Source organism: Plecotus auritus, assembly GCF_963455305.1.
Source record: "Plecotus auritus genome assembly, chromosome: 8".
NCBI classification, from domain to species: Eukaryota; Metazoa; Chordata; class Mammalia; order Chiroptera; family Vespertilionidae; genus Plecotus; species Plecotus auritus.
This window is the reverse complement of record NC_137782.1, coordinates 27,324,113-27,467,131: the sequence shown is the minus strand read 5'-3', so window position 1 is coordinate 27,467,131 and position 143,019 is coordinate 27,324,113. Positions and strand designations below refer to the sequence as shown.

Here is a 143,019-nt window from a genome sequence, read left to right as displayed (position 1 = left end):
ATGGGGAGCTATTACCTCTGCTGGCCGCAGTGATGCAGGGAGGGGGCAGTCCCCAGACCAGACGAAGACTGTGGTCCTCAGCAGAAGGACAAAGGGAATCCCTGGTGCCTGGCGGGGCAAAGGGGATAAAGACCCTGGCCTCACTCTGCTTCTGCCCTCCCATCACCTGCTGAGGCCTCACCCCCATGGCTCACCCTCCAGGGTGGGTTTGGAGGGGCAGCTGAGGAGGCCCACATTACCTGCCTCCCTAGATCTCTTCCTTCCAAGGTCAGGTGCATGAAGGCTTGCATGGGGGGTAGGGGGGCATCACGGCTTTGGGAAATAGGTTTTATTAAGAGCCAACGGGATTTGCTGATGGAAAGGCCATGTGGTATGAAAGAAGGAAGGGAAACAGGATAATCCTGAGATGGTGGGAATGATGTTGGGGTCATCCACAGGTCTGGGGCTTAGGCAGAGGAGGACAGAATCAAGAAATCAGTTTGCTTTGGCTCTGCCCTAAAATGAGAAGTGATGTCTACATCTTCCTAAGCCTTTTCCTGCATGAGCATCTTCCCCCGGCTTGTCCCCTGACCAAGATTCGAGAGGGTTGAGGCTGGGCAGAGAGCTCCTCCGAGCCTCTGGGTCAGACGCGAGGGTAGTTCACCAAGTTGCTTCTCAGGGTGAAACTGACAAGGTCAGGTGCATGAAAGCTGTAAATAATAGAAGAGACACATTAGAAATGACAGCCATAACCAAACCAGAAAATCCTCATTTCTAACCAGATACATTAAGTATCTGTTTTTCGTCTCTGCCCCAAAGATGTGCACAGCTGTCTGGCATTTGTGGACCGGCTCAGGCTGCTTAACTCCCACCTGCTTTCCTGGGGTTAGGCCTCTTCGGTGAACTTGAATGTTTGTGCCACTGTATCAGCAGCCTGGATCTGCTGAGCCAGCGAGAGATTTCTGGCGGGCAGGAGAGGGGGCCTGGCTTTGTGAAGGGACACTGGAAGGGGCACCCTGTTGAACTGGGTCCAAAGGCAGACCTAGGGCCCAAGGCAGTTGGATGGGACAGTGGAAAGAATCCCGCTCCTACCCCCAGCAAGCTGAGGAACTGCGGCCAGGTCAGCAACAGGGGAGTTCTGAGTGGGAAGTAATGGGAAGAAGGCGCAAGGCATTTTTACCTGTTTGGTTGGTTTTGGTTTTGGTGGCAGAATCCATAAGAAGTAAAAATGAAATGCTTTTCAATGACAGGCACTGTTGGTTGAGTTGACTACCCAACCGCCATTCCCCCTTCTTTCTAGCTCACATAATCTTGATTTTGTTCTGAGGCACTGGGTCCACTTCCATAGTATGAGTCAGTGATGGGACTATGGATGGACATGTGACCTAGTGTGTGTCACTGGCCATATAATGAAAGATATTCCTGTGATAGATAGATAGATAGATAGATAGATGATAGATAGATAGATAGATAGATAGATAGATAGATAGATGATAGATAGATAGATAGATAGATAGATAGAGATTGATTTGTTTCTTCTCAGAATGATGAGTGTGATGTTTGGAGCCATGGCAACTATATTATAACCAGGGTTGGGGACCCCAAGAAAATCACAGAAGCATAGACTCTGAGTCTTGACACTGCAGAACAATGGAACCAACCTTGAAACCACCTTCATTTAGAACAGGGTTTCTCAGTCTCAGCACTGTTAACATTTTGGAGCAGATAATTCTTCATTGTGGGGAGCTGTATTGTGCATTGTAGGATGTTTAACAGCATTCCTGGTCTCCACCCTATAGATGCCAGTAGCACCCACACCCCAGTCATGACAATAAAAAAAATGTCTCCACAGACATTGTCAAATGTCCCCGGGTGGGCAAAATAATCCAAGGTTGAGAATGTTTGCTCTAGAAATTTTATAAAATATTATATGGATTGCTTAAGCCACTGCTGGTTGGGAATTTGGGTTTTTGCAGCCTCAGCTACAAGTCAAACATAGTCCTGGTCCCCATGCAGCTCACAATCTTGTAGTGGAGACAAAATCATTCATTGATTCATTCCTTCTTTCATATTTGTGTTCATCTATTCATTTATTCAAACATTTACTGAGCCCTAACTATGTCTTCCACACTGATCTAGGGTCTGGAAATATCACAGGGAACATAGTAACGTTCGTGCTATTAAGAATCTGATGTTTCGGTAAGGCAGATGCTAAACAAAGCATGTGCAGTTGGTCAGGTGGGTCTACCAGTGGGGAAGGATAAAGCGGGGTGGAGAAATAGAAGGCGACGTGGAGGGGATGCTATTTCATGTTTACATTGGCAGTCAGAAGGATCTTCTCTGCAAGGTGACATTTGAGTGCACATGCCATTTACCGAGATGGGAAAAACTTGTGTGGGAGAAGCAAGTTTGGGAGTGGAAAACCGAGAATTTTTTTTCAGACATGTTAATCTGATGGTTGTTAGGTAACTAGAGAAGACATGGGGCAGACAGCTGGAGATGGGACTCTGCAGAAACATGTGCAGTAGTCCCACCTTATCCACTGGGGTACGTTCCAAGACCCCCAGGGATGCCTGAAACGCTGATGGTACTGAACCCTACATATACTATGCTTTTTTCTATGCATGCATTCCTATGAGAAAGTTTAATTTATAAATTAGGCATAGTGTGAGATTAACCATAACTAATAATAAAATAGAATGATTATAACAAATATTGTAATAAAAGTTATATGAATGTGGTCTCTCTCTCTCTCTCTCTCTCTCTCTCTCTCTCTCTCTCTCTCTCGACAAATCTGATGACCAAGATGGCTACTAAGTAACTAACTCTAAGGTGAGTGTTCTGCAGTCACCCTGAGCGCGCCCTGATGCAATGAATCTCCAATTGCCCCCTGTGGAAACCTGCTGGATAACACACCCTTGGGTGGGGGGGGGGGGGCGCCTTCCCTCCCATGTCACTCTCCAACTCCCCTACTAGTGTCTCCCACACTTCCCAAATACACTTCTTGCACTAGAATCTCTTTCTCAGTGTCTGCTTCTGGGGGGACCCAACCAAAGACACTGGAAGGTTCCCAGCACCAAACTGGGGCCTAAACAAGCACACCAGTAATCAACAAGAAAATCACCAGATAATGCTGATGCCACAGAGAGATAAACAGAGGGACGCTTTAGATGTCTGAGGGATGAAGGCTCACTTAGTCAGGATGTCAGACAAGGCTTCTCTGAGCTGGTATCTGCCACGAGGAGATCTGAGAAGGATCTCCAGGCCCAGAGCACAGCCAGTGCAAAGGTGGGCCGGGGGGGTGGGGGGGGGGGGCGGTCAGCATGGGGAAAGCTGGGCATGCTGGAGGCACAGAAAAGAGTGAGTGTGACGGAACCCTGAGATAAAAGCAAGAGGTATGAAATGAGGTCAGAGAGGCTGCTATGGCCAGAATGAAGAATGAATGAATGAATGAATGAATGAATGAATGAATGAGAAAAAATAAGCAGATGACCTAGAGCTATAGAAATTCGAGAGGAGACCGTCTGGGGCAGATCTATCCCAAGCCCTGCTGGGAGAGGGGAGTCCGCCATCTAGAATGCAGCAGGAACCCTTCAGAAATGTTACAGCTGGACCAGAAATACTGCTTGTTGCTTTCATAACCATTTGGAGGTCGGGAGGTGGAGGAAGGCAGCCAGACAAGGCAGGGAGGGAGGCTGGGGAATCCCCAACTATCTGCCCCACCAGGGCCTGAAAATCTGACAGCATCTGTCACCAGGAAATCACAGGCAATCGCCTTAAGGGATAAAAATCTGTTTGGGGAAGCACTTAGGGCCAAGCAGAGGGGGTGCGTGGGAGGCCTGGTCTGCTGCTTGTAGGGGGAGAAGAGGCTGCTCCCAGGGGATGGGGCATCTCTGGAGGCTCCTGCAGCCCAGATGCCAGGGGCTAAGCGGGTGGGGGTGTCTCAGGAAGTGCTGTCGTTGAATGAATTGGTTGTGGATTTTCGGGAAAGCCCCCTCACTCTGTGTTGCTATGCTTGAATGCCCACCACTGGAGTCACACCTTTGGACCCGAGCTCTCCTGCCAGAGACCCTGTAAATACGCAACTGCAACCCCCAGAAGAGAGAAGCACATTGGCACCTGCCAAAATCTTCATCCAGAATCTTCATTGGTTGCCAGTGATACCCACAAGGGGCTGGAACACCAGACAGGTATTTTTTGATATGTTAAAAGCATGTAACTAGAGTTACCATGGACTTGTGATGGTACAAAGTAAAAATGCAATTCAAACAGACATAAACACAACAGGAATTTATTGGTATTTTTGTTGTTTTTTTTTTAAATTTAAATCCTTTAATTTTTTATTGTTTAAAGTATTACATGAGTCTCCTTTTTTCCCCTTTGACCTCTCCCTGGCTGCCCCCACACCGCCCCCCTTCACATGCCCTCACCACCACCACCACCCCCCTGTGCCTGTGTCCATTGGTTGTGCTCATATGCATACATACAAGTCCTTTGGTTGATCTCTTACTCCCTCACCCCCTGCCTTCCCTCACAGGTTGGACAGTCTGTCCCATGCTTCTATGACTCTCGTTCTATTTTTGTTCATTAGTTTATGTTGTTAATTATGTTCCACAAATGAGTGAGATCATGTGATATTTATCTTTCTCTGACTGGCTTATTTTACTTAGCCTAATGCTCTCCAGTTCCACCCATGCTATTGCAAATGGTAAGAATTCCTTCTTTTTTACAGCAGCGTTGTATTCCATTGTGTAGATGTACCACAGTATTTTTTATTGTAGTAAAATATACATAACATAGAAATTACCATTTTAACCATTTTTTAAATGGGTGATTTAGTGGCATTAAGTACATTTCACGATGTTGTGCAAACCTCACCACTATTCATTTCAAGAACATTTTCATCATTCCAAACAGAAACTCTGTACCCATTCACCAATAACCCTCACGAATTTCTTGGGTAATAAAAAACCCAGGACAACGCTCACCGATGCCTCCTCTGGGTTGAATCTGGGCTGGGATTTCCCTTGGGGATGTCAGGGTGGCTGACTGAGCTCCAGCCTGATATTCTCACAGCACCAAGGCCAGAGGGAGAGAGAAACGAACTCCCTTGACAGTTGCTCAAGCAAAAGCCATGGGATTAGCTTGGATTGGCCTGTCTGGCTTATGTTGCTACCTGATCCCCAATGTGATGGCATGAGGAGGTGGGGCTTTTGGGGGGGTGATTAGGTCGTGAGGGTGGAGCCCTCATGAATGGGACTAGTGCCCTGTAAGAAGGGGCATGAGAGAGCTTGCTTCCTTTTTCACTGCTCTCCACCAGGTGAGGTGAGAAGACTGCTGTCTGCAAACCAGGAGGTGGGCTCTCATCAGATACTGGATTTGCCTGCATCTTGATCTTGGACTTCTCAACTTCCAGAATGGAGAGGAATAAACATTGTTTAAGGGAATCCTATATAACAAAGAGGGAATATGCAAATTGACCATCATGCCATCACAAAGATGGCAGCACCCATTAGCCACAAGATGGCGGCGCTCAGTCCCCTCAGCCCCGCCAGAGTCCCCCAGTCCTTTCAGCCCCGCTGGGGGGTGGCAGGTGCGCAGTGTGGCTGGGCCCACCCTCAGGCGGGTCCGGCCGCTCCTTGCACCTGCCACCAGAGTCCCACAGTCCTTTCAGCCCAGCTGGGGGGGCAGCAGGCGCATGGATCCACCCTCAGCCTCCCAGCCACCCAGGGCAGGCCCAGGGCTCAGGCAAGCCTCAAGTGGCAGCTGCCCAGCCACCCAGGGCCACCCGAGGTAACCAGGGCCGGCCGAGGCTTGCACTGCCGGCAGTGGCAGCAGCAGAGGTGTGATGGGGGCATCGCCTTCCCCTGATCACCAGGTCGTCTCCTACCCCTGAGGGTTCTGGGACTGTGAGAGGGGGCAGGCCGGGCTGAGGGACCCCCCTCCAGTGCATGAATTTTCATGCACCGGGCCTCTAGTGTTATTATAATAGCCTGAGCTAAGACACATGTGAGCCCCTGAACCAATCCCTGTGGCCAGCAGCACTGATTACCCATTTGGCCAGTGGCACTGATTACCCAGCAGGATCAGATGGCTTCCCAGAAGAAAACCAGGGGTTATGTTACCTGGTGAAAGTCCGCTGTTTGGCAAAAATAACACATTGTCACTATACCCTACACCTCAAGCCATCTTTCCGGAGAGAGCAGGTGACTCCATCCAGGCAGCAAGTGTCATCCCAGAGTTCTTGCTGCAGGGAAATAAACTTGGGTTGCTAAGCTAATTGAATGAAAGCCCAAAGCCACTGCAGGCCACCACGCAAAGAGGGCCTCCCGGGTCTGAAGCCAGCACCAAGGAAATCAGAGCTAAAAGATGGAGAGGACCAGCCCTGATCACATGGATAAATCCCTGGATCCAGTCCAGCTTGAAGCTAGTTCTACTTGTGGGGATATTACGGTTATGTAAGCCAACAAATTTGCTTTTTTGCTTAAGCCAGTTTGAGGTTTTATATTTTATCACTTGTTATCCAAAGAGGATTAATGCTAGTTCATGACCACAAATCATTTAAGAAGCATGAAGCTAGATAATTTCCAAATTCCTCTCCAGCCAAACATTCTAAAAAAACTTCCCTTCCAAAATTTGATAACAAAGAAATTTATGTTATCTGAGATATCTTGTCAAGCGAGTGAAATTTTTCTATAGTCACTAACTCACTGTCCAACTTTAGTCACCACTCCAGCCCCTTTTCCTAGTCTGTTCTTCTGTCCCATCCCAGGGACAGAGGATTGGGAGTTCTGGGAGATGACTGGTGACTGCTTTGGGAAACTCAGATAAGGTGACTTTGGAGCAGAGCCAGGAACAGGTGAGGGAGGGAGTGAGCCATGTAAGTTTCTGGAGAAAGTGTATTCCTGGCAGAGAGAACAGCATGTGCAAGGGTCCTGAGGCAGGTAGGAGCCTGCTGTGTTCAAGGATCCCTGAGTGCCTGAGAAAAGAGAATGAGGGGTAGAGTGATACAAGGTAAAGTCAGAGAGGACATGAGGGAGGGGGCAAACTGTGTAGGGAGTTGGGTATTAATATTAACATGATGTTTAGAGTTACACACTTTTTGGTCTCATGAACTTTTTCTTCTAGATTTATTGAGATATAATTGACATATGGCATTATATAAGTTTAAGGTATACAATATGATTATTTGATCATGTATAGATTGTGAAATGCTTATGACAATAAGATTAGTGAGTACATCTTTCACCCCACATAATTACCATGTAGTTGTAATGGTGAGAACACTGAGACTCTACTCTCTTAGCAACTTTTAAGTGTACAATTCTGTTGACCATAGTCACCATGCTGTAAGAGTTACACACATTCCTGATCACACACATATACCCAAACTCCCACAGGCCCATATACACCCATTCAGACCTTCACACATTGGCCTATGGACATGTGAACACACACACTCACACTTGGACACGTGTCCACACTTTTTCCCACACAAGCACACTTACATCCTTGGCCTGGGCACACATATTCTAATGCACTCACCCACATTCTCTATGACATGCCCTCGTGCACACTGGCACACACACCGTTGCAAATACACGTGCACATGCTCACCAGTATCAGCCTGCCCATTCACTCGCTCACACGCAGTCCCAGATCCCTGGCCTGGCACTCATGTACACATGTACACGTTGGCTGCTCACACATTCACTTTGGGCACAGATTCAAACACACAAACAACCACATTCTCATCCACTCACCTCCATCGCCCCCACCCCCATTTTTTTCCGTGAGGTTCATTAATCATGGGGTCAGGAAAGACATTTGAAAATCATCCTGCCGTTACATTATTCAGGGAAAGCTGGGGGAGGCGGGCAGTTTATTAAATTTGGAACTGTGCTTCTCTGGGGAAACTCTGAAGAAGAAAGAACCCTCAACTGAAGATGGAAAGCCGAGCTCAGAGCAGGGATTATGGGATCAGCCGAGATCATCTCACTGCTTTCATTAACCCCAGAGTTTATTTTCCCCTCTCCTACTTGACAAGTTCATGCGAGACTGACAGCCACAGCCGCAGCCTGCCAACCTGACCTCCCAAAACAGTTCCTCGTGGAGCCCCCTGGGGGCTGGGATTAGGGGGAGACCTAAGTTCTCCTTAGTTCTGCCGGTCTAGTGGTTGAATAGTGTCCCCCCAGATTCATGTCTACCTAGAACCTCAGAATGTGATCAGATTTGGAAATAGGGTCTTTGAGATGTAATTAGTCAAGGATCTCGCCATGGGCCCTAAGTCCAATGACTATAAGAATGAGAGGGACACAGAGACCCAGCGAGAAGGCCTTGTGTAGACAAAGGCAGAGATCGGAGGGATGAGCTACAAGCCAAGGAACCACCAGCAGCTGGAGGAGCAGGAAGGATCCTTCCCAGAGCCTTTGGAGGGAGGGCAGCCCTGCCGACCCCTCCATCTACATGTCTGGCCTCCAGCACTGTGAGAGGATAAATTCCTGTTGCTTTTGCCACCAAGTGTGTGGTAATTTGTTACAGCATCTGTAGGACAGATTTTAATTAACTGCATGGACTTGGGCAAGCCCTGCACTCTGTCGGTCTTCGATTTTCTCACCTGTAAAAGGGGATGCCCTTGGACATTGATTTAGTCAACAAAGGTGTGCTGGGCATCTCCTATGTGTCTGGCATTGAATGTACTACAAAAAGCCAAGCAGACAGGAACCCCTGCGCCATGAAGCTGCCATCCCAGAAGGGGAGAAAGATCATAAAATGAAAATAAGTAAAATACCTGGTATGTTAGGACATGATAAGGGTGCCAGCTCAGCCTGGCCTGCAGGAAGTCACCCTCAGCTCTGATTCCAAGTAGAGTCATAACCGCTGCCTGTGCGTTTCCTTTGATTGGGTAAATAACTCAAGGGAAGGAGGCTGTAGAGACCACAGAGGGCAGAGGTGGATGGGGCTGGTAATGCTGAGCAGGGTAGGGTGAGGAGGTTCCCCAAACATCCCCAGGCAGAGAGAAATTGGGGTGGCAAGATGCCTCCTTGGGTTCCTAACCCACCACATGTCTCCCCCCAGGTCTGCTTCCCTCCTTCAGGGCACCGGGACACTGAGACCGAGGGACATCTGGAGCCCATTAGGATGGCATCAATCCCACACGGGGATGTTTTGACTGGACCCTTGGATGGGATTTCTTGAACATTAATGGTGTTTATTTTCCTATAAAGATTCTGAAATCAAGATTGCCACCCTGGCTTAGCCAGCATGGCTCAGTGGTTGAGTGTCAACCTATGAACCAGGAGGTCACGGTTTGATTCCCAGTTGGGGCACATGCCCAGGTTGCAGGCTCAATCCCCAGAGTGGGGTGTGCAGGAGGCAGTTGATCAATGATTCTCTCTCATCATTGATGTTTCTATTTCTCTCTTCTTCTTCCTTCCTCTCTAAAATCAATAAAAGAAAGGAAGAAAGAAAGGAAGGAAGAAAGAAAGAAAGAAAGAAAGAAAGAAAGAAAGAAAGAAAGAAAGAAAGAAAGAAAGAAAGAGCGAGCCACCCTGGCCCCTTTCAGGGGAAGAGATGCCTACCCCTCTGGCCCTGGGGTCCTGGGGTCTTCCAAAGAAGACAGTGGAAACGTCAAGACATGGTGTAGTGCAGTGGAAACGTCAAGACATTGGAGACAATCAGAACCCAAGATTCAGCCCAACCGTCTCATGATACACAGTCTATGTTGCAGTTACAACATTGCCCCTGCAGCACAAAAGCAACCACCAACAATACATAAACAAATAGACACGGCCATATTTCAATAAAACTTTATTTGCAAAAACTGGCAGTGGGCCACAGTTCACCGACCCCTACCTTGTGGCATCCTAGTGCTTATTATGAGATATTAGACATGGTGTGTGGTCAATACATATTTGCTGATGTGAGTAATGATTCTCCCTACTCACTAGCTGTAAGACCTTGAGCAAGTGACTTCCTCTCTCTGAGCCTCCGTTTCCTCATTTGTAAAATGAAGAGATGGGAGCAGATGAGCTGTGACTTGCCTCACACTAATCCCAGCCCTGCTGGGTGGTAAGATATCTTCCTGAGAATTTCAAGGTGCCCACAGTATTTCTGTATTATTTTACCTGAAAAGGGTGTGTGGTGTGTGCGCATGTTGTGCAAGGGGCTATGAGTTTTTTTGGTCCCCTTTTTTGATTCAACTTTATATTACTATTCCTTTATCTGAAAGTTCTGTCATCAATTGCTATGGGTCTCTGACCTTCGCAGTTCACAAGGGGACTGCTGGGCTACCTGTCCCCTAGTCTGGCTTCCACAGCCATGTATTATCAGGACTTCCAGTCATAAGGGACAGAAACTTAAGCTGGCTTCTGCACAAAGAACATTTATTGGCTCATGAAACTAAAAACGTCACCCACAATATGGCTTCTAGAACATTCTGGTGCGAAACTCTGAGCAGTGTGAGATCTCTAAATTCAAACCTTCCAAATATAGTTGTCAAGGTAGGAGGAGAAAAAAAACATGTTTAGCTTTATTTATAACTTACATATTAGAAATTTGGTACGTGGGCCTCCCTTGATACTCTTGTCCTGGGGCCCACAGGTGAGCTGGACATGGGTGAGCCTCCTTGGCCACCGTGGAGGGCATGAGGGAGGCTGCTGACAGCTCTGCCACACCAGCTGCGAGGCCTGGAGCAGGTGGCCTAGCAGCACTCTCCAAAATGGGCTCTAAATGAAGTCTAAGTCATGGGGTTATTGTGAGAAGCGAGTGAGATAACGTGTGCAAACGTGCTTTGAGAAATCCTATACAATGTTAGGAACTATTATTATTGCTGGAAGTGATTAGAGGCAGACATGGTTTCATCACCCTCCTGAGAGATGGTGCCTGAAACCGAGAGGATTCTGGGAAATGTCTGACCGAAGGTGAAGAGGAGGGCTGTGTGCAGACGAGATAAAGCAATGGGCTTAATGTGGTGGGAAATCTTAGGAGCTCCATAAATATTTAGCTTGTCGACCAGATGTCACCTGAGATCTACCTGTGCTAGAAGGTTCTTGACAAGGCAAGCCGATGTCCTGATATTTAGCCTGAGGCCCTCCGAAAAGGAGGGGGTTTTCTCTATTCTGTCCTGCTCCACCATCCCTGGGGGAAAAATTATTTAGACAGAGGCTTGGAGCTGTGTGCAGAGGCGTGTGGAGAGGAGTATAGACAGAAGGAAAGAGGACAAGTAGAAATGGAGGAGGGGGAGGAAAAGAGGAGAGAAGGGAGCAGAATGGATGCTCCTGCTATTTTAGAGCTGAAAGGGAGTCCACAGATCCTGCCCAACCCCCCAGAAAGTGGAGGCTCAGAGAGTCAAGCAACCTGCTGAAGGTCACACAGCTCAGTGTTGGTCTCAGAAAAGAAAGGTGAGCCACCAAGGGAGAGTGGTCTGCAGCAAGTGAAGGGAGGGAGCAGTTGGAAGACAGCAAAATCTACTCCAAGCAGACCCCTGGTTGGCAGGGTCTGTGCTGTGCTGGGGTGGTATGGAATGGAGGCAGGAATTTACTAAGCACCTTCGCTGTGCCAGTCTCCATGCTGGGCACTTTTCTGACTGACTGACTGTTGTTCTTGGGTTATTCTTGGTCCATACACTCAGGTATATTTTTGCTTAGTCTTGTTTTATTGATCACTTTCCTTTGGTCTTCAAGCCACATGCCATGTCAATGGACTGCTGGGAGAGCCAAACGCAGTCCTTCTGGCTGTTCCCATCCAAGTCCTGCGCAAGTATCCTGGGGTCTGGGGTAGCTGAGTCATGGGAGGCCATTCTTACCAATGCATAGTTCCCTCTTAATGAGCTGTCCAGTTCCCATACGGTCCCTTCAGGACAGGAAGCCCCAAGCACTCATGCTACGGTTAGGGCACAAAACCTTTGGTGAGATTAGGCTAAATTCCCCAGGTGCACCGAGCAGCCATGGGCTCGGAGGAGCAGATTTCAAGGGGACAGACTCTGGAGTCAGACCCCAGCTCTAGCACTTACTAGCTGTGCAGACTTGGCAACTGGCTTTACCTCTCTCTCTATCTGAAATGGAGATACAAAGTTATGGTGTGAGTGTAAGACACTGAGTGCCTGGAACAGAGGAAGGGGAATAGGGAGATGGAATAGTATAGAAAGAAGGGAAAAGAGGTAGGTCACGTCCTACTCCTCTGAACACCAGGCCCAGAAAGGGGCTGTGATTTGTCCTGGGCCCCACAATGAGACAGTGACAGGATGCAGACCCAGGTCTCCTGATTCCCAGACCCATGCTGCCTGCTCTTCCTGGTAAGAGAGGCTGCTGAGTCGTGGCTGAGCACCCAGAGTACAGACCAGTGGGTTTCAATGGGGGGACATTTTGGTTGTCATGACGTGAAGGGGTGGGGATAGTAACTGGCATCTAGTGAGCGGAGTCCAGGAATGCTGCCACACAGTCCTACAGTGCACAGGACAGCCCCACATGACAGAGTCACCTGGCCCCGGGGCCATAGTAGTGCTGATTTACAATGCAGATTTAAACCATGACACCTTCTTTAACCCCAGGTTCCTTTTCCCTAAGATGGTGATAATAACACCAGCAAGCTCATAGAATTTGGGGAGGATTACATGACCTAAGGCATGTAGGGAGCTGAACCTGGGAGCTGGTGGAAAGCGGGTTTACTCACTAAATGGGGTGGAGAGGGGGTGGGAGTGCACCAGCGGGCCTGGCTCTTACAGTGCCCCATCGCTAAACTGCAGGAAGTGCGCCAGAGGACCACGGTCGTCAAAACTGAACCCAAGTGGCACACTGTGTCTAATAGAATTTTGAGTTCCTCCCCGCCTCCTGCCATCAGCATTTGAGACTCCGGGTGTTAATTTAAAAGGAGAAACCGCATTACCTGTTCTCCACACAGATCTGAGCCTCTATTTTAATTTGCCTTCATTATCTCTTTCTCTTATTAAGAACGGCAAATCTGTTTTGTGTTTTCATTATTCCATTAGCTCGAGGAGACTCATCAGTAATGTGGGGAGCTGCCAACATAAATAGCATTATTTTCATACAGGCGATGCAATAATTGACTTAAATCACTATCCTGCGGAGGCCGCAGCTCACAATTAGAGAAAGCGTGTGATTTGAAAACCAGTTACAATTGATTGGATTTCAGGGGAAACCAGGTTTGGAATGTGTTAATTGCATTCTGCCTAAACACAGGGTCTAAACGAAGCAGTCGGAGATTTAGGGAAATAACAAAATCTTCTCTAGAAATGGCCCCAAATTGCTTAATAGGATAGGAGAGATCTGATTAAAATGGGAAGCTAATGGCCTCACTGTATTTCGGGGTGACAGGCTGAACTTCTCATCATGGAAACTTGAGATAAGAGAGTAACAGACCTCAATCTGTTTTATGGCCTGGCTGAGTTTTGGGGGCGGATTTCAATGGCACCTCCTTTCTGTTAGAACCTAAGTCAGACTCTGTCTCACCTCTACTCAAAGCCCACCAGTGGCTTCCGTCTCATTCTCAGGAAAAGCCAAGTCCATACCACAATGGTGCCCAAGACCTGTGTGATCTGCCCCATAAACTTGCTACCTTCTCACTCACCAGGGTCAACCAACGGCCTTCATGGCCAGTCCTTTGCTCATGTCTCTATTGTCTCTCATTGTTTGCTCCTCCCACTCCCGCCACCTAGAATCATTAACGGGTCCCCGATGGCTCCATGTCCTGCCTTGCCAGAGCCTTTGCATATGTTCTTCCTGGCTTTGCTCACCTGGCTAATTCCTAAGCTGCTCCCACATCTTACTTGGTTCATGCTCTTCCTCTTAAAGTTTCTAGAAATTCATAGGGAAAAAACATTAGTAGAAAACTTGTTTTATGTGACTACTCCAGCTCTTGGGTTTCTGGATCCTCAGCTAGACGAATAAAGTGGGAACAGATAGATATAGATAGATATAGATATAGATATAGATATAGATATAGATATAGATATAGATATAGATATATACTAGTAGATATAAATATACTAGTAGATATATAGATATACTAGTACATATAGATATACTAGTAGAATAGATATACTAGTAGATACAGATATAGATACAGATCTCAGATGACTCTGCTTCCTGGTCACAACTGATTGGCCCAAATGTGGTCTCTGATCCAAACTGGACCAATCAGAATCCTTCCCTGGGAATTTGAAATGTAACCTAAGGATTTGAAGCACAGTCTGGCTGCACTTTTATGTTTTTCTCTTTTGCTCTCTCTGTTTCTTTCTTAATTCTTCTGCTGAATTTCCTTTTTTATACACAGTTTTATATAAATGGATACATGAAATATGCATTTATAAGTTCAGTACTTAATTCCTTTGTTCCTGTTTCCTCTCACTTTCACCTGTAACCCAGCACTAGATGGCCCACATTAGCAACTCAGAATGTATCCTCTCAAAATATTTTCATTTGTGTCTGTATTTATAATTATGTGATACATACAACTATATGCAAATGGATCGGTATTTTTTCAATTGTTTTTTATTTCATAAAATGGGATTCTATTTTATACTCTTTACTACATGTTGTTTTTTTCTCTTATTCAAAAATGTCTCATGTAAATCTCCCAGGTCCACTGCTAAAGCTCTGATTCAGACTTGCAAAGGTGACATGACGGTCTGGGTTGAGTCAATGACAGAAAAAATGGCTATTCTCAGAGTGGAAGCAGAGAAAGTGGGTCTGTAGATGGAGGAGGAGAGAGAAGAAACTCAGAGAAACTGAGAGAAGCCACAGAGATAGGAGCCCTCTGTATTGGGGCTGGCGTAGGGCCCCCTGGTCTCTCAGCCTTTGGGTCTGGGAAAGCCCATGGCTTCTGTTTAAGAAAATGGCCCTTCAAGTCTGTCTCACTCACAGTGCCTGCACACAGCAAGTGCTTATAAAGGTTTGTTGAGCCCGGCCGGCGTGGCTCAGTGGTTGAGTGTCAACCTATGAACCAGGAGCTCCTGGTTCAATTCCCGGTCAGGGCACATACCTGGGTTGCAAGCTCGATCCCCAGTAGGGGGCGTGCAGGAGGCAGCTGATCAATGATTCTCTCTTATTGTTGATGTTTCTATCTCTCTCTCCCTTCCTCAATAAAAATATTTTAAACAAACAAACAGACAAACAAAAATACAATAACAACAAAAGAAAATGGCCCTGCATTGGCTTAAGCCAATTCAGTGGGCTTCTTAACTAATACATGATGCTTTATGCCTACTTGGGCTTTTTTTGGACTTGACCGGTGAGAGTGAGGTTAGCCAAACTCCTCAGGTAATGACATTTTATCATAATTGGTCCAGACAAGCCCCAACGCCTGAATGATTTGCTCATTTGTGTACCCATTCCCTTGATTCTATCCTCCATCTCTACCTCCCACCACCAACGGCTGCTCAGATATGTGCCTTTTACTTTGTCTAACTCGGCCTAAAGTGGGCAAGCGCTGCTTTGTGTGTCTAAACTCTAAAATTTCATTTATGGTGCTATGTGATAGACGACTTTCCTTCTTTTCTTCATTTTCTGCTTGTTTCCCACCCCAGGTGCAGAGGGCTGAGTTTCTCATCCTCCTCTTTGCCGCATGATCATGCTTGGCTGGGCAAGGTCCAGTTCTCATTAATTCCTCTCCTCTCCACTCCCCACTCCCCGTGCTCCCAGTGGCGTGTCTGAGTGCATCCTTCTGTGGGTATGTGTGTTTTGCAAAGCACGTCTAATTGCTTTGCGGGCATCTGTGTTTGCCGTCTGCGCAATGGCACTGCACGGCGTGTGCAGACCTCTCCGTGTTGCCGTGTGCACATCTGGGGCAGCGCTTGTAGCTGTTGCATAGTCCTCCTAGGCGGGAACCTGGCAGGTTTTCCTTGCTGCCAAAGAATAATCGGAGACATGAGTTAGATATTTGCATGCTGTTTCCTTCTCACACGAGGAAGGCTCATCTTCCTAGTCTGTTTCAAGGAACAAAGGCAGAGCCAGAATTTATAAGGGAGAGGAAAGAAAGCAAGCTGCAGGCTGAAAACAATGAATCTTGTTTTTGAGATAGAACCTTGCAAAAAGCAGCAAGGGGGAAGTTGGGGGATAAATGAATTATCTGGCATCTAGCAAAGAGGTCAGTTTGAAAATGTTGTTGAGTGGTCAAGCAGAGGAAGCAAAAAATCATTCTGGCTGTTTAAGGGTTTCTGCGAACCTGGAGAGTGTGATTGAGGAGCACCTGTGACAGGCTGAGTGATGACAGGTCTTTCAGTCAGCACCTCCGCCCTCCCCCCTCCACCGCCCCGCCCCCCCGCAGGGCCAGCCGGGGACAGTCCTCCCGAGAACAACTCCCACCATCGCCAGGGAGGAACACCCAGGTCCCCCCACCTCCCAGCTCCTCGAATGGTGTGGCTATGAACATCCAAGCAGGTGTGTCCTGTGCAAGGACCTCTCTCAACCACGCGTCCTGGACAGGTATGCTATGGCCCCAGGGGTGTGTGTGTGAAAAAGACATGACTCTTGTTTAAAACTGTGGTGGAATACATATAGCATAAAACTGACCACCTTAGCCATGTTTAAAGCACACTCATGTTGCTGTGCGACCATCACCGCCGTCCACCCATTAGCTCTTTCATCTTGCTAGACTGACTGACACTCTGAGTTCATTAAACAGCTACTCCCCACTTCCTCCCCACCCACCCCCGCCCCGGCAACCACCGTTCTGCTTTCTGTGTCTGTGACTTTGCTCAGGGTACTCACATAAGCGGAATCTTATAGTACTTGTCCTTCTGCGACTGGCTGATGTCACGAGCATCAGGTCCTCAAGGATCATCCTGTAGCATGTACTCTTTGTATGTATAAAGCACGGCTGTCCCCACAGCACGTAGACAGATGTACAGAACAGACAGTGTCGCTGTGGTATGAGCATTTCACTGGGGGGGGGGGGGGGCGAATTAGGAAAAATGCCAAAAAAGGCTCCTTCGGGGACAATGATTACCGACATTTGGACCAGATAATTCTCTGTTTTGGGGCATCCTGTGCATTGTGGGTATTCACAGCATCCCTGGCCTCCCCCCACTAGATGCCAGTTGCACGCCCCCAGTTGTGACAACCAAAAAGGTCTCAGGCATTGCCAAGTGTCCCCTGGAGTGGAGGCTGTCCTGGCTGAGCACCACTGCTCCAGGCTCTGGTCCCGGGGCGGGCTGCCCTGGCACCGAGTGTGCACACACCTGCTTTCTCCGCGTGCTGCTGAGGGGCTCCCCGAGTGGCAGCCTCCGGCCGGCCCGGCGGTGTCTGAGCATCGCAGCCAGGGAGACGGCTTTGTGGAGGAGCCTGGGCTGAGGCGCATGGTGGCCCTGCGGCTGGCGGAAAGGAGCCTTGCCAAGCGCGGCACAGGAAACAGGGTTTCTTGGCACAGAGTCCCTGTGGCCTCTGGGTCACCTGTCCCAGCTGAGTGACCAGACACCGCCCGTTCCCGGGCGTCAGGCCCCAGAGGCTATTTTGAATGGACAAAGCTCGGGTGTTTGCTCCTAACAATACCCTGCCACTCCTCGCCAGCCACCTGCGCACCTTGCTGTGCCCGCCCGCCCTTTCACATTCCGGCCTTTGTGTATAGTCATTCCCTCAGCTGACAAGTATTTATTGAGCACCTATTTCATGCCAAGGATGGAGCTAGGCTCTGAGATTTGGCCGTGAATAGGACCACCAGCTCCCCACGCCAGCCCCACCCAAGAGCTTGCAGAAGACTGGGTGTCACGGCTGCACCCCCTCCAGCATGGGCAGTCAGGGATGGAATTCCGGAGAAGGGACAGCGAAGCTGAAACCTCAGGGTGCGTCCCACCTGTTTCCACAACCACTGACTACGAGCAGCAGCAGTGGCCCCCGGAGCTGCATCCTTACCATCGCGGCTGCTTCTTTCCTGCCTCTCCAGCGGGTCCCCGCTCACGGAGGAGAAGCCGGGTCCTCGGTGACTGCGTGGTGACTGCATGGTGACTGCGTGGTGACTGCGTGGTGACTGCGTGGTCGGCCCCTGCCCTCACTTCTCTCCCAGCTCATCTCCTAGCCCTTTCCCCTCACTCCTTGTCAGCCATGCGGGGCTCCCTGACGACCTTTCAGACCCAGCCGGCGTGGTCCTGCCGCGGCCCCAGCATGTGCTCGGGGGCACCTGGAACACCCCTTTCCTCACCCATCAGCTCCATGACCTTCTAGTCGTCCTACCTACGGGAGGACCGTAATCCTCCTCCCTGCCATTCCCATCTGGGAGCACTGCTTTGTTTTTCTCCCTCGTGCTGATCACAGTCTAACATAGTCCATGTTTTATGTCTTTATCTTGTCTGTTTCTTTGTCTCTCCCCAATTAGAAGGTAAACTCCACAACAGTTAGGATTTATCTGTCAGGCTCTCTGTTGTCCTCCCAGCATTGGCCCCGGAGCCTGCCACATAGTAAGTACTCAATAAATACGTGTGGAATCAATGAATTGCACGTACTCCTCCTAAAAGCCCCGTGAGTCCCATCAGTACTTCTCAAAATTGAACACGCATGGAAATCCCTCAGAGATCTTGGCAAAACACAGATGCCGGAGCAGTGGGTCTGGGGTGGGGTCCGAGATGCTACATGTCTATCAGCTCCCGGGGGATCGGAGGCCACAGGTCCTCAGCCGCACAGAGCCTCGCGGACTCCACTATGATGATCTGCATGCATTTTACAGGTGAGTGAAGCCGAGTCAGAACAGTGGATTCAATTGCAAAGGCCCCCAGGTTTTAGGGATGGGCTGGGTTTTGAAGTCTGTCAGACACCAAAAGCCGATGTTGAAGTTATGGTGGGGGTGACTCAGAGCCAGCACTGCCACCCCACTGGACGGAGATGGCTCTCTCTAAGCGCTGTTGTGCTGGGGCTTGGGGGCTTTCTCTGTGTGTTGGGAACTGGCCAGGAAGCTTTCTTGGCTCATTGACAATGAAGGGAGCTCTCTCCAGGCCTAACCTTGCACTTGGAGAGTGTGAGCTGGTGAACTGGATAAGCCAACGGGGGCATCCGCAGCAGCATCTCATTAGAAGGTCAAGGGCCTTGATCTTCTCCCTGGTACCTGTTCCCAGAGCTCCACAGGAAACCCCAGAGGAGGGCAAAGGTGGCCGCTTTATCCAGAGCCTGTATTCCCTTGGTTCCGTCTGAGCTCAATATCACAGAGATGCTTCAATGAGAGGCTCTCACTTTCCCTCCCAGCTCTTACCGCCGGCTCATTTCCGAGGCTGCTATTCCCAAATCTAACTAGCTTCACCACGATCAAACACAGTGGCCCCCACTCAGGCAGGTCCACACCACGGCCCACCTTGCTGCTTGCACCACCCCAGCCGCCAAGCTCGCTGGCCATTGCTGCCTTTCCCCGGCTTCACACCCAGGCCTAACCTTGCACTTGGTGACTGCCACCCGAGCTATTTCCTCCGCCCCAGGTGGAGTCCTCGTGTGGCTTCTCTCAGGAGCAGCTCATGGTGAAAGGCAGCTGACGTCTGTAAGACTCATAGACGCAATGCCTGAAGGAGCCAGGCGGGTGGTGTCAATAAGAAAGAGGGTTGGGCAGCCTTATGGTGCCTCGAGAGCTCAGGCCACCTTCTAAAAAGGCAACAGAGGCATCAGCTCCTCTATGCTGGCTGAGAATTGCCATGGAAAAGGCCTCTTACAGACAGATCTAAACTTCTACGTGAACTTCTACTTACGTGACCTCTCCCCATGGCTGAAGGTTGCAGACTCACTTGCATGAATCAATGAAGCATGTGTGACAGCCACATTCAGCCCACGAGGACCCCCCGTTTGCAATCCAGGCTTAGGAAGTGCGGAACGAGTAAATGTGAATGAATGGAGGTCTGTACTGGTCAGGACCCGAGGAAGAAATGGGGGGCGCGATGAAACGGGGTCATTGGAAGGGAGTTTTCTGTTTACAAAGCGTGGGCAAGGTGACAGGAACCCAGTGCCCCTGACACAGGAGGTCTGTTATCACCCCGAAGCCCAGGGACATGAGGGGAAAACAGTAACCGCAACCTGGGGAGAGAGCCATGTGGAGGGGCCACTTCCCAGAGCCATGGCCTTGGGTGGAGGGAGGCAGAAGATTGTTTACATCTCCCACCCCATTCCAAACCTAACCAGAACCTGCTGGCCCTAAATCCCTGCCGACAGAGTGCACACAGGTGAGCCTCCTGGGCAGAGAGTGACGGGAAAAGGTGAGGAGGTAAACGGAAGGCATCAGCACAGGCCACCAAGCCCTGGTCACACCTGGCAGTTACCATTGCCCCCGAGCCGACCACCTTTGACCACATGAAAAGAGGCCCCTGTGTCGATGTCACCGCTCAGCGCGTCTGTATCACCTACTCTCGCGTTGCCGGCCCCATCTTGTCCTTCAGCTCAGGCACCTCCCGTGTCTTCCTGGCCACAACCTTGGAGCCTTCTGGCCCAGAAAGGTGGTTTAGAAATAGAAATGAGCCTTGAGGTCCCACATCCTGGGTTCGGATGTTGGCTTTGCTGCTCACTAGCTGTGTGACACCAGGTGAGTCAGTGAGCCTCTCTGAGCCTCAGTTCCCACTTCGGTAACAATAATAAGGGAGGATAATGACCGCTCCCTTACAGGACTGTCGAAGGCTTAGCCATGATGGTCTTAAGGTACTAGTGTGGCGCCTGGAACTTCACAGGCACTCAGGACATTTAGACGCTGTTGTTTTTAAGATTAGCATGGCTCACTCTCCTTCTTAGCTGCTCCAGTTTATATCTTGGTTAATACCATCTCTCTGCAATCTATACTCCCACCTGGATCCCTCTAGTGTTCAGGTTGCTTCTCCTTCCAATTCACCCTGGAGTCCTTTCTCCTTGGAAAGCAGTTCCCAGCTGCAACCCCCAACCCCACGTTCAGGACAAACTCATCTTCCTTGGTGATTTGCAGAAATCGCCCCGATTTTGACCCAAGAAGGGAACCTGAAATTGAGTGATGATAAGGCCTCACTGAGAAGGTGACCGCTGAGCAAAGATTGGGAGGACAGGAGGGAGTGGGGACATTTGGGGGAAGAAGTTTCCAGGCAGAGGGGACAGTAAGTGCCCAGAACGCCACTCTGGTGCAGTGGGCTGCTGCAGAGAAGCGAGGGGACGGCAGCTTGCTGCCCCTTCTGTTCTCTCTAGTGAGAGCGTGGGACTTGCATCATGGAAATAAAAGCCCTCGATTATCTTTAAAGGAATTGAAAAGGAGACAGGGAGGGAAGATGTTGCCTCTTTTCTGGCTCACGTACATCGTGTGGTTTTCTTTGCCGCACAACGGCTGGCTTCCTGGGAGACCCGAGCACCCCTTCCAGGCCCCCTTCCCTGGTCATCGCGTGGGCAGTGTGAGAGGTGCCCCACTGTAAGGGTTCGGTGCGGTGTGGCCTGTGGTCTCTGTACTGAGGGCTGCATCCCCTCCTTCCCTCAACCCCCTCCACGCCCACCGCCCGGAGGAGCAGAGAGAAATGTGAGCAGACCATGCTGACCACCGGGCCTCCTGCGGGCCCTGGGGCGATGCCAGCCCAGGGCAGGAGTCGCCAGTGAAGATCGGAGGTGCTCCCAAGGAGACGTCAATCCATTAACTTCACCCGAAGGGAAGAAAATAATTTTTCAATTACTGGTAACGGGAAACAAAATAATGGGAAATCACAAATGACAATCGCTTTAAGACAGCCCTGGGGCCACTTCCAGCTGACCCTGTGCATTAACCTGGTGGGGAGATTTTTCACTCCTCTGCTCCCTCCTGTGTCCTTAATAGCATAAAATAAAAAGATTTTAGATAAGATTTCATTCTGTGAATCAATTGGCAAACCACCCCAGGCTTTGCGGGGCATTCTGGCCTCAATCTAATGGAAATTATTATTTTTTAACGAGAATATCGATACTAAATTGGATCCTGTAGCAGAAAGCATATACAAAGGGTATTTTTCAACTGGAAATCTCTGGCTTCTTCTGAGCTTTGCTTAACCCGGTACCTGCCAGCGTCTCAAGCAGAGGATGGGAAAACCTGCCGGGCGAACCAAATCCCAAATTCTTGCTGTGACAGCACAGCCAGAAAGTCTGGGCCCTTGTTGGCGTGCCATACTGGTCTTCGTTCTGTCCCTCAAACGGAGTAAGTGCACCCCTGGGCCTTCGCACCTGCGGTGACCTCTGCTTGCTATGCTTTCGGCTTTTGCCCTCCCCTGGATTCCTCTCTGTCTTCAACTTGAAACATCAAGTTAAAAAATCACTTGCTCAGGGAAGCCTCTCCTGTTATTCACTGTCTCAGCATCTTTCATGTCCCACCACAATCGAAATTACATACAAATGTATTTAATGTTTCTGCTACTTGTGCGGAGACAGGGGGACATAAGCATATTAGTTAATTCCAACCTTCACTTCAGCGGTGGCCAGTGATTCTAATCAGGAGTTTATCCTCCAGGCCGATCCCCATCATGTAATCAGAGAGACCACAGCCCGGAGGCAGCGACTTCAATGGCCCCACTGGCTCTATGTGTGGTCAACACCAGAGGCTTTGCTCATTGGCACAGGAACATTAGACAATAAAGGGTCCTTGGAAGAGGCCATCGCTGATGATTAGCAAAGAGGGTGTGAGAAATGGATGCTCTTCAGGGACTTTGGTGCTACCCAGGATGGGAGGATTGCACGGGCAGGGTTTAATAAACGAGGGCTGTGTTGTCTAATACAGCAGCCTCAGCCACACTGTGGCTATTTCAAGTTCAATGTGAATTCACCAAGGTTAAAGTAAAATTGATAATTCAGTGCCTCAGTCACACTAATTGGATTTCAAGGGCTCCATAGCCTTATGTGGCTAGAGACTAGTGTACTGAACAGCACAGAATAGGACATCTAGCATTGCCACGAGGTCTGTAGGACAGGGCTGAGCTAGGTGACGGCACCCAAGATGTGATCCTTAAATGGCCTTGGTCCTGACCCCATGGATGTTAGACAAATCCTGCTGCTGGAATAGTATTGCCTTTGCCCCAGTGAGCCTTTCCTGCAAAGCATTTTCTGAGCCTCCAAGGACAGGGGTCTGGCAGCCCGCTGAGCCTTCCGACGGACCTGTAGGCTGTTCTCTGCTGCCTGTTAATAAATGTCGATTTGTGTAAGTTGCATGTGGTCTGAGATTGGTTTTCATCAAAACCTGGATGCCAGCTGCAAGCTGATCCTTTTATTCCTGTATTTGTTCAATAAGAATTTATTGAACACCTACTATGTGCCATACACCTTTCTGAGAGCGGGGGACACTGCAGAACCCCATATAGGGATGTCCTTGCTCTCCTGCACATTGCGTTTTTGGTGCTTTGGGGGAGGGGCGTGGGACGGAAAACAGGGAAACGAACAGATTAATATGACCTTGTCTGCTGGCCATGAACATGAGGACAATCAGGCAGCACATGTGATAGAGGGTGGCTTGGTGGGACAGGGTGGAGGGGAAGTTGAATGGAGCAGACAGGGCACCACAGCCAAATCTCTTTCCTCGATGCTGGGATTCTTCCATTCAAAGGCTCCCTATTGTCCCCTGGACTCCCAGACGCCCAGGTGTCTACACAGGATGGAGAGTGGAAGTCCCTTTGCCCTGAAACTGCCACTAACGTGCTGTGTGACCTTAGCAAGATCCTTAGCCCACCTTGGTGACCCCTCAGTTTCCCTGTCTGTACACAGAAGGCATTTGATGTTTTCAAACTGAGCTGTGGCCCATTCAACAGCTCTGCAAGTTGGTGGGCTGTAAACATCATTTTTAAAACAAACGACCTAGAAAATATCAGGGTGCGTTGCATGAAGAAGGTAAGTATCGTTTCCTACAACCTGTGTGTCTGAGGGGGTGTGTGCATGCGCATGTGCTGGGTCACCATGTAAATTGCAGTTTTTACCGTGGGATCTCGTCAAAAGGCTTAGAATCAGGTGCTCTTCAGGGACTTCGGTGCTACCCAGGATGAGAGGGTTGCACGGAAAACCTGCCAGGCGAACCAAATCCCAAATCAGCTCCCTGGACCTGCCCATTCGAGCTATGAATCTATCGCTCTTAACCGTGGGACCAGACAATTTAACAACACGCTCACGCACGGAGTGGAAATTGAATCAGGGAGTATGTTCTGAGCAGACATCGCCTACATTTTTATTGCTCCCAAAATGAAAAAATCACATTAAGGCTACATTTCAAAACCTGTAATATTGCACGAGGCTTGGTATTTCCTGGGGATCTGTTCCTATACTTCTACCCACCGTGGTCTGCAACTCCGAATCCCTCTCTTAGGAGTGCAACGTCTCGGCCTCCCCTCACTCTCCTTTTCTCCCTCCAGGGGTTCTTCTCATTGCTCTCATTCATTCATTCACACACAAACTCACTCATTCCTTCTGTTAATAACCACCCATTTCAGCAGGGCCTTTTATGGGCCAAACCTCATTTTAGGTGCTGCTGATATGATGTCTGTGTTTTGCCTCAAAAGCACCCAGTGGGCTGGGGCGGTGGGTGGACCAGCAGTTGGGACTGAGAGGTGGGTATGTGGGGTTGATCGTACTGTTTTCTCGATTTTTGTTTGGATTTATAATAAAACTAGAGGCCTGGTGCACAAAATTCATGCATGGGGATGTGTGTTCCTCAGCCCAGCCTGCACCCTCTCCAATCTGGGGCCCCTCGAGGGATGTCCGACTGGGATCGGGCCTAAATGGGCAGTCGGACATCCCTCTCACAATCCAGGACTGCTGGCTCCCAACTGCTCACCTGCCTGCCTTCCTGATTGCCCCTAACCGCTTCTGCCTGCCAGCCTGATCACCCCCTAACCACTCCCCTGCTAGCCTGATTGATGCCTAACTGCTCCCCTGCCAGCCTGTTTGCCCCTAACAGCCCTCCTCTGCTGGCCTGGTCACCCCTAACTGCCCTCCCCTGCAGGCCTGGTCACCCCTAACTGCCCTCCCCTGAAGGCCTTGGCCCCGCTGCAACTGCCCTTCCCTGCAGGCCCAGACACTCCAACTTCCCTCCTCTGCCGGCCTGGTCACCCCTACCTGCCCTCCCCTGCAGGCTTGATCGCCCCCAACTGCCTTCTCTTGCAGGCCTGGTCCCTCCCAACTGCCCTCCCCTGCTGGCCTGATCGCCCACAACTGCCCTCCCTTGTAGGTCTGGTCCCTCCCAACTGCCCTCCTTTGCTGGCCATCTTGTGGTAGCCATCTTGTGTCCACATGGGGGCAGCCATCTTTGACCACATTGGGGCAACCATCTTGTGTGCTGGAGTGATGGTCAATTTGCATATTGCTCTTTTATTAGATAAGATTTTTACAGAGAAAGAAAAGTCCTATTGTGACTTTGCATGTCACTCAGTAAATTTGTGATCCCTTCCGTGGCTGACATGGCCCCCACATCTCCCCTTTCCTCCTTGTCCTGACCCTCTCCTTCCATTCCCTCAGCTCCAGACACATGGGCCTTGCTCTTTCTGAATCACACCAGGCTCTCCCTCTTCAGGGCCTTTGCACTTGCTGTTCTCCCTCCCCTCCCCCAGCTGCCCTCCTGGTTTGCTCCCTCCATAGATTTAGGCCTCTCTGCTCAAATGTCACCTGCTCAGGGACACCTTCCCCTATCACCTTATTTAAAATTCCAAACCCCCACTTAACCAGCATGTGTCCCCTTATAATATATGGCATCATTTACTAGTACTGCTTCTTGTATTTATTGCTCACTAGAGTGTCAGCTCAATGAAGGCAGGGACTTCTGTCTTTTTAGTCCCTGAACACTGTCACCAACTAGAAAAGTGACTGGCACATAGTAGCTGCTCCCCAAAAATCTGTTGAATGAATGAATGAGGCACAGGTAGAGATATTGATAAAGATATTAGGGTAAAGGAAGCTCCAAAAGGCTTACTGAGGGTCTCTGGGTGGTGGGATCTGGGGGCCCATTAGCCCCATTTTGTGCTGACCCATCCTATATAATAAAAGCCTAATATGCTAAGTGTCCTGTCGCCCAGTTGTCCATTCAACCAATCAAAGTGTAATATGCTAATGATATGCTAAGGCTGCTTAACCGCTCGCTATGACGCGCACTGACCACCAGGGGGCAGACGCTCTGACTGGTAGGTTAGCTTGCTGCTGGGGTCTGGCCGATCAGGACTGAGTGAGATGGGCCAGACACACCCTGGAGCACTCCTGCGGTCCCTCCTTGGCTGACCAACCTCCCGTGTCCCTCCCCGGCCCTGATCATGCACTGGTGGGGTCCCTCGGCCTGGCCTGTGCCCTCTAGCAATCTGGGACCCCTCGGGATGTCGGAGAGCCAGTTTCAGCCCGATCCCGCAGGCATAAAAGGCTAATATGTAAATTGACCAAACGGCAGAATGACTGGTTGCTATGGTGCGTACTGACCACCAGGGGGCAGATGCTCTACACAGGAGATGCCCCCTGGTGGTCAGTGCACTCCCACAAGGAGAGTGCCGCTCAGCCCGAAGCCGGGTTCACAACTGGCTGGCCGGCTGGCGAGCACAGCGGTGGTGGCGGGAGCCTTTCCTGCCTCCACAGCAGCACTAAGGATGTCCGACTGCTGGCTTAGGCCCGCTCTCTGCAGTCGGACATCCCCCCAAGGGCTCCTGGACTGCGAGAGGGCACAGGCCGGGCTGAGGGCCCCTACCCCCCAGTGCACAAATTTTGTGCACTGGTCCTCTAGTGTTTTATAAACGTTGCTACAATGCCTCTAATTATTTTTGCAATTTGAAAGAGAAAACAAATCATGATTTTTTAAAATAAAATGCAAGAGAATCCTATATTTTAGACCAGAATTCAGTCTTTATCCTCCTCCTTTAGTACCATTGTTCTTTATTTTCACTAAGGAAGCAGAAAAGCACAACGCCCTCCTTAGGCCCAGGCAGGTGAACTCGGCCCCAGGAAGGGCTAGGCAGGGGCAGCAGTGCGTGAGTCACCCTTCCTCCTTTCCAGTCTCCACGTGTGGCACTGCCATCTGCCCAGAGGTACTAACAGGAAACCCAGGAGGCACCCTTCACTGTCCCTCACTCCCCACTCGCATCTCTCAACAAGCCCAGGGGCCTTTCTCCAAAATAGACCTTGAATTTGATCACATCTCTCCCCCCACTCTCTGATCTGGCCTGAGCCATGGTCACCTCTTGCTGGGCAACTGCAACAGCTTCCCAGCCAGTCTCCTGCAGCACCCCAGCCCCAAGAAAAAGTGCAAAGAGCTTGTCACTCCTGTCCATCCGAGACACCCCACTGCTCTTAGAATGAAGACCAAAGTTCCTCTGCAGCTGCCATAAGACGCACCTGGTCTGGCTGCTGCCCACCTCACTTCACATCACCAGGCCTTCAGCCGGTGCCTCCCTCCCAGCTCCTCCCTCAAACGTGCCAGGCATGTTCCTGACGGAAGCACTGGTCTCCCAGCTCCTTCTGCAGGCCAACCCCTGTCATCATCCAGGTCCCTGTTCGAATGTCCCCTCCCCTGAGAGGCAGGAACCACCACCCACAAGCTCTCCATCACACCACCCTGGGTGTCGCCCCCACCCCAGCACTGCCCCGCATCTGAAATGACCCTGGCTATGTCTGTCTCCCAGACCTGGGTCTCCTTGCTTGTTACAGTCCCCCCACTGAGCACAACCCAGCCTGGCACACAGTAGGAGCTTCACACACGACTGTTGAGTGGAGACATCCATCTGCTCCACAGCCATCAGTCACTAAGTGGCTAAGGGTGGTATGAAGGGCTTGTCGTGCAAGAGAAAAGCCTTTTGATATAACCTTATGTGAAAAATCCAGGCCATAAAACCATGTCTTCGGGACAATTACACCTGCACGAGAAGATATCAAAACAAAACAAAAAGGTGAACAACTTCGCCTGGGGAGTCAGAAAAGACTCACGATTTACATTTTTAGCTTTTACTGGAGGTGGGACTACGGGCAATTTATATTCCTTTGTTCTGCTTTTTAAAGGTATTTTCCGTATTTTCTTTAAGGCACATCTATTTCCTTTATAATGAAAAAGCTATGGATGGAAAGGAGCAAAGGAACTCTTGCGCCCTCTGCGGCTTGTCATTGGGTACTGCAGAGCAGTTCCCAGAATCTGCCTTAAGAGGGGCATTTGGGGGTGACAGCGCAAGGTGTCCCACCAAAGTGTGGAAGCAGGTTTTTCCTGTATTAGACGTGGATGAGAAGAGGGATCATGACAGACTCTCCCATCCCCCTGGGAATCTTTCCGAAGTCCCTGTGCTCTCATTCTCTGTAGAAGACCCCTGGGACTCCCACCCCTTCCCAGCCCTGAATGAGCCCCCCTCCCCCTTCGCCCCCATGAACTCTAAGAGTGGGAGGCACAGGAGGACATCAGAGTCGGGCTTTCTGGGTTGACACTTCCTGGCTGTGTTTCCCAGGACACGTTACTTAACTGCTCTGGCTCTGTCTCCTCATCCACGCAGCAGGACAGTGATAAATGGGGGTCTCTCAGCCTCGGCATCCTGCCAGGTCACTTTCTGTGGTGGAGGCTTCCTGTGTACTGCCAGGAGCTGAGCAGCACTAACTGCCAGCAGCTCCTCACCTCCCAGTCATAGCAACCCAAAGGTCTGCAGATACTGCCAAACGCCCCCTGGGCACAGCCGCCCCCGGTTGAGAACCCTGCGCTCTTGGCTTTTACTTAGCTCGTCTTCTGCTGTGAGAAGATGCTCAGAAAATGCCAACGTGAACTACCGAAGAACTGAGGGATAATCTGCTCTGATAAGAAAAGGGGGGTAGAAAGATAAGCCTAAGCCTCCCTCCTCCCTGGCCACACCCTCGCCCCAGTAGGCTGCTGCCAGCCTGGCCTGCAAGGTTCACTCACATTCCTGTTCCCCCATAAGCATCCCCCTGCCCCTGCCTGAGCAGGCCCCGGGCTGCAGAGGTGGGAGGGGCCTCCCAGGCCCCCTTCACGAAGGGCCTGTTGTGCTTGGCGCTGTCCGCAGGCCTCCGCGGTGCGGAGAACGTATTCAATTAACCTAGAAAAATAATAGCACAAAGGGTCAGAGGTATCGTGAAAAATAAAAGGTGGTGAAAAGATTCTGGCAAACAGGTCCCCGGTGGGGGAGGAGAAGGGAGGCCAAAGAGCTTGGCGGAACTCAGCGGTGTGGGGGCACTGGTGTCCCCCTCAAGGGGACAGGGCCAGCTAGGAAAACAAACATTTGCTCCATTCTTTGGCCTGTGGACCGCTCATTCTTGAGTGGGGAGGCAAGGAAAACACAGTGGGATCCAAGTCTCCCAGGGTTCCTCCTACGCTGGAGCAGGGAGAGCCGTGAGATTGGCTCAGAAAGTGCTCACAAGCGTAGGGAGTCCTCCTAGGAGTAGGGGGATCCTCACCGCCTCAGTTTCAGGGGAGAGAAGATCTTTCTATCCCCAAATCCTGGAGCTGGGAGCCCGAGATCAGAATGGAGGAGGTGGTGATGTGGGGACCCAGGCCCTGAGGAGGTGGCCCCTGATGCTAACAAAGACCCTTGGGCCTTGAGTGCATATTAAGGACCAGGCACCATGCCAAGAGCTTTGCAAACTTTATCCCATTATGTTTGTAAAGCCTCCTGGTGTGATAGTCCCAAGTCACCCCTTTAATCACTCTGCAAATATTTGTGGAGTACCTACTACGTGCCAGGCTCTACGCTGGGTGGTAGAGATACGATAGTGAGGAGAAGACAAATGTGGGGGTGCAGAGCAGCTTTCGTCTCCCACACTGCCTGTGGGGATGGAAAACGGGGCGGCCACTCTGGAAAACAATCTGGAAGTTTCCACATAAAGTTAAACACGTACTTACCATACGACCCAGCAATCCCACTCCTGGGCGTTTAACCTCGAGAAAGGAAAACTTCTGTGCATGCAAAAAGCAGTACGTGGAAGTTTAGAGCAGCTCATTCATAATCACCCCACACTGGGGACAGCCCAGCTGTCCCTCCCTGGGAGTGGATCACCAAACTGCGGTACATCCACCCGCCGGACGGAAACGCGGCAGCAGAAGGAAATGAACTGAGGACAGATGCTGCAGCTCGGATGGGTCGCAAAAGCATCAATGCTGAGCGAAGGAAGCCAGCCTCAGGGGGCCAGCTACTCTGTAATTCACCTCTATGACGTTCTGTCAAGGGCACAACCTCACGGGCACGGAGCAGATCCGTGGTTGCCAATGGGCAGGGGGAGGACGGGTTGGCAAAGGGGCAGCTCGAAGACATTGTTGGAGGCGGTGGAGCTGTTCTGTATCTTGATCGTGGTGCTGGTTACACAACTCTGCACTCATCAAAATTTGCAGAACTGTAGCACAGAAAGTGCATGTTACTGTCTGTGAATTAAAAAAACAGACCTGGACCCTGCTGTCATGGGGTTTGCTTTCTGACAGAGAGAAACAGAAAATACACAAGTATCTGCTTCGTCAGGTGGGGTCTGGGCAGCAGGAGGCAGTGTAAGGGGGACAGAAGGGTTGGATTACTAGGTGAGCAATCATGGTGAGCCTCACTGAGGAGGTGACTTTTTTGCAGAGACTGGAAGGAGCTGAGGGAGGGAGCCTCATGAATACCTGGGGGAGACTGTTCCGGGCAGAAGGCAGGAGCTTGTGGGGTGTGTTTGAGGAACAGCAAGGAGGCCAAAGTGGTTGGAGCAGAGTGTATGGAGTGCGGAGTGAGCTGAGGTCGGGAGGGACCAAGGAGCCAGCTCTCCAAGAGCCTTGATGCCACTGTAAATTTCAGCTCTTCCTCTGAATGAGGAGGGCACTGTGGGGGTCCGGAGGGTTGTGGTAAATCTTGGTTTTACCAGGATCCCTCTGGCTGTGTGTGAAGCATAGACGGTCAGGGATGAGGGAGGAGGTAGGGACCAGCGAGGAGGTCGCTGACACAGTGCAGGTGGGAAAGGATGCCAGCCCAAACCAGGGTTCTAGTGATGGAGGTGAAGAGAAGTGGCCTGATTCTGGGTGCATTTTTATTTTTTATTTTATTTTTTGTCAATCTTTACCTGAGGATCTTTTTTTTTTTTTTTTTTCATTCTGACTGCGTTCAAAGATAGGAGTCAGAATGGATTCACCCTGATTTCCATTAGGGAAACGCTCAGGAAACGAGCCTGGTCATTTCACTGCAAAGCTTGGCCAACTGACCAAGATGGAGCCAAGATTTGCCCTTGTCACTCATAGAGGACCCCCAATATTTTCCCCTCTACCACTGCACCCTCAAAACTACAGCCTCGGAGGGCTGCTGGGAAAACACTTCTTTATAGGTGCTTGGTGCACCCTCGTGTGTCTCTCTGGTGTAATAACATTAAAGGAGTTCCAAAACAGCACTTTAAAGACAGTAACGGTGATGATGGCAGTGGCTGCTCGTGCTTACTGAGCGCGGATGTGCCAAGCAATGTACTAAGAAATGCAAACACATTAAAGGTTTTCTTTGGAAGAATTATATTTGGCGATGGTAAACAGAAACAAAAAATCACACAGCACACAGAGGCAGACATTGAAAAGTTATCTACCTCTCACCGCATCCCCCAGGATGTGAAAGGTGCCTCCCAGCGCTTGGGCAGTGCCCAACCCTGCGCTGAGGTCCTGGCATGGGTCTGAGCCAGTGTGTCTGTGGGCTAAACTCTCGGGCGTAGAATTGCATGTGTACGCAGTCCTTTCGGGGGGGCGAGACGTGCCACTTTGAACCGCAGCCCTGGCACTGTGCTGCAGTGGCAAACATTTGCCCACTGTCTTTTCCTCAATAAACTATGCCGGAGCCCCCACTGGATGCAAGGTATTCAGTCCCGCGAGAGACTGCAGGAAGAATCCGGCTCATGGGGCCACATGGACGTGATTTGAAGGTTCTCTAGGAGGTAGGGAGGCTGCCGCCCACCCCTTCCCTGACAGGCCCGTCGCCCCCTGGGAAGGGCGGTCTGTGCCCAGCTGTTCCAGGAGCTCCTTCTGGGAATGCGATCCAACACGCGGCCAGGCATTGGCTGGTAACGGCGGCGGCCCCTCCCGAAGCAGGTGCTGCAGCCTGATGGGAGCACCGGGGCTTTGGGGACAGACGCCATGGGGCTGAGACCCCGCTCTGCCATCCAGTGTGTGTGACAGTGGGCAGGTGCCGTGTCCTTGCTGAAGCCTGATTTTCTTACCTATGAAACCTGGATAATAACAGTCACTTCCAGGCTGCCGGAGAAACCAAGGTGCTTCGGAAATATCTGTTGAATTGAGAAATTGCTGAAACTCCTGATGGGAGTTATGTTAAGGGGACATTTAAGACCGGGCATGTCTCAGGTTAAATGCGTCATCATGTCCCCTCCTGGCCTGTGACTCCTCCTCTTTCTGTGTCAGCCAGGTCTCTGGATTGCTAGTGAAAGAAAAAATAGCGGGAACTGGCTTAAAAGAAAAATAAATGTATTGACTCACATATCGAAGATGTTCACGGGTGAGTCTGACTTTGGACAGGAGATGCTCAGAGGATGTCGGGAATCTATTTCCCTCCCTGTCCTCACGCTGCCTTGTCTTGGCCTCATCCTCAACCAGGCTCTCCTTGCTGGTAGCATAAGGGCAGACACGGCTCTAGGCACATATCCCAGTCCCTCAGCAATCAGTTAAAAAAAAAAAAAAAAAGACAGTCTCTCCTATGATATTTAAAAATATTTCCCAGGATGCAGCATCCTTGGCTCTGATTGGCTAAGCTTTGGTCAGTGTCCAGCCCGGAGAAGGGGTGAGTCCCCAAGGAGAATATCCTCAAGGGCGAACAGAAGTTCGAGGTTATGGCTGCTCAGCCTGTGCAAGATGATGGGTTATTACCAGGGGCATCAGATAGTGGCTCTAGAGTTGGTCAAAGGTGCACATTTTCTAGGGACTGGATCTGAATCCCACAGAAGCCCCTGGCCTGGGATGGCCTGGAATTCCCAGTGGGAGGACCTGGAAATGTGAGGGGTCGTGTGGAGATGCCAAGGATCTGTGGGCAAAATGGAAAGTGGCCAGCAGGAGGAGACACATCACCTGAGTCTGAGGAAGTTCATTCAGAGGTTCCCAGGGAGGGACTTGCCAAGAACAGCGCCCCTCCCCCGCCCCCCCCCCCCACACACACACACACCCCCTAAGAGAAGAAAGAGGCTGCAAACACCCACTAAGCCTAGAAAGCATGAGGCCACATCCTAACAGCACCAGTGTGTGAGGCCTTCATGCCCCTTACCTGGTGAGAGTCAGGTTGTGGGGGAGGGGAGGGAGAGGAAGTAAGAGTGGCGGAGGAGAAAGGTGTAACATGAATGAAGTTTGAATTTTTGACACGATTTAACATTTTAATTACTGAACTTAGACCGTTTTACACTTGGAAGTGACTGGAAGACATTTCATTGTTCTCATCATCATATTGTCTTTTATCATTATCTAAGAGTGAGCAGACAAACTGTGGGAACTGCCCAGTAGCTCACGCAAAGCCAGATAAAGAACTATCCCACTGTGTGTTTGATGGGCAGTTGGAGGGAAAGAGAGCTGAGGGCTGACTGCACCTCTGACTTCCACTCTTTTGATGTCCCGGAAGGTCCAGCCCCACAGGCAAGCTCAAAGATACAGCGATGGCAGGCAGGGGGTAGTTCCTGGTTTCTCACATTGAGGCTTTTGATCAGGTGATAGGAAGGGTGCGCCTAAAGCAGGGGTGGGCAAACTTTTTTACTCGAGGGCCACAATGGGTTCTTAAACTGGACCGGAGGGCCGGAACAAAAGCATGGATGGAGTGTTTGTGTGAACTAATATAAATTCAAAGTAAAGGAGCGGAGGGGAGAGCAAGAGAACCCTCCGCTCTTTTGGCTCCGCGGGCCGGATAGAACAGCCGAACGGGCTGGATCCGGCCCACGGGCTGTAGTTTGCCCACGGCTGGAAAGGATGGAAATCTCAGGTGCTAACACAAGGGTCGGCCGCATTGTAATGGTAATGGAGTCAGGGAAGTTACTATGGCCATTTGAAGATGGTGGCAAAAGAGCAATGAAGAGTTTATTTGGAGCTAAAATTTTACAGCTCCTGCCAAGAACTTCTGATATGGTTGCACGACAGCTGAAAAACTGTCAAGGCTATAATGGAACTTATTTTGGGCCCAGCACGGGGCAGACACTCTCCAGGGAGAAGGCAACCGACCCTGGCCTCCAGATGCAGCATGGCTGCCATCTCCCATCTCGTGACTTGACATCTGACTGAGAGATGGCCTCAGAGAGAGCTTTATGGATCATATCTCAGTAACCACCGGCCCGCCCGTCAAATCCAGAGGTGTAGGATGGCATTGGACCCCAGATCTGGAAGAACTTAGCAACTTCACAGTTTCCAAATGCGGGGGGGGGGGGGGGGGGGATGCCCACAGAGAAACCAGAAAAGCATAGAAGGAGAGGGAGGAAGAAAGAGAGAAAATGAAAACACTCTGTTTCCACTGGCAGATTCAGCCTTTGCCAGGAAAACGAATGTTGACTTGGTGAGCACATAATTCAATTTTCTACACACGCGGACATGAAGAGAAGCCAGACACTGGGAGAAATTGCTGCTACCAAGCTTGACGTTGGCAAGGGCAGCATGCACATGAAGTAAGCTTCATGTGAAAGAGCTGATAATATAAAAGGGTAGATGCCTCCATGTTTCACACACAGTATGATCTCAATGATGTGAAAATACCTATCTGTCCAAATATCTCTCCTTATTTCTAACCAGCTTGATGTATGTTCATAGACAAGAACGACATCATGAGGCCACAAAGTGCACTCTGTGGGGAGGGGGAGGGAGCAAATGGTTACTGAATAATAACCGAATGTACCGCAGCTTCACTCTGATCTTTATGGTTTGTAGTAATTTTTATTGAGGTTCTTTCAAAATTTTATTACAAATTTTATATTAATCATTGAAATTTTTGACAATCCAGAAAAACATGATCAACCAAATTAAAATTCCTTTTTATTCCACTACTTACTAGATAAACATTGTTAATATCTTGTTGAATAGCCATTCAGAGTAGAAAATCATGTACATCCAAGATTGGTGTTGGCTGCGGCCTCGAGACAACAATGGCCATTGGATGCTAGGCTTAGCTCTGGCTTTTGGAAAGTCAAAGGGACAGCCGCCCACCCGTGTGTCACCAGTGCTTCTGTAATCGGTGAGGTTTCTATCCGTCCCATGAATGAAACACACAGGCATGTTATTCACCTTCTACCAGTAACTTGGAGGTTTAGAAAAATCTCATGATTGCTGTACATATTGAAATTGTATCGACCAGCTTTAAAGTAAATGTAAATTTATAATTGCGAAGAATGACATGCTACAGAGAGAGCTTTTGGGATCACATCTCTGGAACCAGTGACCCAGCTTGTCAAATCAGGCGAGTTGGGATGGCATCGGGCTCCAAATCTGGAAGAATTTAGCCACTCTGCAGTGCCAAATGCAGTGGGAACACACACACACACACACACACACACACACACAACCACACACACACGCAACCACACACACACACACACTTAACCACACACACACACTTAACCACACACACACACACTTAACCACACACACACACACACTGAGAAAGCTATTGACTTTATGTGCAATAACAAACGTTAAAGATTCTCAAATGTTGTCACAGAAAATAAAGAATGCAAACGAACAGTGAGAAACTGTATCAGGCAGATAAGTTAGAAGACCTAAATATGAGTCAACAAATGCTTCAAGACAATTTTAGCACAAGGTAGAGCTAAGTAGATGAGATAATAATCCCGAAATGTGTGTGATATTTTGTGTGCTGCCATTCATCTCATTAAATGAAACAATTTTAAAGAACTAAATTTGATTTAGTTATTTAATTTCATTTAGAATATGAAGCTTTCAACAGAACAGTCTGCTTGGGAACTTTGCGCATCTTGTGAGGATCAATTAAAAGCAGAATGTCAGCTTTTCCACTTCAAATTTCATGAGGAGGAAAAACTCCAAACCCATGTACCAACCCACCCATGAGGATTCTTTTCTACCCTGGACAGGACCCAGCATGTGGGGTCTGGAAACACTTTCAGAGCGTGGCTCTGAACATTTTTTTTGTCTCATGTCAAAACTCCATCCTCCTCCTATGCCACAGATGAAAAAATATTTGCGCTGGAAGCAAAATGAACAAATACGGAAACTGAGTCTGGCCCTGGGTCAGAGTGGGGGCAGCCCTTGGGTGGGGGGAGCCCTGCCTAGTTCTGGGGGAAGTTCCAGAGGGTACCCACTCTCTCTGGGTGCACTGCCCTTTACAGCTTGGAAAGTGGTTTCTCCAACTGAAATCTCAATTAATTGTCCTCAAACCTTTGAGGTAGGGTTGGCGAGTGCCCCATTTTATAGATGATGAAACCGAGGCGCTTAGAGGCAAAACTAGCAAGTAGCCGTGGCAGAACTCAAACCTGGTGTGCTGTCTGCACATGTGCACTTTCTGGCCCCTCCATCTGGGCCAGGTCCCCTCCTCTCTATGTAGCCCCTCACACCCCCACCTCTCCCTCCTGCAGCTCCTTTCAGATCATCTTTGTGCCAGGAAACCCCACGATCCTCAATCACATCAGAACCAAGACATAAAGAAAACCTGTGGTTAACACCAGGGCAGATCACCCGTCTGTGCAACAGGTTGAAAGGCAAAAGCATTCAGTAAGTAGTCTGTGTCATGCAATTTGGCCAAACACAGGAAGGTGTAAGTGGGAGAAGAATTTCCCAGCATCCACCCTGCAGATCCATGAACAGGCCATGTCTCCTTTCTGATTGGTGCTAAAGATCTCGAGAACCTAGGAGGTACCCCAAATTAAAAATAATTTTGGTCCCACCCCCTTTTGAACTGCCACCTGGTCCTTGCCCTCATTATCCTCCTCTTGGGGGCCAGATGTCCCTGGAGGATGCTGGAATAGTTACTCAACCATTTTGAGCACCTACTATGAGCCCAGCTCTGAACTAGTGATGGACACATGGCATCTCTAAATAATAGGTAGCATCGTTCCCATTATACAGATGAGCAATTGCCCAAGTCACACACCTAACTGTAACCAGTATAATATATCTGAAGTATGAACCATTTGAACCCTGCATGTCTTTTTTTCTCCATGTTCAATAACACCACTTCCCACCTATTTAAATTAAGCTGCCTGGCTACTCAGCTTGCTTGATTTACAAAAACTAAGCCGGGAGCCTCAAAACCCCTGAGGAAAGGCATTTCAGAGGGAAAGGTATTTCAGAGGGGAAGGCATCAAGAACTGAGGCACGTACTAAAGGTCATCATTTAGCCCTAACCAGTTTGGCTCAGTGGATAGACCATTGGCCTGTGAACTGAAGGGTCCTGGGTTTGATTCCGGTCAAGGGCACATGCCTGGGTTGCAGGCTCGATCTTGTGTGAGGCATGCAGGAGGCAGCCAATCAATGATTCCCTCTTATCATTGATGTTTCTATCTCCCTCTCCCTCCTCTCTGAAATCAATAAAAATATTAATAAAATAAAATAAAAAATAAAGGTCATCATTTAGCTGCAGGTGTGTTTTGTTGAGTTTAAAAGCTATTTTTCAATTAAGAATCCATTGATACTATTTTTAAAATCAGGAAATTTTGCATGGAAGTCTGAATTTCTAGATTTCCTTGAAGATTCAGATGGTCAGGCCACATCGGGCTCACATTTTTACACAGCGGCCACCAGCAGGAATTGGGAATTGGGTGTCGGCGCTCCCTTTAAAGAGGGCCTGTGTTTGCCCGTCTCCACAGACCTCACTACTCCCTACTGCCTAATACAACAGGCTTACTCTTGGACATTCCCCGCGTGGTCTATGAGTTTATACCTTGACCAAAAGAGAGGAGAATGCACCCTAAGACTAGAAACGCATTTCTCCTAGGCTGACAGGAAAGGAGAGCTGAGAGAGGTTTGGGAGTCTCTGGAGAGAGAATTTGATCTGGAGGGGCCCCACGGACAGATTTTAGCAGGGATGTGCTGGTAAGTGTTTAACAACTGCTCTCCAGGGGAAAAGTGTGTGTGTGTGTGTGTGTGTGTGTGTGTGTGTGTGTGTGTATGTGCGTGTGCATACACACACGTAAATTCTGCTGGGATGAAAAATGTGTTTGTTGCGCAAAATTTACAAATAATATAAACACTTTCTTGAAAATGCCCTTTGTTATAAATTCCATAATGCCAATTAATTCTCACGGAATGATTTTTATTTTTTGGCAAACTCTTGTATGCACAAACAACTATTACTGCAATTGAGCCATGGCTGGACAAAATTAGACGACAAATAATCACCTGAAGACGCTCACAAGTGGCGTTCCAACACGCATGCTGGTTGCAATTTCTGTTTACATTGATGAGTCAGAGGAAAGTAAAACAATGAAGCGGTAAAACAATTGTCAGAACTCCTTCATCCATGGCATGAGCAACTTGCTTGCTAAGCTGAATAAACAGCTCATATCATAAAACAGTATTTCCTCCATTTTTTGTACCATTCACAATGTACTGGCCATAGACACAATGGACATAGTGTCTTATTTGCACGTTCTATCTGTCACAGTCTTAAGACTGGAAAACCAACAAAACAGTACATCAAGCCCTGATCTGTAATGTTCCCCCCTCGGTGGTGCCAACACACTCCCCATGGCCAGTTTTCATGGAGGTGGAATCAGCAGGAAATGCCCAGGCTCCCCCGTGTCCCTCAGAAGATGCAATAGATGTAAGTAACCTCCGGAGCACAGATAGTAGTAAAATGTGGTAAAATGAGGAAGTGATGCGTTTTTAGTGTTTATTTCCTTTGTTTTTAATACAATTTATTTGATTATGAGTTTAAGTAATTTAATTTCCTTTAATGGTTGTGTTTAACTGTGTTTCAAGCTTTCAAAAATCCTGAAAATTTAACCGTCAGCTCTCAGAGCCAGTAGGAGCCAGCACCAGCACCCCACTGGCCTGAAGGGAAGTACAGTCACCCCAACTTACGATGATTCAACTTATGATTTTTTCACTTTATGATGACGTGAAAGCAATACGCATCCGCACTTGGAATTCTGAATTTCCATCTTCCTGGACTAGTGATCCATGGTACGTACTCTCTTGTGACGCTGGCCAGCGGCAGCGAGCCTCAGCTCCCAGGCCGCCACTCCATCGATGACAAGGGACACAACCGGTACCCGACAGTGTTTTGCTAGATGGTTGTGCCCGGCTGCAGGCTAATTTATGCAGGTGTTCTGAGCATGTTTAAGGTAGGCCACGCTAAGCTTTGGTGTTTAGTAGGTGAGGTGTACTAAATGCATGTTTGGCTTCACAATGGGTTTATTGGGCTGTAACCCCATCACAAGTCGAGGAGTATCTGTATGTAGAAAGGAGAGGAGAGAAGTCGAGGGACCAGAGTTTGTGGGGGCTGTGCCAGCACCCCCCAGCTGAGCAGCACGATGACAAAATCTCGCCTGATGCCAGCACCCTGGGCCTCCTCTAGCTCTTCATTCTCAGCATCCGGGAACTCTGGCCAGTCCCTTCCTTCAGTGACCACTGGCTGAACTACCTGTTCAATCTCTATGTGACTCACCCATGGGGGGACAACCCTTCACAATGTCCCAAAGGGGGGAGCATGGGTACTGAGGTGAACAGACACCCCCGACTCCCTGATTAGCTGAATGGGACCAGCCGAAGATCTCCCAGATGGAGTTAAATACACCCCGGAGGTGAACTCACCCCCATACTGCAGAAGCGGAAACTGAGGCTTGAGGGAGTTGTTACTCACCCAAAGTCAACAGCAGCCAAGAGGTAGAGGGAACACTGACAACCAGGTCTGTGGGCCTCCAAACCCATCTCCTTTCTGCATGAAAGGGCAGCCAGCACCATCCTGGAGACAGCCCCGGCAGCTCCTTCCACGCTGGATGTTAGGGCACTTAATTCTGGACTTCTCTCGACCTTCCCCCTAATGAAACTTACATCCTCCCGAGAGATGACTAGCGACTTGAGAGCAGGCCCATGTTGAATATCTGTTGTATTATCAGCATTTAGAATTCCAATTCGTTTGTGTCAGAAGAGATCTTAAAAACCACTTGGTCCACATCCCTGACTGTACAAATGGGAGAAACTGAGGCCTGTGGTCATACAGCAATGACACCAGCAGCATCAGGACTAGAACTCAAGCCTCTGGCCGACCAGTGTGGGTTGCTGGTTAATGGTAAATATTCCAGATAAGAGAATTAGAGGGGTGAACAAAACTGATTTCCAAGAGTCAAAGGAGCAGGCTTCCCCCTCGCTGAGAAGTCCCAACCAGATGAAACAAAAGAGCAAAGACCATGGCATCCTCAGCTGGATTGAGGGGGGATACCAGAAGAGCCTTCCTGCCAGAGATTCTCTGAGAAAGCCCAGGGCACAGTGGAAACTCCATAAGAAGTTCTCATTATAAGTACTGCAGAGATGTGCAGGGCCAGTGGGGAAACTGAGGCAAGAAGGCAGCTCCCCAGAAACCCTCAGAGCCTGAGACTGAACATGAAGACTTTCGGGTTCTCAGACTCTCATCCCTTTCACCCCAGCACAGAAGACCTTCTCTGGAGCAGGGGTCAGTCTCAAAGAACCACCTAGAACTTGTGCTCTGGAGCCCAGGATGCTGGATCTCGTCTGCTAAAACCATGGGCCCAGCATTTCCCAAGCAGCGGGGCTCCTCAGGAAGCCGCAGAGACCTTGATGCGGCTGTACTGGACGCCAGACGTGCTCTGCCTGTGGCCAAAGCTCAGAGGGAACCTGCCAAGCAGAGAGTGAGCAGAGTCAAGGGGGCAGGGCCTGGAAGCCTTCCTGGAGGAGACAAGAGTGGAACATCCCTTAGAACCCCCCATCGCCACCCCCAATCCTACCTGTTCCTTCCTACTTCTGGCCTTAATATCCATTTCCATCTTCTGAATTACCCAGCTACTCCTCTTGGTCTCCCTGTGTCTCCGCTCACCGCCATGTGCCCCTGAGTCCCCAGCTCCAGCCTGACCCTACCCTTCTGTTCTAACCTCCTGTCATTCCCAATTACAGGATGTAAAAATTCCTGTCAGCTGGGCTTAAAGTCAAATGAAACTTTGTTGTAGGAAGACTCCAAACAACTCAAGGAGAACAGCTCCTGTAGGAAGCCAGGACAAAATGCACAGCATCTGGTAAGAGAGGCAAGAAGAACAGAAAAGCGCTCTCTTGCAAAGGGCGAGTCTGACAGCTCAGCTCCTGCAGGGAAGCACTCGGACTGGATGGGACTCTTCCCCAAGGCCCGCCCTTCCCCCTTACCGTCTCCTCTGGAATTGCTGGTCTATCTCTGCCAACGACTGGCCTTTTGTTTCAGGGACAAATAAATAGATGAAGCCCAGGCCAAGGACAGCGGTCAGCCCGTACAGCAGGAAGGTCCAGGACAAGCCGATGGTGCCTGGGAACAGGGAGTGGGAGTGTGGGCCTGGGCGCAGCCAACTGGCTGGTTTCGGGTCATGCAATGAAAGTCAGCCCGCCTAAAGAGCATTCTCCAGATGGCCAATTTGCAGAATGACCAACAACTGTCAGAAAAATACCTTAAAGCGGGAGTAGGACTGATGGTCCCAGAGGCCAGCAGAGGCAGGGCTCAGATCCACAAACGCTGCCCAGGGCATCTTGTCTTTCTGGGACAGCCCACTCACTCACATCTAAAACACGAAAGGGTGGAGTGTGCCCGGAATCAGAAAATGGGAACAGAGGGAGACTACTGCCCACCTTAGCAAAGGAACAGCTGCAGGAGGCAGCGGTGGCAAAGCCCAGCCCTGAAAAAGAATCCTTAGTGATTCATGAATTGAGCATGCAGGGAAATGAGTTTCAGCCAGTTTGGCCCCAGTCTGATTGGTCTGGGAGAGAAGACAGAAACCTTGGTATCCTAGCCTCTCCCTCTTCCTGGACACTCAGGGGGAGCCAGGGTCTCAGGGCCAGCGACCAGGACCCCTGGGATGACCCTGACTCCTTTGAAGTCAATCAGCCCAAGAGAGAGAAAGGAGACTGTAAAAAAAGAGACCGGGTTGAGCCAAAAACACGAATGATGGTTCGGCTGCCATTCTCGCCTCTACCAGCCAGGGCCACGCCTCCTCCAAGGCGCCTCCCCTGACCAGCCTGATCTCCACTTAATCCTTATATCCGCAGGGAAAGAGCTGGGCTGGGAATCTGGAGGGCTGGGATCTCATCTGCACACTACCTGGCTGGATTTAGGGAAGACCTATTTCCCCAACTGTGAAATGTGGATGATAAGGGTAGGATACAATTCTAATAAACCCCTCCCATTCTTCCATCTACTCTCTCATCCACTCACTCATTCCCCTGAGGGAATGCTTGAAGACCAAGGCAGTCGGGAGAAGTCTGGATTCCCTATGACTGGGGTGGGAGATACCCATGTTTCCCACAGACCCCCAGCAGTGGTTGTGCCTTTGAGGAAGAAACGCTTGGCTGCAGGGAGTGGGAAAATCATTGAACCCTAAGAATGTGGGATCCACAATGAAGGCCCAGACAACCAAGGGTTACGTTGGGCCAGGAGCATCTCAGAGACCCTTCCCCAGTGTTCTGTGCCCATAAAATTCCCACCGACCCGCCCCCACTTAGACTGGGTTTGATGCTAGGTAAGAAGAGACATGTCACCCAAACTAGATCTGAGACTTTCCTGCTGGCCGGTGAGCATGAGCCAGTACGAGTTGGCTCATGAACAAAAAGAAAAGGCTGCACTGCGCACCCTCTGGTCTCAGACAAGTTCTCACCAGTGTTGGTGTGGACTGTCACCTATCATGGGGCTTGGAGGATTTTACAGCGTGTCTGAGGGTTCTGGACGTCGCCAGACACTTCCATGGAACATGTGCACAAAGTTTTATTTGAAGAATAGTTCTGCTGCTAACAAATAGGAAACATTTAAAAACTCTCCGCTCTGGAGTGGGGACTTTGGGCTACAGAGAAGAGATTGCACTTGGTGGAGTGGGGTGACATCAGAGCCCCAGACTCAGGTCTCCACCCAGAGCTCATGCCCCTCCCCCCACCACACTAATCAGAGATGCTCCCCTGACCAGGAAAAGTGGGTGCCTCAGTTCTCCTCTTTCAGCCTCCACTCCCAAGTCATCCATGGAGCCAGCCCACACACTGGTGGGGCCTGGGATGAGGCAGAAGCCTCACAAATCAGATCTTCTGTTGTCTTTGTCTCCCAGCCTTGCCTCTCCCTTTTTCCTGATACCAATTTTCCTTTGGGGTAGACTCCCCTCCAACTTCCGGTCCATGCGGTTGGCAGAGGCTGTCCCTGCCCCCTGGCTCCATGGTGGGTATGTGACCCAGACCTGGAGTCAAGGGGTGGAGACAGCCCTCCAGCCACAGTGATTGGTTCAGGGATGGGCATGTGATCTTGATGAGCCAATGAGAAGCAATACTAGGTCTTGGGGTGGAGCCACTGGGAAAGAAATGCTCTCTTTCCTTGGGGCTGCTGATGTGAGGTTGCTGGCGGTCATCTGTGCCACCAGGAGGGCCTGCATGAGAGTGAAGCCCACAGTGTGGGAGGCAGAGCAGAGAGAGATGAGATGGCCACAGTTTTGTTGGAGCTTCTGGTGCTTGACGCCAACTGCCCTCCTCTTTTCAATTATTTAAGACAAAAAATATTCCCTTTTGTTCATAAACTGGCTTGCCTTGGATTTTCTATCATTTATACCCAGACTGATAAGGAGGTTGCTCCTGGATCCAGAGGCACTGGACCGAGGAATGAGGTGAGAGCACTCACCGATGAGGTCGAGGAAGGAGAGGCTGATGAAGAGGTTGGCGGCCCAGTTGAAGCTGCTGCAGAAGGCGAAGGCCCTCCCTCGGATCTCCGCGGGGTAGATCTCGCTGAGGACCAGCCAGGTCACTAGGACAGGAGAGCAGGGAGGGCTCCTAAGCTGTGGCCGGACTGGGCAGGCACACAAGGTCCAGCAGGCAGCCTTCCATCAGTGTGATTCAAACTGGGTAGGCTACGGAGACCAGATTCTCCCCAGCTGCTTCCCCCACAGGCTGTAAGATCCCAGAATCCCTTTAGAGTGACCAACACCCTTGGTTTCCCCAGGACCAAGGGTGTGGATGCCTGGGACATGGGACTTTCAGTTGATCACCCTATTCATTAAATTCCCTTCAAGTTCTTTGAGTGAGCTATTCAAGAGCAAATTCAGGGTTTTAGGTTAAATGATTTGGGGGCTTTTTAAAAGTAAACAATATTGCAAACATGCAGTCAGGCCCTTGCCCTCAGGAGCGCCTGCACGTAAGCGAGGAGCCCTGAAGCTAAAGCCACACTGGCTTCATGGTCAAGCGCCCTCTAGTGTCCCTCCGAGACCCTGAAGGGCACCATCCCCAAGCTTCCCCTTAGGAAGGGTAGAAGGTTCAGAGCCACCTCCAAGGAACTCGCACCTACCTGGTCCAAATCCAAAGGAGAAGGCGCTCACAAACACCATCATGCAGACCAGCGCGGTCCAGTGCAGCAGGGCACGCTCCGGGGCAGGAGAAGGGGGTGCCGGGGAGGCGGTGCTTAGGACTGGCACAGGAGGAGCTGTGGGATCCCCAGCTCTGGAATGACGCTTGGTTTTCTCAGGAGTTGGCGAGACTGGCTCCTCTTGGTTCTTGCTGGTTGTTGACAGTGGATGTGAAGAGAAGCCCGTTGGCGGGCCAGAGTCTGCAGGGAGGTTCAATGGCCTGGTGGCATTGGGCATGGCCAGGCAACTGGGGCCCGAGTCCATGGGCACAGCAAAGCTGACCAGGCCTATGCCACTGACGGACAGGGCCATAAGGGCACAGCCAGCTAGTAATAGGGCCCTGCGGCCTGCTCGGTCCACTAGCCCCATGGCAGTCAGGGTAGCTGCCACCTTTACTGCGCCAAGCCCCACTGAGGCCAGCACAGCTGAGGATCCCCCACGGAAGCCAACTGAGTGGAAGATGGTGGAGGCATAGGACAGCACATTGGGCTGCCCTGTTAGCTGCTGGAAAAGCACCAGCCCCAGCCCCACGGTGGTCCGGCCTCGCATGTTATCCCGCTCCCTGAAGAGGTCCAAAAAGGAGTATCTTGGCCTTCCCAGGCCCAGCTCGGTGGCCTCCCCTCCCTGGAGGGGGATGAGATCCCTGTGGGCTGCAGCATCGTCTGTACCCGCAGGGAGAATGAGGAGGCTGAGGGACTGCAGGAGAGCAGGTGCAGCAGCCCAGCCAAACATATGCCTCCATCCCCGGGAGACAGTGGCCAGCGCGTAGTTGAGTGCATAGGAGAGCAGGATGCCTACAGTGATGCCTGCCTCATAGAGGGACACCATTACCCCCCGCTGCCGTGGCCCCACCAGCTCTGACATATAGATACAGCAGGCCATGGAGGAGAGGGAGATGGCAAAGCCAGCGGCTGAGCGGCCCAGGACCAGCCAGGCCAGGGAGCCAGCCAGGCCCAGGCTCAGGCTGCCTGCCAACAGCACCAAGTTGCTCCCCAGGATGGCTTGTTTCCTGCCATAGCGATCAATGAGGAAGCCCCCTACCAGAGAGGCGAGGAGAGCCCCCAGGAGCAGGCTGCCCACCAGGAACTCCTGCTCCAAGCAGCTGAGTCCAAAGTCGAGCTGCAGTGGCAGCAGGGCACCTGATATGACTGCCAGTTCATAACCAAAGGTCAAGCCACCCAGCAAAGACACAGAGGCACACAGGGGCAGGAGGGGTGGTGGGCGGCCTGGAAAACAAAAGTGACAGGGGCCGAGTTCAGAATGGTTCCTTGCTAGAGCCTCCCTCCATTCAACCACTCCTCCATTTGACAGTTGCATCCATCTATCCATCCATCCATCCATTTATTCATCCATCATCCATTGATCCATCCACTCATTATCCACCATCCATCCACTTCCTTCACCCATCTCTCCCTCCATCCCTCCACCCATTCATCTACTTCCTCCATTCACCCAGCCATCCATCTACCCATGCATATATCCACTCCTTCCTTCATCCACCCACCCCTTCATCAACTACTCTATCCACTCACCTATCTATCCATTTATTGAACCATCTATCCACTCATCCACTCCTCCTTTCATCCATTCACACATCTATTTATTGATCAATCAACCCATCCCTTCATTATACACTCTTCCATTTATCCTTCTACTCTATCGACCACATATTCATGCATTCATTTGTCCATTTGCATACCCCTTAATTCACCCAAACATCCATTCATTTATTAATCCATCTATTCACAAATATATCCTTTCATCCAGCCATATGTGTATCCCATCCCTTATGTACCCACCCACCCACCCATCCATTCAACCATTCATTCAAAACGTATTTATTTGGCACCTGCAACACTAAGCTGTATTCTTAGGGCTGGCAATAATAGGAAAAGGCAGATGATGAACAAATAAATCTGTGCTATAACTTCAGGTGGCGATAGGTATCATTTAAAGAAGCAGGGAAAGGGGGTTGAGAGTGATGGCGGACTTCTGTTTTAAATAGGGTAGTCAGCTAATGCCTCTCTGTAGAGGGAAAATTTGAACAGAGATCTGAATGAAGTGACGGTAAAAGTCATATAAAAGCTGGGTGAATGACATTTTAGACAGAGGGAACAGCAAGAACCAAGGCCCTGAGGCATGACCATTTTTGGTATGTTTGAACAATAACTATTAATATTAATAGCTAGTACTTATGTGGCACTTACTAAGCACCAGACCCTGTTTTAGGAGCTTTATATGTATTCACTCACTTCATTCCTCATTTACAACCACCCTATAACATATTATTATTAGCATCCTCCTCCAAGGCACAGAGAAGTTAAGAAACTCTCTGAGTCACACAGCAAGTAAGTGGCAGAGCTGATGTAGCTAGAGAGTGCAAGCTTTAATCACTGTGCTATTCAGCAAGGAGGCCAGCGTGGCTGGAACCCGGCAAGTGAGTGAGAGGAGATGATGAGGTCGGAGAAGCAGGCAGGGTAGATCATGTATGTGGAGCTTTGTAGGTCATGAGGACAATGATGAATTTCATTGTCAGTGGGTGGAAGCCTTTGAAGGCTTGCGCGGGGGAGAGAGATGGTCTATGGTAGTCACCAGCACATGTGGATCTTGAGCACTTAAAATGTGACTAATGGGATTAAGGAACTGAATTTTCATTTTATTTCATTTTTATCCATTTACATGTAAAAATAGCCACATGTGGCTAAAGGCTACCACATCGGCAGTTCAGTTATACAGTTTACTCTGAAATTTTAATCCATATATTTAAACTTAAATGTTTCTGGAAGCATCTAGAGTAATCCAGGAGTATCTCACGCCATGCTAAGTCCTAACTCCTTCACATAATATCCCAGGCCCTTCATGAGCTGGCCCCAGCCAAACCACCCAGACCTGACAACATTCATAACATTGTAACCAGATTTATTGAGTGTTTTCTCTGGACCAAGTGAGTTACTGCATGTAAAGCACTGCTTTGAGCATTAAGTACAAAAACTCATTTGATTCTCACCACAACTTTAGACGGTGGGGTTTTGTATTATTTAAATGAATGAATAACTGATCGTCAGAGAGGTGAAATGACTTGCCCACGGTCAAAAGCAGTAAGAAGCTGTGCCTAGATTCAAAGGCAGGCTGTCTGGCTCCACAATCCATTCTCTTCACCATTCTCTTCACCATTCTCTTCACCACTCCACTAGGAAACCTTGGCATAATATGATTTCACTTGGTTCTCTCTTATTTCTGCCTCTCCCCATCTCCGTTAGGCAATTTTTGTACAGATAGAGGAGTTTCATGGGTGGAAAAATCCCCCCTTTCTGCTAACCCTTCTTCCCATCATCTGGCCTTATTCTACCTGTTCATGACCATCAATAAACACCCCGGGGAGATCATGCTGCCCAGGTCCTGCCTCATCGTTACCTCTCTTTGCCCCACCTCCCTCAGTTCTTGGAATTTACTGCCGGAAAGGAAGGTCTTCCAGGCCATGTGAGGCAATCAAGTGAAAGCACAGAATCTGTTTGCTGTATCCTAGGTTCCTCTTGAGGTGACAGGGAACCCAGCCAGAGAGCTCACAGGCAAAGATGACCCTACAGGTTTTGCTGGAAAACGCATCAGAACAGATTCTGGTCACAGTGGCAAGAGAACAAGGAAAAATAAATGTGAAATGAAATAGTCATAATAACCAGTGTCATTTATTGAGCATCTCCTCTATGCAATCTTAGGTGCCTTCTCTCAATTCGTCTACATAACAATGCTAGGTGGTACTGCTACAGTTATCCCCATTTTACAGATGAAGAAACTGAGGGTCAGAGTGTTCTCATAGCTGAGAAGCAACAGGATTGGGACTCAAATGCTGACCCATCTGAATCCCAAACCTACATATTTAAGAGCTTTGCTGAACTGACTTTAAGCAAGAAGGGCCAATCAGAGATACATGGGGTGTGAGAGAGAGCAGGAGCCAGAGCTGGAGTTGGTCACCATCACCCTGTGCATCAGAGGCTGTGTGGTACAGTGGTTAGGAATGCAGCTGGAACCAGAGTGCGGGTTCTATCCCAGCTTCTCCTCTTCACCGCTGTATGACCTTGTGCAGCTCACTTAACCTCTCTGAGCCTCCTCATCTATAAATGAGGATAATAGTAATACCCACCTCATATGCCTACCTACCTGACAGCCAGTGTTAGCTATTTTGAGTCTCCACAGAAGAACCCAGAGCGAGTTTTTAAAACACAACTCAGGTCATGTCCCACCCAAGTTTAAAATCCTTCTCCAGCTTCTCATGTTATTTGGAATAAAATCCAAACTTCTCACTATGGCTACAAAGTCCCACATAATCTAGCCCTGGCCTACCTCTCTGACCTCCCTTTTACTGCTCTTCCCTTGCCCAATGTGCTCCAGCCACAAGGCCTGGACTACTCCAGCTCACTCCTGCCCCAGGGCCTTTGCACTTGCTGTTTCTTCCACCTCGAAGCTCTTCTCTCGGATCTTAGCAAGCTCAGTTCTTTTGAGTGATAGCTCAGCCCCAATGCCTCCTACTCCAGGAGGCCCTCCTGCCTGCTTACTTAAAAACCTGCCCCCCTCATCACTATCACACCACCTCATTATATGTGTTCCACTGAGCTCCCAACCTGTAAACCTATGTCTGCCACACAGTAGATGAATGGAGGGCAGAGTGACCCTTTGAGGCTTCTGAATCCTGAGAAAAATATTAAAACCTTGGTCCCCCATAGCAACAAAGAATTCCTTACTCCCACACACCGTCCTGCATTCTAATCTCCTCTGTCACTGCTCTGTTGAATCATCTCCAGAGCAGAGGTTTTGTCTGTATGCTCAGGGCAGCATCCTCAGGCCTGGGAACAGAGGTGTTCGGTTTATTAATTAGTGAATTTGCTCCTTGCGGAGCCTCTATTTTTTTTTTTTTTTTCAGAATAGAACAGAACAATTTCCCTTGCCTGGGATTGTAAGGCTTGAGGCAGTCAGGAGAGGACCTGGCCCCGAGTAAGCGCTCAGCATTAGGTAAGGAGCACTCTCAAGTCACTTTTTCCTGGGCAGAAAGGAGCATGGAAGGGAGTACGCCCAGGTCCCTTCCCAGGCCCCAGCCAGGGCCTGGAGTGCGGGGCTCGCCACCGAGTGGGCGGTCCCTGGTAGGGGTGCGCAGCCAGGGCGGAGGGCACCCGCACAGATGAGGTCGCGGGGACTCTGTGCGGTGGGCAGCGCCCGATTGCGACTTACCCATGGCGAGCAGGACACCGCGGGGTGCTGCTAGCACGGAGTGGCCAGGCGCGCATCCCTGGGCCGGAGTCCCAGCCAGGCCCACAAACTTTCTGGCCGGCCCGCCTCCGTCCCTCCCCCTCTGCCTGCCCGCCCCCAAGCCGCTGCCACGTAGGCCAGCCCTGGCCCCCTGTGTCTGGAGGCGTGACAGAAGGGCGCCTGCGCCTGGCTGAGGGCCACTCCTCGCAGTTCTCCAGGGAGGGATGCCTCTCACCATCCTCCCCGGGGTGCTCCCCACTGTCATCCCTGTTGGAGCCCCCACATGCATTCCCCTCCCGCTCCAACCCCTGTAGGAAGACTTCAAAATCACTGCAGTCCACACTTGTCTGGCCACCAGCATGTACACACACACACACACACACACACACACACACACACACACACGTACGCACATGCCTCTACACTGATGGGGTCACACACATACCCACTTCAGCCACTCAGACACTCTCCCGTGGACTCATCCTCCAGTCATTGGACACAGGTTTGGACACCTCCCAAGTACCACAGGCACTGTGCTAGGCCTCGGGGATGGGCTGGGAGAACAAGACAGACAGATTTGTTTGTTCTTGTGCAATTTGCTTTCCAGTGGGGGAGGAAGAAAGTTAAATAACAAGCCAGAGAAATGCCAGCTAGTGATCATGGCTGGGGAGAGAATGAAACTAGGGTGATGGGGTAGGCAGGCAGGGGTGGCTGCTTTAGCTCGGGTCTGGGAAGGCTGTCCTGAAGAGGGGATATTTGGGCTGAGACCTCACGTTCCAGGCAGGGCAGAAAGAGCTTGTGGAGTATAAGGAGCAACAGAAATGAAGCCAGAGTGTCTGGAGCATAGCACGTGACGGAGAGAGTGGAGGGAGATGGGGCCCAAGAGTGGGGTTGGCAGGGGCCCGATCATTCGAGGCCGAGGTGGGAAATGTCGATTTTATTCCAAGTGACACAAAAAAATAATTGAGGCATTCTAGTAGGTTATAGGGAGTGAGAGTGGAAACGGGGAAACTTTTGCAGGTGAGAGGTGGAGTTGATTTGGACTAAGGCAGTGGTCGGCAAACTGCGGCTCGTGAGCCACATGCGGCTCTTTAGCCCCTTGAGTGTGGCTCTTCCACAAAATACCATGGCCTGGCCGAGTCTATTTTGAAGAAGTGGCGTTAGAAGAAGTTTAAGTTTAAAAAATTTGGCTCTCAAAAGAAATTTCAATCGTTGTACTGTTGATATTTGGCTCTGTTGACTAATGAGTTTGCCGACCACTGGACTAAGGTGATAGGAGTGGGGATGGAGGAAAGTGGGCAGATCGGAAAGAGACTTGATAAGGACCTACTGATTGGAAAAGGTGCAGCTTGGGGCGGGAGAGAACATCTAGAGTTCTGTTTTGGCTGTGTGACGTTTAAGGTGCTCACTCAGCATCCCTGTGTTAATAGGTGGGGTGTTGGATGTAAGAGTTTGGAGTTCTGGAAAGGAGCCAGGCTAATTCTCACTCTCAGGAAAAAACATATATATGGTCACAGGCTTTTCTCATCCTATGCTCATACACAGACACATTAGTTGACATGTGTCACATACCCTCACCCAGCATGGACTGTATGCCACAGACACAACTGGGTACCCGGCAAAGAAGACAGCATTTGACAAGCGGACCCTGTACACTTCTGGAAATAATAATAGCTGGGGCAGTTTGAAAACATGGCTCCAAAATTCTTTGTTTCCTTCCTTGAGATCAAAGTGGGCTTGTGACTGCTTCAACCAGTGCACAGAGTAGCTCTGTGTGACTTCTGAGGCTGAGCCAGTGGGACACTGCGCCTGGAGCCCCACACCTCTAGGAAGTCCCACTACCCTGAGGCCGCCACGCTGTGAGGAAGTCCAAGGTGCAGGGAGAGGCCACGTGGGGATGCCTTAGTGGGTGGTCCAAGCCTTTGAGTCATCCCAGCACCGGCTCCAGATTGAGCCTTCAGATGATTCCAGTTCTTAGTATCAAATCTTTCCAGCTGAGGCCCAGGATCATGTAGAGCAGAGACAAGCCACCTCTACTGTTCCCAGGCTGGATTTATGACCCACACATTCCATGTGTATCTATAATAATAAAAGCGTAATATGCTAATTAGACCAGACAGTTGAATGACCTTCTGGATGTCATTCCGGATGTCCTTCTGGACAAAGCCACGGTGGCGGGGGCCAAGGCAGAGGCAGTTAGGGGTGATCAGGCAGGCGAGTGGTTAGGGGCGATCAGGCAGGCAGAGTGGTTAGGGGCAATCAGGCAGGCAGGCACAGGCAGTTAGGGGCGATCAGGCAGGCAGGCAAGTGGTTAGGAGTGATCAGGCAGGCAGGCAAGTGGTTAGGAGCCAGCAGTCCCTGATTGTGAGAGGGATGTCTGACTGCCAGTTTAGGCCCAATCTCCTGTGGGATCAAGCCTAAATCTGCAGTCGGACATCCCCTGAAGGGTCCTGGATTGCAAGAGGGTGCAGGCCGGGCTGAGGGACCCCCCCCTTCCACATCCTCCCCGTCCCCCCTTCCCCCCGCACGAATTTCGGGCACCAGGCCTTGTTTTGGAGTAAATTGTTATGCAGCAATAGTAACCAGGACAATAGCTTTAACTATGGGGCAATGATTATATACTTTGATTTCAGCACTTTACATATATTAGCTCACTGTTAACCCTTACAACTACCTAATGAGAAATAAATTATTACAATTACCCCCATTTTATGAAAGATGTGACTGAGGCAAAGGGAGGTGAAGTAACTTGCTTGCATAATAAACAAATAAATAAGATAAATAGAGCTCAAAGATACACACTAGCATATAGCTGAGCTGGGAGTCAAGCCCAGTCATGGGGCAATCAGGTACTTACCCATCACACTCTGCTAACTTTCTGGCATGAAAAGATCCCAAGGAGGCCTCTTGGCCATTGCCAAGTGACAGCTCCTCCTTCGTCTGTGAGTGTCTGGAATTGTCACTGGGAGACCTGGTACAGCAAGCGCTCCATTCCTGTGAGATACCCTATAGAAGTTATCCGGTGGAAAGGAGCATGAAGTTCTCTGGGAAAGTGGGCGTTATTAATCGAGTTAGTCTCTGTGGTGGCATTAAGTCATGAGGATGTTTGCACGCTTGCTGTCATGTTCTCTCTCTCCTAGAGATAGAGAATCACTCTTTGTTTTCCCAAATGAGAAAGGAAAAGTTCTAATCAAGCATTTCAGTAGCATCTTCACAAATGACTTCCCTTCAGGGTGCACAGGGCCTAGTGATTCATTTCTAACTAATAGAAAACAGCAAAAGTGGTTATATCATTCAGAGATTAGGTTATAAATGACAGTGACTTCATCTTGCTCATCCTTCCTGAGCTCTCACTCATTTACTCTGATGAAGCCACCTGCTATGTCGTGAGAGGCCCACGTGGCAAGAGGTGAGAGGGACCTGTAGGCAATAGGCAACAAGGAACGAAGGCCCCTGGAGATATAAACCCCACCACCAATACAAACAAACAAAAAAGACCATCTATGACAATGCAAAAGAGAAGAGGTTCATGGGGACACCAGAACTTCCAAAAGTTGGATTTTTCCCTCTTCTGAGAAGTCAGGAGGGCTTCCCTGGGGAAGTGTCGTTTCAGCTAAGAATGAAAGGATATGTAGATGGGTCTAGGCAACAAAGGGAGGGAAGAGCAGTGAGAAGTTGCAGGTGCAAAGGCTGGGTGGCAAGAGGGAGCCTGGAAAGAATGAAAGACTGAGAGAAGGCAATTGTGTTTGAAGATGGAGGGCAAAGGGGAATTTGGTGGGAGTTAAGTCTGGAAGATGGACGTCATGTTCCCATGCAGGACCTTTGTGGGTCTTTATCCCAAGCACAGTGGGGAGCCACTGGAAGGCTTTAAGCTAGGTTTCCTGCCCTAGAAGCCAGAACCAGTCTGACCATAGCAAGCCCGAGAAGTAAATATGTTTGCACAGTGGATTTTTCAAAGGCGGGGCTCAGAACGATTTGGTAACCATAGGAATAGAAGGCTTATGTGGACACTAACAGTTAGGATAATGAAACCACACACTTGGGAAACTGGGCGTTATTAATCGAGTTAGTTCTGGGTGAGCTCTGAGTAGTCTTGCCTGATGAAGGGTGCTGGAAACCACAGTATACCATCACAAAGGGTCTGATGTTTGAAAAGGTGACCCGCCGTGTGACGAATGAAATTGTGGAGCTGAGAGTTGGTGTCACAGCAACCCTAGGACCAAAGGGCCTTTCTTCAGTGTTTCAGAGTCCCAGTGATAGGCAAAAAGGAAGACAGATGAACATATGAAGAGTGTATGCCATCCACCAGGCACCCGCACAGGCAACATCTTATTTAATTTTAATAAGCAATTGCCAAAGTAAAACTGATTATCTTTGTACTGAAGGTGACGAAGCTGAAACACAGAGAAATGATGTTGTTTTGCTGCATTGCACGTTGTGCCACGAACCTGTGGTTGCCTTCTAGGCTGTAACGCCCAGCTCCGGAAAAGACCTGAGATTCTGGCCGCAGTTTTCCGGAAAGAGCCGAAGAGCTGGGAGGCGGGGCCACTAGAGTCTTTTCGGGGCTTCCGTAGAGCCGAAAGGTCGGGAGGCGGAACCACTCGCACGGGGGGCGTGAATGCCGGCGTTCGATTGGCCAAAGAGAGCCGAGGCTCTTCGGAGCGAGCCGAACGTCTCCGACAGCCTCCGGACAGAGCCGAGGGGCGCCGAGGCACAGCAATGGCGGCGGCCGGAGCTGTGGCGGCGGAGAAGAGTGAGGAACCGGCGCTGGAGGCCGATGCGCTGGCCGCGGCCCGGGAGCGGTGCAGCCGCTTCTTGAGCGGCCTGGAGCTGGTGAAGCAGGGCGCCGAGGCGCGCGTGTTCCGCGGCCGCTTCCAGGGCCGCGCGGCCGTGATGAAGCATCGCTTCCCTAAGGGCTACCGGCACCCGGCGCTGGAGGCGCGACTCAGCCGGCGGCGGACGGTGCAGGAGGCCCGGGCGCTGCTCCGCTGCCGCCGCGCAGGTGAGACGGCCCGGCTCGGGGCCGTGGAGGGGCCGAGGCTCCGGGGCTTGGACGGTGCGGTGCGGGTGCGGGACTCCCTTGCGCCCCTTGCGGTCTGCGTGGCCTTGAGTACGTCCTCTGTCCCTGCCTCTTCATTCATTAATGCTTAGGCAGCCGCTGGGCTCGCCAGGACCACCATTGGTCCTGGAGCCTGGTCAGTTCCAGGCTCTGCCATGTCGCTCGTGTACAGCGCGTTATTTAACCGCGCTCAGGCTCGGTTGCCCCTTTTGTGCCGTCTCAGTGTTTGATCATTATCTGTGCATTACTTTTAAGAAGCAGATGCGAGTATAAGTACTTGCCCTGGAGTCAGACTCTCTGGGTAGCCTTTGAACACGTTTTTTAACCTCTCGGCCTGTTTCCTCGCCTGTAAAGAGAAATGTCAGTTGCAGTATTAACCTCATAGGGCTGTTGGGACCATTCGGTGAGGTATGTATGCCATGTATTACATTTGAATGTATGACTGGCATGTAGTGCTTAATGAAGGTAGATTTCATTAAGTCACTTTTCTTTCCCCATTAAAACACCATTGTGCACCATCACGGTAAACTTGTTCTCAGGTGAGAAACTGAGTCTCAGAGAGGGGAAGTAACTTGCCCAAAGTTACTCAGCTAGTTAGTGGCCCAGCCAGGCGCTCAGCTCATATTCCTCTGCCTCAGAAAAACTGGCTTTTCACTTTCACACTTCCTGCCTTTCTTCCTTACATTTTTTTAGGCACCTGTGTACCCCGGACATTGTCAGGTGCTGGGAGATCTGGAGGAAATGCAGTAGTGAACAAGCAGGCGTATCTCTGCCCTGCTTGGGTTTAATGAAGTTATTTGTGTGTTTATATTTTCTTTTGCACCCTCTCTAGGTTATAAGGTGCATTAAGAGGGATCATGGCTGCCCTATTTCCTGCTGTATTTCCCCTACACCCCCAAAATGTTCCCAGTATCCTGAGCATGATTGACATTTAGTAAAGATTCATTAAATCTTTGGAAGTCTTGTTCTCATGTTATAGAAGCAGTAAGGGAGGTGTAGAGAAGTTGATATGACTTTAAGGCTATACAAGTGTCAGCCAAGCATAAATGAATCAGGAGACCTTGTTAATATTGAAAATGACAAAAGTTTTATTCAAGGGTCTTAGAATTTGCAAATTGGAAACATTATGAGGTAACACCCAGAGCGTTCCGAAGAAAAAAGTTGAGAGTTCTTATAGTAAAAAGTACGTTCTTGAGAAGACTCAGCCCTGGATTCCTAGCCTCTGGATTGGTCAGAGGTGGTAATCCTCTAGATTAGTGATGGTCTGCATAATGAATATCAGTTCTTCAGGGCGTTTTCTATAGTATTTATATATCCTCAGGCATTGACACAACTGAAGAGTTCAAAAGTTCAAGTTTTCCGGCTAAAGTGAAGTAAAATCTTTTCCTTGGGCTTCCTCCCATTTGTCTGAACCAATATGGTCAGCCTGACTCTAAAGACTCCCTTTTAAGTCAGCTTAGCTGTTCTGATTTCACCTTGTTTTCTTCACCCCTTGCTCACAGCTAACAAAGAAGGGAGCTGGGATTTGAATTCGTCCTTCTGACTTTGAAGGTGAATCTGGAAGCCAGTACACTGCTTGGCCTCCTGTTTGGGACCTTGTCAGATAGGTAGTGCTTTACCTGGGCTACACTTACCCTTCTGGCCATTTCTGTCTATCTGTTTTTTAGAAAATAAGTATGAATGAAGTCTAGTCGTAACAGGTGGAAAGTTAGAGGGAGCCTTGGCACTACTAAACTTAGCCATGGGGTAGTTCAGGGAGCAGTTATAAAGAGCATGAGCAGTGGAAACTTTCAGATGAGTTACTATGTACCATTCTGCAGTGTTTCTAAATCTTTTTCCTGAAATAAGCAGATAGAAAATGTAAAAAACTGGATCAATCTTTGAAAGTTAAGTTTACCATTAAAAAAAAAAAAAAAGAGTCTAATTCAAACTGGTTGTGTCTTGATTGCAGGGATATCTGCCCCAGTTGTCTTCTTTGTGGATTATGCTTCCAACTGCTTATTCATGGAAGAAATTGAGGGCTCGGTGACTGTTCGAGATTACATTCAATCCACTATCGAGACTGGAAAAACTCCCGAAAGTCTTCTTGGCTTAGCCAAGGCCGTGGGGCAGGTTTTGGCTCGAATGCACGATGAGGACCTCATTCATGGTGACCTCACCACCTCGAACATGCTCCTGAAACCCCCCCTGGAACAGCTGAACATTGTGCTCATCGACTTTGGGCTGAGTTTCATTTCAGCACTTCCGGAAGATAAGGGGGTTGACCTCTACGTGCTAGAGAAAGCCTTCCTCAGTACCCATCCCAACACCGAGAGGGTGTTTGAAGCCTTTCTGAAGAGCTACTCCGCCGCCTCCAAAAAGGCCAAGCCAGTGCTCAAAAAATTAGATGAAGTGCGCCTGAGAGGAAGAAAGAGGTCCATGGTCGGGTAGAAGAATGTGTGTGACAACCACAGACACTTAAGCTATTTACCTCACAGTAAATTTGAAGAAGTGCTAAGAGTATGGGTTACACCTAAAAAAAAGAGTATTGGGATATTTTTAAGTGCTGTCTGTGTTCATGCTTGTTAAGTGTCATTATCACCTGCACTGAACTGTTCTCAGGAGCTTACCATGTACATAAGCCATGTTCTAGACCAGGGGCGGGGAACATCTGGCCTATGGGCCGTGTAAGGCCCGCAAAATCGTTTGATCTGGCCCTGCCAATGTTTGACCAAATATAGCGGGCTAATTTTTAAGTTGATACTTTTGTATGACTTGCAAATGATGTTATAAATATTGAAATGGCCCTTGGCAGAAAGAAGGTTCCCCACCCCTATTCTAGACAGAACTGAGTACAAATAAACCTAGGACAGGCTTACTCCTCAGGACCATGGGCATGGCAATAAAAAACATTGAACCACATAATGAGAAGAGTAGCCTGTGTTCGTTCCTGGGGAGACGAGAACAAAGTCTCGGTGACAGTGTATCTGTACCAGCCTTTTAAGCCAGTGTTGTTGATGTTGTTTTTTTTTAATTTTTTAAAAAAATATATTTTATTGATTTTTTTTTACAGAGAGGAAGGGAGAGGGATAGAGAGAAACATCGATGAGAGAGAAACATCGATCAGCTGCCTCCTGCACACCCCCTACTGGGGATGTGCTGGCAACCAAGGTACGTGCCCTTGACCGGAATCGAACCTGGGACCCTTCAGTCCGCAGGCCGACGCTCTATCCACTGAGCCAAACCGGTTTCGGCAGCCAGTGTTGTTTTTTGTTGTGTTCGTGACATTCCTCTTGGAATCCATGTAGTGGGATACAAGCAGCATTTTAAAAATAAAGTAGAATCAGACACTAGGAAATATCATTACATGTGCATTACATGTAGTATTGTAAATACTGTTTTATAAGATTTGTTTATATATGTGTGTATATAGACGAGTATGTACTGGGTTTTGATGTAAAATACGTTTTTGAGGGTTATGGTGAAAAAGATGAAAAATACTGCTTAACTCCAATTTCTCTTTTAAAAGCTTTTATACAACATTGTTTTTATATTTGTTGCTCTGATTTTATGGTTATCTTCTAGTTAAAATAATGATTGATATAAAGTTCCTTTTAGTTTATATAGGTAAAAAAGTGAATCAGTTTGTCCCACAGACAGTAAGTAGACAGAGTACAAATGGTGACGTGGCTTGGATATGACTGAAGTTTGATAAAGCCTGGTTTACAGGAAGGTAGAAGATACCTGAAATAAGGTGCAGAGTGCCACTAACAGCTCACACTTAACCTTGCCCAGCCTCAGTGTCTTGCCCCACCGGAGGTGTGTGGAAGGTACAGTAAAAGACCTTTTTTCCTTGTCAGCTCCAGCTAGCAAGTGAATATTTCGTGTGCCTGGCACTGCAGTAGGTACCAGCTACAACGATAAGCAAGATGGACACGGCACCTGCTCTCTTGGAGGGAACCTCGGGTGGGCCCGAGACGTGTCTGTTACCTTCACCATAGCTAGCACGCCCATGTGGCAGATGCCCAGGAATGAAAGAAGGCAGCCCTTCCTGGGCAGTGGTGACTCGTAGAAATAATATCATCACCAGGTTACTGCATGTTAGGCATTGTGCCAGGATCTAAAACAACTACGTTAGGTATTGTCCCCATTTTATAGATGGAGAAATGGGTTTAAACTGGGGGCAACTTATCCAAGGTGCCACAGCTAGGGGTACTTTCACCTGCCTCCAAAGCCCATGTTATTTCCACTGATCCTTTAAGAAATGAAATGTTGGCTATGACAGGTCTTTATCTTATAACTAGAGGCCCGGTGGATGAATTCGTGCACCAGTGGGGTCCCTCAGCCTGGCCTGGGGGATCGGGCCGAAACTGGCTCTCCGACATCCCCCGAGAAGTCCCGGATTGCAAGAGGGCACAGGCCAGGCCGAGGGACCCCACCAATGCATGACCGGGGCCGGGGAGGGACCATGGAAGGGCTCCCGGGTGTGTCCAGCCCATCTTGCTCAGCCCCAATCAGCCAGACCCCAGCAGCAAGCTAACCTACTGGTTGGAGCATTTGCCCCTGGTGGTCAGTATATGTCATAGTGACCAGTCGACTGTCTGCCCCCTGGTGGTCAGTGCACATAGCGAGAAGTTGAGCAGCCTTAGCATATTATGCTTTGATTGGTTGAACGGACGACCAGACACTTAGCATATTAGGCTTTTATTATATAGGAGGATGTGTATTGGCAGTATATAACATTTTTAAACATCTCCAAAGGCTGGCTTTTTTTTTTTCCAGTGAGTATGCAACCAAACAGAGGGCACGCCCTAACTGGTTTGGCTCAGTGGATGGAGCATCAGCTAGTGGACTGAAGAATCCCGGGTTCGGTTCCGGTCAAGGGCATGTGTCTTGTTTGCAGGCTCCATCCCCAGTGGGGGGCGTGCAGGAGGCAGCTGATAGATGTTTCTCTCTCATCGATGTTTCTATCTCCCTCTCTGTAAAAATCAATAAAATATATATATTTTTAAAAAAGGACAGAGGGTTCATCCCCCAGGGTCCTCAAATGTACTATAAGGTTGATTAAGGCCAATGTCTACCTGGTGGGAAGAAAGTGAATTCCCACCTGGACATGTGCAAGCGTTAAGTAAACACACCCAGCACTCACAGTGTGCCCGGTCCTAGAGATAGGGAGCACAGAGGCTGTCCTTGCTCTCCTGGAAGCATAAACGAAGTAGCCATGACAGTTTCAGACAGTGATGCATGCTGTAGGTGCTGCAATCCCGAGTGACCTTGAGGGCAGGAGGGAAGTGGTCAGGGAAAGCCTCTGATGAAGTGACGGGAGCTAAGATGTGCAGGCAAACCAGGAGACCAGGAGTATGTTCCAGGCAGAAGGGACCTCATGTACAAAATAGCAAGGCCAGTGGTTTGCAGCAGGCCAGGAGGAGAAACAGGAAATGAGGCCAGAGAGGTGGGTAGGGACCTGTAGCAAGGTTGGGTTTTATTCTAAACTAGAGGCCCGGTGCACGAATTCATGAACCAGTGGGGTCCCTCTGTCTGGCCTGCAGGATCGGGCAGAAACCAGCTCTCCGACATCCCCCGAGGGGTCCCAGATTGCAAGAGGACGCAGGCCAGGCCGAGGGACCCCACGGGTGCAAGATAGGGCCGGGGAGAGATGCAGGAGGTTGGCCAGCTGGGGAGGAACCACGGGAGGGCTCCAGGGTGTGTCCGGCCCGTCTTGCTCAGTCCCCATCAGCTGGACCCCAGCAGCAAGCTAACCTACCAGTCGGAGCATCTGCCCCCTGGTGGTCAGTGCACATCATAGCGAGCGGTTGAGTGGCCTTAGCATATCATTAGCATATTATGCTTTGATTGATTGAATGACCGACCGGTCAACCAGACACTTAACCTATTAGGCTTTTATTATATAGGATGTGTCTCAGAGGGTTTTAAACAAGGAGACATGTTTTGAAAGCATTACATTGGTAGAAAAAGGAATAGGGGCAAGAGGGAGCAAGAAAGCGAGAAGGCCATACAGCCAGCTGGGCCAGTGATGATGGTAGCTGGAGTGGAGGTGTGACAGCCATTGGTGTGAGTGACATGGCAGCCAGCAGCGGTGGGAAAGGAAAACTGATCTCCCCTGCAGACAATGAGAGGGAGAGGGATACTGCAGACTATTGGCTTATCTGTGTGCTCGGCCTATGGGAAGTAAGAGGTTAACAAGCATTCCTAAGCGGCCCTAGTTGTCTCACAAGCTCTGAGGCGTCCTCTGCCATTCCAGCTCCCTTGGAGTCCATGTGGGGTTGGCCGGTGCTTTGTGGTGATGAGCCAGTGGCAGCTCTGTGTGAATTCCCACCTGAACCCTCTCAGACAGGAGTTATAACCCCCACTTTGTAGATGGGGAAACACTCTTAGCAATGCAAAACATCATGTCCTAATGTCACAGTCAGTGGCAGTGCTGGGTTTCAAACCCTGGGAGGATATCCCACATTTTTAACAACAGCAACAGTTCGTAGAGAAGCTTTAAGTTCTTTGCATGCATTAACCCATTTCACAGAGGGGGCAAGTGAGGCACAGAGAAATTAAATCTTGCCCAACTAGTGAGTGGCACAATCAGGGAAATGTGATGTGACCCTGAGATCTGTCCATCACTGAAAAGGGCATGGCACACATGTGGAATATCTAAAAGCCTCGTGGGCAGTCCATGGGCCACAGGAAGGACTTACCCACGCCTGGCAGAGTGAGTGGCCTGTGCAGGCGTGCTCTTGTTCAATTAGGTGAGCTGGCCACACTAGCACCACGTGCAGGCTGAGGGGCTTTGGGAACACCTACGTTCATGAAGCTTGTGGGGTATAATCTCGCTGGAACTAAGCACGTAAACCCTAATCCTGATCCTAGGTCTACTAAAATGTCATTTACAAAAACAGGCAGCTGACGTGTGGGCCATGGTTTGCCAATTTTATTTTTTAAAATTTACATTAAAACATTTGCCTTGATTCCTGAGTTTTTTGGTGCCCCCTTAGCTTATGCCCTAGTAAGAGCCTCGTTCGCCTGGTCCCTGTCCTCACCCGGCTGACCCTGCCTGCTAGAACCATGTTCTTACAAACCTCTTGGGGAACCGGGAATAGCCTCTCCTGTCCTGAAGCTGGCACTGCAACTCCCCAAAGCCCTGAATTCCCTTCCCCAGCCCGGAGGAGTGGTTCTCTTTTGTCACTAGAGGGCGCAGGTTACTCTCATTCCTGCAGCAAAGATGTAAACAGGACTCTTCCATTCCTCCTCCACTTCCTCCTCCCCTCTCTCTTCCTCCATCCTGCCCCTCTCTGCCTTTCTCCCTCTCCTTCCTCCCTCTTCCCTCTTTTCTTCCTATCTCCCTCTCTTGAACTTGTTCATTTAGTCACTCAGCACTTTAGCTGAGCGTCCATACGTGGTGGGCACCATGCTCATCGCTCAGAATGGAGTGAGCGAGACAGACGTGGGATGCCTACTTCCCTCCTGTCTGAATTTGTCATCCATCCTCTAGCCTTCACTCACTCATCCACCATGTATGTACTGAGCATCGCGGCTGGGCCTGGCTCAGAGAGAGCCCCGGCAGTAAGAAAATCCAGCTGCCAGCGGGAGCCCCTCGCCTCTCCCCACACTGCCGCAGTCCGTGGTTTCCCCACTGCTCCCCTTGCTTCTGCACCAGCCCCTACATTCCTCCTCACTCAGCAGTGAGAGGCACCTTCCAGAGCCAGATGATGTCACCCTCTACTGAGAAGTTTGATGGCTTCCCGCCCCTGGTCTCCTTGCTTACCAGCAGCATGGCTTGGGACCCCTCACTGCACCTCTCTGAGCCCCAGTGCCATCCGCAAAGTGGGCTCACAACGGTGTCTACCTCATGGAGCTGTTGTGAGTACTGTCATTGGTCAGAATCCCCAGGAAACAGACTCTGAGATGCAACTGAGTGTAGAGGAGATTTACTAAGGCATGCCCTTGGAGTTAACCTCCGCAGAGGGGGAGTGAAGGAGAGGGGGAGGGCAGAGGGAGACGTGGGGCTGAGAGGCAGCCCTGACCACAGCCTCAGCTGACCCCACGGGGAGCTTTTCAGCTACAATGGCCTGCAGAGATGTCCCAAGTTGAGCCGCGATGACCGGGCCTTCATAACCCCACATCATCACCCAGTCACTGGCGGGCCACCCCTGGGAGGGTATGAGCTTGGATATGAGGCCACTCTCTGCCCATGACTCCATCCCGGAAGGGCAATAACTGGAAGCTGCCTGCTGACTGCTCCTGCATCCGAGGCAATCGGTCCTTCCCTCCGTGCCCACTGCAGGCATCAGTGACATCATGCACGTGGAGTATTGCACAGTGCCTGGCTCTAGCTATTGCTGTTATTATGCAATTTATGTTGCTATTATTTTTAGAGACCAATAAACAGGCAATTTTAATACAACATTATATGCTCAGTGTATAAGCCAGGGGTACTCAGGTGCACTTCCACATAGCCAGGCACCAGCCCGGTGTGAATCAGGGTCTGGGGCTGCTCTGAGAATGCATTTCCAACATGTTCCCAGGTGATGCGGAGTACCACTGCCCCCAGGAAGACCACCGTTTCATGAAAACAGGAAATGGGTGCTGAGAGGGCAGGAACGGTCGCTATTTCCTACACCCATTTCACAGAAGGGGAATCTGAGCACAGAGGTTCTGAGCGACTGGCCCAGTCATCCTCCTGTAAATAGTAGAGATCGTGCCAGACATTATCAAGAGCCTCAGGCGCCCCCATCCCTTTGGACAGAGCCTCGGCTTGCTCAGGTATTTATTAGTGGAAGATGGCTTTATCTCAGGGAATCTCAGGTTGATCCTTGACATAGGGGTGGGCATGTGACCTTTATGTGGCCAGTAGCACACAAGAGGGAATCTGTGCTTCTGGGGAAGATTTTGCTTCTTGTAGAAGGTGAAAGGGGGGGGTGAGGACTCTCAGACTCCAACACCTGCCCATCAGCAATTCCTGCCTTTGAATGCAGGGGTGATAATTGGAGGTTCAGCAGCCACCTTGAGACCAGGAGGCCACTCCTGAGGTAAAGAGTCCATGAGAAGAGGACCATGGAGTAGAGCGATGGGCAGAGTGCGACTCTCTCTATTGACATCAGACCTCAAACCTCTTTTCCTTGATTTACCGCATGCATAAGCAACCATCTGTAAAGCTGATGCTGCTTTCACCACGTTTTCTATCATTTGAAGCCAAAGAAAGATGCAGTTCCAGTCCCCTGAAGCCATGTTTGTTCCATGGCATCTGTGCCGTTCCGGGTCAGGCTGGGCATACTGGGCAGCAGGAGCCTCTATTTAGATCAAAGTGAAGGAGCCGTGGCAGGCGGACTCCAGCACCTTCTCTCCAGAAACCGCGAGGCGAGAACACTGGACTGACATTCAGCCTATTCAAGGCCTGGCCACTCTCTGCCACCAACTTCCTCTTTGAGTTTGGGGAAAATGCCAGGCTTCTCTGGGCCTCAGTTTCCCCATCTGTAAAATGAACAGTTCGATCTGGATCAGACAGGTTGCCGTACCCATATACATTTTTGTTGGGTCCATATAGTGTTTGTTTTTTGGTTGCTAGTGTTGGACAATTTTTATATTTCATATAAAAATCCAGACATCTGACTTTTCTGGACATATTGTCAGGAGATCTGGCCACACTAGACACCGTTCCAATACCTCTCTCTTTAGAGGGGGGCTCGTGCTCACCACTTCACCCCAATCCCCACCCTTCCCTAGTGCCCTTGACGCAAAGCCAGCTGCCAGTCACCATTTATTATCAAGCTTATCCTGCTCTTCTCAGTATTAAGTGAAGAGGAAAGTGAACTATTTCTTGATCCCAGACCACTTCACCCTCACACTACTGGTCCCTGCAAGCATTTGAATTTGCATCTCCCAGATAAGATGCCTGTGCCTTCCCCAGAGGTCACACAGGCATCTCAAACTCAACATGGTCAGAAACAAACCCCACCCCTTGGTCTCTATGCCAGCCTTCCCATCACAGGAAACGGCAGCTCTGCAAACCCAGTGCTTTAGCTCCAAACCTGGGAGCCCCCTTGACTCCCCTCTCTCACCCCACACGCCCACCCGACCCTTAACAGCAGCAAATCCTGTTAGCTTTACCTTCAAAATACGGTCCTGAAGTTAGGAGACTGGCTTCGGAGAGGGGCAGTGGCTTGGAGCAGGCTCTGGGGCACCTGGGAAACGGGTCAGTTCTCTTTCCTGAGCTCAGTGCTCATTAATGGGTGGGTTCGGTTGTCAAGCTTCATCAAGCTCCATACAAACGTACGATATGTGTGCTTTTCTGTCTGTCTGTTATAACTCAACAAAAACCTTATGAATACAGGTTGAGCCCATCGCTATGTACCTCTTCACAGCCATCTCTCGGGCTGAGGCCACAGGATCTTTAGCCTGAACCATCGCAGCTGTCTCCTTATGGATGCCTTGCTTCTGCGTCACCCCTCCCCGCCAGCCTGTTTTCCACACAGCAGCCTGGGGCATCCTGTTCCATCTAATTCAGATCATGCCATTCCTCTTTTCAAAACACTCCAGTGTTCTTACCCCGTTCAAGGTCAACATATCCACTTGCCCCCACCCCGCCCTTTCTGACCCCTGCTTGTCATTCTGGGTCGGCCACACAGTTCTTCCCACAATCATGCGCCCATCTCATGGCTTTTGCACTTGCTGTTCCCTTTGCCGGCAACCCTGTTCCCCACAGACCTCACTGCTTTGGATCTCTGCCAAACACCACTTGTCTTCCATGAGCACCTTGTGTAAAAGGTAACATCCCCATCCCCAGCCCTCCCTATCCGACACCCCCTCCCTGCCCCCGCCCCCGCCCCCGCCCAGCTTTCTCTCCTTCCCACTCACACACACGGGTATCTTTTATATTTTCTCAGTTGCTTCATTGTGTGCTCCGTGGGCAGGGGGCCTTGGTGGCTCCACTGCTCCAGCCCTAATTTCTATAATGGTGCCTGGAAAGTAGTGGGTAGTAGTGGTGCTCTGTGAACATTTACTGAACTGAAGTGAGTTTTCTCATACAAGTCCAACCTGGTTGTTGGAAAGGAAGCCAAGGAGCCACGTGAGCCTTCCTCCCACTACTGCAAACACACACACACTCACACGCACACGCACACACACACACACACACACACACACACACACATCACCTACCCTCAGTCTTCCCTGCTGGAGTTCAAAGCAGAGTCCGGTCCTGACCTGCAGCTTGGAACAAAAAACACTCAGAACCCTGGGGGTTGGTCCTGATCAAAGGCCTCCTCTCGTTTGTAAACCTTCATCTGTGCCTGGAAGAGAGGGGGTAAGAGGTGGCCCAGGACCGAGTCAGTGGCAGCTCCAGGCCAGCGGAGTCCAGGGCCTGCCCCTTTCAGAGTGAGGGAAGACCCTGCCAGGCCAAGCTTGAGCACCCCCAAGCATCTCCAGGGGTGACTTATCCCAACCCCAGCCTGAGGCCCACCTGCAGGGACTTGCCTCAAAGGCACTATTGCTCTTGGAGCTGTAGAGGCCTCCACCAACATGTCACATGGAGAGAAGCTGGCAGTGGTACAGGGCTCAGCAAGGAGCATGGGGGGCACTGAGAGTCCCTACTGGACAGGGGAAGGGAGGAAAGTGGTGTCAATACCCACCTCATGCTCTCTCCCCTCTCCTTGCTTCCTTTTCCTCCACAGCACCAAGTACCATGGGGTGTGCTGTATGTTTCATCTATCTAATAAAAGAGTAATATGCAAATTGACCATCACTCCAACACACAAGATGGCTGCCCCCATGTGGTCAAAGATCCTGCCCGCATGTGGATACAAGATGGCCACCACAAGATGGCCAGCAGGGGAGGGCAGTTGGGAGGGACCAGGCTTGCAAGGGAGGGCAGTTGTGGGCGATCAGGCCAGCAGGGGAGGGTAGTTGGGAGGGACCAGGCCTGCAAGGGAGGGCAGTTGGGGCGATCAAGCCTGCAGGGGAGGGCAGTTAGGGGTGATCAGGCTGGCAGAGGAGGGCAGTTGGGGGGGACCCAGGCCTGCAGGGGAGGGCAGTTAAGGGCAACCAGGCCTACAGGGGAAGGCAGTTAGGGGCAAACAGGCTTGCAGGAGAGCAGTTAGGCATCAATCAGGCTGGTAGGGGAGTGGTTAGGGGGTGATCAGGCTGGCAGGCAGAAGCGGTTAGGGACAATCAGGAAGGCGAGCAGTTGGGAGCCAGCAGTCCTGGATTGTGAGAATGATGTCCGACTGCCTGTTTAGGCCTGATCCTACTGGGATAGGGCCTAAATGGGCAGCTGAACATCCCTCAAGGGGTCCCAGATTGGAGAGGGTGCTGGCTGGGCTGAGGGACACCCCCCCATGCACGAATTTCGTGCACTGGGCCTCTAGTTCATTATAAAGCTACTAAAATGAAGCCTCTATAAGATCAGAGGCTTTTATCTTATTTGATCATTGCTATAAACCAGAACCCAAAATAATGTCTAGCACATAGTAGGTGCTTAATTAATACTTATTGAATGAATGACATTTAGACTTTTGATTGATGTTCATAATAACAAAATACAATGACTTCAAACAGGTTTAATTATTCAATATTTCTTGAACCCCTACTATGTTCCAGGCTCTGGGAATGCAGCCAGAAACAATTTGAACTCCTTGTTCTCATGGGGTTTAACCCAGTGGGGAATAATAGCAAATGACAAGCCATGTTGTAAAGGAAATAACTCAGGGGGAGTCCATACAGAACAAGTGATAGAGCGTTGAGGAAGGCTACGTTTCATCAGATTAGGTGATCGTCAGATTAGGCCCCTCTGAGGAGGTGACATTTGAGTTGAGACCTGAATAAGAATGAATCAGCCACTATGATAGGAAGATGGGAAAGGCAGAGGGAGCAGTCACTGCAAAGAACTTGTATTCAAAAAGCAGAAAAAGGTCACAGAGATGGTATTGCACAATGATTGAGAGCACAGCAGACAGGACATGGGTCAAAGAACTGGGCAGGACCTGGCCATTTATGTAAGTGCCCAGCTCTATGCTCAACACACAGCAAGCCCTTAATAACTGGGTGGATGACTACAATCAATATATAATGCATAGTTTACCATAAATTGTTATTTGCTTATTAAAAATGGGCTGTAGGGGAGTAGCAGTGTGTATCAGCTCTACCATGCACTGGCTGTGTGACCTTGGACAAACGCCTCAATCTCTCTGGGCCTCAGTTTTCTCATCTGTCCAATGGGCCTATCTAGTAGGGAATGAAAAGAAATGGTAGTCAAATCATCAATCGACTGTGGAAGTTCTTTAAGATTTCCCTCCCACATTCTACTTCCTTTTCCGTGACAGGGGGAAGACACAAAAGAAGGAAGTTCGTGGTGCAGCCTGGGGGCCATTTTCCTCCTGCAGTTCTAAGCCACCAGGTAGCGGACTCGTGTCTTGTGGACTCTCCTCCCTCTAAGAAGTTCTTCTCCAAGTGAGAAAAGTAATAGTTAACTATTACAATGGAACAATTGCTCCAGAACCTAATGACACAAAACAACTACTTACTATGCTCACAGATTATGTGGGTCAAAAATTTGGACAGGGCAGTAGGGGGATGTCTTATCTCTGATCTATCACATCTGGGGCCTCCGCTGGGTGTGGCTGGGGTGGGGCTGGAATCATCTGAAGCTGATTCACTCATTCACCAGTTCCTCGCCGCCAGCTGTTTGTCAGGAGCCTTGGTTTCTCTCTCTGTGTGTGTTTTTTTTCTGGTTTACTTTGAACATCAAATATGGTGGCTGTTTCAAAGGCGAGAGTCTCAAGGGTGAAGGAACCAGGTAGAGGCTGTACCCTTTTTAGAGCTCAGCCTTGGAAACGTCTAGCATCCATCTGCGTGTTCTATTAGTAGGCTCATCACAAGCCCTCACCCACTTTCAAGTAAGAGGTGGAGACAGAGACACGCCCTCCACTCCCCACCCTCTTCCCGCCGCTGAGTAGAAAGAGTGTTAATCGCACTGCGTGGAGCATGTGGGACGCACATCTAGGAAGGGGACATGCAGACAGAATAACGATTGTTGTCCATTGTTGAACACTTACGTGCTACACCCTTGCCTGTTAATTCTCCCAATTACTTACATTCTATTATCATTCCTTTTTCAGAAAGGAAGCTGAGGCCCATTGGAATGAAACCTCTTGCCTTGGGTTGCCACAATAAGCAAGCAGCATGGCCAGAACTTGAATGTTGCTTTGTCTAATGCAGCGTGATTATTAGACGGATTAAATGAGATCGTACATGTACAGTGCTGGAAACAGTGCCTGGTACATAATACAGTATATATTCTTGCTATATTAACAATCTTCTTATTATTACTTTGGAGCCACACCAGATTGAAACCTCTGGTCTAATACTAAGTATTGTACTCTTAGTCTCTTAGCCGGTTCCAGAGACTCTGGGGAACGGGCCAGAGTTTCTGTAATGTCAGCTGGTCCAAAGCCCCAGGAATAGTTTTCCAGTTTGGAATACCCCATCCTCCCACTCCCAGGCCTCAAATGTCCAAAGTGCTCCCCGTGGGGCCACTCCCTCATCCAATGCCGTCTGACGCTAACCTAACTAACTAAACCTTTGATGAAACCGGTTATTGGGCTGGTTCAAGGTCAGGCCCCCAGTCTGAAAGGACATGGGAGAAAGTTTCATCACAGCCTGCAAGGTCCATTGGGAAATAACTTGCCCTAGGCGTTCCTGGAATCCTGGGAGCATGACCCAGCTAGGAGGGGAGCACCGTACCCCTTTCTGGGTCTTTCTCTTGCCACCTCTCAGCTTGCCAGGTTTCGGATCTTTGCATCCAACTTTTGGATTTTGCTGTGACTGGGTACTCTTTGCACTATGAGTTACTTAATATTTTTCTTGGAGTTGTTTTACGTTATAAACTTAAATAGGTTTAACTTAAAGTGGGGATTTTAAAAAAATAAATCATGGGCTTTAAAAAATACAAAAATCACTTGCTCTAAGTCAAAAGTAATTATACGAATATAAATAAAATAAAATCAATCATTACTGTCCAATGTTGTCCAACGTCTCTGGCTCTAAACCCTTCCCTGGCTGTTACAAAGAGAGCTGATCAAGTGCTGAGGTGTATAGGGATACTATCACCCAACTGAGACTCTCTCCATGCTGCAATAAAGAGTTAAGAAAATTGGCACAGGGAATAATTTTATGGGATTAAATGTTACTATTTAAATGCCGTGTAGTACAACATAAAATAATGTGTATTTCTTCACTGGTGTACTTCTCACACCATGAGAAATATTCCACCATCTCACTAGATCCCGGCAACAGCTTCTTTCTCTCCAGGCCTCATCAGACTATCAGTAAGACCTGCCAACTCTGTTGCCAACACATATCAAGAATTGAATAATTTCTCACCACGCCTGCCACTACTACTCTGGTTTCAACCACTATCATCTCAGCCCAAGGGATCTTTTAAATGAAAAGCACATCCACTAGAATAACTCATAAGGAGCGTTTACAAAACACAGCTAGTGTTGTACTGAACGGCGAAAGACTGGATGCTTCCTAAGATTGTGAACCATACAAGAATGTCCCTTCTCACACCCTTATTCAACCACAGTGACTGAGGTTCTAGCAAGTGCAGTCGGCAAGAGAAGTAAATAAAGGGCATACAGATCAGAAAGGAAGAAATAAAACTGTCTTTATTGTAGACAGCATGACTGTCTGTGTAGGAAGTCCCAAGGATTTGACAAAACAAACGTCTTAGAACTTATAAGTAAACTAGAGGCCTGAATTATTATTGGAAGAGCTTGTTGCATGAATTCGTGCACAGATGGGATCCCTCGGGGTGGCCTGCCGGGATCGAGCCCCAGATCATGCCCCCAGCCTCGCAGCCTCCTCTGGCACCCCACCTTGGCCTGGCATCGCCCCCTCACCTGCTCCAACATCCTGCCTGTGGGGCGATCATTCGGGGCTGGGCCCCCTGCCTGGCTCCCTCAGCACCTGGGAGCGGGGCGGCCGCCCCACCACCCACCGCCACAGCTGCTGGTTGCAGTCTGAGGGGCAATCGGTCGGCCAATGCCTGCCATGTTCTGTGCCGTCCCCTGGTGGTGAGCACACATCATAGCAAGCGGTCAAACTCCCGGTCGAACGGCCACCCAAGGGGACAGTTTGCACATTAGGCTTTTATTATTTAGGATTGAGCAGGGTTGCAAGATGCAAGATAAACATACAAAATTCAATTTTATTTCTGTATACTAGCAGTGAGCATATAGACACTGAAAAAGCAGAATACCATTTATATTGCTCAAAAATGTAACACATGTAAATCTAACAAAATATGAATAGGCATTTTAGGCTAAAACTGCAAAATGCTGATCAAGGAAATCAAAGAAGATCTAAATAAATTGAGAAACATACCATGCTCATGGACTAGATGAGTCAGTATAGTAAAGATGTAAATTCTCTCCATATTGATATACAAGCTTCATGTAATTCCTACCACCAAAATCTCAACAAGAATTTTTGTAGATACAAACAAATTATTCTAAAGATTTACATGGCCCTAACCAGTTTGGCTCAGTGGATAGAGCGTCGGCCTGCAGACTGAAGGGTCCCAGGTTCGATTCCGGTCAAGGGCATGTACCTTGGTTGCGGGCACATCCCCAGGAGGGGCTGTGCAAGAGGCAGCTGATCGATGTTTCTCTCTCATCGATGGTTCAAACTCTCTATCTTTCTCCCTTCCTCTCTGTAAAAAAATCAATAAAATATATTCAAAAAAATAAATATTTACATGAAAATTCAAAGGAACTACAATACCTGAAATATTTTTTTTCACCTGGAAACAATTTATTATTAAATGAATTAAGCCCTAAATCCATCAAGCAAAAGAATCTAATACACTCATGGTTAAGATTAAATAATACATAGGCACATGTATGCCCTGACTAACAAAAACAGCCCCTGGTAAAAGTCCCAGTACTCAGGAAAGATTTAAAAATAAATGTCCTGTGCATTTAATGTTGCCTGTAACCCAATCTCCTTTGATCCTTATATGAGAAGGTTAAGACTGACACAATTACAACTTGGAAAGGGGAGAGGTAGAGAAAATAAAAACCTGGAAATTACAGGGACTGGGAAGTAATCCAATTAACAGCAGCATTGAAAATATGGAATCTTACAACAAAATGAATGTCAATTTGGAAAATTAATGTCTATGGGCATTTTCTTCCCCAAATAGGGAGAAGAGTGAATGTGGAAAATTAGATTTTTTTTTCCAGTATTCCTAGAACCAAAGGCAACCATATATCTGGAGCTATTAAACTCTCCAGTGCTTGAATATCAACAAGCTCTTCCAATAATAATTTTCTTAATATTTTAAATTAAAAAAAAATGGAAACAACCTTGCAATAGCCAATAAATGCAAATTCTTATTAATCAACCTCTATTTCTTAGTCTATGAAAAGGGGTAAAGAATTGTGCCCTTTTTAAAGATACAGATAATTTGCCCATTGTGCAAATGAAGCTCACCTGGTCTCAGCAGGAGGCACCTGCCCAGGGCAGTCAGCAAGGCAACCAACACCGAATTTCTGCTGCCAGTCATTCAGTTTGAAGTGCCTTCTCAGTTGGAATGAGCTGAGCCAGGACACTGAAGACTACCTAGCAGGCTGGTAAACAAAGCCCATGCCATAGAGGCAAAGGGCCTTCAGACCCGATGAAGAGCTGGCAGACCTGTTCTTTTCTTATCTCTGCTGTTCTCCAGAGAAAGATTCCTCTAAGGTGAGCCAAGTTCAGCGGCTCATTTTAACCTAGAGCTGCTCTAGGAGGGATAAGCCATCTAACCGGATTCTGCTAACTTGGTTCTCATCCCAACAGCACTCTGCGCCCCCTGCTTGGGAAGTCCCTAGGGAAGCAGATGGAGCTAATTAGAAGGACAGCCCATCAAAGGCAACGCAGGTATTGTACTAGCTGCATATAAAGGACTTCCCACAACTGTGGCAGAAGCCACAGAAGAAATACTTTCCCCACAGAGGGTTCCCCAGTCCTTGTCCTCTTTAACTCTGCCCTCCTTTCTTTCTTTCAAAATACACTTTTATTGATTTCAGGGAGGCAGAGAGGGGGAGAGAGATAGAAACATCAATGATGAGAATCATTGATCCGCTGCCTCCTGCATGCCCCCCTCCTGGGGATCGAGCCCCACAACCCCGGCCTGTGCCTTGACCGGGAATTGAACCGTGACCTCCTGGTCCATGCCGGTTGGGTTGCCCTCCTTTCTTTAGCTTTCTGCCCCGACAACCTCAGCCTGTCTTCACCATGTTTCTTCTCCCAGATGCCAAGTATTTCTCTTCAGCTTACTTTGGAGGAAGGCTTATTTTGATGATTTACCCAACTAACCATGAAATCAGGTCAGTTGGGGCAGAGGGGAAACTAAGCAAACAATCCTCTATGACTGAAAAACAGCTGCTGGCCTTTTAACTTCCCGAGGTGCTTGGCCCAGCTGTGCTGTCTAATCGGGGCCATCCTCATCCACTGTCAGAGTCGGTCGTGTTCTTCGGCTCAGCCTCTGGCCCTGCAGGCAGAAGGCTTGTGACCCTGTGGAGGCGTCTCCGATCTCCTCTGTGAGCCGTTCTTCCTCTCTTCCACCCTCAGCTGGGTCTCCACAGCAGTCACAGGCCTGCGGTTCAGCAGCTGGAGTGTTTCAGCTTTGGTCAGTTTGTGGCTTTCCATTGCTGTGAGAAATTCCCTGACCACCGCCGGGCTCTGGCGACTGCACGGTGCTCTGATATGTATTTAAACATCTTGGCTTACCTCTGTCTCTGTGACGTTTCTCAGTGAGCCACAGCAGCCCCACCCAGGTTTTCTCCTGTTGCTTTTCCTTAAAATAAATTTTCAAGAAAGAATAAAATGGGAGGTGTCAGTCTCCCCGATTTAAAGACGATATCTTGCAGTCATGAAGACGACGTGGTCTTGGTAAAGAGATAGACAATTAGATCAATGGAACAGAATAGAGAATCCAGACACAGATCTAGCACATATGCCTGACTGATTTTTGATGGAAGTACAAAAGTAAGTCAACGGAGTGAAGAAAACTTGTAGAACAAATGATGCTGCAGCAATTGGTCCATGACAGGAAAAAGAAGAAAATGAAGAAAAAACAAAATCCTCAGCCTAAGTCTCACTCCTCAAGTAAAAATGAACATATGAACTTTAATATAAGCAAAATTACAAATTATCAAACGTCTAGGAAAAAAGAAGTGAGAAAATCTTCAGGATCCAGGGCTATGCAAAGATTTTTACTCCAAAAGCATGATCCCCCCTCAACCTCTCAAAAAAAAAACACCAAAAAACCAATAAATTTGATTCCACCAAAATCACAAATGTTTGCTCTGTGAAAGGCTGTTAAGAGGATGATGAGATTGAGAGAAAATCTTTGCAAACCTCATCTCTGGTAAAGGACTGCTGTCTAGAATAAAGTACTCTCAAAATGCAACAGCAGAAAACACACAGTTCGGTTAGATTGAACATGGGCAAACGACAAGAAGAGGTAATTCACCAAAGAGGCTATGCAGATGGCAAGGAGGGTCACAGAAAGATGCAACATCACCAGCCATTAGGAAAATGCGGATTAAAACCACAATGCACCCCTATCAGAAAGGCTGAAATAAAACCAGTGACACCACCCACCACACGCTGACAAGGGCGTGGAGAAACTGGATCACTGATGGAAATGCACAGTGGTACACACACTGCGGGGAACAGCTGGGCAGCTTCTTAAACAACGAAGGATGCAAGTACCACACACCCAGCAATTGTACTCCCCTGCGTTTATCCAAGGGGAGGAAAGGCCTCCTCCAAGCGCCATCCACCTGGGGGGGAATCAGAAAAACAGTATCGATGGCTGTGGCAGCCACACAATAGTTCTCCCCGAGGGCTTGCTCTGTGCCAGGCACTGTGCTAAGGCCATGATGGACAGTATCTCAGTTACACCACCCCGCAGACCGATGCTCCAGCCCACGCAGCTAGCACGTGGCAGCGCCTGGATCGGAACCCTGGTAATACTAGTAAATACTTGAGTTCTCACGCTGTCATTATCGCACGGTTCACAGGGGAATCAACACTGGCGAGGAAGATGAAGACAGCTGCCCAGGGCCACAGAACTGGAAAGCCGGCAGGCTTACACCCGAGGCCAAGCTGCCTGCAGGGTTGGAGTCCCGTTGCTTAGTTATTGCCTGACTTTTCCTAACGTTTCCCGGCCCCTTTCATCCAGTCCCCGGCTGGGGGTGGGGGCTGGCAGCGTCCTGTTTCGCCCAGAAGTGTACGGAGAAGGCGGAGTTCCCTCCCTAGACCCTCCCCCAGCCTTTAAGCGGGCGCGTGGGCCCGGAGTCGCCAGTTCGGGGCTGGCCGGCTCCCCCACCCACGCGGTCGCACAGATGGCGGTGCTGGCGGTCTTGGCCAAGAAGGTGTGGTGCAGCCGGCGCCTGCTGGTGCTGCTCCTCACGCCGCTGCTGCTGCTGCCGGTGGTGTTCGCCCTCCCGCCCAAGGTAACGCCCCTCCGCCCGCCAGCCTGCAGTCCCGCCTCCCAGGCAGCGCCATCCGCAGGACCCCCTCTTCCTCAGCTCAGAGGCCGGGACGCTGAGGTGCTAATCTAGACAGACGCCCCTCTACTCTCTCCTTCTCCTGCTGCTGTGAACGCCCCTAACTCCTTCCCCCCTTTCCCAGCTGCTCCTCGGCGCCTGAGTCCCACCAGCTTTCTGGATCTTCTCACTTGTACCGAACGATTTCTCCTTATTGAGCGCTAAGCACAAGCTTGGTGCTGTCACACATTTCACCTGGTAATGACAATGAGCACTTAATGACAAGCTGTGTGACCGGGGCAAGTCAGTTAACCTCTCCGAGTTTAACGCCTCTGGGGGAAATGATAGGGCCAATCCGTAGGGTTGTAGTGACTCTTGAATGAGGCAATGCAGTCATACACATAACCATGTTCTGATGGCATACGATGGTGGTCCCGTAAGATTATCATGGAGCTGCGAAAATTCCCACTGCCTAAGTGACATGTAGCCATCCTGACGGAACAAATCACAAGCCACGTTTGACAAACACTTACTAGGAGCAAGGTGCGGCGCTAAGCTTTGCCTTACAGGTTTCATCTCATCGAATCCTTTTCTCAAATTAAAATATTTGTATTTTTTAATTACAGTAGACATATACTATGATACTAGTTTCAGGTGTACAACCCAGCAATTAGATATTTGTGTGGCTTATGAACCTATCACCGTGATAAATCTGTACCCATCCTCACGTGTTTGTGGTGATGCAGGTGTAAACGAGCCGACTGCACTGCCAAGTCCCATACAAGTGCAGCACATGCCATTATGTACGCAACGTGATACTTGATAATAAACCACGATGCTACCGGTTTGCGCATTTACTGCTGTCGATGTAAGAAATGCGCAAACCTGTAGAGAACTTTTTAATTGAATTTATTGGGGTGACCTTGGCTTGCAAAACCATACAGGTTTCAAGTGTACAACTCAATAAAACATCTGCACACCGTATCGTGCTCCCATCACCCCAAGCAAAGTCTCTTTCCATCCCCATTTCTTCCTCTCTTTGTCTACCTCCATCTACCCTACCCCCTTTCCCTCCGGCTATTGCCACACTGTTGCCTGTGTCTATGTGTTATGCATATCCTGTATGTTTTTTGACTAATCCCTTCACACTTTTTCATCCAGTTCCTCCACCCTCCTCCCCTACCACAGCTGCTAGTCTGTCCCATGTATCTATGTTTCTGTTTCTATTTTGTTCATCCGTTTATTTTATTCATTAGATTTCAGATACAAGTGAGGTAGTATGGTGTTTTTCTTTCTCTGACTAGCTTATTTCACATAGCATAGTAATCTCCAGGTCCAGCCATGCTGTTGCAAAGGGTATGATTTCCCTCTTTTGTTTTTGGTTGTGTAGTATTACATAGAGAATTTTTATGAGTTTATTTGAGCCAAACTGACGACAATTGCCGGGAAGCAGAATCTCAACAGATTGAGAAATGGTCTTCTTACAGTTTATTTTGTAGATTGGAACCAAAGGAGGAGATGTGAGCGGGTTACATAAAATTCATTTGGTGGTAGATTGGGGAGGTGGGAGAGAGCAAAGTGGGGAAGTCTCTGAGATTGGACAGAGATGGAGAGACACATACTACACTGGTGGCTATGGGATAGTTAACAGTTAACATTGATAGCACAGAGAAGGTATTTGGAGAATAAGATAACAGGAGGGTTCTGTGGTCCCATGGTCTGGTGGGAAATTAGGCCCTGAGGGGTCTGGAAAAGCGGGGATTACACATTCCAAAGACATCTTATCAGATATGCAAAGAGACAGCAAACAGGTTCACTTGAGGTAAAAGTGACCTTAGCCAAGGGAGCTGCATGCTGAGGACTTGGCTTCCTGCTGTGACTCGCTTTTAGTTAGCATTTTTGTGTTAGACCACCTTATGGGGTTACTTTCAGTCTGAGGGTGTAAGCCTCCATGCAGGCCTCCCCTGAGCTGGTCAGGTTTAGTATGTGGCGCCATTTTTGTCCATACTAGACTATACTTTTTATTGCTGTTTTGGAGTGTACTTTTTCTACTTGTAAAAAGAAGTTTGCACCCTGGCCAGGTGGCTCAGTGGGTTGGAGTGTCGTTCTGTACACCAAAAGGTTGTGGGTTCGATCCCGGTTGGGGTGTGTAGGGGAGGCAACCAATTGATGTTTTTCTCTGACATCGATGTTTCTCTCTTTCTGTCTTTTTCTCACTCGCTCTCTCAAATCAATAAGGAAACATCCTCGGGGGAGGATAAAAAAAAGAAGTTTGCTCTAAACAATAAGCTGTATTGATTTGATTTCCATGTGCTTGATTTAACCTGGTATTGTCTGGTACTGTTCCATGTCACCTAGGTATGTAGTAAGCTATACCACCTCGGTTTGTATAAGTGACTCTGGGATGTTTGCCCAATGATGAAACTGCCTGAAGACGCATTGCTCAGAAAATATCCCCATTGTTAATGGTGCATGACTTATATATAAATCTCTTAGAACTGAGCCTGGTATACAGTAAGTGCCTAATAATATACTGGTGGATTTTAATCCAGGAGCCTTGCATGATGGGGACAGCCAAGTTTAACAAACACTGGCTAGGAGCAAGGTGCAGCGCTAAGCTTTGCCTTCCATGCTTCATGTCATTTAATCCTTTCTTTTATTAAAATACGTTTTATCTTTCAATTACAGTTGACATACAATATTACACTAGTTTCAGGTGTACAACCCAGTGATTACACATTTATATAACTTATGAAGTGATCACCCTGATAAATGCAGTGCCCATCTGCCACCACACATACATAGTTATTACAATACTAGAGGCCTGGTGCAGGAGATTCGTGCACTTGGGGGGTCTCTCAGCCCGCCCTGTGCCCTCTCGCAGTCCGGGAGCCCTCAGGGGATGTCTGACTGACAGAGGGGAGCAGGCCTAAGCCAGCAGTTGGACATCCTTAGCAATGCTGCGAAGGCAGGAGAGGCTCCTGCCACTGCCGCTGCGTTCACCAGTGAGCCCGGCTTCTGGCTGAGCAGCGCCCCCCCTGTGGGAGCGCACTGACCACCAGGGGGCAGCTCCAGCATTAAGCGTCTGCCTCCTGGTGGTCAGTGCATGTCATAGCAACCGGTCATTCCACCGTTTGGTCTATTTGCATATTAGCCTTTTATTATATAGTATTATTGACTGCTAGAGGCCTGGTGCACAGATTTGTGCACCAGTGGGGTCCCTTGGCCTGGCCTACAGAGATTGGGCCAAAACCGCCTCTCCAACATCCCCCGAGGGGCCCTGGATTGCAAGAGAGTGCAGGCCAGGCTGAGGGACCCCACTGGCGCATGAATCCGTGTACCAGGCCTCTAGTATCCATATAAGATCTTTGGTTAATCTCTTCCTGCCCTTCCCCCGCTTCCCTCTGAGATTCATCAGTCTGTTCCATGTTTCCATGCCTGTGGTTTCTGCTCCTGCATTGAGCATCTGCCCCCTGGTGGTCAGTGCGCGTCATAGCTACCGGTCAGCCGGTCAGCTGGTCACTTAAGCTTTTATATAGAGAGATATTCCCTATGTTGTACTTTATATCCCCATGACTATTCTGTAACTACCAATTGGTACTTCTTAATCTCTTCACCTTTAGATGCCCCTCACAGAGGTGGGGGGTTATTTACCCCATTTTCCAGAGAAGAAAAGTGAGGCTCAGAGAGATGAAGTGACTTGCTCAGAATCACACAGCAAGTAGCTGAGTGGGGGTTCAGTCCCTAGCTTCTCAGAATCCAGAACCCAAGCTGTTTTCAGACTCTCCAAGAAAGTCTTGAAAATCAAAGGAGATCCAGGTTGATGTTAAGAGTGTTGGATGAAAATCACCATCAATGGGGACTGTATGGAGATGGTACCTTAGGTCCCTATGGGGCCCCTCACCTGTGCCCAGTCCATCTGAAGCATCATGGGAGGGCACTAAGTTGTTTCACCATCCCTTAATGAGATATTAAATGTTCATAAAAGTAATGAGAGGGTGTGATTTAGTGGTGTGTTACCCAGCACCCACCAACAGAGACCAGGGGAGCTGGGACGGGTGTTCAGAGAGAGAGCTACCTAGAGGAAGGGTCCCTCCTTAGGCCTGGGGAGTGAGGAGGTGATACTAGGCGATGCCAAGGAGATCCAGAGCCAATACTCAGGAAAGCCCTTTAGTGTGGAATTATCCAACTAGACTTTCCAATTAGACTTCCTTGACATAGAAAAGAAAAACAATAAATGCTGGAAAGGATTTAGGTCACTTTTTCAAAAAGCATTCCATCCTAGGCCACTTGCTGACCTCAGGACCTTGGGCCAACTTCCTTTCTTCATTGGCTCTCACTTTTCTTGTCTGTAAAAGGGGGCGATCACCTTATCCGTTACAAGAACTGAGATGAGAGGGTTGAGAGAGGAAGTTGCCTGCCTGGTAGAAGGATGGATGGGTCTGCTATGTCCTAGGCCCGTGGTCGGCAAACTGCGGCTTGCGAGCCACATGCGGCTCTTTGGCCCCTTGAGTGTGGCTCTTCCACAAAATACCACGGCCTGGGCGAGTCTATTTTGAAGAAGTGGCGTTAGAAGAAGTTTAAGTTTAAAAAATTTGGCTCTCAAAAGAAATTTCAATCGTTGTACTGTTGATATTTGGCTCTGTTGACTAATGAGTTTGTCGACCACTGTCCTAGGCGGAGCTCCAAGGAAGAAGAGATGAAACACACGGGGTCTCTCTCCTCAGCAGAGGGTTCTGGAAGCTTCTCTCTCTCTCTCTACTTTGCCCTCTAGCAAGATCTGTGAACCCAGAGGCAGATCCAGGTGTTATGGGGTCTGAAGTGTGTAGTGTTTGAGGGGCTCTATTTAAGAAAAAGCATACGGATTTACACATGCAAGATTGAGTATGGGGTTTGGGAAGGAGGTGTGAAGCTTAAAACTTCATTAGCTGTGCATTGAATCTGCTTTCCTGTGAACCCCAGAATGCATGGGAAACAGAAATGCCTTTAACCCCTGCCATGGTGGTAGCCAGATGAGCAAGATGTCTTACTGAGTGCTTGACTCTTACTATGTGCCAGGCACCATGCTAAGAGCTTTGCAGGCATTGTCCTATAACCAGGGAGGCAGCTGCTGTTAGCATGGCTATTGAACGCGTGAGCAAATGGAAGCTCAGCAAGGTTAGGCAACTTGCCCAAGGTCACACAGCCTATACAAGGCCAAGAATGCAAGGTCGGTACTTCCTTTTTCTCTTCCTTTTAAAATTAAATTGATTGGGGTGACATTGGTTAATAGGACCATATAGCTTTCAGATGTGGGTTTCTATGTTACAAGATCTGTATCTTGCACTGTGTGCCCACTGCCCCGAGTCAAATAAATCTTCTCTTGTCACCAAATATTAGGGTCCCCTTTACCCCTCCTTCCCTCTGGCAACCGCCACACTGCTGTCTGTGTTCACGAGTTTCAGTTTTATATCCCACATATGAGTGAAATCATATGGTTCTTAGCTTTTTCTGACCGACTTATTTCCCTTAGCATAGTATTCTCAAGGTCCCCCCATCTCATTGCAAATGGCAGAATTTCAGCCTTTCTTATGGCCGAGTAGTATTCCATTGTGTATATATATACCACATCTTCTTTTTCCAGTCCTCTATCACAGGACACTTTGGTTATTTCCATGTCTTGGTTACCGTGAATAATGCTGCAATGAACGTAGGGGTGCATATATCTTTGTGAATACATGTTTTCAAGTTTTTCGGGTATATAGCCAAGAGAGGGATTGCTGGGTCATGTGGTAGCTCTAGTCTTAATTTTTTTGAGGAATTGTCAGACTGCTTTCCATAGTGATTGTACCAGTCTACATTCCCACCAGCAGTGAATAGAGGGTTCTCTTTTTCCCCACAACCTCTCCAACACTTGTTGCTTGTCGTGTTGATAATGGCCACTCTAACAGGTGAGAGGTGGTATCTCATTGTAGTTTTGATTTGCATTTCCTAATTGCTAGTGAGGTTCAACATCTTTTCATATATCTATTAGCTGTTTGTATGTCTTCTTGGAAGAGGTGTACTTTCAGGTCCTCTGCCCACTTTTTGATTGGGTTATTCGTTTGTTTGGTGTTGAGTTTTATGAGTTCTTTATATATTTTGGAAATTAAACCTTTATTGAACTACTGTTTGCAAATATCATGTCCCATCTGTTTGGCTGCCTTTTTGTTTTGTAAGAAATAGAATGAGAAACTGTCAGATTTGTATGGAACCACAAAAGACCCCAAGTAGCCAAAACAATCCTGAGAAAAAATGAATGAAGCCGGAGGTATCATGTGACCTGACTTCAAATTATACTACAGAGCTATGATAATCAAAACAGCATGATAAAGTGATGAACAAAATAGAAAAAACAAACAACAACAAACACCCAGCATGGTATTGGCAGAGAAACAGATGCAGAGATCAATGGAACAGAATAGAGAGCCCAGCTATAAAACCACATGTACTAGTACATGGTCAGATGATTTTCAACAAAGGAGCCAGAAACACACAATGGAGTAAAGATAATTTCTGCAATAAATGGTCCTGGGAAAACTGGAAAGCCACATGCAAACAAATGAAACTGGATTACAGTTTGTCCCCATGTACAAAAATTAATTCAAAATGGATCAAAGACCTAAACATAAGACCTAAAATAATAAGTTACATAGAAGAAAACATAGGCACCAAACTTATGGAGCTTGGTCATAGAGAACATTTTATGGACTTGACCCTAAAGGCAAGGGAAGTAGAGGCAAAAATAAATGAATGGGACTATTTATCAAACTAAAAGCTTCTGCACAGGGTCTGTACTTCTAGTCACTGCATTTTATCCTCTTCCTTTAGTTACAAATGAATGAAAACCTCCCCTGGTTCCTACAGGACCCTCTGGTGGCCCTAGACTTCACTACCTTTTACGTGGCTGACAAACGTACAAGGGGCAAGTCTGGCCTTTTGGGAGGTCTTAGCCTCCTTCAAAATCTCTATCAGCATACGTCAAGCATGTCAAACTCAAAGGCTAACACGGGCCAAATAAACAAGGTTTAAGTTTATGTGGGCCGCAAAAAAACAAAAGCTTTAATTTTCATAGAAATGTAGGTTTATTTCAATAGAGACATGCTGAATACAAAGGGCTGGAATAAATGAGTAATCGTTAACATAAAATAATAGAGCATTTTAATAAAAATTAATATTTTTTCTTGAACATTAACTTACCAGACACTGAATAACTGCACAAATTAATAAGCGTCACACAAATAAACCTATTTTTCTTATTCTCCAAAAGCAAAATATTTTCTGTTGTGCACATCAAACAAGTCAGTGCAAGACTAATGACGTGACAATGGGTTGCTAAAATATTCGCTGCTAGTATTAGTGGGGAGAGATGGTGCGCCTGCGCGTAAGGCACATAAGGGAAATGAGTGCAACACGATTATAGTAATCAGTCATTAGCGAGCGTTGTAGTTTGTTATTAATAATTATATGCTACAGGATATTGTAAAAATTAAGTTACTAAATTTTTATTAAAATGTTTCTTACATACCGTTATATTGGCTGGGCCACAAAAATATTCGTTGTGGGATGCATGTGGCCCGTGGGCCGTGAGTTTGACATGCTTGGCATACTTAATAAATATAGACATTTATCACTATTATATTTTTGGAGTTAATAACTGACATGTTTCTCAATCTAATGCACAATGTGAACAAAAGCATCCTTAGAGAACATTGCTGTTTTTATTGATCTGTGACATACATTTAGAACAAACAGAGTGGATTTGCTAGGTAAACACAGCTTCAAGACAATCTGGGTAATCTTAACCACCGTTAACTTCTCCAAACAAAGTCTGGTGCTTTGACAAAAATATGCTGGCTGTGCACATGCAGCTTCAAGGCAAGTGTCCTCAACGCCCGCCCCCACTCCCAACATCAGATTGCCGCTTCTAAGCTTCTCTCACATAGAAATTCTGGAAGCACCCAGGCAGGTTGTACTGCACACATATGGGTTCCCAAAAACTTTTGCAGAATTGCAGATATCAGATCAGCAAAGAAGTTTGAGACGCTCCGGTATTTGCCCTAGGCCCCTAGTTGGGTCTGTACTACCACCCCTATAAAGACCCACATCCCAAAACAAGTCTGCTGGTAGCCAGCCTTGATACCTTTGCACAAGTTAGGAGAAGGGGCTCTTCCTCAGGCGGATCGAGCCCCACACTAGGGTGCGTGGTTCTTATTTGGGTTTTCCAGCTGGATGACGTCTCCAGGCCACTGTTGCTCTGAGGTCCTAGGAGTCTGATGGGTCGAATGGGTTGGTTCTCATGCACCTGTCCCCTGGTGACTGGTGAGCTGGTCTGCAGGGAGGCTGGGGTTAATCTGAAGGGCAGATGGGTGGGGGAGGACCTATTCTTACATTATGTCTTCCTGGCTCTGAACGCTGTCTGCAGGGACAAAAAGGAGTGGGATGCACTTCTGGAATGCAGTGGTTGAAGTTTCCAGCACCATTAGGGTTCCGGCTCTTGCTATGAAGAGTGCCAGAGGCTTAGGAAGTCAGGACGCTGCTGGAGGGATCGCCTCAGCCTTCCAAAAATGGCCATCCTGGCAGTGGAGGTTTGGGGACTGGCCTTGGACAGCTAGTAGGGACAGATGAGACTCTTAATGCAGGCTTGCAAATAAATACCAGCCCTGTGTGTTTGCAGAGAAATATTGCCCCCTTTCCCTAATAATAATCTACACATAAAAGCCTTGGGGACTATCAGGCCAGCAGGGGAGGGCAGTTAGGGGCAATCAGGCTGGCAGGGGAGCAGTTAGGTGTCAATAAGGCTGGCAGGAGAGCGGTTAGGGGGCAATCAGGCTGGCAGGCAGAAGTGGCTAAGGGTAATCAGGCAGGTAGGCAGGTGAGCGGTTAGGTACCAGTGGTCCTGGATTGTCAGGTGCCTACAGGATCGGGCCTAAACTGGCAGTTGGACATTCCTCGACGGGGTGCAGGCCGGGCTGAGGGGACACCCCCCCCCCCCCCCGCACCCGTGCACGAATTTCGTGCACTAGGCCACTAGTAATAATAATAACTTTTGATTTTTCCCCCATTTACCTTATGCTATTTTACATTCCTTTCACATTTTATTTCATTTACTCTTCACATAAGCCATAAGAAGCAGGAATAATGATTACCTTCATTTTTACAAATGAGGTGAGTGAGGCACAGGGAAGTTAGGTAATGTTCCTGAAGTCACACAGCTATTAAATATTACTTCAATCAGTTCTCCTCTGCTCAGGATCCTAGGTTTTGGCAGACAGGGTGGGCAAGGTTCTGAGACACCCTTGAGTCTTCCCCTAAAAAAATTTCCCTGGAAACAGCAAGAAAACAACAAGTCCAGCCTTGTGGATTGAGCACCTTCTGGCCAGATACTGCCTCGTGCTTGTAACTTGTATCATCTCTTTGAACCCCAGAGAGCTCGGACAAGGAATTTGTCCACATGCACCCCCCAAAATGGTGTGGGGTCTGATTTGGTTTCCATCACCCAAATACCACTCACAGCATTTTTGCCAGATCCTCCTACCACTTAATTACCCATTCCTATCACTCACCTATTTTTTACATTAATGCCTTTTTGCCCCCCACCTTAAAAAAACAAAAACATAAATACAATGACTTCGAAAAAATAGGTTATCACGGGATCATGTACGTAAAATAAGGATCACGAATGACTAACAGAAGAAAACTAGCAGTGCATAAGTAAATATTGTGCTGGTTAATTCTGGCTCCACACAGCCGATGCAGCCTGCTTGAAGCTGAGGGCCTGAGACCTGCCCTTTCTTTGTTATAAAGGGCGGGAAGTGATCGAGAGAGGTGTTCAAGACAAGCTGGTACCAAACAGAGACTTTTTTTTTGGAGGGAAATTGAAGGAAGAATCAGAAAGGGAGTAACCTTGATGTTCTTTACTGTCCTTCTATGAGTGGTCGTGCAGGAGGCAGCAGCTCAATGATTCTCTGTCATCATTGATATTTTTATCTCTCTCTCCCTCTCCCTTCCTTTCTGGAAAAAAAAAATGTATATATATATAAAATAAAGATCTTGCCCTGGTGGTTCTCGGTGGTTAGGGCATCGGCCAGCACATCTAAGGGTCATGGGTTCGATTCCTGGTCAAAGGCACGTACCTGAGTTGCACGTTCATTCCCGGCCCTAGTCAGGGCATGTATGGGAGGCAACCAATCAATGTGAAGGTTATTCTGATTATCCGGTGGACCTACCATAACCTGTACAAGAGGGAGGCATGGAGGTCAGAGTCGGAAGGGAAGGCAGCCTCTAGAAGCTGGAAGGCCAGGGATGATCTCTTCCAGAGCCTCCAGAAGGAGCCAACTGCAAGGACCCCTTGACTTCAGCCCAGTGAGAAGGATGCAGACTTCCGGCCTGTGAAACTGTGGGAGAATAGCTTTGAGTTCTTTCGGTTCTTCAAGCCTGCCAAGCTTGGGGCTGCCTCAGGGCCTTTGCATTTCCTGTCTGCCCGGAATGAGCTGGATCCTTCTGGTCATTCAGGTTTCAGCTCCAATGGTACTTCCTCTGAGGAGTGCTCCCTTCTCAGGAACACTTGCCCTCCTTACCCACAAAACCCTTTGTAAAACATCCTCCTGCTTTATTCCCTTCGTGGCTCATCCCAATCGGAAATGATTGCCATTTGTTCGTTGTCTGCCTCCTCCACTCCGCTGTGAGCAATTTAAGGGCCGGGCCCAGCATCCCCAGTGCCTAGGACAGCATCTGACCCACAGTCAGCATTCAGTAAATAAGTGAAGGAATGAATTTGAACTTGAACCCAGGTAGCTCTGATTTCAGAAGACATGAACTTCTTAAAACCCTAGACGACTATCAATTCATATGGGAGCTCTGAGCTGGAACCAGTGTTCCCAGCCCTTTCGTTTTTCAGCTGGGAAGACTGAAGCCCGGAGCACAGGGGGCCTTCCCCAGTCTCCAAAGCCAGGTGGTCCCACAACCCTCACCTGTGCCCCCACCATGCTGTGACCCATCGCTCCCACAGACCCCTTGGCCTCGGAGTGGCTCCTCTGAGGTCCTGCCAACTTTCCGCTTTCTCAGAGCTCCTGCCAGGCGTGTAAACAGGCCAACGTGATTCCCCGTGATGCGGCAGGGACCAAGATCATGTTTCCTGACCGGGCTCAACAGGACAGTGCCCTCTGGACTGATGAGTAGCATTTTCTGACACCCCAGACCCTGAAGACACAAAGTCAGCACCCTCGCTAGGCTCGACAAGCCACACACGTGTGCCCGAACCACTCTCTCCAGCTGAAGTCCACGGGAAGAGACAAAAAGCCACACGGCCTTCTGGCAAGTCATTGCCCTTCCCCAGCCTCCATTTCCCCACTACAAAGTGGGCAGATATGGGAGTGCCTGAGGCCTAGTAGGTGCTCCATAAAAAATGGTGGCGGCTGCTGTTATCTGCAAAATAGGAGCACCAGTCTCCTGGCTCTGTCTACCTGAACCTGGAATTCGCAGGGGGAAAGGCAGTCAATGGGCATGAACCTGTGCCAGCGGGGTGTGGGCACTGATACCCAGAACAGAACGTGATCCCAGATGGATAAAGACGCTGGGAAAGGGCTGGGGAGGCCAGCAGATCTGAGGTGCTTTGAACCCTGCCAGCCAGCCCACTGCCCAGTCCCCTTGGCTCGACTCTCCCTCGGGGATCCTCATCAGCAGTCTGGGCTACAAAAGGGAATTTCATTTCAACAGAATGAAGCTCTCCTGTAGGAATGTGCTGGTCCCTGGGAAGCGGCAGGAAGTGAATTCAAGAGTGTTGGTGTCCTGGGCCACATGCCTTATCCATGCCCTCTCCTCCTCCCGCAACAGCCCTCCTAAGAGCCATAGTCAGCACCTCTCTGTGCTTATGAAGTGTTGGGCAGGGTTCAAAACACCTCTGATCTGCTTGCTGGCTCATTTATGCTCACCGCGGCTCCGTGGGGCAAGCGCTGTTATTACCCACATCCACAGGCGAGGAAACTGAGGCACAGAGTGGCTTAGTGACAGAGCTTGAAAGTGGCAGAGCTGGGATTCAAACCCTGACATTCCAGCTCCGGAGTTTGTGCTCTCACCGTGCTGTGGACACAGGGGTGATGCACCCATTTTACATGCGAGGAGGCTGAGACTCAAAGAGGGGAAGCCACTTGCCCAGCACCTCACAGCCACTGAATGAGCGGCAGGGCCGGCACCGGAGCCGAGGTCTGCCTTGTGGAAAGCCCATGCTCCACGCTTCGGTGGAGGCTGGATGGGCCGGGGACCTCAAGGAAGGCTTCTCGGGGGAGAGACTTGGCATTCTGGCGCTGTTTGGAAGTCTCGGGGCGGTCTCTGAAGACAGGAACTAACGGGTGGTTAAGCATGATGAACAGGAGCTTGGGTTTGGCTGCTTGGGTTCAAACTCTGGCTTTGTAACATGCTGTGTGACCTCAGGCCAGTTACTTAACCTCTCTGTGCCTCAGTTTCCTCATCTGAAAATGGGTCTGATAATAATCGATGATGCTCGTAGAGGGCTGAACAAATGTTGGCTGCCTTCACGGACAAATCGCCTACTGTGTTCTGAGCTCTGGGAAGCGCCTTCCATCAGTGGTTTCCAAGCATTGTGCCCCCCGGGGACCTGGGCCGATGTCTGGAGATATTTTTTATGGTCACAATTGGCAGGAGGAGGGAGGTTCTACTGGTATCTAGTGGGAAGAGGCTGGGGCTGCTGCTAAACACCCCACAACAAAAGGGCCAGCGCCACCACAAGGAGTTATCCAGCCGCAGATGTCAGTGGGGCCGAGGCCGAGAACCCCTGTCCTAAACGCATTCGTTCCCTCGCTTCCCCCAACAAGGCTGTGAGGCACGGTCAGGTCCCACTTCCTGTCAAGGAAACTGTGGCCCAGGAGGGAGATGCTTGTGTCCGGGCTCACAGCCTGGCAGAAGGCTTCCAGGGTGGAGAGGATTTGGAAACGGGGGGCATTTCAGGCAAGACAAACCACCCTGGCCTCCCAGCTGGGCTCAGACACCAGCGTTGGGCTCCGCTGGACAGAGCTGGCCGCCCCCTCTGCCCTCTGGGCTTGTAGTGGGCGGGGACAGTGTCTGTCCCTTGCGTGAGAGACGTCACTAGAGCTCATGTTCTGCTGCCACTCACAGCCCCAATTGGATTGTCCCCTCCATTTCACATGGGGATTTCACATGGGCTCGCTAGCACCTTTCTCCGGAGGTCTGGAGGTGAGGGAGAGAGAGAAGGACAATTCTTCCTGCTCCTTTTAACCACGTCCTGCCCCTCTCTGCTGGCCCCTGGACTTCTCTGGAAAGGGCTAGGACTCAGCCAAACTCCTCATGGCGCCCGAGCGGAGTGTTGGCAGAGTCCAAACACCCGCAGTGCAAGCAGTTTTCTGAGACGTGAGTCTTGGGAATATGGCCTGCTGTGCTCACACCAGGACTAGACTCCGGGGTGTCCAGGCCTGGTGGAGCCTGGCAGGGGGCTGATGCAACCTAACACCGGCTTTGGGGGTGTCAGGGAGACTGAGGCCTGTTCTGAGAGGGCCATCTCACCCCCGCGAACCGGCCATCCACCCGGGAGACCTGGCTTGGTTTCCTGCTCCTGATCTTTTTCCGCTGTGGGACCTAGACCTCCCCTGGAAGAGGGGTCTGCCCAGAGTAACTTTCTGAGCGGGAAGGCGCAGAAGGGTGAGCGTATGAACCTTAGTACCGGACTTCCTGGATTCCAGTCTTGCTCTCCCACTTCCTGGCTGTGTGACCTTGGGCAAGCTACTTAACCTCTCTGTGCCTCAGTTTCCTCCTCTATAATATGAGGACACTGATAGGACCTACCTCACAGGGGTGTTGTGAAGATTGGCTCATAGACCGAAAATACTTCGGTCTGTGCCTGGTATATATGAGGCACTGGGTCAATGTTTGCTGTTAGTATTGTCAGTAGTAGTAGTAGTAACATTGTTATTTGCATTACACTTGAGCCCATGGATCCAGGGGTCTAGAAGGGCTTTATAGGGGATGGAACTTGTCTCTGAGTCCTCTTGGCAACCTCCCTTCACTTGTTGTGTAGGTTCTTTTGTTCTCTGAGCCTCCCTTTCCTCTCCTATAAAATGGAAGGAAGGTCATGCTGAAGAGTTGCTGGGAAGGTTAAATGAGATAGTGCTTATTCAGAGAATAACCTCAGTGGAAGTTCCCTTGCCATTCTTATTCTTGGCCTGAAGCCTGGAGCCCCAGAGGCCTGAGAAGTGAGGGATTGTGGGTACTGGAAAGTCTTTGTCAGGTCAGGTCTCAGGAGCAGGGCCCACTTCCCTGTTACTAACCAGCCGTATCAGCTCCCGGGTTGCCTGCAGCAGGGCCAGCTGGACCAGAGTGGGGGAGGGATGATGATAAACAGAGAATTGAAAGCATAAGGGCAGGGCAGACCCCCCAGGCCCCGGGAGAAGTTAGGTAGAGTGGTAGGCACCCAGGGATGTGGCTTCAGCTGACCCAGGATGAACCCCGGCTTGACCAAGAACTTGCTCTGTGAGTGGGAGCGAGGCACTTCCCTTGCCAGCCCCGGTTTCCGCCTCTGTCTCATGGGCCTACCCACCTCATGGCGGCTGCGAGGAGCCAGGGGAACCAAGCGCTTTGTGAGCAGTGAAGTGTCCTGCGAAGAGCAAAGTAATAGGTATCTTGTCCATGTTGTTCACCAGGGTGCCCAGCGCCTGGCACATACTAGGTGCTTAATAAATATTCTCAGAATGAATCCAGAATCACATGGATATTTCTTCAGTGTTTGCTGCAGGTATTGTCCGAAGTAGTTAGTACGTCCAGTCAAAAATTAATTGAGCACCTATGCCACTCCCTTTACTATTCTCGGGGAACATGGCAGGGTACCAAATAGTCACAAGTCCTTATGGTATCTAGGGGGAGACATTAAAAACAAACAACTATGGTGTCGGGTGATGATACATGCCAGAGAGAAAAAAACAGAGAAGGGGAGGGGAGTCAGGAATGGGATAGTGCAATTCTAGAGTCAGGAGATTTCCTGGGAAGGGAAGCTTTGAATAAATACTTGAAGGGGTGACATTTAACTTGAAGGAGGTCAGGAAGGAGCCCTGAGCACATACAAAGGAAGAGCATCAGGCAGGGTACTGCCTGAGGTGGGTGTGTAGCAGGTGTTCAAAAAAAAAAAAAAAGGAAAGAAAGAAAGAAAGAAAGAAAGAAAGAAAGAAAGAAAGAAAGAAGAAAAGAAAAGAAAAGAAAAGAAAAGAAAAGAGAAAAGAAAAGAAAACATCCAAGATCTTCCTGGGTACTCATGACGGCCCCTCTTGATCACCTCTGGTCCTCGGATCACAGAGAAACTAAGTCAAAGAGCCTTGAAGAGATGTAAAGGCAGATCCCACCCCTATGCCTGTGGACTGGATTTCATTTCAACCAGAGAAAGGCCTCCAAAGGTGTGGGGGGCTGTCAGGAGCAGGGGGAAGTGGAGAAGCCCTGAGTGGGGCTTTAAATGCACCCCCTCCCACCCCCTAATGGGACTGAAATGCCCTTTGGAAGGGACACTGGGGTCCAGAGAGGGGAAGGAGCTGTCCAAGGTCACACAGTGAGTTGGCCTTTTTTTTTTTGGCCTCTTTTTCTGAACAACTTGTTTTGTCCTCCTGGGCCTGAGCCAGGCTGCAGGGGGCTCCTGCATCCGGTGGGGCTCCCACCCAGCCCCACCCACCTGTCTGGCTCAGGAATGATTAGTGAGGTCTGGGCAGCTGTGGCATGTGAGCCACCCCGGGAACACTTTTAATGAGTGGCCCCGAGAACTTGAAGTTGTGCTTGAAGTTGTACATCATCTGCTAATGAGTCCAGCGGACTAACACACTCCAGTCCAGAGGAAAGGGGGGAGGATAGGGGTGACTGGACTCAGAGGTCTTCTGGGCCAAGTCACCCTCTCTACTTTCTCCTCTTCCCCCCTGGAGTCTTAGGCCCTAATGGGTACAGGTGGCATTGAACTGCTTTCTCGGAGTGTTTTCAGGGTAGGGGGAGCCCTGGTTGGCAGTCAGAGACCAGACTCCGGGATTGCCCCAATTATTTCCCTCTGAGCCACCCTGGGCTAGTTTCTGGCTCCTCCCTCCATGCCTCAGTCTCCTCGTCCGGAAAGTGGGCATGCTGCAGTCAGCTCTGCTCCTCTGGGAGACTGAACAGACCAGAGGGGATGCAAAGGGGCCTGGAAAGTGCTTTTCTGTTGAGTGTCTGTCCTTTCATTTCCTTTGATCGGCGAGCTCATGCAGGCCAAAGGCATGGCTTGGTGCCCGGCCAGTGTAAGCCCTCAGTAAAAGGTAGCTTTCTTATTCTCACTGCCATTCCTATGAGAGCAGTGTGACCTTGCATAAGTCACTCAAGCTCTCTGAGCCATGGTCACTGAGCCGCATGTAAACGGGGGACAGCAGTCACAGCTGCCTCATGGGGCTGTGGGTGGGGTTTAACAAGGGAATCCATGGGAACCATGCCTGCTACGTAATAAGTGCTCAATGCGTGCAAATGCTGGCATTGCTCTGAGGCAAGGAGGACCATTTGCTTGTGTGGGGAGAAGCCCCCAGAATCACAGGGCTTTCAAAGAAGGGCCCGTACACATTCCCTTTGCTGTCCCTCCCAGCTCTCTCAGGATGCTGTAATATGCATCCTAGCTTAGGGATGAGACACAGAGGCTCAGAAAGGGCACCGGTCTGTCCAAAGCTTGCAGCTTGTGAGTGGTAGACTGTGTGACTCCTAGGGGCCTTGTCACCTGAGCCGCAGCTGGACGCATTTAACTCTCTTTTTTCTTTTTTTTAAGTTTTTTTTTTTTTTTAAAGAGAGGAAGGTAAAGGGAGAGAGAGGGATAGAAACATCAATGATGAGAGAGAATCATTGATCGGCTGCCTTATCCCGGGCCCACAACCCAGGCATGTGCCCTGACCCGGAATCAAACGGTGACCTCCTGGTTTATAGGTCAACACTCAACCTCTGAGCCACACCGGCCAGGCAGAGGTTGAAATTCCTATCGTCATTATCACCATCTCCATTTTACAGATGAGGAAACGGAGGCACAGCCTTACGTCACTTACTCCAGGAAGCGACAGAGGCAGGATTTGAACCCAGGCACTCTGGCACTGGCTGCCAAGCTTGTACCTCTGCTTCTTGGCATAGGGTCCAGGCTTCAGCCCCTTCTCCTAGCTCCCTGTCCCCTGATCCCAACAGCTTCTGCCTCTCCGGCGCTGGCCATCTTCCTGGTGCAGTCCCACCCTGGGGACGGTGACGCCGTCATCCCTCAGTTACCCATGAGCAAACTGAGGCTCCGAGCGGGGGAGCCATCTGCCCAAGGTCACTCACACCAGAAATGGGGCCTGAGCCATGATGCTTCCAACCCTGGTGACCCCAGAGGCTTTGACCCTGAGTGATACCAGCCCTAGGCTGAGGGTGGCGAGGGGATACTGAGCTGTTTAAGGCATGGCTTCTGCCTTCCTAGAGTTCAAAGTTCAGGGCTTCCCATAGGTCTCTAGTGGGCAGCTTCCCCCAGTCCTGCTCCCCAAAGAGCCTGGCATGGAGTCACCGGGCCTGCCGAGAGCCTGGGTGCAGCCCAGTGCCTGACAAATATGCCTGCTGCTGCCCATCAGGGAGCTGGCTGGGGGGCCGGGGGCGGGAGGAAGGATGGTAGTGGATAAAGTCTCCAGGTCAGGGCTCAGAGAACAGACCACTTCTCTTTCTGTCCTGAGTGAGTGAAGGGGGCAAGCTTGGGGCAATGGGAAGAAAGATGCCTTGTGTCTGCCTGGAAGTCATTCCCCAGCTCAAAAATTAACTGCCTGATAAAGCATTTTCTTCTCCCGCGATCCCCCCCACCCCCCTCACCTCATGTGCTTTGCCTGCAGACTTTAATCCCTGTGGTAATGGACCGGCTAAGCCCGAGAAGCTGGGATTTCTTTGGTGGGAGTGGGGGATTATGGGCTTCCTATAAGAAATGTCTGGGTTGGGTTGCATGAATAGGGCTGCTCAGGGACTGTGGGAACCTTCCTTTCTTGCTCCCAACCAGGGCCAGGACTCGAGTAAGCCCAGTGAGGCACCCAGGGAGCAGTTCAAGGTGGGTTCATTGTCAGGGTTGTGCACCTGCCTTCCCCTGGTCTCAGCCCTGCTACCAACTCCTGCTGCACAGTGGGCTTCAAGGGCAAGCAAGTCCTTACCTCTGACCCACGGCGTGACCTCAGGCAAGCCACTTTCCCTCTCTGGGCAGCCATTGTCCAAGGGGTTAGATCAGACAGGATTTCTCAGCCTCGGCACTATTGACATTGACACTATTGGGAAAGAATAATTCTCCATGTGGGGCTGTCCTGGGCACTTCAGGAAGTTTAGTAGCATCCCTGGCCTCTATCCACTAGATTTGCCCCCTCTAATCATGACTACCAAAAATGTCCCCAGGCACATGTCCCCGGGGGACAAAATCACCCCCTGTTGAGAACCATGGGATTAAATGATCTCAGATTTATTCTGGTTGTCATATTTTAAGGTTTTCTTTTTTAAGATTTAAGAAGAGTGTTTAAGAAATTGAACTTGAATTATTAATAACAAAGTACATTAATATATGATTAGTAATAATTTATCCAGCCTGGCCGGCATGGCACAGTGGTTGAGCATCGACCTACGAACCAGGAGGTCAAGGTTCGATTCCCAGTCAGAGCACATGCCTGGTTTGCAGGCTTGATCCCCATGCAGGAGGTAGACAATCAATGATTCTCTCTCATCACTTACGTTTCTATCTCAGTCCCTCTCCCTTCCTCTCTGAAATCAATAAAAATATATTTTTTAAAATAATAATTCACCCAACATAATAACTCATATTTATTGAGCATTCCCATGTGTCCATCACTGGGTCAGTGGTTAACTTATATGAAATAATTCACCCTCCGAGGTAGGTACTATTATCGTGTGCCTAGAGCAAGTAAGGAAACTGAGGGTGAGGGCATTAAGTGACTGGCCCAGGATCACACAGCCAGAGTGTGGAAGGTTTATCTGATTCCAAAACCCTCGCTGCTTCTACTGTGCATGTTCAACATGGAAAGGTTAGGAAATATAGTTCTTCCTGAGGACCAAACTACCAGGGGGAAGGCACTTCTGCTTTAAGTTGGTGGAGCCCAGACTTTTCTATTCCATCCACTTTCTAAAGCAGCCTGACAACAGCATCCCAGGGTAACGAAGGGAGAAGAAATGCCATCTTTGATGAGAAGGGCAGACCACAGTCCCACCCCTGGTGTGTGAAGAAGAGGTGACAATGGCGATGGGATTTGGACCAAATGGCAGAAGGAAACCAAGGGCCGTACACGCTCTGTAGCTCCCAGGCAGGACGCAGACTTCTCCAGACACACTGTTCAGCTCCCCGAGCTCTTCCCAATCCAGGCAGAGCCTGGGGACTACGCGGGGGGAGGGGAGTCGCTGAGACGCACGTTTCAGTAGGGAGTTCAGATGAACTGGAGGAGGAGGCTCAGAGTCCCTCGGGGAGATGCAGGATATCGGAAGACGGGTGGAAGACAGAGGATGGACAATGATCAGTTAAATCATTGTAATACGGTTCGAGTTTCCTTTCTCAGTCAGACTAAGAGACGTGAAAACTCAGAGACCCTCAAAGAACTGTGACATTCTTGGGTCTTCACACTGAGTCTCCACAGTAAGCCCAACGCTTAGCGTGGAGACACATTCCAGGGCAGTGCTGGTGACCAGGGATTCTGCGATGACCACAGTGCTGATGGGTAGGCACCTGCCGTCAGCTTCCTCCCAGCCCCTCTCCCCACACTTGCCTCTAACAAAGAACGGGTCTGAGAGGAGTAGCCCCCATCCTGTGATGAATGGCTAGCAGGTGACCCACGAAAAGACAGTGTGAGAAATAAGAAGAAAGGCGACATCAAATAAAAGTAAAGAATAAATACTGAAGAGCTGTGTTATGAAGTTGGAGAAACTACTGAACAGATATTTCTCCATGAGATTACAAAAATAAAAATAAAAATAAATCATTTCAGTGGGATTCTCTGTGATATAGACAACCCCAGATTATTATTCGCCATTTCCAGATGAACTAACTCAAGCTCAGAGGGGTCAGTGACTTGCCACAAAAAGTCAGTAGCAAAACCACTATGCCCAGGCTTCCTGGCCCTGAGGCCCGAATTCTCTGGAGCAGCTCTGTCCAGCAGAACTTTCTGCGATGATGGAAATGTCCAATATTCTCTGTCCAGAATGATTCTCTCTCATCACTTACATTTCTATCTCAGTCACAGGAGCCACAGTTCAAGAGCTGTGACACAAGTCTCATGTGGCTACTGAGCTCTTGAACTGTGGCTCGTGTGACTGAGAAACTGGAATTCTACATTTCATTGAAGTGGAATGGATTTAAACTTGAATAGCTCCACGTGGCCTGAAGCTACTGCATCTGGACAGCTCAGCTCTGGACACTTCCTTGACACTCTTTTCCCTTCTACTTCAGACATCACTGGACATCAAGTTCTCAAATCTGGCCTTGAGCATCAGGACCAGGCTTCTTGCTTCAGGCTCTGTCTTCTCGGGTACAGCCTCCTTTAGGCTTATCCACCCCTGGGAGTTCCAGCTGAGTCATGCCACCTTCTGAGGGCCAAGGGAGGGATAGTCTGGGAAGTTGAGAGATGTTTCACCTGGAGCCAGGACTCCACCTACCTTGGGCCACCTTCTTGCAGTGGAACCTCTGGACAGAGCAGAGTGGTCAGGAGGCAAAGTGCTGACTCTGAGATGACCCAGAAAGGAGCCTGTAAGATCAGACACCTCCTGCAGCCTCTGAACTCCAGAAGTTAAAATTCAAAGGAACAGGATCTGATGATCTCGTGACTCTACCTTCTCCCCTAATCTGCCTTCTGTCTCTGTGAGTTTGACAACTTTAGGAACCGCATATAAGTGGAATTGTACAATATTCATCTTTTTGTGGCTGGCTTGTTTCACTTAGCGTGATGTCTTCAAGGTTTATCTATGTTGTACAATGTGTCAGAATTTCCCTCCTTCTTAAGGCTGTATAATATTCCACTGTATACATGTATATATCTCTCAGTTTCCTTATTCATCTGTCAATGGATGCTTGGGTTGCTTCCACATTTTAGCTTTTGTGAATTATGCTGCTGTGACGATGGATATACAAATACCCTTTGAGATCCTGCTTTCAGTTCTTAGGGGTATAATGCCCAGAGGTGGAAATGCTGGGTCATATGGCAACTCTATCTCATTTTTTGAGGCGCTACCATCCTGTTTTCTATAGTGGCTGTACCAATTTTATTCCAAACGAACAGGGCACAATGAAGTCCTTGCTATTATTACTGTTGTTGATGGAGTGTGCACTAAGTGTCGGGCATCACGCTGCCTGCCAGGTAGGGATGCTACTGATGCTCCCTCCACATCCCCATTGGCGCTCCCCATTCTACGCATGCTCACAGCTTCTTACTGCCCCTGAGCTGCTCAGCGTGGGGCTCTCCGGCTGCACATGGGGCTGGCTGGAAGTGTGGGGCAGTAATGCTCCCAAGAGCAGCCCTCAGTCAGTGATGACCAGGGAATGGGCAGGTAAATAGCCCAACTATGTTGTCCCCCTCAGGGCGACAACTATGAGGCATGATCTACACCATCTCCCAGGTTCCCATCAGGCTTGACCCCAGCTGCCAACAGTGGTAACCTCATTAACACTCTGTATTGGCTTCCTTCTCCGCTTCACTTCGCCACACCCTGCTGGAACTTTCTGAGATCCCCTATTAAGTCAAGTGTTTTCAGTCTCATGCTCGTCTCAGGGTCTACTTTTAAGACAACGGGGTATTTTATAGAATCCTCAAACAGTCCTCTAAACTGAACAGATATGGCTTCCCTATTCTAGAGTTGAGCAGAGTGAGGCTCAGACAGGTGACACCACCTGCTTGAGGTCAAAGCCTTGGGCACATACCCTGTCCTCTGCCTCCCCAAGGAATGTGCCCGATGGGCCTGCTGCAGAACCTCTTCTCCCCTGCCCCTGAGCTGTGCTGAGCCTGCATCCCCTCTCCCCCTGCCCCTGCAGGAAGGCCGCTGTCTGTTTGTCATCCTGCTCATGGCGGTGTACTGGTGCACGGAGGCGCTGCCCCTCGCGGTGACAGCGCTGCTGCCCATCATCCTCTTCCCTTTCTTGGGTATCCTGAAGTCCAAAGACGTCTGCCCCCAGTACTTCGTGGACACCAACTTCCTCTTCCTCAGTGGTCTGATCATGGCCAGCGCCATCGAGGAGTGGAACCTGCACCGGAGAATCGCCCTCAAGATCCTCACATTCGTTGGGGTCCGGCCGATCTGGTAAGGCCAGGTAACGGGTCCAGCCCAAAGGTGGGGCGTTAGAGGGACCACATCTCTTGAAGCCCAAATTTACTCCTCCTTGTTACTCATCGAGGCTAACAAACTCATGTCCCGCCTTCCACATCCCTGTTCATGCCTCTTAGGTTTAATGAGCCGCTCTGTGTGGCAGACACAGTGAGAATTTTCAAAAGTGCATAAGAACCCCCCGGGAAATCGGTTGAAATGCTGGTTCCCAGGCCCCGTCCCCAGGGACTTGTGTTCCGTAGTTTTAGAAGGGGCCATTTAGCAGCATGAATTCTACCTTTCCTGCTCTGGGAAAGGACTGAACCTTTCTCTGTCTGTAAAATGGCGATAACAGCCGAGACCTGCACAGCAAATGCTGCCCATTAAGCATCCCAGTTTGGTGCTTACCAGCCAAGGAGAAGGGGAGGGTGGGCAATGGGGAGAAATGGCCTCAGAGAAGCAGGAGGCAGGGTCTGTTCCTGCAGGCAGGTCCTCAGCCCCTGGCTAGGATTTGAATTTTTATTCTAAGAGGATTGAATGGCCTTTCAAATAGGGTCATTGTTGTTCTTTGCATCTTCCCCCCGTCCCCCCCCCCCCCCCAATTTGGTGAATCTTAAATATTCCTTCAGGAATAATGTTTTTAAATCATAAATCACAACACATGGGCTTTAAAACAACAATAGCACAACAATTACAGCAAAAGGCAGTCACCCAAATACTTTTTTAAAACACATAAACCCATGATATAGTATCATATGTACGTTCCTCTTTCCAGTAAAAATGATAGGCTATAACCACTGTCCTAACAACTGCAGTTTTGTTTTGTTTTTCTTTTTTTTAATTTATTTTTAGAGAGAGAGGGAGGGCGAGAGAGAGGGGGAGAGAGAGAGAGAGAGAGAAACATAGATCAGTTGTGTTAGGGTTGTGGCTGGTGACTGGGGCTGTGAAAGAATTCACAACTGGGAGAAGAGATAGATGCAAAGACAAAGTTTATTTTACTTTCCCTAAAAGGTGAGGGCCAGTGCATTGCTAATCAATACAATGCCCGGGGAAACAAAAGTGGCTTCCCCTTTTAAGCCCTGGCTGTTGCTAAGCAACAAGGAAGGGAGGGGAACCCTGGGCTGGAGTTGAGCCGATATCAGGGGGTTGTGATTTGTTTGTTCTTCAGGAGACATTCGGGACAGTTGTCCCAGGGAGGTGACTTATCAGCATTTTTTCCAAACCTGTAAAACATGCTTAGAGTAAAGTTATGAAGAGTTCAGAAGAGGCTTGTTTGAAGAGCAAGGGGGAAGGGGACTTTCTGCTAACTAGAGACTTCTTGATGCAAATTATCCCTGAGCTGTAAAAACAGCAGGGAGGAGGGGTATGCCAGAACATAGCCTTGAAAGTAACTTATCTTGTCTTGCAGTTTGAATAGAGGGGCTGTGTGAATGAGAGGAGCTAACAGTCGTGGGGTGCTTTTCATAGATTGTGGAAGGCTACAGCACAGAGAAAGAGGCCTTTTCGTGTCCCCACACTCACAGTTTGCCTCCTGCACGTGCCCCAACGAGGGACGGAACCCACCACCTGGGTATGTACCCTGATCGGGAACCGAACCCGCCACCTTTTGGTATACTGAATGATGCCCAATACCGGGCAGGGGTGAGGCCACAACTGTGGTTTCCAGGCAGTTTTGAGTGTCAGTGATATTCCCAGATGTCTGCACCTGTTAGGCAGTAATGCCATATGAAAGTATCCGTGATCTTCATTGGTGACCAAGTCCCAGGCACTTCTAATACCACAGAACTTTGTGGCCTCTGTTTATCACAGATGGAAACAATTTCTATTAGATGTTAGCAAAATAAAGATGGATTTTTCTCCCTCCTTTTCACCCTGAATGGTATCCATGGCTCCACCCTGATTATGAAACTCTATTTTAAAATGATCTAAGCTGGGGAGGGACATGATGAAATTTGCATTTAAAAAAAATCCCTGCTGGCTGCCATGTGGAGAGACGATGATCAGTGAGAAGGTGGACTGTGCTGGGGGTCCAGACCGAAGATGGTAGCAGCGTGGACTCGGTGGTGGCAGTGGAGATGGACAGAATGTGAGAGCGCTCTTTGTGATGGGGGTGGGGGAGGGTGAGAGTGAAGAAGGTTCTGGGGAACATGTAAGTTTTTAGCATCTGCTTTGGGCCAAGCACTCTGCTAGGCTCTGCAGCTGTGTTTCCATCTGGAGGAGCTGCAGTCCTGGGGAGAGATTCCATCTCTCGTGGAATCTGATACCCAAGAAACACAGGTGCTATGGGAGCCCACAAGAGAGGCAGGGGTCGTGTCATGGAGGAGCTTACATTTGACCTTGAAGAATGGGCGAGGCTCTGGCAAACATATTTTAAAGTTCCGACAATGTGACGCTAGTTCAGAAATAGTTTTTGAAACTGAACAGCTCTAGCTGGTTTGCTCAGTGATTAGAGTGTCGGCCCTCAGACCTAAAGGTCTTGGGTTCGATTCCCGGTCAAGGGCATGTACCTCAGTTTTGGGTTCCCCAGCCCCAGGAGGCACCCAAACACTATGTCTCTCTCATGTTGATGTTTCTCTCTCTCTCTCCCCCCTCTTCCCTCCCTCCCACTCTCTCTAGAAATAAACGGAAAAAAATATCCTCGGGTGAGGATTAAAAGAAACAAAACAACACAGAATAAATAATCTAGAAGAAATCTGAGTCAGTGGGGAAGGGGCGAGTTATTCAGGAAATGGTGGGTGTTGAAATAGTTAGCTTATTCTTCCAAAAAAGATTGACTTAGAGTTAACGTCATGCTACATATACATCTAAGTAATTTAAGGTGGATTGAAAGTTGAATGCAAGAAAACAAGTCATGAAACATGAATTCCTATGGGGAGGACCAAGCAATGGAAGGGAAGCAGAGATTGAGGGCCTGCTTGGGTGTGGTGAGGAGTTCGGCAGAGCCCGAGCAGGGGGGCCTGGTAAGAGTGGGAGGGGAGGGGAAGAGGAGGCTGGGAAGGCTGTTTGGGGTGAGATGGTAGAGTGTCTTGGTGCTAAACAATGGGGGCCCTCTGTAAAATGAGGGGGCTGTATGCCTCCGGCATGGCAAACTCAGACCAGAGGACCTCCTGGACCCCAGTTGTAGCTCTGCCTCTACCTCCCTCCATTCCCAGGCTCATCTTTGGAATGATGGTGAGCACCGCCTTCCTGTCCATGTGGCTGAGCAACACCGCCTCCACCGCCATGATGCTGCCCATCGCCAGTGCCATCCTGAAGAACCTCTTTGGTGAGGAGGAAGAGAGCACAGGTGAGGCTGTGGAAAGGGCCGGGCCAACCCCGCAGGTGGAGGAGGGAGTGGGGACATCCACAGGGTGTCAGGGCGGGCAAAGAGAAGGCACTTGTTGAGCACCTGTTATGTGCCAAGTATTTTAATAATAGTAATAATAATAATAATAACAACTGAAAAGTAACTATGTCAAACCATGGTACTTAAATATTAGCATTTATTGAGAATTTACTATATATTAAGCAGAGTTAAACACTTTCCATATACTATCTCCACCTCTCAAAAGAGTTTTATGAAATAGGTACTATAATTAAACCCTTTAAAAATAAATTCAGAGAGGAAGGGAGAGGGAGAGAGAGATAGGAACACCAATGATGAGAGAATCATTGATCGGCAGCCTCCTGCACGCCCCACACTGGGATGGAGCCCACAACCCGGGCACGTGCCCTGACCTGGAATTGAACTGTGACCTCCTGATTTGTAGTTCGACACTCAACAACTGAGCCATGCTGGCCGGGCTAAACCTTTTTTTAAAGCATTTGAAGAGATGCTTAAAATCGTTAATGCCCAGAAAAATGCAAATTGAAACAACAATGAGATTGACTTCAATGAGACTGGCAAAAAATGAGGAAGCTGGATAATGCCAAGTATTGGCAGGAATGAGGGCCATTGGAACTCTGAGCACTGCTAGAGAAAGGGAACTGGGTCGGTCTTTCTTAAGGGCGTCCTGCAAATATTTAACCAGATTAAATAGCGTGGACCCCATTCAGAAGAATGGAAATGAAGGATGAAATAAACAAAACAGGATAAATAAAATAAAATAAAGCAGGTCACCCTACTTTCCAACAGCTGCTCTGGTATTTTGAACCCAGATTGGCTGATTTCAGAGCCTGAGTCCTGAACCTGTCGTTCTGCCTCCAAACACAAGAGTTTTTCAAAGAGTCTAGTGGCCAAAAAAAAAGTTTGAAAGCCAAGTCCCTTATTACAACGATGAAACATCTGAGACCCGGGAAACGGAAGGGACTTGCCCAAGGTCACGCACAATGCTGGGCACACAGCGAAATCCTGTCTTCCCTCTAGTTTATGCTGCAGGGTGTCAGGAGGTAGGAGACCCTGGGAGGTGGGGGCAGACCAGTGGGATCAGATAGTGGTTAACCATTAGCCCTAAGATCTATAGCAAAGCTCATTCCAGTGCAAAGAGAGATGCTCCCTTTCACCCAGCTGCTGTGTGAGGTGAGGTGAGGTGAGGTGAGGTGAGGTGAGGTGAGGTGAGGTGAGGTGAGGTGAGGTGAGGTGAGGTGAGGATGGGGGTGGAGGGAGTGGGGGCTGTGCTAGCGGGTCAGGACAGGGGCAAGGAGGCTCCAGGGGCTGTAAGTCCATGAGAGACAGTCAAACAGCAACCACAATGATAGTGTGCACTTTCATTTTCTGAAGACCCCCCACATGCCAGACACTGTGTTAAAATCCTCACACCCATTAGCTCATTGAATCTTCCTAACAGTCTTATGAGATAGATGATCCCCATTTTACAGATGAGGAGACTGAGGCTCAGAGGCAAAGTGATTTGTCCAAAGTAACATGGTGAGTTAGTTGTGAGCTCTGTCCGGATCTGGAACCTGTGCTTCTGAGCACCACGTCAGAGCAGGACAGAGCCGAGGGCAGGGTGGTGCTCGCTGGACAAGACCCCAGGGGTCCTCAGACTTGGAGGACAGCCTGCTCTTCTCGTCTGTTCCTTTACCCGCTCTGCTCCTAGCGCTGCCCAGGGGACTGAGGAGCGTCCTCCCTGCTTGTTCTCATTAGATCCCCCACTGCGGCCCTGCGGGTGGCCCTCTCATCACACCCATGCTACAGAGCAGGAAACTGATGCTCAGAGAGGTGAAGTATCTGCCCAGTTCCCTCAACCAGTAAGGGTCCCACCCGGCTTTTGAGTCTAAACTCTACCATTCTTCCTCCTGCATCTCTCTGTCGAAGAAGGCCAGCTTGCCACCCACATTTTTCCTTTAGGAATGTCCAAGCGGCCATCATTCAAAAGTCCATATTTGAAGCTGGGTTAAGCATTGCCCTCCTCCATTGCTCTTCATTCATGAGCCAGGAGCGAGGGCTGTCTTCTCAACTATAAGATGAGGACAATGCCTCCCATTTCAAATGTATTCTTGTGAAGTTTACATGAGAAATGAGAACCGGAAACATAGGAAGAGGTTAGTTACTACGTGGAAGTTGTATAAAAACCATGATTAGATTTCCAGGAATTGGGAGGAGCTGGTAATGAACCTCACACTGAAAGGCACACTTGAAGTTTCCTGTGCCTCCTGGTTGAGAGGGATTTATGTGTTCATTATCTGTCTCCTTGTAAATTCCAAGCAGAAAGGGGGTTTGTGTCAATCTCTTTCATTGCTGTGGTCTTGTTCCCCTACAACATTGTTTAGCACATAGTAGGTGTTCAATAAATGCGTGGAATTAAGAAATGAATAGACCAGCCCAGGAGGCGTGGCTCAGTGGTTGAGTGTCAACCTATGAACCAGGAGGTCAAGGTTCGATTCCGGTCAAGGTACATGCCGGGGTTGTGGGCTCAATCCCCAGTTCAGGGCCTGAAGGAAATGGCCAATCAATGATTCTCTCTTATCATTGATGTTTCTATCTCTCTCTCCCTCTCCCTTTCTCTCTGAAATTAATAAAAATATATTTAAGAAAAAAAAAAAGAAATGAATAGACCAGTTACTTAACTGTTCCAAGCCTCAATTTCCTCATAGATAAAGTGGGGATATTTATACTTACCGTCTAGGTTGTTGTGAGTGCTTATTGAATGAATGGATGTAAACCTGCCTAATCTGGGCCCTTTGACTTTCCCTGGGGTTCTCTTTACTTAATTTGATGCAAGAACTCTTTCCTGCGGGGCTTCTGTGTTCTCAATGTCAAGGTTAGACTAGGGTTAACAGTTCCAGGTCAGACCTACCAAGGGCCAGGTGGGCACCTTTGGAGATGGAGTGAGATTCAAGGGAGTGGGGGCGGGGCGAATCATTAGTCCTAGAACAAGCCTGTCACTGCCACTAACCCTTTGGGTCATCTTGATCCCAACCCTAATCCAATTCGCTAGGCCTCAGTTTCCCTGAGTGTAAAGAGGATGGTAATAACCCTTGCCCAGCTCTCACAGGCTGTTCCGAGGTTGCTGTAAGATACCTGCCCTGCCTGATACAAACTCAGGTACTGGTATTATTTGAATAAGACCTTATGTAAGCCCCAACCTCTAACCAGCCTTGTGTATAGCACGTACAGGCTAATATCGGGACTCCCCAGCTCAGATTCTGGCAGCAACCAGGGTCTGTGGTTGAGTGACAGGAGCTGGGGGAACTGAGGTCAACAGGTGAACACACACTTCCTCTGAGGGTGTGGGCAGCCTCAGGAGGCTTCAGTCCCCCATCTGTAACTTCAGGGGAGTCGTTCTCAACCCAGGCTTCCCAGAATAATCACCTGCAGAACTTTTCAAAAGTACTGAGGCCCCAGAATCACTAAACCAGAACTTCCAGGGTGGGACTTAGGCACTCTCAGGAAATGCTACCATTTACCCAGGGGTGCGGAGGGAAGGGTACAGAGAGAGCGAGAGATGGGTGGGGGTCCGGGGGTCACTGGGTCAGAGTTCTCCCTGTCCGGCCATCCTCTGGGGAGCGACTTTGCCTCCCAGCATCTGTGCATCTGTGTCCTATTAACAGCTTCACTTCCTGCTTCAGTGCCCTGGCCTCTGGCCGTGTGCATTGCATGTGGACAAGTATTCCCATCACGGGAGCCCCTAGGCCCTCGCCCTCTTGGCCCAGGGCGAACTGATCTGCATTTCGCCTTCAGACCCTGGCTGGTGGTCAGCAGCGCCAGCCTCAGACACAGCAAAAATTGCACACAGTGAACTTCACTCTTCCCTCTTATTTATGCTGCAGGGCGTCAGGAGGTAGGAGACCCTGGGAGGTTGGGCAGACACCTGCTTGTGTGGGCAGGTGGGATCAGACAGCTGGGCTTGGTTAATGATCAACCCCAAGACCTGAAACAAAGCTCATTCCAGTGCAGAGAGAGATGCTCCCTTTCACCCAGTTGCTGTGTCTGTGGGGTGAGGTGAGGACAAGGGTGGAGGGAGTGGAGGGGAGGCTGTGTAAGCAGGCCGGGCCAGGGGCCAGGAGGCTCCGGGGTCTTTAAGTCCTAGTACAAACAGGAAAGGAGCAGCCCAGAGTGGAGAGAGGAAGGAACGTACTTTCCCAGGTCCCTGGGTGAGACAGGAGAGAGCAGAAGCAGGAGTCTAGACCCTTCTTCCCAGTCCACATGGACGAAGATCCCAGAAATATATCTGTAGTCGAACAGGTTGAGTGTATTTCTGTTGCTGCAGGGGGGCGGGGGGGCACACCCGGGACAGGCTTGATGGTCTCAGTAAGACGGTGTGTGAAAGGACCTCTCGTAAGACTTGGACTTTGGCGGGGTCATGTGAAGGGGGATCCAAGGGAGCAGGGTTTGCTCTAGATTGGTTGCTGTCAGAAACCAGGGGCAACTCAATGATTGGGTAAGGCAGTAGCACCATTCATTCAGCAAGAGTGGGGATGCTTGGCATTTTGTGGGAGGCAAGTGGCTTTGTGTTTAGACAACTTTAGCATCCTTGCTTTGGCTCACCATTCATTTTAGCAGTGACTTTGAGGCCAGTGATGTGTAAGATTCTTTAGGTCCAACAAGAGGACAACATAACATAGGTAGACGTCAGGGGCCACTTTGATATTCTTTCTCAAGAGCAATCCGCATTAACTAACTCCTTGCGAGTGCTCAGATTCCCGTGAAATTCTTTAAATCACAGTCTGACAAACTTCGGCTCAGCAACTCTAGCCCACTATCTGTTTTTTTTTTTGTGTGTGTGTGAGTCAAAGATAGTTGGTATATTTTTAAATGGTTGAAATAAATCGAAAGTAGAATATTTTGTGACATGTGAAAATTATGTGAAATTCAAATTTCAGTGCCCCAAAATAAAGGTTTAGCCCCACGTATCGTTTTACTTGTTGTCTGTGGCTGCTTCCATGATATGATGGCAGGGTTGAGTAGTTAACAACAGAGACCATATGGCTTCCGAAACCTGAAGTATTTACCACTTGGCCTTTTACAGAAGAAATTTGCCAGTCCCTGCTTTAAATGGTACCTCAGTCCATTAGTTGCTATAAAAAAAAATCATAGATTGGGTATTTACTCCTCACAGTTCTAGAGGCTGAAGTCCAAGATCAAGAAGCCAGTGGATTTTGTGTCTAGTGAGATTCCACTTCCTGATTCATAGATGGTTGTCTTCTTGCTGTGTCCTGACATGGCTGCAGGGGCAAGAGGGCTCTGTGGTTCTCTTTTATAAGGACACTAATCCCATTCATGAGGGCTCCACCCTTATGACCAAATTACCTTCCAGAGCTCCACCTCTTAATACTGTCCCATTAGGGATTAAGTTTTAACATATGCATTTTGGGGAGGATACAAACATTCAATCTGTAGCAAATGGGTCAACTCCTTAACCCTCTTGACACCCCTAGGAAAATTACTACTTCCATTTTATGAATTAAAGAATTGAGGTACCAAGGTATTAAGAGATATCACTAAACCAGGATTTCTTAACCTCAGCATTATTGACATTATGGGTGGGATAAGTCTTTTTTTGGGGGGGCTGGCTTGTGCATTGTAGGATATTTTGCAGCATTCCTGGCCTCTACCCACTAGATGCCAGTAGCACCCCCTGCACCCCAGTTGTGACAACCAAAAAGGTGTCCTGACATTGCCCCTGGGAGGGAGAAGTGGCCCCGGTTGAGAGCCACTGATCTAAGGTCACATAGTAAATGATGAAGGTATGATTTGAACCCAGAACCCAGTCACATGCTCAATACCTAGGGATGGTTTCTTTTGCCCTTGGTGATGATTTCAGCAGCAAGAACTTTTAATCTCCTCCATTTTTCTTGTCTATAAAACACTATCAAGCAAGGGATACTTTTAAAACAAAGTCAGATCCTGTCCTGACTCTGCTCCAACACTCTTCCGCCTCTGCTCCCATGTGACTCAGAGGAGAAACCCAAGTTTTTACTGTGATCCCCAAGTCTCCTGTATGATCTAGCCCACTTCCTGCTACCCCCACCCCTTGCCACTTCTCTCACCTCACCTCCTACTCCTCTCCTAATCCCTCAGGCCCCTCCAGCCCTGCTGGTCTCCCTTCTGCTTTGGGATACACCATCACCCTCTCACCTCAGGGCCTTGGCACCTACTCTTAATTTCCCCAGAGGTTTGCATGGCGCACCCCCTCACCTTCTTCAGGTGTCTGTTTGATGTAACTTTCTCAGTCATACTTTTCTTGACCATCCTTTACAAAGATTGTCCGATCCCAGAATACAGGGGCCCTTCCCTGCTTTATTTTTCTCCATGACACTAATTCCCATCTGACACACTGTATATTATACTTATTTGTTTATGGTCTGTCTCCCTAACCAGAAGATAAGTTCCACAAGTACGTAGATTTTCATGTCTTGTCGCTCAATGACATCACTGATGGAGTGATCGGCTAGGGCTCACATGACAGTTCTGGTCCTGGGCTCCAAGTTGCACCAAGCTCTTGTCTAAGAAGAACGGAAACGCACTTATAACTTACTCACTCTCAGCATTTTTATGGCCACTAGCCTAGTGCAGTCATCGTCATCTTACCTGGGAAACGCAGTAGGTTCTGAACTGGTTTCCCAGCCTCCATTTTTGCTCCCCTATCGCCCCTACCAGGTCCAGAGATGTTTGCAAAATGTCAACCATGCTATATCCATCATGGGCTCTAAATCCTGCAAGGGTTCGCAATCCTTGAGTTGACATCTGACTTCTGTTGACCTCTGTCTACCCCACTCCCACTCCCTATCTCCCCTAGGGCTTCCCTACTCTCTACTTTTCCCACACACTGGCCTTCTTGTGGTTCCTCAGTTCTTCTAAGCTTCTTACCCAAGGGCCTTTGCACATGCTGTTTCTGTTGCTCGAAACTCTCTTCTCAAGACTCTTCATGTGACTGGCTCCTTTTTATCCTTAAGGTTTCACATCAAATGCCATCAGCGTATGGTGTCTCTCTGTTGACTGATTACAGTATGCCACCTGCTCCCTCTCCCTACTCTGTCATTACTTTCCATCACCTGGCCTAGTCTTATGTCCTCCATCACGTTCATCACTACCTGAAATTTTCTTTCTGTGTTCACTGTCTCCCTTTTCTAGAACATAAACTTCATGGGAACAGGGTCCTTGTTGTATACTTTTCACTGTGTACCCCAAGCTCATAGTCAATAGCACATCGTAGGTGCTCAATAAATACTTTTTGAATGAATAAATGGGAGATGGGGGCCACCCATTCCATTGCTGATCCATTACCACTCATAACTAGTCTTTCCCAAACATCCTTTTGGCAATGGCTGCTCAGGTAAGCCTAGGCTTGAGTTATGGGTTGTCAAGCAGTCTTAGAGCTAACTCCCTGCCTACAAGTCTGGGGTCTCCAAATAGACATGGGTGAGGCAGGAAGATGGAATGTTGAATGACTTACTTTATTTATTTATTTGATTGAATGAATAGTATGGGATTCTTGGCAAAGAATGAACCCTGAAGAAGTACTCTTGACTGCCTACAAAAGAATGGGCACACTCCTGTCCCATTCACATGGCACTAAACCCATCATGCTTTCTTCTCCTAGTTGCTGTGGGGACAAAAGGCATGAACCCTGTGCCCATGGAGATGCAATTTCTTGCCAGAAGAGAAGAGTGAGTTCCTGGTAAAAATCATTGAGGAGCCAATTCTTGGTCCAGGGAGATGATGAATGAGAGCTCAGTGCTGCAAGCAACCTCCCTCCCATCTCTGAAAATTTCTCCAAACCTGCCCAAGTTTCCACCTTTTGGTTATGTGTAGATCTCCACAGAATCCTTAAAAATGCAAATGTGGTCAGGCCGAGGAGTACATTAAATCCCTAGAGTTTTAGTAAGGAGAGGGTCTCCAGGGCAGGCCCAGAGGAGCAGAAGAGCACAAGTCACATGATAGTCAAGAAGGAGAGCAGGTGCAGACCAGGTCGAGAGGCGCCAAGGACAAAAACGTTCTATGAGACAATAATAATCGTGACTTATGTGAGTCCAGAAGCCCCTTCACATCAAAAGCATGTTCAGTCTTTGCTGTACTTTGTGTAAAACAATATGTTTAAGATCTTGGGGTTTGGAGCCACACAGATCTGACTTTGAACGCGGGCTCTGGCACTTACCTGCTGTGTCATTTAACCTTCCTGAGCCCCAATTAAGTTCACCTAACAACTGGATATGATATTGGAACCCAACTTAAAGGGTTGTTTTGAGATTAAGTGGAATAATGTCAACAAAGCCAGCTGCGAGGCCCTACATGCACGATGGTAGCGCTTGTTATTAATGGCATTGTTATCTTGATTTAATGGTGATGGAACAGTAGGAAGTAAAGTGATTTGCTCTCAGCATTGCTGGGCATTGATCAAGTCTATTTCATTCATAAGTAAAATCCATAATATGTCCCATGGTTGTGAGTGTTATGCAGGAGAGTAAAGCAGTAAAGAGGCCAGGGCGGGGGCCTGGAGGTGGAAAGGGCAGCTTTAGAATGGGTAATCAGGGAAGGCCTCTCTAAGAAGGTCATGCTTGAGCAGACACCTGAAGGAGATGAGGGATCATGGAGGATCTGTAGAGTGTTCTCAGCAGAGGGCCCCGCAGGTGCAAAGTTCCTGGGAGTCCAAAGCAGACAAGAAGCCTGTGTGCTTCCTGTGTGGTTGGGTATGAGATAATGTTAGAGAGATTGCCTGTATGGTGAGTGTGGTAGTAGTGGGACAGAGCCTGTGGAACCTCACAGGCCACTGATGTAGCCTTGATTTTGATGGAGGGGAGCTGATGGAGGGATAGCAGAGGAGGAAAATGATGTTACATCTGATTGTTTTATCCCAGGGACTGTACTCCTTCCCAGCACCACTTGGGAGCTCTGAGTCCAGCTTTGAGATCATGGGTTCTGTGATGGCCCAGCCACTCACTACTATGCAACCTAGGAATCAATGTTTACCTCCTGCCTACACAGAGTTTATGCTGAGTTTATTGGAAAATACCTGATGCTACTCTCTGGAACGCCATGTCCATTAGATGAAAACTCTATGTCCATTGGATGCAAGCTCTGTCCCCTCTCTGGGCCTCAGTTTCCCCATCTAAACAAAGAAGGGGTTGCACTAGGTGATCCCTAGGGCCCTTTCTGCTCTCTCATTCTCACTGGGAGGCTCAGTCTGGATGGGTTCCCAGATCTGAGAGGCCACAGTTCCCAAACAGGCCACTTGCCTGAGAAGTCAGACCATGCATGACATGGTCTCCAGCTGCTTCCTGTGTTCCTTTCAGACTTCAGATCCTGTCCTCATTGCCCACTGGAGACGGGCCCCTCATGTAGCAATTAAAACCAGACAGTATTTGATGGATCTTTTATTATTTAAAGATATTTGATTTGTTGCACAGGAGCAATTCTTAATTTCATTCACTTATAAACATTTTATAATTGCACAAGTCAAAAAAAACAACACTCGTAAACAAAAAATATATTTGGCATCTCACTCCCAAAGACAAGTTAAAATAGTTAAGTGAATACCAATCTAGGTTATTTATTGATATCTCTCTATATATACATACATACACATTCTTAAATAAAAATGCTGACAATACTATATATGCTGTTTTGGAAACTGTTCTCTCACTTAATGGAGTGTAGTGAACATCTTTTTACCTCAATCACATTTGTGTCAACATCATTAACTTTATTTTTAAAAAATATATTTTATTCATTTTTTTACAGAGAGGAAGGGAGAGGGATAGAGAGTTAGAAACATCGATGAGAGAGAAACATGTATCAGCTGCCTCCTGCACACCCCCTACTGGGGATGTGCCTGCAACCAAGGTACATGCCCCTGATCGGAATCGAACCCAGGACCCTTCATTCCGCAGGCCGACGCTCTATCCACTGAGCCAAACCAGTTAGGGCTAACTTTAAATTATACAATTAATAATTCTTAATTTCATTCTTTCCCAAAACTCTTTAACTGTGCAAGGAAAACAACCCAGAAAATACAAATAGAGAAAAAGAATCCATAGTTCAACCCCCAAGAAAGGTACCAAAATGACTTTGCCTATTACTATTCTAGACTTTTCTTAAAACTCAAATATTCACGAAATAATGTGAATATTTTTAAAATAAAACTAGTGCTGTTACCTATCTTTCCACTTTACATAATGGAAATTATGTAAATTATTTTAATACACTCATCTAAATCATAATTTTTAAATTGCATCCAGAAAGGGGATCATTTTTATTTAGCCAATCCCCTTTTGATGGTGATTTAGGTTATTCTAAATTGAAATGATAAAAATTAATTAATTAATTAATTAATTAATTGAAATGGTACCCACACCCGAGACATTTGCCCAATTATTTCTTTAGGACTAATTCTTAGAAGAGAACACCTGAGCTGAAGGGGTGCACAGCTCTAGAGGGTTTTGATGCCTGTGCCAAATTACCTTCTCAAAAAGCCGTTGAGCTCTCCCAACCCCAGCAGTGTGTGAGCTGTTCCATGTGAGCCCCGGATTGCTGCGTGTGTGCTGAATGGCGTCTCTTTGGGTTTGTTTAAAGCAAAGACTTCCCCGAGGAGCCCGAGGAGCCGTCGGCTCTTCCAGACAGCAACAAGAAGGCGGAAGAATATCGCAAAAACATCTGGAAGGGCCTCCTCATCTCCATCCCTTACGCAGCCAGCATTGGGGGCACCGCCACTCTCACCGGCACGGCTCCCAACCTCATCCTACTTGGTGGGATCAAGAGGTAAAAGCAAGTGTCCCCCACCTGGCACTGGAGTTTCCTTCTCTTCCCGCCCCCCTCTCCTTCAGTTAACATCCAGGGAATGTATCTTGAGTGCCTTCTATTGGCCAGGCTTCAGCATAAAACCCAGCAAAGTCTCTGCTCTGTGGGACTTTTATTCTGGTGGGAAGATACACAGTAAAGGAAAAAGCACATGAATATGGGATATGCCCATGTGATAAATTGTGAAATAAATTATAGCAGGATAAAGGGGTAGAAGGCACAGGAGTGAGCCGGTCACGGATGTACGACCTTTCTAATAAGATGACATTTGAGCAGAGGCCTAGAAGTGAGGGAGTGAACTGTGTGGACACAGAAGGAAAGCACCTTCCCTACAGAGCTGGTAGCCTGTGCAAAGGTGAACGGGATCAAGACCAGCTAGGCAGCAGTGTAGAAGGTGCAGGGGATTGTGGGAGGAGATGCGGTTAGAAGAGGCCAGACTAAGGCAACTATTGTAAGGACCCAGTGGGGTGTCCGTGGAAAGCTGAGAGCAGAAGAGCGACAGAATGTGGCATCTGCTTTAAAAACACCCCAACTGGAGGCGTGGGTCTGTGGCTGTCCTGTCCAGTGAGAAGCTTTGCAGCCATGCCCGCAGGCCAGCGGGGCGGTGGGTTCTGCCAGGAGGTGAAGTGTCCCCATCTCTGAAACTGTTCCAACAGAGGCCGGCATGAGAATGAGAGAGGGATTCTCAGACAGCATGGCTTGTCGACTCCATCATTCCAAGCCTCTTAGTTCAAAGATTTAAAAAATTCCTGTATTTCAAGATCCTAAGATGTTCAGATTCTAGGATTCTGAGAGGTTTTCAGATTCCTGTGCAGTGGAGATGCAGCCTGTGTTGATTTAATCTTCACAAATGCAAACGTAAGCATTTGGCAAGCAGATAACAGTAAAAAGTCTTTGATGTTCCACATGGCCCCCCTGCTGACCAGCTTCTTTTCCTGCTACTCAACCAAGGAATGAAGGACCTACTGGGAGGGTGAGGGAAAGCTGGTGTTGGTCTCCTGAGAGCAGGCTCGGCATACATAAATCTATTCTCTACTTGTGGGTAATGGAAATTATTTTTATGAGAAATTTTAAGTACACTCCTGTTTTGCCTCACAAACTGATTTTAAAACCTTAAACCTCCACTATATTATATCAGGTGCTTAAAGTTCCTTGATTATACGATTTGATGGTAGAAACCAGTGATTCTCAGCCAATGGGTGCTTGTTAGAGTCACTGGGGGAGACGAAAAAATACAGCTGGGTCTCAGTTGCAGAGTGTGATTCAGGGGGTGTGAGATGGGCCAGGTGTCAGCATTTTGCTAATTAATTTAAGCCGCTGCAGAGCTTTGGTGTCTTTTCATCTCCATTCTCTGAGCAAGACCTGGCTGTGCCTTAGGTTTTGGTTAGCAAACCTAGATGGCCCTGTTCCAGATGTGGGAACAGTCTGGGCTGGCCCTGTAGTCTCCTCAACCAGAAGAGGCTGGACAGGAAAGATGTGGGTTCTGGGAGCCTCAGGGGCAGGTCCTGAGGTGGTAGATGTGGATAATGGGTGGGGTGGCAGTTGCTATCAGAGAAATTTCAGGCTGCTTGCTCACCCTGACATGAGCAGAAATTTATCCCAACTTTAAAAGAAATTAGGGAGGGTCCAACTGGCATGGCTCAATGGTTGAGCATCAACCTATGAACCAGGAATTCATGGTTCCATACCTGGTCAGGGCACATGTCAGGGTTGTGGGCTCGAACTCCAGTAGGGGGTATGCAGGAGGCAGCAGATTACTGATTCTCTCTTATCATTGATTTCTCTCTCTCTCTCCCTCCCTCCCTCCCTCCCTCTCCCTCTCCCTTTCTCCCTGAAATCAATAAAAAAATTTTTTTTAAAGAAATTAGGGAGGAAATGCTGGAGTTGTAGGTAAAATTATCAAACATGAAGGATTTGGAGTAAATATAAATTACATACATTTCATTGGCAACATTTAATTGCTCAAGCTTGGACTTTCTGGTCTTGGAGGAGGGGATTTAGAAGGAATGCTAAGTAATATGGAGTTCTGATTCTCCAGCTGGGAGCCCAGGAGACAGGGCAATAGCTGCCCTGAGAGTTCTCCTGGGGCTTTGCTCCCCAAATTCATTTCATTAGTTTATTCTGATTATACATGTAATGGTGGGTACATTATAGAACTCTCAGATAATATAGAAAAAATAAAAATTTGAAATACCTTTCATGCTACTGTTAATATTTAACATACTGCTTCTCATTTTTCTATGCACACACACACAGAGACCCCAGCATGGCTGATCTTGACTGGCTCTCACCTCCCTCTTTTCTCCAGTACCTTCCCACAGAGCGATGTGGTGAATTTCGGCTCCTGGTTCATTTTCGCCTTACCTCTTATGGTGCTGTTCCTGTTGATTGCCTGGCTCTGGATCTCCTTCCTGTATGGGGGAATGTTCACGAGGTACCACCTTCATGTTTCACTTGAGCTTTGAGTTCCTTCTCACTAGGGAATGGCTGCTTGAGTCTTGGTCTTCTGCATACACTGAGGATTGTCTTTATAATGTCATGTTATCTTCTCACTTCGTGACTGTAGTAGACCTCACTTCCCTACTGTGTGAGGATAGTGGGTGGTGTGTGGCCTGCCTGCTATGCCCAGACCCTCAGTTAATTCACCCATCATCGATACTAAACCACTAATAAGAACATAGTTTTATTTTAATAAATATTGTCAAGTTGTTCTCTATAAGAATTGTACTAATTTGGTCTCCCATTTACCACATATAAGAGTGTCTGTTACCATACAGCAAAGTGGATTTTTGCCAATCTGATAAGAGAAAAGTAATTTGCATTTATTTTATTGAGAGTAATTTTGAACTCCTTTTAACACTGAGGGGCAATATGAAGATTATATATATATATATTTTAAATATATTTTATTGATTTTTTTACAGAGAGGAAGGGAGAGGGAAAGAGAGTTAGAAACATCGATCAGCTGCCTCTTGCACACCTCCAACTGGGGATGTGCCCACAACCAAGGTACATGCCCTTGACCGGAATTGAACCTGGGACCTTTTAGTCCGCAGGCTGACACTCTATCCACTGAGCCAAACCGGTCAGGGCAAGAGTTTTTATATATTCATGGGGACCATTGGTATTTACTTTCCTGTGAATCGCTAAACTGTGTGTTTATATTCTTTGTACATTTTTCAAATGGACTGTTGGTGTTGGTTGATCTTATTGATTTTTAGTACTCTTTATATATTGAAAGATTAGTGATTATTCTGCAATATGAGTTGCAAATATTTTTCTAATTTGCTTTTTACTTTGCTTGCAGTGCTTTCTTTCATGTAGAATTTTTGAGAAAATTTTACATAGACTATTTATCAATCTTCTCTCATATGGCTCCTGAATTTTTCATTACAGTTAAAAGGGCCTTCCTGTTAAAGGAGTTATAAAAAAAGTAATCACAGTTTTCTTCTGATATTTTAATATTTTTCACATTTAAATTCTTTTTTATCTATTTGGAGTTTATCCTTAGGATGCTGTGAGGCTTAAATTCATTGTCATGGTATCCATGTCAAAAATCAATTGACCACAGATGTGTACGGGTTAATCTCTGAACTCTCAATTCTGTTCTATTGAACTATATGTCCAACACCATTGACCGAATAGCCCATCTTTTGCTTACCAATCTGTGATACCAACTTTATCACAGACTAAATCCCCTTTTATATTTGGGTATATTTCTGGGCTTTCTATTTTATTCCATTGATTTATATGTTTATTCATGTTTCTGTTTGATCCCCTAAAGCAGTGGTTCTCAACCTTTCTAATGCCGTGACCCTTTAATACAGTTTCTCATGTTGTGGTGACCCCCAACCATAAAATTATTTTCGTTGCTACTTCATAACTGTAATTTTGCTACTGTTAATGAATCGTAATGTAAATATCTGTGTTTTCTGATGGTTTTAGGCTCTACAGCAGCGGTTCTCAACCTGTGGGTCGCGACCCACAGGGTCGCCTAAGACCATCAGAAAACACAGACATTTACATTACGATTCATAACAGTAGCAAAATTACAGTTATGAAGTAGCAACGAAAATAATTTTATGGTTGGGGGTCACCACAACATGAGGAACTGTATTAAAGGGTCGCGGCATTAGAAAGGTTGAGAACCACTGCCCTAAAGGATCCCCTGGGAGTCAGAGGATCAGATTCACATTTTAAAAAGACCATCCAGGCTATAGGTGGGGAGAACAGTTTTTAGAAAGGGAAGACGGTGGGAGACCACCAGGCCATGGCAGTTTCCAGAACAGAGATAATGAGGCCTGGCCAGGTAGTGGTGGGCTGGGGTGAAGTTAGTCACCCTTGCCGTAGCCACTCCTAACTTCTCTACTTTCTGTTTCAGGGGCTGGAAGAAGAACACAGAGGCCAATGCTACTGGAGAAGATAGGGCTCGCGCTATGATTCAGGAGGAATACGAGAATCTGGGGCACATGGTGTGCGTGATCCAGGGGCCCAGGGGTGGAGAGAAAACTGGGTGTTAGACTTTCAGGAGAGCTACCTCTTGGTCTGATCCCTGGGTCCCTGGAGGCTGAGTCCCAGGGGAATACCAGGACCAATGGCCTGAAGTGGGGTCCTGGAGATGGAGGGTGAGAGGTGGCTTACACAGTCAGCCTCTTGCCCTGGTGCTGGGGTAGATACCCTGAAAACTAGAAAGCTCCTCAGGGTGTACTTGGGTGGGGACTTGCCTCCTTCCTGCCAAATGCACCCTTTCCCTCCTGGTACCTGGGATACTCAACATTGCTTTGGGCAGCTTCCAGGACCTTGTTTAATGTATGTATTTCCTGTGGTAACAATAACTCGGAGTCAGCAGGCTTGCCCCCAAGGGCTGACTCTGCCACTCACTTCCTGTGTGACCTTGGGCAAGGCACTAACCCTCTCTGGGCTCTCTTCCCCAGTCTGTGACATGGGCACATTGGGCAGATATTTACCCCCAACATTTGAAGACTCTCGCTTCCTACTACTCTTCATGTCTGTACCTTTCTGTGTCTGTCCCACTGTGTTTATGTTCATCCCTGTGTGTGACTCTTTGCCTACCTCTCTGTCTGTTTCCTGTCTCTCTGCTTTTCTGATTCTCTCTTTTTCACTCTTTCTCTCTGTCTCTGGATTCTCCCTAGGACTCTGGGAAACTCCCAGTAAAAATTATATAGGGCTGCTTGATACTTAGGAAGGACCCTGGCGAGTGTGGAAGCCCCAGGCAAGAACCACTCACACCATGGAACAGCCCTCTCCTCACGCTGGGGGCTTCCTGGGGAGTGAACTACTTCTTTCAGTTTCCCAATCACACTGTGGGCCCCTGCCCGAGGCCTTCCCACCCCCCAGATCGCCCGAGCCCACGGTCACCATGTGCCTGCATATCTACATTACAGGTTTGCTGAACGGGCCGTTTTCATCCTCTTCTGCATGTTCGCCATCCTCCTCTTCTTCCGGGACCCGAAGTTCATCCCTGGCTGGTCCGATCTCTTCAAACCTGGGTGAGCCTCTGGGGACCCACGGACAGAGTCCAACAGGGAAGATTCTGGGATGGGCCGCACGGAGCTGGAGAGGCAATGCAGCAGGGGTGACCTGGGCTAGGTTCATGCCTCTGGTCCCTGGTCGTTATTAATGGCTCCTTCTTTTGCTCTCGAAAGAATTTTGGTTTGGATGATAAGACATTTGAGTTCTCATGTATTAGGAACTTTGTCTTTGAAATCAGACAAAACTGGGTTTCATGAGCAGCTCTGTCACTTACAAATTGTGCAGCCCCAATCACGTCATTCATTCATTCATTCATGCACTCAGTCAGCATTTTTTGAGAGCCTAATATGTGCTAAGCATTATGCTAGATGCTGGGACACAGACAAAAACAAGTAGACAACAAAATAACATTGTAATGAGTGCAATGAAAGAGTGAGAGGGTGAAATTATAAAAGAGTGGAGTGGGGGCCTTGACTTTGGATAGTTCTGGGAAGAACCGAAGTTGGAAAGAGTGGAGATAAAAACTGGAGACACACTGGGCATGTCTATGAGAGCCTGAGGTGGGAACCAACTTGGACATTTGAAGCCCACTGTGACCAATACCTGGTGGGAAGGGAGGAAAGTGGGCAAGACGTGGCTGGAAGGGAAGGTGAGGGCCAGAGCATGGAGGTCTTGTTGGACATGTTAAGCATTTTGGTGTTTGTAATAGGAGTAATGGGAAGCTATAGGCAGGTTTTAAGTTACTTAACCTCTCTGGTCGCAGTCTCTTCATCTGTGAAATGGTATAATAATAGTACATTTCTCATTGTATTGTTCTGAGGATAAATGAGTTAATACATGTCAAACGATTAAAATTGCTCATAGGAAGAACTCAGTAAAACATTAATTACATTTACTAGAGAATGGATAGTGGGGGCAAAAATACAGGTGAGAGAACAGTTAGGAGCTATGACACCATCCAGATGGCCCCTGTCATCTGAGACAGGGGTCGGTAAACTAAGGCTTATGAACCAAATCTCGCCCACCCTTGTTTTTGAATGGTTTTTACATTTTTAAATGGCTAGGGAAAATCAAACGACAATACAGGATGGGGCAAAAGTAGTTTTATAGTTGTGAGTAAGCAAAACACAGAATTTATTCTTGTATTATTATTTATTAACTAGAGGCCTGATGCACGAAATTCATGCAAGCGTAGGCCTTCCTTCCCCCAGCTGCCGGCACCGGCTTCCCTCTGGCACCTGGGACCCAGGCTTCCCTCGCAGCCCCGGCTTCATCCAGAAGGTTGTCTGGAAGGACGTCCGGTCTAATTAGCATATTATGCTTTTGTTATTATAGATTATTGTATTATCTTCCGTATGAACAACTGTAAACCTACTTTTGCCCCACCCTGTATTTTGTGGCACATGAAATTCAAAGGTCAGTGTCTACAAATAAAGTTCTGTTGGACCACAGCCACACCTGTTCATTTAGATACTGTCTATGGATGCTTTCATGCTATGATGTCAAAGCTGAGCCATGACAGAAACCACATGGCCTGCAAAGCCAAAAATATTTATTGTGTGGCCTTTTATAGAAGACACTTATGGACCCCAATCTAGGCGAAGGCTTTAATGGCTTGAATGAAACAAAGAAAGGGAAAATCACCTAGAATCTTTGTCTCCAGATCTGATGGACATCCTTTCTGACTTAAAAAGGATGCCTCTCTGAGAACCATTCCACAACTTGATTGGATTGGTGGCTATAGGACTGTGTACATTAGGCTAAACTCACTTAACTCTATCCTTAAAATGGGTGCATTGTATTCCATGTTAAGTATACATTTCAGTAAAACTAGTTTTTAAAACACAAGCAAACGAACTAAAAAGAAACCTATCTAAACACAAGATTTTTTTGACAGAAATGTGATTACAGTGAACATATTGTTTGTGATCTGCTGTTTTTTGTTTCATGATAAAAGTTATGTATACTCATAAAACATTCAAGCAATGCTGAAGTGAAAAAGTAAAATTTAGTTGCCCTTCATCTCCCCTCTGTCCCTCTCCCCAATGATATTCACAATTAAAGTTGGTGTGTAATGTTTCAGATACACACACGCACACACGCACATTAACACACACACAGAGACATATAACAAAAAATTGGAGAATATAATAATAGGATCATGGATAATCTGCTATTTCTTCTTATTAAATATTTTTATTGATTTTATTGATTTCAGAGAGGAAGGGTGAGGGAGAGAGAGAAACATCAATGATGAGAGAAGATCATCAATTGGCTGCCTCCTGCACACCCCCTACTGGGGATCAAGCCTGCAACCTGGGCATGTGCCCTGACTGGGAATTGAACTGTGACCTCCTGGTTCATAGGTCGACACTCAACCACTGAGCCACATTGGCAGGGTTATTTCATTCTTTTTAAACACTGCATAGTATTCTATAGAATGGGAGTATCTTAATTTAATTTATCACTTCCTTTTGGATTGTGTCCAATACTGCAAATAAAGACTTTTTTTTTTATTTACGAGGTTTCTTGGTTGTATAAAAATTGATATTATCTCATATATTAAAAAAGATGTAGGGTATTTCATTATGTACATATTATATATATTATTAAAAACACTTTATTTAAAGATGTCTCTACTAAGCATCTTCTATTTTTCACTCTTATCAAATGAACATCTCTGTACATAGTCTGTGTACAAGAGTCCAGTTATTTCCTGAGGGTAAATTCCTAGTAGTATAATAACTGGATTGAGGGGTACTCACATGTAAGGTATTGAAGCATGATGCCAGCTGCCCTCTAAAGGTTAAACATTTATTTTCCCACCAGCCCTATATGTTTTCCAACATCCTCATTCGGTATTACCACCCTTTTCAAGTTTGCCTGTCCGCAGAGGTAAAAACAGAATAGTACTCCATTAGTGTTTTGATTTATATTTCTCTAGTATAGTGATATTGACCACCTTTTCCAGTTTCTTGGCCATTTGAATACTCTTCTTCCCAAATGTGCGGGCTAAAAATGCTTTTGTTAGTAGTTGGCTCTGAGCTTCTTTGAACTTGGAGCTGGGAAAATCTGGGTTCAGTACCCATCTCCCACAGACCATGGTCTGGCCTTGAGCAAGTTGCTCTGCTCTCTGAACCTTGGATTCCTCCTCTGAAATGGAAGAGGCCTATCCCAGGCTTCTGAGAGCTTAACACCTCCTCCAGTGGACACCTTGTGGATCCTTGAAAGGCGGTAGTTAGGTTTTGCGGGGCTATGAAGCTGGCTCCATCTGGGCTCTGCTGATGTGAGTGAGCTCCACGTCCATGTAGTAAGCTACCCATCCTAGGAGAAATGCAAACAGAAGCTGAACAAATACAGAGCTATTACAGGAACCCTGGTTACAGTGATCCATGGGGGTTCCGCAGACCCCAGTATTCTGTGGCTCTCAGATTCTTCCCTCCTTGGTCAAGTCCCTTTACCTCATGTCCTTGAGTTGAGAGGAAAAGTATTTGTTTGGCTCAAGCAGGATCTAAAAGCCCCAGGGGACTGTGGGCAAAGGGCTTTTGCATCCACGGGTGGTTGCATCCGTGCTGAGTTCAGTGCAGGACAGAATCCAGAGGCCTCTGACAAGGCCCCTTCACAGTGGCCCTAATTCCCTCCCACAGATCCTCACTGGTAAATGTGCCAAGCCTTGGCCTGCTGAGATGCCCAGGGTCACATGATTCAGGGCCTTGTCTGTCCTTGTAGGTTTACTTCTGATGCTGTAACCGGAGTGAGCATTGTCACCATCTTGTTTTTCTTCCCATCCAAAAGGCCCTCTCTCAAGTGGTGGTGTGACTTTAAAGGTAAGGTGGTCAGGGCTTGGGTGTCGGTGAGCTCAGTGAGTTCTGTGGCCTGGAGCGTGGTAATCAGTGGCCTGAGGTGGGCCCCATACCTGGTACCTGAGAGCCCTACTGTATGAGCCACCCCGAGTCTTCCCCATCCCCTGTTCCCTGTTCCCTGTCTGAGCAGCTACCTTGTCTGGGCACTTAGGGCTGCCGGAGGTGACTGTCCAGGGCAGGGCTAGCAACTAGATACAGCCCCCGGGCCAAATCCAGCTGCCTGTCTATTTTTGTACAACCCATGAGCTAAGAATGGCTCTCACATTTTTAAATGGTTGAAAAGAATCAAGAGAAAAATATGACACACAAACATTACATGAAATTCAAATTTCAGTGTCCATAAGTAAAGTTTTCAATTTCTTCAATAAGAAATTTGTGGACTTTTAATTTCTCTAGTTATATAAGTGTCTACGCAATAGCCTCAATGTTGCCTATTGGCCCACAAAACCCAAGATATTTACTTTCTGCTCCTTTATAGAAAAGCTTTGCCAACTCTGGACTTGCAACTCAATTGCCTACAGGGCCAGATGTGAACATCTCAAGCTGGGTTAAAATGAATGGGAAGGGGTGTGGAGTGAGGCAAAACTGCTGAAAAGCATTCAAATTCAGCTTACAAGAATCACAGAGTCCTCCAAACCAGACCGTCTGTAGTCTGGTCTTGGCCTTCAGAGCTCCATCCAACATGTGACCCCACTGGATTTCCAGCAGTCTGCCTTGAGAGGGTGCCAACACCTGCCACCTGTCACAGATGAGCCGTGTTGTGTGCCTGGCCCCTCTCTATCTGGGGAGTGAGATGAGCTCTGGACCAGTCAGGAAATAGTGGTCCTAAGCTAACTATTTTCTATTGTGTGTTTTATAATTTATTTTTATTGATTTCAGAGAGGAAGGGAGAGGAAGAGAGAGATAGAAACATCAGTGATGAGAGAGAGTCATTGATTGGCTGCCTCCTGCACACCTCACACTGGGGATGGAGCCCACAACCTGGGCATGTGACCTGATGGGGAATTGAACCGTGAGCTCCTGGTTCATATGTCGACGCTCAATCACTGAGCAACACCGGCCGGGCACTATTTTCTATTGTAGAAAAAAATGGAGGAAGGATAGCTCCAATTTTGTAGGATGGGGGTTGGATTGTGGGGAGTACAGCGTAAGGATCAGGAGGAGAGGACTTCTTGGTCCCACCAATAGTTCCTGGAGCAGAGCTGGCCCTGGAGGAGGCTGGCACGGGGTCCGAGGAGCTGAGGCTGTGGGCTCTGGCCTCTGCAAAACCAAACAGGGTTCCCTTGTCCCTCCATCTCTCCTTCTCTGTCTTGCTTCCAGACGCTTTCCTCACATTCCACTTCGTGCATCATTTCTTGGTCTCTTCATAGTTTCCACCGCTGCTTAGCTTTTGAATGTTTATAGTTTCTGCTTCATTCTAGCTCTTGCCTTTTTGGAAGTTCTGTTTTCTTAGAGCGTCTTCACCTGGCTGGTGCCCACTCTCTCGCAGTATCTGCTCCCACGGCTTCTACTTCCTGTCCCCTCAGCCTCTGTCCCCCTGGCTTCCAGTCTTACAGTGTGTACTCCTTCGAGTCCACTCCCTCGGAGCCCTGCTGCCACCTGGCATCTGTTTCCTCATAATGCCTGCTTTCTCATAACTCCCACTTCCTCCACTTCCCGCTTCCTGGGAGGACCTACTTCCTCAAAGTTCCTGCTTCCCCACAGAACCTCAGCTAGCACCCCTCCTGTATTATGCGACCTCTGTCCATTCTTCTACCTTTAACCATCACTTCTCTTTGCCCAGCTGTCTCTCTATTTCCCATTGATGCTTCTGAGAGTAAGAATCTAGTTGGTTTGGCTTATTCTGTGTTTGGTTTTTTTAAAATAACAGCTGTATTGAGATATAATTTATATATTGTACAAATCACTCATTTAAAGTGTACATTCAATGGTTTTCAGTATATTCACAGAGTTGTACAGTCATCAATACTATTTTAGAAAAATTTCACCGCCCCGTGAAGAAACCCTGGTTCATTAGCAGTCGCTCATGCCCCTCCCCTCAAGCCCTAGACAATCACCAGTCTACTTTCTTTATGGATTTGCCTATTCTAGATATTTTATATAAATGTAATCATAGTTACATATGTGATTCTTTGTGATGGCTGCTTTCAATTAACATGATGTTTTTAAGGATGAGCCATGTTGTAATAACATGAATTAGTACTACTACTTTTTTAAAAAAGTCCTCACCGAAGGATATGTTGTGAGAGAGAGAGAGAGAGAGAGAGAGACATCAATCGGTTGCCTCCCACACACACCCTGACTGGGGACTGAAACCACAACCTAGGTATGTGTCCCAACCAGAAACTGAACCCCAAACCTTTTGGTGTGTGGGACAATGCTTCAACCAGCTGAGCCAGGGCAGTACTTTTTATTCTTGTTTTGGCAGATCTCCCCCACCAGGCTACCTGTAGCCTCATCGATTCCTGGCCAGCCTGTGCACTGGCTGCTCTTGACTGGGTCCTTCCAGGGTTCTGTCACCTGGGAGTGGGCTCACAGGACCTGAGCTTCCTCTTGGGCTGGGGCTGCGGGGAGGGCACCGGGACCTGGATGCCTGGTACCCCAGCTCTGTTTCCTGATTTGCTGGGTGACCTCCCAGTGAGCCCCTGGATTCTCTGGAACTGGCTTTCCCGAGTAGGTCCCTTAGACACTTCTCACCTCTGGCGTCCTAGTTTACAGAACGGGGTTGCAGACTCGAATGCCTACAAGGAGGTGACATCTACGGAGGCAGCGGATTGGGTGCAGGGCAATGTGTTTCAGAAAACAAGGCGCTCCCGTTCATCATTCCTTTCACATTTTTGAAACAGAAAACAGTTTCTGTGTTACATGAAAATAGCAACCGAGGGTGACAGTAAGTGCCCAGACCCCGTGGACAATAGGGATGCGCGTTCATACATGTTTTGTCCATGGCTGCTTTATGCCATCACAGCATCCTAGTTGCAACAGAGGCTGCAAAGCCTAAATTATCCAGTCCCTAACCCTTTACAGAAGTGTGCTGACCCCTGTCCTAGCCACTGCACACACCACCGCCTTTGAACATAAAAACCATCCCATAGTTCCACGGGCCAAAGATTCCCATCGCTTTTTTTCTCTCCTGAATATCCTTCCTCTTTCTTTGCTCGCTGTGCACATCCAGTTACAAAGGGAACCTTTTGTCCTGTGTGCGGATGAAAGTAACACTTGCCCAGAAGGACTGGGAGAGGCTGAGAGGGTGTCCGTGCGTGGAGGCCTGCTTCCAGGGCATCCTCACACTGCAGGGGCCTCACTGTTTTCATACTGAATAGAGCAGATGCCATACCATGACGCTGTGGGTTTTCCCCTAAAGCTCCAAAGTCAGATATGGAGCCAGATCGTGGCTTCCTGGAGAACCCCGAGGACCCCCACAAAGATGGGCCTGCAGGGACCAGTGTCCGCTCCTCAGAGTGAGTATCTTCTCTCTCTGCCCAGCTTCCAACACAGAGACAAAACCCCTGCTGACGTGGAAGAGGGCGGAGGAAACCATCCCCTGGAGCATCATCCTTCTCCTGGGAGGGGGCTTCGCCATGGCCAAGGCCTGCGAGGTAAGATCGGCAGGAGGGCTGCACGCCCGGGGAGGCGTGGGCAGGTCCCAGTCCCAGCTGCAGGCACAGCCCAAGAGCCAGAGACTCCATGGGCCCTGCAGACACCACCTCCTTTGCCAATTAGGATAATCATGGTTCCCATCTCAGTGCCCGGTGCTGGGGAGAAAGACAGGAATAAGGTCTGATCTGGAACCTCAAGGAGCTCACAGTGGACTCAGTACTATTACTGGTACCAATAACATCACGACTCAAGGGTTCTGTGAGCACAGGGGAACACCGCCACGTACAGTGCTCGCCTTGTCCAACGTGCTTTACATACAGTAACTGATTTAAACTTCCAAACAAGCCCATGCAATACATGCCATCATTATTCCCATTCCATAGATTCGGAAATGGAAGCACAGAGAGGTAAAGTCACTTGCCCAAGGTCACACAGCTATGTAGTCCGGATTACGACCCAGGTAGTTTGACTCTAGAGTGTATGCTCTTAGCCACTACGATAGAAATGTTAGGTATTTTTAATACTATTTATTTAATTAGTTATTAATGTTATTCTAGAGGATTCTGTGAGCTCAGAGGCAGGGCTGGGATTCGAGTGAGGCGAGTGAGGCACCGAGCGTGCAGGATTTTCAGGAGACACTCACACTCGGGGTCGTCGGCCCTGCTCAGAGGAAGTGCAGCCTCAGTGTCCACCATGTATCATAATGTATTACCTCACTGAATCCTCACAGGACCCTAGGGTCTAGGGAATATTTTTATCCCCATTTTTCAGGTAGGAAAACCGAGGCTCAAAGTTCTTACTCTGTGGGGTTGTTGGGAGTAGTTAAAGAAGATATGCTGATGCAATCCATAGCAAATAGGAAAAATTAAGCAACCCTCTTAAGATCCTAAAATCACACTCTGCTTAGGAGCAGGGGTTTGAACTCCTGTCGATGTAATTTCAGAGTCCAGTCTCCTAATGACTCAGTTTCAAGGACTTCCCAAGTGCAGGCACTGCTTGGAGCACTTTGCAGATACTGACTGTTCATCTTCATAAACACTACCGAAGGAAATGCTGTTGCTCCCCCATTTCAAAGATGAGGAAACAGAGGCATAGCTTGCCTGTGTTTGTGCAGACAGGTGGCAGAGCCAGGATTTGAACCCATAGCTGATGCTGCCGCCCCCCAAATCACTCCCTGTAAGCTCACGCATTTAAAACCACAACCAGTTAAAGGTCAATCTGAAATTAAGGTAATGGAAACCTGAAACTACTTCTCAGGTTGCTCTCTTTTTAAATTCCATTTAAAATTTCAGGTTCGAATAGTGTTACAGTGCAAGTCACCCATTAAGGTATACACCAGTCAAAAGCCCAGGCCTGGGGATCCGAGTACCTGGATTCAAATCTCAGTTTTATCACCCCTTTCGGGGGCCCTTTGGGCAAGTTCCTTAACCTCCCTGGGCACCAGTTTTCTATCTATGAATTGGCTCAACGTTCTTACTCTGGGGTTGTCGGGAGTCACTGAAGAAGATATGCTGATGCAATCCATAGCAAACAGGAAGTGCTGAGGAGTCCCTGTGCATCCTCATGCCACACTTAGTGCAGGTTTTGCTTCCCGGAAGCAGACTCTGAGGTCATTTGGTGACCTTGAGAGGTAGCAATACAGCTATGAGGCAGACCCCGCAAAGCCTCCATCAACCCCACAGAGAGCGCCAAGCTGAGATGGCCCTTCAGAGACATCCCGTTGGTCAGGGATGGCCAGGCCTTTATATCCCGGCATCCCTCCGTTACCTGTGGACATGAGCCTCCCCAGGAGCAGGTGTGACCTTGGGCAAGGTACCCTGGGGTCAGGGGCTGGCAGTGCAGGTTGTCTGCTGCCCGCACTCCCTGCGCTGGGGCAACAAGGCCTTCATGGAAGGTAGTCTGGGTAGCACATTTAGGTTCTCTACACAGCAACTCTTTTCTTTTTTTTTCCTTTTTTAATTTAATAAATCTTTATTGTTCATATTATTACAATTGTTTCTTCTTTTTCCCCTCATAGCTCCCCTCCACCCGGTTCCCACCGCACCCTCTGCCCTTACCTCCTCCCCACTCTCCTCATCCATAGGTGTACGATTTTTGTCCAGTCTCTTCCTGCATCCCCCATACCCTTTCCCCCTGAGAATTATCAGTCCACTCCCTTTCTATGCCCCTGATTCTATTATATTCACCAGTTTATTTTGTTCCTCAGATTTTTAATTCACTTGAATTTTAGGTTCATTTGTTGATAGATATGTTTTTGTTGTTCATAATTTTTATCTTTACTTTTTTCTTCTTCCTCTTCTTAAAGAATACCTTTCAGCATTTCATATAATACTGGTTTGGTGGTGATGAACTCCTTTAGCTTTTTCTTATCTGTGAAGCTCTTTATCTGCCCTTCAATTCTGAATGATAACTTTGCTGGGTAGAGTAATCTTGGTTGTAGGTTCTTGCTTTTCATCACTTTGAATATTTCTTGCCACTCCCGTCTGGCCTGCATAGTTTCTGTTGAGAAATCAGCTGACAATCGTATGGGTGCTCCCTTGTAGGTAATTAACTGTTTTTCTCTTGCTGCTTTTAATATTCTCTCTTTGTCTTTTGCCCTTGGCATTTTAATTATGATGTGTCTTGGTGTGGTCCTCTTTGGATTCCTCTTGTTTGGGGTTCTGTGCGCTTCCTGGACTTGTAAGTCTATTTCTTTCACCAGGTAGGGGAAGTTTTCAGTCATTATTTCTTCAAATAGGTTTTCAGTATCTTGTTCTCTGTCTTCTTCTGGCACCCCCATAATTCTGATGTTGGTACGCTTGAAGTTGTCCCAGAGGCTTCTTACACTATCTTCAACTTTTTGGATTCTTTTTTCTTTTTGCTTTTCCGGTTGAGTGTTTTTTGCTTCTTTGTTTTTCAAATCTTTGACTTGATTCTTGCATCCCTCTAGTCTGCTGTTGGGTCTCTGTATAATATTTTTTATTTCAGTCAGTGTATGTTTAATTTCTAGTTGGTCCTTTTTCATATCTTCGAGGGTCTCGTTATATTTATCGGCCATTTCTAGGATATTCTTGAAAAGCCTTATAACTGTGGTTTTTGAATTTTATATCCAGTCATTTGTTTTCCTCCATTTCTTTCGTTTGTGATCTGTTTCTTTGACGCCGCATTTTCGCTGCTTCCCTGAGTTGGTAGGGTAGCTTTGTGTGCTAGGTTTCCTATATGGCCCAGTGGGTTGGCCTCCCAGTTACCTGAGGTGGACACTCTTGGTGCACCCCTTTGTGGACTGTGTGTACAGCCTTGTTGTAGTTAAGTCTTGATTGTTGTTGGTATCACTGGGAGGAATTGACCTCCAGGCCAGTTGGCTGTGAGGATCAGCTGTGTCTACGCTGGGAGAAGTTCAGTGCTGGAGACAGCCTTATAGGATTAGACTTGCAAAATCGCAAAAGCCTCTGTACTCAGCTTGGATGGGGCGGAGTCTCAGGGCGGAGCAGACAGTCTTGGCTTCCTGTCAGCCCTGCCCTTGCGCACGAGCCTCCAGACCTCTGCCTTCCGTGACGCCCCTGAGTTTCCGCCTGACAGTCCAGATTCCCCCTGTAAGAGCGTGGGTCCCCAGGGGCTCACCCGGAACTGGGGTTCAGTGCAGTCGGAACTACGTTTCAGTGCAGTCAGGAGCTTCCGACTCCCTTCTGCTAGGGAATGCCTGCAGCAACCTCCGCACTCAGCTTTCTCTGTGAGCACTCGCATATGCGCGTGCGCGCCTCCAGACCCACTGCGGCTCCCCGGGGTCTCCAAGTCTCTGAGTCTCCGTGTGCCTTTCTCTCTACCTGACAGTCCAGACTACCCCGTATGAGCCTGGGTCCACGGGGTTTCGCCCAGAACTGGGTTTCAGTGCAGTCAGAACTGGGGTTCAGTGCAGTCAGGGGCTTCCTTCCCCCTCCCGCCAGAGAAAGTCAGCCAAGCACTCAGCTGCCCTTCCTCTCTACGCGCGTCTCCGTACCTCAGCCGTTCTTTGCCGCTCCTCTGATTCTCTGTGAGCTTTCCTCTTTCCTTCTAGTTGTAGAATTTCCACTCAGCCAGCCTTCCTGTGGTTCTGGATGATGTCCGTTCTGTCTTTTAGTTGTAGTTTTGAAATTGTTGTGCGAGGCAGCAGTTTAGGTGCTTACCTATGCTGCCATCTTGGTTTCTCCTCTACACAGCAACTCTTTTCTTGCAAACTATGTTTTTATTGTATTCTCTCCACCCCCACCCCCCAATAAATAACACAGTTACAATGGTACAGATTTCAAAAAGAGCAAAGGGATGGATGAGAAAAAGTACTGTTGTTGTCCCCTTTTAAGGAATCCCAAAGACCAGAGAGGTTAACTGCCTGACTCTAGGTAACACAGCTCATTGGTAGCAGAGCTGGGTTTTGAACTGGTGTCTCTCTGATTCCTTTCACTACTGTCTTCCACTGGAGATGTATCAAGGAAGGCTTCCCAGAGGAAGTGACATGCTAGCCAGGTCTTAAGAGGACCATGCACTGCATTGGTAGAAAGCATGGGCGGTGGAACCAGGCCATCTGGGTTAGTCTCATATCTTCTACCTCTTAGCTGTGTGCCTCCGTTTCCTCATCTACAAAATAGGAATACAAACGAATCCCACCTCACCTGGCCAGGTAGCTCAGTTGGTTGGAGCATTGTCCCAATACATCGAGGTTGCAGGTTTGATATCCAGTCAGGGTAAATACAAGAAGCAACCAGTGAGTGCATAAATAACTGGAACAACAAATCAGTCTCTCTCTTGCTCTCAAAAAAAAAAAAAAAATTAAAAAAAAAACTTAGCCCTAGCTGGTTTGGCTCAGTGGATAGTGTTGGCTTGTGGACTGAAGGGTCCTGGGTTTGATTCTGGTCAAGGGCACATGCCCAGGTTGTGGGCTTAATCCCCAGTGAGGAGGGTGGGTGTGCAGGAGGCAGCTGATCAATGGTTCTCTTTCATCATTGATGTTTCTATCCAACTCTCCCTCTCCCTTCCTCTCTGAAATCAATAAAAACATATTTAAAAAAAAAAAAACACGCACACATGGATTCCATCCCATAGAGTTGTTGCAATTATTAAATGAGTCCATTCATATGGAGAACTTAGAACATAGCCGACACACTTATTATGAGTGGATGTTGGGGAAGAGGGGGATTCAGGATCAAGGATGACACAGAGGTACTCGCCCCGAGCAACTCTGTGGAAATAGATCTGTTTACTAAGATGCACCTATTCTGACTGAGGGAGGGGGCAGAGGGTGACCCCACCCCCAGAGGCTTCTCTGAATTGGCTCAAAGCTGGTGGGTAAAGCCTGGCTCTCAGTGGGGGCTGGGCTGCAGGACCGCTGAGCATGCTGGGAGGCCAGTCTGGCCCCTGGCCCCTGGCAGCAGGCTGGGGTTTCTGTTCAAGGAGGGCTTTGTGTAGCAGCTGCCCCTTTCCCCCAGCTCCTGCTGGTTCCATTCCCTCCCCAGGCAGCACAGCCTGCCCCTGAGGGACCAGAATGCTCACGGCACTTCCTGCTCCCTCGTCCCTGCCCAGTGCCCTTGCCAGGCCACCATGGCCTCCTGTGGCTTAGAGGGCCTTGGATGGGACCCAGGGTGAGTCTGGCTGTGTGGACTCCCATGTGCTGGTTCCAAAGGGGTGAATTAAGATCCCAGGGCCTACTCTGAACTTGGGCAACTTGCTTACACCTACTTAGTGTTCTCACCAGCCTTCTCCTGCTTCACATTAAATCTGTGGTGCCCCCTGTATTTAGACTCCAGGCTGAAGGCTCCCACTGGCCTATACACAAACCCTGTCAGTTCCCATCTGTCTCTTCTCATCCGCTCCACTCCAGTCCCACTGCCTCCTCAGCATTCCTCAGCCACACCGTGTTCATTCGCACCCAGGACCTCTGGGTTGCTTTCTCTCCACCGATCCCCCCCCGACCCAACCTGAGATCTTAGGGTCCTCACCCTTCAGGTCTCAGCTCCAAGGTCACCACCACAGAAAGGGCCTCCCGGCCAACATATCTAAAGGGCCTCCCCACCGACACGGCCCCTCTCCCTCTTATCACTCGACTCACACGGCATCTACCCCTCACATGATCCTGGTCATTTGTTTGTTTACAGGGGTCTCTCTTGCTAGAATATAAGCTCTGCGAGGGCAAGAATCATATCTGTCTTATCCGCCGTGTCCCCTGCTCACTGAATAAACATTAGGTGGACAGGACCTAGCAGAGGGGCTGTTTTGAGGACTGATGACAAGATGGATGTATGGAAAGTGCCCAGAGAGGGATGATGCATACCCACCTGGTGCTAAAATGGGGGCCACTGTCAACCTCACCACTTTTGTTGTTATTATAATCTTACTGTTTCATGGATAAAAACCTGGCCTGATCCTGTCACCTTTGTGTATAGTCTTTTAGTCTCCACCACAACAAACTTCTCGCTAAATATATTGAGAGGATTGAGGCTCCATCCCCTCAGAGCGCAGTAGACACATGGACTTCTTCCCCGTCCTTCATTTCCTGCCGGAGAGGATGTTTGTTGTTGTTGTCATTCGTTTAATTGGAGAAGTAGGCTACTGAAGTGCTTACCAGCCAGACTGTGAGCTCAAAACTCCAACCCTGGGGCAAGTCATCTGACCCAACTGGCAAATCACAACTTCTTGGTGCCCCAGTTTCTTCAACCACAAAAATGGAGAGAATTCTACTCCTTACCTGCTGGGGTTGTCATGAAGATTAAATTAAGTTAATGTTCGCAAAATGCTTACAAGTGAGCCCAGCACAGAGTAAACACTGTAAGTGTTGTTAAGAAAAATAACTAAAAATAAATCACATCCAAGGCTTACTATGGACACCGGAGCGATTTTTATGAGTGCTTGTTTAACCCTTACCACGACCCCTTGAAGAAATCGAGGGCCAGAGTGGTACCATGGTATGAACGTTCACCTCATGTATGCAGCCTTCTCTTTTTTCTTTCTTTCAATCAAATTCACTGGCTCTGTCTACCTAAGAATTATTATACAGGGTTGCACACACACAGCGGAACCTACTATGTTCTCTGAGTGTTATAAGAGATTTTCAAGGGTGTTTTCCATTGAGATTTCAATGTTAAGCATTTAACTTTTAGACCATAACACCCTCCTTGTAAGATGCGGCCCTACTATTATCAAAGAGATCTAGAAGAGGGCCTGATAGAAGCGGGAAAGGAGGAGGAAGAGGGGAGCACCGTCCTGCCTGCTCAGCCTCCCTTTCCCATCCTGCAACGTGACCTCAGGCACCTCTGGGCATTTCCGAGGATCGTAAAGAACACAACTTGACAACCACTGCACCGGGTGATTGCTGAGTGTTCGGCCACCTCTGGCATCTCATGACTTGGTGCTACTAATGACAGCTGGCATGTCCTGGACATATGCCAGATGCCCAGGCCCTTCACTCAATGCTTTATGGATGAGCTCTTTTTCTTCCAATAATATCCATCTGGGACAAGTACTATTGTATGCCCATTTTACAGATAAGGAGTTTGAGGCACAGAGAGGTTAAGTTACTTGACCAGGATGACACAGCCAGAAAGGATTAAGATGGAGAACAGACTTAGTCTCACTCCAGAGCCCTTTCTCCTCACCCTCTGGCCTTACCGCTTTGACCTTGCCTATCGCTGATCCCAGAGTCCCTGGGACACTGCGGGGCTTTGCGGTTCCAAGGAGGCAGAACTTCTGATTCCGAGGGGACTGGGAGTAGGAGTCCCCAAGAGAACCCCAGGCAGTGGGAGGCTCTCCTCTCTCACAAAGCTGCCAGACCTCCCTGTGGCTGTGGAAGCTGAGCCAAGGGTATGAGTGGCTGTTGGGACATTGGCTGGAAGCCCATCACCCAGAGGTCTGGCTACAGGGAAGTTCTTAAATTCTCATTCATCCAAGTCATTAATATTCCTTCTCTCCGGCCCCTTTCTGTTTAACAGCACACACTGCTGTCCATCTCTTTGCCAAAGCCGTGGCCTCTGGGGAAAACCATTGGCCCATTTTTTCTGTGAAGGGTGCCAGGGGCCAAGAGAGAAGCGGGGGCCTTGACGCTGCCATGTGCCATAATTTCTAGGCCATCAGACAAACAGTGCAGATGTAAAAGAAACCTCAAGTTTACACAGTCTCTTTCAAGGCAAGTTGTAGGGACACGTGTACTATTTTATTTATGGAAAAACAGTGCGTTGTGTTCTAGAATCCATTATGAAATTTTAAGTTCTGGATAAGCAGTAAATTTTCTATTAAACATAAAAGAAATGCATATAGTTTCTTTGATAAAGCCAAGTGTATTGGTACCAGATGACACTGGGTTGATAAAAGGGCTGTGGTAGACATACACTTGATTCTAAATGGTAGGGGACTAACCCAACTCTGACTTGGCCAACATCTAAGCCTGTGGTTTTGTTATCTTTGTTAAAAACAAAAACAACAAAAACCCCACCTGCCGGACAAGACCTGGTAGGTTTGTTGTTGTTGTTTGAGATATTGCTGCATAGCACCACCAGGGGGCAAAAGAGAGCACAATTTTACATCTTCAGCTTTGCTGCCGTGGGGTCCTAATGAAGGTGTGTTGGATTCCTGGTAGTTTAGGATACATTCGATGAGAGGAGGGAGTAGCTGGGGGAGAGTATACATATTATACACTTGTAAAAGGAGTGATTCCCGGAGAAGTCCTGGAAAGAGCATGGAGATGACTCTGCAGTATTGACGGCAGGGTGGAGTCTGGGGCCAGGGAGGGAACCCGTCCTTTCTCTGTCCTGTTGGGCTCTGCTCAGCTCTGGGCATTGTTCTTCGCTAAGAGGGGCAGTGACAGGCTGGTGTTTCCGAGGGAGTTTTGCAGGAGCATGTTAGCTTACAGCAGTACATGGCCCTACGTGTGAAATACATCCCAGCCATTACGTTTGGCGACTGTGGATGTCACAAAAACTTTGTCAGGCTCATATTGCTCCTCTGTAACACAGGGACAAATGTCCACCTCATGGGATGGTTGGGAGGACTCAGGGAGCTAATGTATGCAGGGGCCTCGCACCCTATAGAGCCACATTAATGGTGATTGTTATGATAATGAATAATACAATGTTAATAGCATTAATATTTGTGTGATCATTGTAATAAACATCCTTTTTATTGATCATAAATATCTACTATTTATAATCATATTGGCAGTGTCATATTTAATATATACTTGATACATGTTTTATATTACCTGTGATATAGAGTATATCTTCTATATATTATACATTTGATGCCTATTAATATATAACAATCACAAGATTAATGTTTTGTGCAATATTTATGTTCATATCATTTTAATTAATAACTGTCACTGGAGGAATGAGGAGATTTATCCTGGAGGATCCAGTTCCCCTCTCCCATTCAAGTTGGAGCTTAGGGTGCTAGACCCAGATGAATTGTTGGAGAACCAAATGGGTTATTTGAGGGTCCAAGGCTTTGAGTCCCGGGCCTATAGCGTACAAAATAGAGAAGAGCTCAAGAAGCCGAGAAGCTCATTTAAGTCCAGGCTCCTGTGTGACCTTGGACATGTCACATGTCCCTTACCGCACTGACCCTCAGACTCCCCATCTATGAAGGGGATAATTGTCATCATTGTGATTGATACCAACCCTCCCCAGGCCCAGCCCTCAGGGGTGGCACTGGGGTGGGCTGGGTGTGAAGAGATGCCCCCCCCCCCCCCACCGCCCCTGCAGCAGTCCGGGCTGTCGTTGTGGATCAGCGACCAGCTGCACCCACTGGAGAACGTGTCGCCCACGCTGGCCGTCTTCACCGTCACCTGCGTCGTCATCTTCTTCACCGAGTTTGCCAGCAACACGGCCACCATCATCATCTTCCTGCCCGTCATGGCAGAGCTGGTGAGGGCCCTTCTGGGAAGGAGGGGAGGCAAGGAGGAGCCCCTGTCCCTCCAACCACTCAGGTCAGAACCCTCTCCCTGCTGCGGGGTCTCCCCCAGGCAGCCGCAGGAGTCACTGCTCTCTTCCGAAATGTGTGAACGTGTCAGAACCCAGATTCAAAACAATACTGTGGGTTTTTTCTTTTTTAAAAAATGCATAATCAAAGTCAACATGTTTAAAGTGACCAAATGCCCTTCTTTGGAAAGGTTTCTAGGAAGCTAGAATGACCAGATTTGGATTAAGCAGAAATAGAAAGTCTGACTAGTCCAATAACCACAGGAGGAACTCTGATGATAGCAAAGCTCTAGCCTCCCTGTAAAGCCGGGCTCCTTGGCACCACTGACAAGTTGGGTAAGTGGTGGGGTCAGCCCTGTGCATAGCAGGGTGCTTAGCGGCACCCCTAGCCCCTACCCGCTAGATACCAATAGCGCCCCCTCTAAATCATGACCATCACAAATGTGTCCAGACATGGCCAAGTGTCGCCTGGAGGGAGACAGTCACACCCGGCTGAGAACTATTGCTTTAAAGGCACCTGTCCTGGAGAGCTGGCGAGGTGAGAGCGGAGCCTTCAAGGAGCAGATAGTTCTGGATTTGCCCAAAGCGTTCTGGAGCACAGACAGGCAGAGAAAGCCAACCCATCCAGGTGTCAGGTTAGCAAGACCCCCAAAACCAAACTCAAACGAGGGGAGAAAAATGTTCTAACTCAACCTCGTGTGTAAATAAAGATGCAAATAGCAAAATGAATCCAGGGTCATAGACCAAGAACAACATATCACCACGGACAAGAAGAGTTTACACTCGGGATTTCAAAACTGATTACCCTGAGTTTTACATCTGAATAGATTAAAGAGGTATTGTTACCTTAGCGCAACCCCGAATCTAGGGAATTAAGTCAGTGTTGCAAGTACAGTATATGCTTTGTATGCACACAGTGTCATACCAGGCACTCGTGGGAACCACTTTCTTTTTCTTTGCTTATTTATGCACAGTTATAATAGAGATCATGCCGTATCCCCATACACAAAGGTACACTTGGTTCTTTGTCAACGGCTGGAGAATATCCCATGAGGATTGATAGTTGTCCATTTGTTCAAGGCACCTGCTTCCAGTCTTTGCTATTATCCAGCAAGGCTGCCTCGAACCTCTCCTGTCTGTGCACCTTGGATGAATCTGGAGATACTTGTAGCATTGAGATCCCTGGATGAAAGAGCCCGGACACTTACAGTTCTGTTCGATGTGGGTCAATCGCCTCCAAAGTGAATGGGCCATTCTACACTCACACCTGCCCTGCGGGGTGGGTCTCCCTCCCCTTGCTGAGTGTGGTGGGACTGAAGCACGCCTTTCCCCGGCATCTGAGGGATCTGGCGACTGAGAGAGATGGAGGGTGGGAGGGAAGAGGGAGCTTAGAGCCTTTTACTGGAGAAGACACTAGCAAACGACCCATTCTTCCAAATGGTGCTTATCATCAAAATCAAAGCGTCTGACACACAAGGGGATGATTTTAGCACATTTTGAGAAAACATATATCCTCTAGGTTGCAAAAATTCCCCAGAGGGGCCCAAGATGTCCTATCTTAAAATAAAATGCCAGAGAAGTAATCAACATGAATTGTAGGTGAATATGTCGTTGGAGAGAGGTGAAGAACCAGGGGCCCACTGACTGAGGCCAACCCACAGACACGTTTGACCCCAGTCTTAGAAATTTGGAAATGTTTGCCAACAGCTGCCATCCTGAGCTCTCCTTATCCCTGAAGTCCAGTGAGGCCCCAACCCAAGGGGCCCAGCGTCCAGCTGTTAGGACCAGGTAGAGGGCTTGTTATTTTAGAGCATCTGCTTCACCTGGGACCTTGTCAGACGTGCAGATTCTTGGGGTCACCCCAGGTCTGCTGAGTCAGCAGCTCTGGGTAAGTGGGGGCCAGCCAGCTGAGCTTTAACAAGCCTCAGGGGACTCCTGCGCACTCAGATCGGAGGAGTGTCCTAGGTACATCTCCCCAGCCCAGCCTCCCTGGTGACCCTGCAGTGCGGCCCCCCAATGTCACTAACCTTGAGCATGTCTTCTCCATCTCTCCCTTGGTCTGGCTCTTGTCTTCTGTCCATTTCCGTGTATCATATCCCTCATTTCTGTGTGTTCGTATTTCTGGTTTCTCATTGTCTCTACATCTGTCTTCTCATTTGTCTCAACTGCTCGCTCTCACTCTGCCTTTCTCTATCCACGTGTCTTTGTCTCTCTGTCTCTAAATCCTCCAACTGTCTTGACCTCTTATGTCTTGGTCTCACCACGCCCTCCTGAGCCCAGGCCATCCGCCTGCAAGTGCACCCCCTGTACCTGATGATCCCTGCCACAGTGGGCTGCTCCTACGCCTTCATGCTCCCGGTCTCGACGCCCCCCAACTCAATTGCCTTCGCCTCTGGACACTTGCTGGTCAAAGACATGGTGAGCCTGGGCATCGTCTTCTTTTTAAAAAAATAAGTTTTTATTGATTTCAAAGAGAGAGGAATGAAGGGAGAAATAGAACCATCCATGAGAGAGAAACATCAACATCAACTGGCTGCCTGCTGCATGCCCCCTGCTGGGGATGGAGCCCACAACCCAGGCACGTGCCCTGATGGGGCATTGAACCAGGGACCTCTTGGTGCATGGGTTGACGCTCAACCACGGAGCAACACTGGCCGGGCGAGTCTGGGCATTTTCTAGCAGAGCCCAGAGAGGTGGGTGGACACAGGTGGTCGGCTAGGCATCTGGGCAGGGTCCTGCTCCCCCAGCCACCATCCCCCAATTTCTGCATAAGTCATTCCTAGTGGGGCCAGGAAGATACATTTTAGCAAACACTCTATGTTTAGACAACTTCAGGAAACTGCTTAAGTGACTGCTTTCTAGAGTTTGCTTTGGGGACAAGGGACTTTCCCCTCTCTGTTTTTGTTTGTTGGGCCAACTGCACTGTGCCCAGAATCTTCAGGGAAGAGAAATGTCAGGCCACACCCTGGGACGGGTGGCCTCAATGCCTGGCCAGCTGAGGAGTGTGACATGAGCCCCCAGAGTTGTGGCAGGGGGTGGGCGTGGGGAGGACTCCAGCTTTCAGCAGGGCTCAACTACGGGGCAGTATGTTCCCTCTCCCCCATGATCCCTGCTAAACCCTCCCCTCCCACCCTCTCCCCTTCTCCCACCTCCTGCTGCCTCTCCCCCCTCCACCCCCACCTGGGCCTGGGGCATTAGGGACTCAGAATGCAAATAACTCTTCCTAAACTGATGCAACCCCAGGGGCAATGTGCTTAGTTCTGGATGCTGGTCCAGGCTCAAGGACTCAGCAGGGTAAGTGGCCAGAGAACCAGAGGGAGAGGTGGAAAGCTGGGAAGGCGATCCCAGAGCAAACAGTGTAACACACAGGTGTTAGTTAACTAGCTGAAGTGGAACTAAGCAGGCATTTTGAGCCAGGTGCCTAGGACCCTGACAAGGGAAGACCCCACCCTCCTCCCAGCTCCCCCAAAGCTTTGGTCAGCTCCTTCTAAGCCTCCACACTTGTCAGGGGCTTTAAGATCCCTAGAACAGCTGCAGCCAGCACAACGGTTTCCCGACCAACACCCTTTCCATGAATCATCTGGGGAAATATTCATTTCACAATTTTACTAAATCAACTTACCTTGTTTAAAAACTTAAATAAGAGCCCTGGATAGTGTTGCTCAGCGGTTGGAGCATCGGCCCATCCACCAAAAGGTCACACCTGGGTTGAATCAATGCCAGCCCAGGTTGGGCAGCAAGCAGGAGGCAACCATGGATCTCTCTCTCTCTCTCTCTCTCTCTCTCTCCTTTCTTCCCTCCCTCCCACGTTCTCTAAAAATCAATGACAAAAACCTCCTCAGATGAGGATTAGCAAAATAAAACAAACAAAAAACCTTAAATAAGAGTGTTTAAAAAGAAAAGTTACCAATGTACGTGTAACTGGGAAACCAGTGATGCATGCCATTGATGGCAAGTCTAAAAATAAATGCAAAGGGGAAAAAAGCAAAAATAATGAAATTCTCCCCAATTACAGTTGCCTGGAGAAGGGTCTTGTTAAAAAGGCAGTGGAAGCCCGGCAAGTGTGGCTCAGTGGTTGAGCATTAACCTAAGTTCAGGAGATCACCATTCGATGATTCCTGGTCAGGTCACATGACTGGGTTGCGGGCTCGATCCCCAGTAGGGGGAATGCAGGAGGCAGCCAATCAATGATTCTCTCTCATCATTAATATCTCTATCCCTCTCCCTCTCCTTTCTTCTCTGAAAGTAACAAAAATATATTTAAGAAAAAAAGGGGGAGGAGGCAGTGGGAGAGGAGGAGAGAAGCGTTAAGGAAAGGCATGGTAGCCCCTAAAGCAGACTTGCTCTGCGGAAGCGATTTGAAAAGCAATCTAAAGGGAGTAATTTTCTCACGGCTGGACTGCTAGGGTGGAACAAACAGAAAACTGAGCTGGGAAACAGGGTTTTTCAGCCTATGTTGGCACTGCATAGTATAAGCCAGTGGTCAGCAAACTCATTAGTCAACAGAGCGGCAAACGGCGGCTCGCGAGCTGCCGTTTGCCGACCACTGGATACTATAAGTGGTCAGCCTGGGGAGGGAGCAAATGGGCAACTCTTTCCACTATTTAAAGAGGTAAACATTTCCAGGAGAAAAAAATTTTCCCAATTAACAATTGAGGGGGCAGGTGGAGGAGGAGGAGGGGTGATTTAATGATCAAATCAAACTATTTTCAAGTTGTGTGGCCTTGGATAAGCCAACTTCTCTGAGCCTCATTTTCCTCTTCTGTAAAATAGGAATAACAACAACAACAATAACCCTTATAGGGCTGCTTTCAGGGTTAAATGACCCTGTGACTGCTGCATGGCACAGTACCTGGCCCCTACAAGCCACTCGATGAATGAGGACATTTGAGGGACAGCCTAGGGTGTGTAAAGATGGGAGGGTCTCGGGCATTGACCGAGCTGGGTTTGGGTGAATGACTTTGGGGTTTTTCCATGTATACAATGGGCCTCGAGTCTGTGTTCTATTTCAGGTGCGGACAGGCCTCCTGATGAACCTGATGGGCATCATGATACTCAACATGGCCATCAATACTTGGGCACAGCCCATCTTCCAGCTGGGCTCCTTCCCGGACTGGGCCCAAGACCACTTACCCAACGTCACAGGAAAACCACCCTCATTGGTGGCCAACGACACCTTACTTGCCCTCTGAGTCCTCCTCGGAGACCCTCTTTGGGCTGGGCCCTCCCACAAGGCTTTACCATTACCTGCTCTTAGGGTCAGACAGGATGATCAAGCAATTCTCTGTGATCCAGGAGGCAATAAGCAAGGGTAACCTCCGGTGGTCCACTTGGGTCAACAAGTTCATTACCTAGGACATCTTCTCCTCGCTCATGCAGTTCAGGACCCAGATATGTCCCAGATCTGCTGCCTGAGAAACAAGCTCCTTTATCTCTGAGCTGGAATGTGGTTAGGATGCAAGAGGGCCCAACTTCAGCAACAATAAATAAATCTAGAATTGCATTTGTCGTGAACAGTCGGGATGGGAATCTCTCCATCCCCAGGGGCACAGTGAACATTCCCCACTGGCTCCTATAGGTTGCACTCTGGACAGACCATCTTGCCTTTCGGGACCACCTTCCTTGGAGACCTGTCCCAGCTGTTCACAGCTGGTACATGTTCAGTTCAGTTGGTGCCCGTTCTGCACCAGTTGCTTGACTATTTCCCCTACTGAAACCCAGCAGCCAGGGGAATTTTCAATCCATGGAGCCAGTGGGGGGAAGGGGAGTAGGGGTCAGAAGGGACAGATGGCTTCCTGAGGGCGTGGACACTGTGCAGAGCCTCTTCCTGCTTCTCTGAGCTCCCAGTACACCAGGGGAGTTCTAGAACCCCCGCTGACATGTCTACCCAAGCTTTTATGATTCTCCTGTTTAATCTGATTCACTGTGGCCATGTTTCTGGAGTTGGGCCAAGCCTGGGCCCTGCCCTCTTGCAGGTGACTCATGGGTCCTCCAGCCAGAACCCTCCTGTCTGTGGCCGGCAGGGGCCCTCATGGCTGCTGGCTGCTGCTTGCTCAGCAGCTGGTTCCAACCCTACCCCAAGTGGAAAGCATGTTTGATTAGCATATTTTTCAGGGAGGAGAGGAAAGTCAGGAGGTAAACTGGGGCCTTGTAAAGGGCCAGGGTCAAATGTCTCAAGCAGGCCAAGTATCACAATCCTCTTTACAGACAGGGACACAGAGTTCTCGAGAGCCAGTGGCTGGCGGGCTCTCCTCGGGGATTCCATCACTACTGGCTTCAAGCAGAAGTATCTGGGCATCTCCAGTGAACAACACAGTCTTGGGCCCTGCGGATGCTCAGGAAATGTCTGTGGAAGGAGTGGCCCAGCATTAGCATAGCACCAGCAAAGGCACCCCCGAGGGTCCCAAAGCCTCACCTTTTCCCTTCCTGCACCTCCGAGGGATGAGGTTCCCTGAGCAGCAGCCTGGGCCTGGAAGGCAGTCCCCAGAGACTGAACTCACCCTCAATACATCCTGAGTGAGTCATGGATATTTCCCTGGAAGTGGGGGAGTGGAGGGAGCCCACCTTCTTCCCATATGAGTAGAGTGTCAGTATTTAGTCACAGTTACAGCCCCAGGGGTGAGGAGTGGGGGAAGGTGTGTTCCCTGTGGGACAGGGGAGGAGAGAAGTTCATTCACAGAGAAACCCATGGAACTTATAACCAGATGAACCGTGATTTCAGGTGCTTTTGATTGAAAATGCTATAAAATAAAGAATGTTAATCAACACTGGCCCCGGAGATTTTTTTGCTGTTCTGGACATCAAAGAGCTGCAAAACCCCAAATTCCTGAGGAGGGAGTTTCATAGAATTGATCTCCCTGATCTCACTTTCTTACTGCTCTCTGCTCTCTGCTCTACTCCAGCCACTCACTCAAAGCCTCCTGCCTCGGGGCCTTTGCACATGCTGTTCCCTCGGCCCAGAACACTTTGCTCCCAAATATACACTGGTTTCCTCACTTTATTCAGGTCTCTGCTCAAATGTCACCTCCCCAGAGAAGCTCCCCTCACCATCTGGTCTAAAATATCATCCTCATTATTCTCCATCTCCTTATGCTGCTATATTTTTCTTAGTATTTACTCACGACATTGTATTATTAATTTTCTTATTAAATTTCTCTCTCTCTCTAAAATGTAAGTTTATGAGAATACAAATTTTGTTTTGAGCTGTAACTCCAGTGCGTAGAACAGTTTCTGACATATAGTGGGTGCTCAGTAAATATTTGATAAATGAGTCTGTATCAGAACTTATGAGAAAGCCATCTTACCCTCTGATGTGGGGTCTGTTTGATTCATTTCTTTACTCACTCATTCTTCCATTTATTCAAACACTATTTATTATGTGCTCATTTACTGTCTCCACCTACATGAACTTACATTCTAGCTGAGGAGACGGGCCGTAAACAGGTGAACAAACAAGTGAAATGACTCTGGGTCATGATGCGGGCTGAGAAGAAAATGAAACTGGCCAATGTGACTATGGGCTCAGACGCTACTTTAGGCGGAATAGTTAGGGAGGACTTCTCTGAGGAGGTGGCACTGGACTGAGACCAGAGGGAGTCAGCCATGTGATCGTGGTGGTGTGGGAGGACGGGGGAATGGCAAGGGTGGTGCAGAGTCATTGGAAATATACGGGGACACGTGTCTGGAATATGAGGAAGTCAGAAGAGACCAAACACCTGTTTTGGTTACCTGTGGTTACATAATAAATCAACCCACAAAATCAGGGCTTTAAAACAAAACCCACTGTATTGGCTCACATTTCTGCTTTGGACAGGGATGGTGTAGTTTCTGCTCTACATGGTGTGGCCGGAGCCATTCAGCTGGGAGTTCAGCCGGAGCTGGCATGTCCACCATGGCCGTGGACCCTCCGGGGTCCGGTGGCTTCTCCAGGGCCTAGCCTGGACCTCTTTACATGACAGTGGGCTTCCAGGAAGGAACAGCAGAAGCTATAAGACCCCTGAAGGCCTGGGTTTGGGAGTCCAAGAACATGAATTCTGACATATTCTATTGGTCAGAGCCCATCGCGGGTTAGCCTGGTTCAAGGGCAGGAAATAGGCTCCACTCCTTGTTGGGAAGAGTGGCGTCCCTATACAAGGGAGACGATGGTTAGCCACCATCTTTGGGAGCCTTCTATCATAACACCCAAGAGAAAGTTGAATGAGAGATATAAACATGCCATTCTGAAAAGGAATATCTAAGTGGCCAGCAGGTTTATAAAGAGATGCTCACACCCACTTGTAATCAGATAAATGCAAGTTCAACCAAGATTTAACAATATGCCCATCAGATTGGGGAAAAGTTGAAAAGTGGACAATAAGTGGTGGTGAAATGGAAGGAAACAGAAACCCTCGTGTTTTGCTGGTGAGACATTAAATTGTTACTGTCAGTCTGGCAAGCAACTTGGGGTTTGTTTTTGTTTGGTTTTGTTCTAATCCTCACCCGAGGATATTTTTCCATTGATTTTTAGGGAGTGTGGAAGAGAGGGAAAGACAGAGAGG

The 143,019-nt window shown here is 48.6% G+C and overlaps 3 protein-coding genes across 8 annotated transcripts; 2 read left to right on the top strand and 1 right to left on the bottom strand.

Moving 5' to 3' along the window:
* Positions 1 to 38,658: 38,658 nt before the first annotated feature.
* On the bottom strand, positions 38,659 to 49,625 carry SLC2A10 (solute carrier family 2 member 10). Its single transcript, XM_080683501.1, has 5 exons — positions 49,539 to 49,625; positions 44,258 to 45,541; positions 43,598 to 43,720; positions 41,125 to 41,260; positions 38,659 to 40,605 (listed from the first exon to the last, which is right to left on the bottom strand). The coding sequence occupies exons 1-5, from the start codon at positions 49,540 to 49,542 to the stop codon at positions 40,527 to 40,529; spliced, it is 1,626 nt and encodes a 541-aa protein (XP_080539627.1). The 5' UTR covers positions 49,543 to 49,625; the 3' UTR covers positions 38,659 to 40,526.
* Positions 49,626 to 54,240: 4,615 nt separating this feature from the next.
* On the top strand, positions 54,241 to 58,139 carry TP53RK (TP53 regulating kinase). The gene is made up of 2 exons (XM_080686235.1): positions 54,241 to 54,558; positions 56,567 to 58,139. Exons 1-2 carry the CDS (start codon positions 54,276 to 54,278, stop codon positions 57,043 to 57,045), a joined length of 762 nt encoding a protein of 253 aa, XP_080542361.1. The 5' UTR covers positions 54,241 to 54,275; the 3' UTR covers positions 57,046 to 58,139.
* Positions 58,140 to 73,062: 14,923 nt separating this feature from the next.
* On the top strand, positions 73,063 to 141,252 carry SLC13A3 (solute carrier family 13 member 3). 6 transcript variants are annotated; one of them, XM_080686232.1, is made up of 13 exons: positions 73,063 to 73,270; positions 97,183 to 97,448; positions 100,604 to 100,737; positions 108,416 to 108,482; positions 111,385 to 111,570; positions 113,918 to 114,043; positions 115,991 to 116,083; positions 117,015 to 117,119; positions 120,832 to 120,929; positions 124,452 to 124,564; positions 134,267 to 134,428; positions 136,763 to 136,900; positions 139,495 to 141,252. In XM_080686232.1, the coding sequence occupies exons 2-13, from the start codon at positions 97,213 to 97,215 to the stop codon at positions 139,672 to 139,674; spliced, it is 1,638 nt and encodes a 545-aa protein (XP_080542358.1). In that variant the 5' UTR covers positions 73,063 to 73,270; positions 97,183 to 97,212; the 3' UTR covers positions 139,675 to 141,252. The 6 variants fall into 6 exon arrangements, with proteins under 6 accessions (XP_080542358.1, XP_080542356.1, XP_080542355.1 ...); XM_080686230.1 differs by lacking the exon at positions 73,063 to 73,270 and adding an exon at positions 74,924 to 75,104; XM_080686229.1 differs by lacking the exon at positions 73,063 to 73,270 and adding an exon at positions 74,924 to 75,104 and having other exon boundaries at positions 134,192 to 134,428.
* The last annotated feature ends 1,767 nt before the right edge of the window (positions 141,253 to 143,019 follow it).

Excerpts from the sequence above, each read along its gene's own strand:
- TP53RK (XM_080686235.1), top strand. The coding sequence starts at position 54,276 with ATGGCGGCGGCCGGAGCTGTGGCGGCGGAGAAGAGTGAGGAACCGGCG. Across the intron at positions 54,559-56,566 it reads GCTCCGCTGCCGCCGCGCAG|GGATATCTGCCCCAGTTGTC; the intron begins GTGAGACGGCCC and ends TCTTGATTGCAG.
- SLC2A10 (XM_080683501.1), bottom strand. Across the intron at positions 41,261-43,597 it reads CTCCTTCCTCGACCTCATCG|GCACCATCGGCTTGTCCTGG; the intron begins GTGAGTGCTCTC and ends CCCTGTTCCCAG. Across the intron at positions 40,606-41,124 it reads CAGCAATTCCAGAGGAGACG|GTTCCCTCTGAGCTTTGGCC; the intron begins GTAAGGGGGAAG and ends TCTGCTTGGCAG.
- SLC13A3 (XM_080686229.1), top strand. The coding sequence starts at position 74,994 with ATGGCGGTGCTGGCGGTCTTGGCCAAGAAGGTGTGGTGCAGCCGGCGC. Across the intron at positions 75,105-97,182 it reads TGTTCGCCCTCCCGCCCAAG|GAAGGCCGCTGTCTGTTTGT; the intron begins GTAACGCCCCTC and ends CTGCCCCTGCAG. Across the intron at positions 136,901-139,494 it reads ACTTGCTGGTCAAAGACATG|GTGCGGACAGGCCTCCTGAT; the intron begins GTGAGCCTGGGC and ends GTTCTATTTCAG.